Source organism: Perognathus longimembris, unplaced genomic scaffold, assembly GCF_023159225.1.
Source record: "Perognathus longimembris pacificus isolate PPM17 unplaced genomic scaffold, ASM2315922v1 HiC_scaffold_5931, whole genome shotgun sequence".
Lineage (NCBI taxonomy): Eukaryota > Metazoa > Chordata > Mammalia > Rodentia > Heteromyidae > Perognathus > Perognathus longimembris.
Window position 1 is genome coordinate 637026 of NW_025961413.1, and position 144179 is coordinate 781204.

General features: G+C 42.0%; 3 pseudogenes; 1 reads left to right on the plus strand and 2 right to left on the minus strand.

Annotated features, from left to right (window-relative positions):
* Positions 1-40816: 40816 nt before the first annotated feature.
* On the minus strand, positions 40817-85967 carry LOC125345576 (annotated as a pseudogene).
* Positions 85968-86538: 571 nt separating this feature from the next.
* On the plus strand, positions 86539-87422 carry LOC125345577 (annotated as a pseudogene).
* An 8127-nt stretch (positions 87423-95549) lies between these two features.
* LOC125345591 lies at positions 95550-96447 on the minus strand (annotated as a pseudogene).
* Between the last annotated feature and the right edge of the window lie 47732 nt (positions 96448-144179).

Consider the following 144179-nt stretch of genomic DNA (forward strand, 5'->3'; position numbering starts at 1 on the left):
CTATGTTAAAGTGGACTTAGGAAAGTTGGAATGAATGTGGTTGCTAGAGATAGGAGTTATAGATAGAAATAATGACAGAGATCAAAGGCACTGTATGAGTAAATTTCACAACTATTAAAAACAATTAAAATGTTCAAATGAGAAAATGACTTTCCATCTTATTTTACTAGTTACTTAATATACTTCACGATAGTGATTGTGATAGATGGTAATATTCTCATTCATGGGCTGTCCAATTTTGATTTTTTCAGCTTATCTTTGGGCCTCTTAATCAAGGCCTGAGTGACAATTACAAGTTACCTCTGTATCAGATGGCCCAGAAGGACACATGAATAGCTACTGCCATGATCTCCTTACTGATTCACTGTAACTGGAAATGGGTGGGTGTGTTTACCATAGAAGATGAGATAGGTTTGTGGATTCTTTTTTTTTTTTTTTTTTTTTTTTTTTTTTGGCCAATTGTGTGGCATGGACTCAGGGCCTGAGCACAGTCCCTGGATTCTTTATTTTGCTCAAGGCTAGCACTCTGCTACTTGAGCCACAGTGCCACTTCTGGCCATTTTCTCTATATGTGGTGATGGGGAATTGAACCCAGGTCTTCATGTATACAAGGCAAGCACTCTTGCCACTTGGCCATATCCCCAGCCCATGTTTGTGGATTCTTCCTGCACTGAAAAAACGAATGGCCAAGAACAGAGTTTGTATAGCCTTTGAGCTAGCTACTCCAACTCATGCTGTATCATACACACTCAAAGTCACGTCCCTTTATAACAAGATTAATAAATCCTCAGCAAATTTCTCCATTATATACTATGATGATGAATCCCTACTTGATTTAATGAGGTGTGTTGAGCAACTATTAATAAAAGGCAAAGTTTGTATCCTGAACTCACAATGGGATTTTACCATCAGAAAGAGATATTTAATTCTAGGCTCATCCCATGTACTCTCATTTTCTCACAACATCACCCAGATGTTTCTGAATTCACAGATTTTGTCAAGGCAGTTAACCCTTCCACATACCCAGAAGACTTTTTCCTTGCTAGGTTCTGGTTTCTGTCTTTTAATTGCTCAAATTCTGAGTCTGACTGTGAAACATGGGAGAACTGTCCTCATGAGTCCTCCTTGGATTGGTTGCCTGGGCACATTTTTGACATGACTATGTCTGGAGACAGTCACAATGTGTAGAACGCTGTGTATCCTGTGGCCCATGCTCTCCATGAAATGCTTCGTTATCAATCAGAAGTACAAACAGGGCTGGGGATATGGCCTAGTGCCAAGAGTGCCTGCCTCATATACATGAGGCCCTGAGTTCGATTCCCCAGCACCACATATACAGAAAATGGCCAGAAGTGGCGCTGTGGCTCAAGTGGCAGAGTGCTAGCCTTGAGCAAAAAGAAGCCAGGGACAGTGCTCAGGCCCTGAGTCCAAGGCCCAGGACTGGCCAAAAAAAAAAAAAGTACAAACAATGTGAAACAGAAAATGGAGAGTGCACAATCCGGCACAGGTAAGGCCTTCTGTTTCTGATGGCACACACTGTCAGAACAGTCAATTTTTACAGCACATTTTTACCACATGAAATTAATTATTTTAGTTATGTTTCCCCAAATTAAAGTAATTATATTTCTGTAAATGTCTGTGAGTTTTTCTAGACATGTGTTCCTGTGCTCTTAAGGAAAACAGGCCAGTAACAAGCAATAAATTAATTCAATATTTCTATATATTCTTCTACTGACTAATAACCTGAACATACATGCAGATAATGTTTTGATAAGTTATTAGCACCTTTTCCATAGGAATTTCTAAGCATGACTTGCTGAGCAAAAGTATGTTTATTTTTAATAAGTGACCTAGTTTAATTCTCCATTAGATATTAAAATTGAACAAGCTCAAACTTTAACTCTAGACACTAATAGAATTCATTGTTGTGGAAAACTCTAACTAGACATCTGAGAATTCCTTCATTTATGATTATTTAAATGAAATAGGATTCTCTTGAAAAGAGGATTTGTAACACTTTGCTGAGTGACCATCATTCAGGAAAATTATTTTTATTCCTGCAAAGATTTTCTTCTATACTGGTTCATCACGTGTCTATGCTTTTTTGAATTCTGAATCAGAGATTAAAGACACTGAAGAGCTTTTCTTAATTCTTAATTCTAATCTTCTTAGTTTCTGTCTAACCACTGGGATGTACTTCACCATAAGCTGATGTATCTCTTGTAGCTGCATGCTTTTCTGAAGAACACCCAATTTCAGAATCCTGCTGGAGATCAGGTGATTTTAGATGACAAAAGCAAATTGGAGGCAGGGTATGATATTGTGAACATTTGGAATTTTTCAGAAGGTCTTGATCTTCAGGTGAAAATAGGAAAGTTTTCTCCATTTTCTCTACATGATCATCAACTGTCTTTATCTGAAGATATGGTAGAGTGGGCGATAGAAACTACAGAGGTGGGTTGGATTTAATTCTAATGATTTTAAGAACAAATACATAAGTAAAATTCACACTTAAAATGTGTACCTGATTGAATGTCAGCTACTGTCTTCTGTAACACTAGCTACTCAGTTCTGAATATCCTGATTTGAAGTCAGGCCAAGCAAGAACACCTCTGAGAATGTTATCTTCATTTAACCACTGCAAAAGAGATCCTGGGTGCTGGCTGATGCTTCTAGTCCTATCTACTTGGGAGATTGACATCCTCAGTTCTCAGATTAAAGCTCATTTTAGAGCTCCACCAGGCAAGAAATATGTGAGACTTTATGTCATTCAACTAACAAAAACTAAGCTGGAGCTGTGGATCAAGTGGCCCTTTATTCATCTTGAATAAAACAACTCAAGGACATTGCTTAGACACTGAGTTCAAGCTCCAGGATCAACATTATACAAGAAAAATTCAGTTTGTTTAAAGAAGTTAATTTTGAACATTGTCATAAAATACAAATTGCATGTTTCTTAGCAGGATTCTAACACCGATAAAGTACCTAAGGAATTGCTTCATGTGTTTGAAAGTTTTATTTGGTTCTGTTCTCTGGTTGCTTCATTGAATGATTTGTTGAGCTGTTACTTAGGTATCTTTCATGAGAGTAAGCATTGAAAGAAGTAGCATATAACCCTTTTGTGAATCTAAGTTGTTCAAATAATGGAAGTTTTGCAATGTTAGGAAAAATGTAAACAGTTTCTGACACATGTCTGATTGTCCTCAGCCTGTTCATTCTGTCTGCTGTGAGAGCAGTGGTCTTGATTTCAGGAAATCTCCTCAGGATGGAAAGGCTGCCTGCTGCTTTGATTGCACTCCTTGGGTAGAGAATGAGATGGCCAATGGGACAGGTAAGTTCACAGTGGAGGGAGAAATACTTGTTCTTGACTAGTGCCCCACAAACCATGCAAAGCACTACAAAAGTTGTGTCTTGGGGTTGCAGTCAAAGTCCTCCTTCATTCACTTAGTAGTAATTTAATTGCAACAATGGATGATGCTACTTCTTTAAAAAAATAATAAAACTAATCATGTGCTCTGAATTATGTATAGGATTAACTTTTTCTAGTATATTGTATGCATGTTTATTTAACTACTCAGTAATGTTAGCAAATTTTCTATCATATGAGGTGCAAAATCCTTTCAAGAATGTGGTCTACAATTTTCTCAAAATTGCTATTACATTATAAAGATAACACAAATCTTTATTTCCTAGTCCTCAAAACCATTCTTAAAACAGAACAATTGCTCTGGTTTGGTACAAGTGTTTTGCATGGCATGACTCTTTAACTTCAAAGAATGATTATATTCTCTGTTCCCTTGTGCTTTACAGGTGAGTAGGAGAAGCAAATATCACGATTACAAGGAAGGACCACAGTGCTTCTAGTTACATTACACAGAAACACAGAAAAATGCAAGATCCTCTAGTCATTTTAAATAAGACATTGAGTTGTACACAAGAATCTGAGAATTATAATGGAAGCATGAAGAGATGTGTAAAGTCATTGTTAGGACACTAGCAATGCCAAGAAATAAAATGAATGGTATTCATTGCATCTAACTAGCTTCAACTAGACTTCTGGAAACAATTGTAGGAACATGATGAAGTTACAAAAAAATAATGCTAAACATTTATGGTAAAACTTGTTCAAATGAAGATTATGCTAGTCATTATTGATGTATAAGAATTTTTTCTAGCTCGAACTTCCAGGAAGACAGCAGAGCAGCTGCAGTGCAATAGCTCAGCTCCCTCCAGCACCGCAGATTTCTCACCCCATAGAAACTTTTACCACTAGAAATACAACCAGCCTAAGTTGTAACAGTACAGGGATTCTGGCCAGGAAGGAAAAACAAACTTTGCACGACTGAAAACACAGATTCGAGCTCTGGGTGGTTTCCCACCGCCCCGCCAGTGTCGGCGGCACTGGCACAATGTCCATCACAGCAACCCGCACTCCACGGAGGTAAAGCACACAGCGGAGACCTGCCGGCGCCTGAGAAAGGACGACCTGAAATCGCCAAGAAACCGTGAGTACCCACGAAAGATATTCTGACTCGTGACCACAGAGCAACTCTGGCAAGGCAGCCCTGCCCCCACCGCCAGAGCAAAGCGCCATCTTTGCCAGTGGCATAGGGTCAGACCAGATTGGAACTAAAGCGGGCCTGGGAAAAGCGAGGTCAAATTAGCCATCTTTGAAAAGGGCAAGAGGGACCAATCAGCGAGAGCCGACTCCGCCTAGGAGAACGCCCCCTGCCCAGGTGGGAGGTGTGCCCTGGGCCTTGGCTTAGCCAGAGGTGCCCCGCCCTGCCCGCCGGAACTTCTAAATTTAAAGTGAAAACAGCCACCAGCTCCCAGCGGCAGGGAAACACCAGACTGAGGTTCCTGAGACAGTTAAACGGTCCCGTCACAGAGGAAGCCCAATTCCCAGCCCAAAAAGGAGCTGCTTTCCAAAGCCACCTCCGCGAAAGAGGCCACCCGGTGCAGGAGGCAGAAGCCTTGCACAGGCAAGCACCTCTCAGCTGGGTAAAAAAGGCCAGAGCCGCCCCTCCCTGCTGAGTTCACAGCCTACGCAAAGGCAGTCTGTAAAGGCCACGGCCCTGCACCAAACGGAGGAGCAAGCTGAATTCTGCCAAACCCAGAAAATCAGGAATAGAGACTGCAGACCATCATAAGGAAACCAGAGACTGGGGAAACACGACCCAAACAAAGAAGACTCCATTTTTTTTCTTTATCTTTTCAACATTTCTTAAACTTTAAAAAAAAATTTTTTTTTCAATTCAGAAACGTCGTCTTTTTTTTTCCCCCATGTTTTCTATTTTTACCATTTTGTTTTATCAAGGTTTTTTTTTCCTTTTCTGTTTGTTTGGGTTGTTCCTTTGCTGATTTCTTAAATTTTTTTTTCTTTTTATTTTATCTTCTTTTTTAAATCCTTATTCTGTTGTGTGCATCTGTCTCCCACTACTTTTACTTTATTTCTCTCTCTGCGTTCTCTTTCTTTAAAACTTACGTCTCTATGAAGATCACCTCTACTCTTTTCTGCTAACTCTCCATTATCTATCATTGCAACCTTATTCTCTCTACTGATTCTACTCTTCTCGACACTTCCACATCACTGAAACTAAAGCAAAATCACCACATCCCCTCCCCAATACATTTTACTCTATACTCTTTACTACCTCCAACTTACCCTCCTGACTTACTGCCTGGACCTCCAGTCTCCAATGACTCCTGGTTATTGGATAGAGGGTATCCCAGCTTAATAAGAGTGAATCAAAGGGGTTCATAGAGAAAGCCAGTCCTAAAAGATCTCAATATAAAAACAAGAATTGCGTATAGGGCTGTAACAGTAAATAAGTAACTACTGAATACAGGGCGCAGGATCAGTTGTTATATTGAGATTGTATTCTTTAGGAACACCAAATCTAATTTTATAGACAGGTATACAGGGTATCTGTACATAATTGTGAACTTGTAAGGTTTACACAACAGTGCTTAGTAAGGGCTGCGTTGGGTCTTAAATGGTGCTCACAGGTGCTGGTAGACTGGCATCCCCAATTCAAATGGGCAGAAGAAACACAAGAAGGATGGCAAACAATGAAGTCTTATCTCCCACTCAAAACAAGCAGGAAGCAGAGCAGCCAATCAAAGATATAGAAGAGAACCCTCAAAATGCTCTACAAAGTCTACTGATAAACATGATAAATGAAAAGTTCGAATCTCTTCAGTCAATTATTCTAGAGAGTGAGGAGGCAAAGCAAAAATTAATGGAAAATTTCATGGCATCCACAATAGAAAGATAAATGAACTTCAGGAGTCAAATGAAAAGATAGCTAACCAGCTTAAAGATTTGAGAGACAACTCTCAAAACCAAAGTAATGAAGTTAATGAAGTAAAGAAGTCCATACAAGACCTAAGAAATGACATGGAACTTATCAGGAAAGACCAGTCAGAAGCAAAAGAGATTCGAAATCAAGTAACTAGCCTACAGTCCCGACTAACTGAAGCAGAGGATCGAATTTCGGGAGCTAAAGATTCCTTAGATTCTATGGAGAGAGATCAAAAATCAATACAAATCCAGACCAATCAACAAAACAGATCGCTACAGGAGATTCAAGACACGATCAGGAAGCCCAATTTAAGGATAATAGGTATTGAGGAAAACTTGGAGAAAGAGGTTAATGGGATAGGCAAGCTATTTAACAGAATATTAGCTGAGAACTTCCCAAATATCCAGAAGGAAAGGCCTATACAGATACAAGAAGCATGTAGAACCCCAAATCGACCAGACCAGAATAGGACATCCCACGGACACATTGTGATCAAAACAGCTTCAGCAGATTGCAAGGAAAAAAATACTCAAAGCTGTTAGGGCAAAGAAAACAATCACATATAAAAGAAAAGCAATCAGAATTTCCCCAGACTTCTCAGCAGAGACCATGAAAGCAAGGAGAGCCTGGGATGAAGTATACCAAACTCTAAATAAAAATAACTACCAACCAAGAATTCTGTACCCAGCCAAACTCTCCTTCATAGCTGAAGGTCAAATACAAGTCTTCCACAGTAAGGAAAAACTGAAACAATATATCTCCACCAAACCAGCTTTACACAAAAATCCATAAAGATGTGCTATACAGGGAAAATAATCAAGATCCCAATACAGACAGAGAAATGAACCCTAATTAGTAAACATCAGATCAAGAAATGGGAAGACACAGCTTTAAACAAGATAGTGATAATGAAAGGAACAAACGATCATCTCTCAATTCTAACTGTCAACATTAATGGACTTAATTCTCCAATCAAATGACATAGGCTCATAAGTTGGATCAAAAATCAAGATCCATCTTTCTGCTGCCTCCAAGAGACACATCTATCCAGCAAAAGTAAACATCTTCTAAAAGTGAAAAGCTGGAAACGAATCGATCAAGCAAATGGCCCCCATAAGCAGGCTGGAGTTGCAATCCTAGGATCAGACAAAATTGACTTCAAATTAAAAAAGGAAAGAAGAGACAAAGAAGGTTACTACATAATAGTAAAAGGATCTCTCCTACAGGAAGAAATAACCATTCTAAATATCTACACACCAAATGCAGGAGCCACCCACCTTCATCAAACAAACACTACTGGCTCTAAAATCACTCATAGACCCAAACACATTGATAGTTGGGGACTTTAACACTCCACTATCACCTCTGGACAGATCAACACACCAAAAACTGAACAAAGAAACCACAGAACTAAACAATTGCATAGACCAACTAGACTTAATTGACATCTACAGAATATTCCACCCAGCAAGGACAGACTACACATTCTTTTCGGCAGCACATGGAATATTCTCCAAAATAGATCACATCTTAGGGCACAAAGAAAATCTGTACAAATTCAGAAGTATCAAATCCATTCCCTGCATTCTCTCAGACCACAACGGGATAAAATTAGAGCTCACCTCAACCAACCACCACAGAAATTGCTACAATTCATGGAGACTAAACAACACACTGCTGAACCATCAGAGGGTCATTGAAGAAATTAAAATGGAAATTCAAATGTTTATGGAATTCAACCAAGTTGAGGACACAAAGTACCAGCTCCTTTGGGACACAGCAAAAGCAGTACTCAGAGGAAAATTTATATCTCTGAGTGCATACATCAACAAACTGGAGAAACAGCAACTCAATAATTTAAGGAAGCACCTTAATTTCCTTGAGAGAGAACAACAAGCCAAGCCCCAAGTCAATAGACGGAAGCAAAAAATTAAAATCAAATCAGTAATAAATCAATTAGAGACAAAAAAAAAAAACATCGAAAGAATCAACAAAACAAAGAGTTGGTTCTTTGAAAAAATCAACAAGGTAGACAGACCCCTGGCAAACCTGACCAAAAAGCAAAGGCAGCACACTCACATAAACAAGGTAAGAGATAAAACAGGTAACATCACCTCAGAAATAACCGAAATTCAGAAAATAATAAGGGACTATTTTGCAAACCTTTATGCCAACAAATTCGAGAACTTGGAAGAAATGGACGATTTCCTAGAAAAAATTCATATCCCCAAACTGAACCATGAAGATTTAAACCTCCTAAACAGACCCATATCCAGTATTGAAATAGAAACAGCAATAAATGATCTCCCATCCAAGAAAAGCCCAGGTCCAGGCAGATTCACTGCAGAATTCTACAAGGCCTTCAAAACGGAATTCACACCAATATTTCTCAAACTCTTCAATGAAATTGAAAGAGAACGTTCACTTCCAGACTCATTCTATGAAGCCAGTATAACCCTCATCCCAAAACCAGGCAGGGACTCATCACGGAAAGAGGACTATAGACCGATCTCCCTGATGAACATAGATGCAAAAATTCTCAACAAAATTCTGGCCAAACGACTTCAACAGGTCATCAAAAAAATCATACACCACGATCAAACTGGATTCATCCCAGGGATGCAAAGTTGGTTTAATATACGCAAGTCAATTAATGTAATCCACCACATCAACCGGAGCAAGATAAAGAACCACATGGTTTTATCTCTGGATGCGGAAAAAGCGTTTGATAAAATCCAGCACCCATTTATGCTAAAAGCCCTGGAAAAACTGGGATTCCAGGGAACATTCCTGAATATAATCAAGACAGTTTATGACAAACCAACAGCAAGCATAACTCTAAATGGTGAAAAATTAAAGCCATTACCTTTAAAATCAGGAACAAGGCAGGGATGTCCACTCTCTCCCCTGCTCTTCAACATAGTACTAGAATTCCTAGCCAGAGCAATCATGCAAGAAGAAAATATAAAGGGGATCCAAGTAGGTAAAGATGAAGTTAAACTCTCTCTCTTCGCAGATGACATGATTCTATACCTAAAGAATCCCATAGACTCTACCCCCAAGCTACTCCAGCTGATCCAAAACTTTGGCAAAGTTGCAGGATATAAAATAAACCTTCAAAAATCAATGGCCTTTCTGTATGCTAACGACCCGAAGACCGAGGCTGATATCAGGAAAGCAACCCCCTTTGCAATAGCCCCCCCAAACATAAAATACCTAGGAATAACCTTAACCAAAGAAGTGAAAGACCTCTTTGAGGAGAACTTTAAAACCTTGAAAAACGAAATTAAGTCAGAACTAAGAAAATGGAAAAACCTCTCATGCTCCTGGATTGGGAGGATTAATATAATCAAAATGGCAATATTGCCAAAGGCTATCTACAAATTCAATGCAATACCCATTAATATCCCAACACCATTTTTTGATGAAATAGAGGAAGCAATCCAGAAAATCATATGGAACAATAAACGACCTAGAATAGCAAAAACAATCCTAAGCAGAAAGAACAGTGCTGGAGGAATTACAATACCCAACTTGAAGCTGTATTATAAAGCTATAGTAATAAAAACAGCTTGGTATTGGCACCAGAACAGGTCTGAAGACCAATGGAACAGAATTGAAGACCCGGGAATGAACCCACAGAAATACACCTACTTAATCTTTGATAAAGGGGCTAAGAAAATAGTTTGGAAGAAAGATAGCCTCTTTAACAAATTGTGCTGGAAAAACTGGCTCAACGCATGCAACAAACTAAAACTAGATCCTTATATATCACCCTGCACCAAAATCAATTCCAAATGGATTAAAGACCTCGAAATCAAAACAGACACCCTGAAAACACTAAAGGAAGAAGTAGGAGAAACACTTGGGCTCCTTGGCGCAGGACAGAACTTCCTGAACAAAGACCCAGAAAGGCTACAAATCAAAGAAAGGTTGGACAAATGGGACTGCATCAAACTGCAGAGCTTCTGCATGGCAAAGGACATAGCTTGCAAAATAAACAGAAAGCCCACAGACTGGGAGAAGATCTTTACCGGCCATTCAACGACAAAGGCCTCATCTCTAAAATATATGCAGAACTAAAAAAATTACTTTCCTCCAAAACAAAACCGCAAAGAACTAATAGCCCACTCATCAAGTGGGCTAAAGACCTACAAAGAGACTTCTCTGATGAGGAAATGAGAATGGCCAAGAGACATACGAAAACGTGCTCTACATCACTGGCCATAAAGGAAATGCAAATCAAAACAACATTGAGATTCCATCTCACCTCAGTAAGAATGTCATATATCAAGAAAACTAACAATAACAGTTGTTGGAGGGGATGTGGCCAAAAGGGAACCATACTTCATTGTTGGTGGGAAAGTAAACTGGTTCAGCCACTCTGGCAAGCAGTATGGAGATTCCTCAGAAGGCTCAATATAGAACTCCTCTATGACCCAGCAACCCCACTTTTGGGTATTTATCCAAAAAACTACAAACAAAATCAAAGTAAAGCCACCAGCACAACAATGTTCATTGCAGCGCAATTTGTCATAGCGAGAATCTGGAACCAACCCAGATGCCCCTCGGTAGATGAATGGATCAGGAAAATGTGGTACATATAGACAATGGAATTTTATGCCTCTATCAGAAAGAATGACATTGCCCCATTTGTAAGGAAATGGAAGGACTTGGAAAAAATTATACTAAGTGAAGTGAGCCAGACCCAAAGAAACATGGACTCTATGGTCTCCCTTATAGGGAATAATTAGCACAGGTTTAGGCAAGTCACAACAGAGGATCACAAGAGCCCAATAGCTATACCCTTATGATCCCATAAGATGATGCTAAGTGAAATGAACTCCATTTTATGAAAATGATTGTTATATCAGAGTAGTAACAACTTTCAACAGCCCATATGTATCTGTAGTTTCTACTATTGATGATGTTCGTGTATCACCTTCTTGTGATTGTATCTACACTATCTCTGTAATCTTATCTGAGTGTATGGGAAACAGTGTGTACTGGTATTAGAATTAGGAAATTCAAAGGGAATACCAAAATTGAGAGACAAAGGGTAAAATACGAGAAACAACAACAAAAGCAATACTTGCAAAACTGTTTGGTGTAAGTGAACTGAACACCTTAGGGGGGGACAAGGGGAGGGGGAGGGGGGTATGAGGGACAAGGTAACAAACAGTACAAGAAATGTATCCAATGCCTAACGTGTGAAACTATAACCTCTCTGTACATCAGTTTTATAATAAAAACTTAAAAAAATAAAAAAAAAATAAAATGCTAACCTCATAGTTTTGGAACAAGCAAAAAAAAAAAAAGAATTTTTTCTAGGGAGGGATTTCCCAATTTCCTTTTAAGTAGTGAAAAGGGAATAATGGTAACTTGTCTTCCTCACCAGATATGGAACAGTGTGTAAACTTTCCAGATCACCAGTATGCCAACACTGAGAGAAACAAGTGCCTCCTAAGACTTGTAAGTGGCCTGGTTTATGGAGAGCCCTTTGGGATGGCCTAGGACTGTATGGCTCTTGGTTTATTGACACTCACAGCAATTGTTCTTGGGGTCTTTGTGAAACATCACAACACTCCCATTGTCAAGTCTAATAATCGGACTCTCAGCTACATCTTGCTCATCTCCTTCATCTTCTGTTTTCTCTGTTCCTTGTTCTTTATTGGCTGTCCCAACACAGTCACCTGCATTCTAAATCAAACCACATTTGGAATTGCATTTACTGTAGCTGTTTCTGCTGTCTTGGCCAAAACTGTAACTGTGGTTCTAGCCTTCAAGGTCACTTCTCCATGGAGAAGTATAAGGTGGGTGCTGGTATCAGGGGCTCCTAATTTCATCATTCCCACCTGCACTCTAATCCAGGTGACTTTCTGTGGACTCTGGCTGGGAACCTCTCCTTCCTTCATTGACACAGACACATACTATGAACATGGCCACCTCATCATCCTGTGTAACAAGGGCTCCCCCACTGCTTTCTACTCTGTCTTGGGATATCTGGGCTCCCTGGCCCTGGCCAGCTTCACTATGGCTTTCATGGCTAGGAAGCTGCCTGACACCTTCAATTGAAGCCAAGTTCATGACCTTCAGCATGCTGGTGTTCTGCAGTGTGTGGCTCACCTTCTTACCTGTCTACCACAGTGCCAAGGGCAAGGTCATGGTGGCTGTGGAGGTCTTCTCTATCTTGGCCTCCAGTATAGGGCTCCTGGGCTGCATTTTTGCCCCTAAGTGCTACATAATCTTGTTAAGGACAGACAGAAATTATCTGCATGGCTTTAGGGATGAAAGACATTGAAGTCAAAATAAGCATTAAGACTAAACTCATGGGGCTGGGGATATGGCCTAGTGGCAAGAGAGCTTGCCTCATATACATGAGGCCCTGGGTTTGATTCCCCAGCACCACATATACAGCAAACAGCCAGAAGTGGCGCTGTGGCTCAAGTGGCAGAGTGCTAGCCTTGAGCAAAAAGAAGCCAGAGACAGTGCTCAGGCCCTGAGGTTCAAGGCCCAGGACTGGCCAAAAAACAAAAAACAACAACAACAAAAAAAGACTAAACTCATATATTTCATTACTGTATACAATTTTTGAACTAAATCTATAGTAATTTTCCAGTCTTATGTTTGTCTATATTATGGAAATGTTAGTTCAATGAATAAGGGTGTATTGCTTGAATTTTTTCTTATGTATTTTTCATTCCTTCTATTTAATATGTACTTAATCTTTATTCCAATTTTTGATGTCTTCTCAGCGAAGTCCTAGGTGAACTGGTAAATTCTCTTCTTCTGCTACATCTATCCCAGAAGGATGTTCAGGCACCCAGAAGGGGAGCAGCAGGATATTAACAAGATAGCCTCAAGAAATCACAGAGTGGGCTGAGGAAGCCCTTCAACTCAGAGGATAAAATCCTGGGTGATGATTCTTGAGAGTAGTTACACTGAGGTGCCAGACTTTGAAGTCAGGCCCCACCACGTGAACCCCATTTTAGAATCGAACCCTGAGCCAATCAGATTTGTACCTGTGTTCTAATCTTGCTTGCACAGGTAATTGTTGTGACCTTGTTCTTTGCCTTTATAAGCCCTGTGTAATCACAGCTCGAGGCTTCCTCCTAACCTCCACTGTGTCGGTGGGTAGGACGAGGCCCGAGTTGGCAGCTCGTTAAATAAAGCCTTGCCTTGCTTTTACATTTCGGAGTGTCTGAATCTCGGTGGTCTTCTTGGGGGTGGTCTTGCGACTTGGCACAACATTTGGGGGCTCGTCCGGGATAGCCCTAGAGACCCCAAGATCCCAGACTCCGAAGGTAAGAAAACAGCGCTGTTCATTTGTCTTGTCCTGTAATTTGTCTGTCTGTTTTGCTTTTGCTTATACTTGTAGGGCGCGAGTCAGTTTGGTTTTTGGCCGGAACTGACCAGGAGGGCCTCCTAAACGAGACTCAACCCACCCACCTTGTACTCGGGTCCACTCCTTCTGCACCCTTGCAGGAGGTTGTGGGCCAACTCGGGTCCACTCCTTCTGCACCCTTGTAGGAGGTTGTGGGCCAGCTTGGGAGATCTCCAACTCATAGCTTTTCTTAGGCCTGTGTGTTTTCCTCCTTTTGTATTATCTTCAGGACCTCCATCTAGCCCCCTAAACTTGATCCTAGCTCACTGGAGGGAGGTTAAGGAGATAGCTCAGTACCAAGGTGTGGCCCTTAAGAAGGAAAAGTGGATCACCCTGTGCAAGTCAGAATGGTCCACCTTTGAGGAAATTGAGGGAACTTTGACATAGGGAGGAAGCACGGAGGAGGAAATGTTTCCCGCTCCATACTCCCCACCCCAGTTAACTCTACAAGAGGAGGACTCTGAGGAAAATGTTTCAGCTGTGCCCTCTGCTCCGGAGGGTCCTGCCAAGTCAACTCAACGGCACCGACAGCCCAGGACACGGACGCATCAGCCCCGAGTCCAAGTCCTGACCCGCAGCCGCCGACAGGGTGGACGTAGGGCCAGCCCAAGCCACCCACAGGTGGCAGGGAGTGACCTCACCATGCTGCATTGTCATCTCTGTGTTGTTTGTAAGTCTAACAGTCTCTTTTGTGTCAAACCTGCATAGCTCATTGGAAAGATGTACAGGCGATGGTTCACAATCAGAGTGTGAGTGTCCACAGAAAGAACTCTAGGGGGACCCCCACCCAGCCTTCTTAAGCAGAATATATATTAAACTAATGGCATAGAAGTAAACTCATTAACTCTATGTATGTAGGAAGAAATGGCAAAATGGGCCAATGTTTCTCACTAATATATTGGAAAGCTGAATGGATAAGTATTTCTAATTGTAATTCTTGCATTAAGGAAAAATTGTCGTGTGAGTTCAAAGGTCTTCATGCCATGCAGTAACTGGGACTGAAAAAAAAAAGAGGCTCTTTTGAAACAAGCAGTCTGTAGGCAAAGGGCAGCACCTGGTTTCAGAATGTCTGTGAGCTTCAGTTTTTCCAATGCAGATAAAAGCTAAAGTGTTGGGTTAGTAAAAAGGCTTTGGAAATCAAGAATACATTTCTAGATAAGAAATTTGGAAGTAAAATTGTCCTAAATAATTATTGCAAAGTGAGAAAAGGAGAATTATGGCTACCAAAATGTTTAATTGCCATTCCAGCTTCTTTGTAGGTTTTTTGTAACAGTTTCCAGCAGGCCCACAGAGAAGCACAGGTGATTTCTACAAGTTTGTCAAGATCTAATACTGACCCTTAATAAGTTCCAGGTAAGAAAGCATGCTTAAAAACTACTTCTGTGTGGACCACCTTGTTGCTTCTAATTGGAGTAAAGTGGCCTCTTATAAGACTCACTGATCTGAAATCTGCGGTTCGAAGCCAGCCCGGGCAAAGAAAGGTCCTTGTGAGAGACTTGTCTCTAATCAGCCAGCAGAGTGCTGGGAACAGAGTGGTGTGGAGCTCAAAAGTGGTACGGTGCTAGTCTTGAGCTGGAGAGCTGAGGGACAGCACTCAGGCCCTGAGTCCAAGTCGAAAGTCACTCCTCCTGGGACAAAAGTGATGGAGCATCCAGAGGCAGTAAGCCACTGCTTGGATGGCAGAGATGGTGTCAGATCCTAGAGTCACTACTGTTGGCCTTTCTAAAGTTAAAGCCGGGAAGTCCTAGAAGAATAGTTCATAAGCATGCCTTTCCAATGCCCATGTCTGTCTACTGGGCAGGAATTTACCAGTCATCTGTGATAGTGGTTAGTAAGGGTAAGTTTGTCAAATGAGAGGATAGATTAAAATCTCACCCCCCGCATTTACTCAAAGCCCTGACTGGCAGTGAGAATTTTAAGCTCATACATCTGTTTAGGAAAGAAAGCTTGTAGACCTGAGATTGTGTCCTTATTGAGATCTGTTAAAGGCCTGTCAGCTTGCCAATGCCCCCAATTAACAGATTACTAAAGGAGCTCGCCTCTGTGGGAATAGGCCAGGTGTGTATTGGGAAGTAGATTCACAGAAATTACAAATATTTGCTAGTTTTTGTAGACACCTTTTCAGGATGGGTTGAAGTCTATCCAACAAAGCATGAGACTGCGAATGTAGTGGCTAAGAAGATCCTGAAAGAAATCCTACCCAGGAGACTGAACTCCTTAGAACCACGGTGGAAGGGACTCTAGACGGCATCGCCACTTGGGTTCATTCCTTCTACGCCAGGCCAGTTGACCCCTTTGCCCTGGATGACAACTACCGTGGTGGAACATGGAAGGTCTCCAAGCACCCAACTCAGCCGCTTCGCCTTCGCCTCAAGAAAGTTAGACTGAATATTGTTATAATTTTCTTTTTGCCTTCTTTCCTTACTACCCTGGCTAGTGTTGATATTTTGGCAGCTCACTCCAAAGTGAGGTGAATCCTGCAGTCCCTTGGTAAAGTAGACTAAGGTTATAGGTTCCTGGCTAGGTAAGGTCAACGCCCCTGAGTCAGCCTGAAGAAATTACAGAAGATAGATGATCTTCACCCATCAGCCCCCCTTTAAAACTGAGGGACCAGAGTTATTTTCGGATACTACTTTTGGCCCTACTGGCCCATGCCTTACCTCTATATCATCCCCTAGACATGCAAGCCATTGAAATGGACAGAATGGAGCCATGATTGGCTCCCATGGTACCAAAAAGAAAAAGGGGGAAATGAGGTGCCAGACTTTGAAGTCAGGCCCCACCACGTGAACCCCATTTTAGAATCGAACCCTGAGCCAATCAGATTTGTACCTGTGTTCTAATCTTGCTTGCACAGCTGATTGTTGTAACCTTGTTCTTTGCCTTTATAAGCCCTGTGTAATCACAGCTCGAGGCTTCCTCCTAACCTCCACTGTGTCGGTGGGTAGGACGAGGCCCGAGTTGGCAGCTCGTTAAATAAAGCCTTGCCTTGCTTTTGCATTTTGGAGTGTCTGAATCTCGGTGGTCTTCTTGGGGGTGGTCTTGCGACTTGGCACAACACACTGTGACTAAAATGAGGGGAAAAGGCAAAAAGAACAGCAGAGAGAAAAGGAGATGGGGGAGGGGAATGAAAAAGTGGAGAGAGTGGAGTAGGAGAGAGGGACAGACAGAGATGTCAGAGACAGAGGGAAGTGGGATTCAATGTATTGTTACTCTGGGTATGCATAGAAGGCAGAGTGCTGACAATAAATGTTTAGGAATTTTGTTTTTACTACCCAGATGTTATTTCTTTCATTTTCTTTTTTTGCATTGTTTTATTATTATTGTAAAGGTGAGGTACAGAGGAATTACAATTACAAACGTCATAGAAGTATTACATTTCTTCTTCGACAATGTCACCCCATACATCTCTCTGTCCCAGTTTTTCCTTCCCATCCCCACCCACAATTTTTATCCTTCCTTTTCAACACAGTGTCCAGCGAGAACCAACGCTTCATTTGTTTACCCTCCATTTGGTCCCTCCATTTCTGTGCCCCCACTCACACACCTAAAGACAATAGATAAACGAACAAGACCGAAGGGAATGAAAACAAAACTAACAACCATGAAAAACAAAACACTGTTTCCCTTTACTTGAATTTGTTACAGTAAATAGGTATTGTGCCTTTGTCTTCCTCTCCTATGAATATCTTCTATTGGTGTCACTCTGTTGGAATGCCTAGAGACAAAGTGTATAGGGTTCATCCTTTAATGTCTTAATGTCAATCTTGCAGCTTGAACTCAGCGCCTGTTTACTGTCCCTGAGCTTTTTTTAAAATTTGCTCATGGCTAATACTCTACTACTTGAGCCACAAATCCACTTCAGGCTTCTTGGTGATTGACTGGAGATAAGAGTGCCACAGACTATTATGACCATTGTGGCTTTGAACCAAAATCCTCGGATCAAAGTCTCCTGAGAGAAGATAGGATTAGAGGCATGAGTCACTGGGTGCCTGGCTATTTCTTCCTGTTTTTATCCAAGTTCCAGAAGATTTTGTGCTTCCTCAAAGTGCTGCTAAATATGATAGATCAGCCATACCTTTTAATTTAGTTCCAGTAGAATATCACACTCTTTTTGCTAGGTGACACAGAGCTGTCCAATGTCTGCATTTTCAACAGTACAGCTTTTATTTTGTTAAATTTTAAATCTCAGTGAGCTGCTAGTTTTGTATGAGTATGAGCAAAGCTTTTCAAACTTTGTATAAATACAATATTTCTTTAATAAATGAATAGAATATTCTTGTTTTCTTTTTATTTCCTAAGCAATTAATGACTCAGAGATGGGGGAGTTTTATATAGATTTTATTCAACTTTTGGGGGGAATTTTGTTTTTAATTATTTCAACTTAAATTTCATTTATGTTGGTGAATTGGAATAAATTAAGGAAATGCAGGGATTTTGATGAGATTGTTTTGTGAATATTGCTCTAGTGGAGACTTTACACAGTATCCCAAATCTCATGTACACATATTACCATGTCCCTGTGTAAAATGAAAAAATGTTATTTATTCAATGTAAAAGCACTAAATATAATTCCATGCTGTACTTGACAGTCTTGATATCTCATGATTATTTTGCTACTAGGTCACCTCAAACTTCTCATTTTATGGGTCTCTTGAATCACAACATCTGATTTACACTTGCTTCTTATAAAGGACCTCTTTTGATTAACAATATATAACCCCACATCACGTGGTAACATCTACTCAGATGCTTTAAAGAAGTATGTTGAGGATAAATCACAAAGCATATGATGAACTATATATAGGGGGAAAAGCCAGACTATCCCTTTCAGCCCTGAATTTGGAAATAGCTGATTCTCCCATTAGAAAAGAGGAGACAATGTGGAGCCTCGCACCCAGGGAAGAACACAATCTGGAAGAGATCGAAAAGGAAAATGACAAGTTCAAACATTTGAAAGACGACCCAGTGAGGATGGAAAGCAGTGACTCTTCTTTAGCTTAGAAAAGGAAGTAACTGTACCTGGCTCCTCAGAACATTGCACAATTTCAAAGGAAGATAATTTGCTGTTTTCCTCCTCATTCTCCCTGTCGCTAGAAAAAAAAATCAAGGCAATAATTGTAATAAAATCACTCCAAATAACTGTTAAAATCACTAGGCCAAAAGCTGAACTGAGGGCTGGGGATATAGCCTAGTGGCAAGAGTGCCTGCCTCGGATACACGAGACCCTAGGTTCGATTCCCCAGCACCACATATACAGAAAACGGCCAGAAGCGCTGTGGCTCAAGTGGCAGAGTGCTAGCCTTGAGCGGGAAGAAGCCAGGGACAGTGCTCAGGCCCTGAGTCCAAGGCCCAGGACTGGCCAAAAAAAAAAAAAAAAAAAAAAAAAAAACTGAACTGAGTTAGAAGTGTAGGAACGTCCAAGGCACACTGGCCTCATAGAAAATTATCAGAGGACAGGATTATTTCTATTTGGTTCTGTGTGTGAGTGTGTGTGTGTCCTTCTCTATCAGTCTATCTACCTATATAGCTATAGTATATATAGTATATAGATGTATATATGTATTTAGTATATACATATATGTATATATACATGTTTATATGTATGCATATATATGCACACACACATACACACACACACACACACACACATACACACATATATATGGACACATTTTAGGCCCATCCAGGAATATTGGCCCTTTTGTTTGTTTTCTCTCCATCTATAACCAGACATAGACCCCATCCGCTTTATTTCCTCTGCATTCAAGACTGCACCTGATCGTCCATCAGTACCTGTAGCCAAGGTAACAGATCACCACCCACCTGCATGACAGTGGAGTTCCTCTAGGCTCTGAGATCACTTCCTCCTCCTCTGAGGTCGCTCCCTCATTCACTTCAGTCATGCCTCCTTCTTTCCTTCCCTTATGGAATCTCTCTCCATGAGTAGTCAGACAGCTATGTGCTAGGCCCTACTCTAGAGTAGAGCTCAAATGTTTGGCCCACCCAAATAAACTATTTTCTGCCTGAACCACATGGCTGTCTACTTTCACCAACCATAGATAAATATACATACACCTATGCATGTGTGTATATATATACATACATACATTCTCTCTTTCTCTCTCTTTCGATATAAGTGTGTGTTTGTCTTGTCACCACTGATCTCTCTCTATATAAATACATATGGAGAGAGAGCCCTAGCCTAGTTTGTGTGTGTGTGTATGTGTGTGTGTGCATGTGTCTATGCTCAGTGCCTGGAACAATACCATTACATGCTTATTTGATGTAATGTGTAAGGACAACCAGGTCCTTCCCAGATAATCCTGTGTGGCTAGTCTCTCCTTTGAGAATCATTGCTCTGTCTATATCTAGGTTAAGGCTGTTCCTTCCAGAAGGAATCTGGTACTCTCTTCAGGAATAAGTCTTCTTTATCTTATGCACATAGCAATTGATCTTTGTGGTCCTCTTATTTAGAATCCTGTATTATTTATCATGTTGAAGTGCATTTTTTTTTACTTTTACCATCCAGTGTGTTTAATTGTAAATTTACAGGCATATTGTAGTTCCAACAAATGAGGAAAGCCATGCAACCTGGGATTTACTTGGGTCTGGCTTACTTTGCTTAATATATATTTTTTCAAAGTCCTCCCATTTCCTCCGAAATGGTACAATATCTTTCTTTGTGATGGAAGTGTAGAATTCCATTGTGTACATAGGCCACATTTTCTTTGTCTATTCATCCACTGAAGGGCTTTTCTCAGAGTCCCAGAAGCAAAGGCTGGCTACAGAGGCTCTTCTGGTTTATCAGTGAGCTATGTTCCCTCTGGTTGCAAAGGTCACATGAGGACACAGGAGGTCAAGGAATGTGCTCATTGAATGGCTCCACTCACAGAGTTTCTTTCTCTGTGATCATACTGGCACCCATTTTCTCCTAAATAATATGTCCAGGAAGGCTTAAGCTGCAAGTGACCTTGGGTTTTTTCTTTTACCTTGTTTTACGAGCCCCAAAATATTAAAGAGCTAAAGCTTAAGATGAAGCACTACAGCACAAAGAACAACAACAACAAAAAATTTTATACAGGCAGCAAATAAAAGCAAGAATTGGCAAAGGGGATTATATAAAACTAAAACCTTTGGCACATGAAGCAAAGAGCCAACAGACAATATATGGCCTACAGATTTTGCATATTAAACACATGGTAAGGGATTAATAACCAGAATATGCTGGAAGCACAGAAACCTAAACTCCTAAGGAATAAATTGGACAACTAAATAATTGGAAAATAAACTTAAAGACATTTCTCAAAACCAGAAGTAAACATGGCTCACAAAAGTGTACAAAAATATACTAAACCTCTTTGGGATAAGGAAAATGTAAAGCCAAATGACACTGAATTTTATCTCACTCTAATGACAATGACTAGCTTACTATCTCGTAACAAATGGTGCCAAGAATGAAGAGAAAGAGCATACTTACACACGAATTATGGGAATTTAATTTAATCAATTATAGAAATCTGTATGTATTTTGCATAAGAAACTATAAAAATATTTATGGTATTAATTACTGCCATTACCTTGTGAGGCTGAGGCCCATTGCATGCATACATGTATATATCTCAATAAGACCTCTGTACATATGCTACTAAGAATTTTTAAATTCAGTGATATAATCATGTATAATGCAATGAATATACAGGTATAATAGACCAGTATCAATCTCATTAGAAAGGTTTGGTTTTTACATCCTTCATTTTAAAATTTCTTGTACTGTTAAGTCCTTCGTGTTTTTGTGATAAATACAGCATGGTTATGGGCGAGTGTAAGATATTGTATATCCAACACTGTAGTTATGCACAGAGTGTGTTCACTGCCCTGATATAGCTTCTCCAGGGTGATTAAAGTCTCTCCATGGAATTTGGATTTAATATGTTTTGACAAGAGGAAAACATAGAATTAAGAAGAAATTCATCAGTTACTCTATATTCTCAGAGAAGTGTAACCTTTTCTATGCTAGAAAGTTTAGTAAAAATGACCTGTTGGAAGGTAAAAGTTCAGGATGGAAATAGACAACTCAATTTTGGCATTGGCCTTGACTTTTTGAAGAGAAATGGCAGTATTGCTGCTTCCTTGGGCAATAGTAACAGGGTGCATTTGTGGAGGGCTGTGCACATAGAATTCTTATTGATACCTGCTTGAATCAACTAGTAATATCTGATGGCTGTAATGGACATTGGGTGTGTGAACTGACCGTGTGGATACAATGTACTAATAACTTTGGTTGATATCTCATTGGCGCAGATTGTATTCTGGCCATTTCCATGCACCATTTGATGCAATCCAGTTGCCTCATCCCAAATAGCTTTCAGGAAAAAACTTTCTGGGCACCGATGTAGAATCAAATATCTCAAAAATAACTTAATCCCAAGCCTCTTCTATCTGTGACCTTAGAGGAAATCATTGCTCCTGCGATGAAGGACGAGAATGGCAAGCATGTTTTCCAAAAAAATTTTTTTTCCTTGGCTGCAAGGCCTCAGATGCAGAGCCCCAGGAAAGTACTTTACACATTGTTTCTGGGGATTCACAAGACGCTACAATGAAAGATGGACAACAGTGTATATCTCTGTCAATAAAAAGTACATGTACACCTATATAAATATACGAATATACATACCAGACACTGTGGGCCTCACTTCCAGAGAGAATTTCAGGTTGGCAGATGCTTCAGGGATGTGCCCTTTCATTTTCCCTTTCCTTCTTCTCAACCTCCCCCTCCTTGTCAGGTCCTTGGCCGGCACTAGCTGCTTTTCCAAGATGAAGCAGCGAATACTCATGGATGGTGATATGATGATTGCTGGGTTTTTCCCTCTATACTCCTTAGGAACAGAGCACAGTAACAGCGATCCTTCCAAATATGAAGAGAACACACTCTAAGTAACACAGTGTTGTATTTCCATTTCCTGTTTCATTCTCAGGATGGGCAACAGCTGAGGAAATTCTAGATGCATACAGAAATGCTGTCTGTCTTCTTTAACCTAACCTCCCATCCCTAGTAGGAAAGAGCTCAGTTTAATTATGTTATCCTGTAACTGTTGTTGAGTAATTTCCTGCGTGCGAGTCAGATAGGAATCTTGTTTCCTTTCACATAGCTTTTCCTTTCCATGTCTGTTAAGCTCTGTATTTTATGTCCATGTCCCTGAATCTTCACCATCACAGCTGTCACCATGGATGAAGAAGTGATGTTATGACAAAAAACCTGAGTCAGTAGCAAGAGTTCAGAACTAAAAGGCTTCAAACACAATTTCTACCCCACAGCCCATTGGTCTGAGAAGATTTCTTTGGTTACTCTTATAATTTGAGGACAATGATAAAATTCTTCTCCCACTCTAGTGGTTTATGGCTGTAAATCTAACTACTCAGGAAGCTGATAGCTGAAGATTGAGATGTGAAGCCAGCCCAGGCATGAAAATACATGAGAATTTTATCACCAATTAATCACTCAAAATTTGGAACAGTAGCTGTGTCTCATGTGACAGAGTGCTAACCTTTAGCAAAAAACTTTGAGGACAATGAATTCAGACTCTTGGTTTCAAACCATAACACACAGGTGCACATGCTCACACACATTCCATCTCTCTTTCTCTGTCAGGCTCTCTGTCTCTCCTCTCTCTATTTGTGTAGGCATGTAGTTACAGTTTCAAACTAGGCACTGTATCATTATTTCATGCCAGATATACACCCCAAAATCCAAGTGTTGGCACGCAGTATCAATGATCCCTAGAAAACAATTTCGTCTGCACAAAACAGGATCTACTATTCTTATGCACATACGTGTCCTTGGCTTTTGATCTGCACTAGAGAGCATCACTAATTAATGACTGTACAACATAAGAGAGGAAAAAAAGCAGAGAAAATTAAAATGGCTATGAGGAATTTCAAGAAATTCTAGCAGTCTATTTGCTTCCTGTTGCGCGAGAAAATGTCATTGCCTGTATCATTTGTACTATTTTTCAATTGCTGGTGTGATAATTGTAGCCCGAGGTTGCTGGCCACCATCAAGAGCAAAGATGGATCAGATAACAATTAATCTTTTCCCTGTTATAAGAAATATATATGTTTGCTTATCTTTCTTTCTATCGTGCTTGTCTTGGGAACCCGGGGCTTGGGAAATGTCCCTGAGCTTTTGTTTTTGTAGACTCTCCTCTTTATTTTATTGATTATTGCTGCTGGATTTTTATTTATTGCCAGTTCTGGGTCTTGAACTCAGAGCCTGGACACTGTCCCTGAGCATCTTTTGCTCAAGACTTACACTCTACCACTTGAGCCACAGAGCCACTTCTGGCTTTTTCAGTGTATTTGTTACTGAGGAATCAAACCCAGGGCTTTATGCATGCTAGGTAAGCACTCTACTGCTAAGCCACATTCCCAGCCCATGCTGCTGTGTTTTTTTATTCTGTTTCTTTTTCTTCAACCTGTTTATTTCATTCTTGCTACTAATTTGGGGTTTGGTTTGCTGGTTCTTTTAGATATAGTGTAGGTTTTGTAGTTCAGTATCTTTCCTATTGAGTTAAGAAAAGGTTGTTACAGTATCCTTTTAAACCTTCCTTTACTATATCCATGGATTATGATAATATTTTCATTTTCATTTGTTGCTAGGTTCAGTTCATATCTTGAAATCTGGCATGAAAACAATTCACTTTATTGTGCTTCTTTTGCTCAAGACTGGCACTCTACCACATGTGCCACTTCTTTCTTTTTCTGTGTATGTGGTATTGAGGAATCAAACCCAGGGCTTCATGCATGCTAGGAAAGCCATCTACCACTAAGCCAGATTCCCAGGAAGAAGACAATTTGTTGGAAATTAACTGCACAACTTGGGGAGGAAGGCTAAGGAGGAGGGAAAGTGGGAGAAAAATGAAAGGAGGGGTAGCAAACTTGACAAGAAATTTACTCATGACCTTACATATTTAACTATAACTCATTTGTATATCACCTTTAAAATAAAATTAAATTTAAAAAGAGAAAATAAAATTCCCTCATCTGATATTTGAGCTCTTATTCTGGTTGGTGTTGCAGGAAGAGCTGTTCAATATGTTGGGTCTGTGAGCAGAGCTTCCTATAGAATCTTGCTTTCATTACACTATGCTTCTGAAATATGCTCTTCAATTGAAGATTTTTTAGTTAGTCTGGCCTGCCATATAACCACATGACATAAACTCTGACATAAAACACAAAGTTTTTCACACAGGTGGAGCTCGTAACTCTAAGATAAAGACAACAGAATGTTTGGTTTCTCTGGTAATTATATAGGACTCTAGACAGTTACACACTGAGGCCAAAGGTGCATTTGCATAAGAATGGTTAACAATGGAATTATAGCTGTGTGTAGATGATCATATAAAATAATACTTTATGGATTGAACTCCAAGAAAAGGAGACAAGAGACATTCTTAGTTGTCATTGTTGCTGTTTTCATTTTCTTTTCCTTTATTCTTGTTTGGTTGTACGGTGGTGTCATTGGGTTTACAAAAAAAGTCAAAGAAGGTTGATAAAGTACAACAATGCTACTCACTAGACACTATGTGGAAAATGAACTGTTATATCTTGTGGGTGGGGACAGGAGGGAAAAATAATGAAAGAATGACAGAAGAAAAGGCATGGTTAAAAAAAATTGTACTCATTATTCATTACCTGAAGCAGGTGACTGTAAACCCTCTCTGTATCCACCCCACAATAAAATTAAAAAATCATAAAATAAATGAAAAACCAATTAGCTGCTGTGCAAAAATATATATTTGTTGTCTCATGAAAGCCTATTCCATCTGTAATGGACAAGAGGATTTTGCTGTGGTGCCTGAGGTAGCAGGGAATAAACAAACTCTGGTTATTGGCAGAAGTTTCTGAATCTCATTCATAACAAATTACCTTCATATTCTTATATAATCTTACATGCAAGCTCAATACACTACATACACCTTCCATCCCAATTGGGGGTAATTTTTTTAACATATTCCTTGTCAGAGAAGCAAGGATTCAGTCCAGCAAATTAATAAGTTTTGAAATACTTTGAAATTTCTGGGCTCATTACACAGGTTTACCTTCAAGATCTACCAGTTTGTTTTGGCCTTGACTTTTGCTATTGAAAAGATCAACAAAACTCCTGATCTTTTACATAACTTGACTCTGGGATTTAATACCTCTAATGCTGAATTTAGGGTCTTAACATTTAGAAACCCCTTCATTACAATTTTTGGGAACTACAGTTCCTAACTACTCTTGTAGGAGCAGCAGCAAGTCTATAGCAGCACTTACAGGATCATCGGGATTAACAACTGCCCAGATGGCGCATTGCTGGACCCCTACAGATTTCCACAGGTGAGTGTGGGAGGAGTATGGGGGGGATATTTTAAAATGTCTAATTTAGTGCTATTTCAAGTGTTGAAAGAGAATGAGAATAAGAGACTGCATTTGTGGTCTTATCAAGTTTTGTGATACCAAAGAGTGGGTATACAAGAAAATGGGCTTCCCATCATTTGGAAAAGGGTCAGAAATTTAGGACAGAAAAGGAGATTATTTGGAGTTTTCAAAATTATCAATAATTTTTTTGTAAAAAAATCAGGAGATGGAAAATGACTTTAAAGTGTAAAGGTATGCTGAGCTGGGTGTTGGTGTCTCACACCTGTAATCCTGTGGTTCAACGTTTGAGGAAAAAAGCCAAGGAAGTGCATGGGGCTCTGAGAGTTAATATGCCTATAATGTCACACACACACACACACACACACACACACATAGGCACACTCATGCAGACACACAGACATACCTGCTGCCAAGTGCAAGATATGTTGAATGAAGTCAGTCTCTGAAAAAGGAGGCCTTCGTTCTCTCCTCTATAAATATTACATATAAATAGGATATAAATCTAGAGCACACACACATATTTGCATATATGTCTGTGATAAATCTATGAAGTATAGTACACATGGGGGTGGAATTCCATGCTATCACCTATGTAATAAACTAACAATCAGTTCATAAAAATGAACACCAGACAAATATAGAATATATTGTCTGAGTGGGGGGTAGGTGTTAAGGGAATGTGCAAAGGAGCAGATGAATAGGAAATATATGGGTGGGGAAATACAACATAATATTCAAGGTACATATGTGAAAATGGAGCAAAGACTATATGGGTGGGATTGTTATAGGAGGAAGGATTTGATGGAAATAGTGACAAAGATCAAGAGACAATTTAATGACAATTGATATGTCATATGCATATTAATTTTTTATGTTTTTCAAAAACTGAAAGATAATCCTGTCACTCCATTCAATGAGTTATTTAATATACTTTATGGCTGAGATTGTGATGAATAGAAATCTTCTCATTCATGGAGCATACAATTTTCATTCCCTTAAGCTTACCTTCGGGGCTTTTGATCGTGTCCTGAGTAACCAAAAGTTTCTTGCTCTTTATCAGATGGCCTCAAAGGACACATCACTAGCCACTACTATGGTCTCCTTACTGCTTCACTTCAGCTGGGTGCAATGGTTAACACGACAAGACTTGAATGGCTTGTGGATTCTTCATGAATTGAAAAAAGAGATGACTGAGAAAAGAGTTTGTGTAGCCCTTGAGTTAGAAATCCAAAACTATGGCCTAACATTTCAAGTCATGGCACTGTATAACCAGATTAACAAATCTTCAGCCAATGTCCTCATAATATATGATGATAATGAATCCCTGGTAAATTTAATGTTGTGCAATAAACAGTTTTTAATAAAAGGCAAAGTTTGGATCATGAACTCCCAGTGGGATTTGTCCACCAGGAGGACATTTTTCATGGGAGGTTCAAGCCACGTACTTTCATTTTTTCACACCACCCAGATGCTTCTGGATTCACAGATTTTGTCAAGGCAGTGAACCCTTCCACATACCCAGAAGACTTTTTCCTTGCGTGGCGGTGGTTTCTCTCTCTTAATTGCTCAGATTCTGAGTCTGACTGCATAATGTGGGAGAACTGTCCTGATGAGGCCTCCTTGATGTTACTATATCTGAAAACAGTTAAAATATGTACCATGCTGGGTATTTTGTGACCCAGGCTCTCCATGAGATGCTTCTTCATCAAACAGAAGTATAAGCAATGGGAAACACAAAAGGGACAGTGCCTTCCCCTGCACAGGTAAGGCCTTCTGTTTTATTTATTTATTTATTTATTAAATTTTGTTCACAAGTTATTGTGCAAAAGTGGGTACAGTTACATAATAAGGCAGTGTGAACATTTCTTGTGATATCTTACAGGCTCATTTTTCTTTCCCTTCCCTAGATCAGGTAGGCATATATACAATACCCAGTGTACCAAAATGATATACAGTAACCTCGTGGCATATGCCAAAGGAAATTCACATAGAACTTTAAATATAACGTCAACAATAGAGTTTGCTTATTCTTGTCTTATATGATCATACATATATAGCTTTTGAGCTATTGCGATCCACTGAGAGGTCTATTTTAGACCTTTTAATGTTTAGTAGTTGTTTGGTTTTAGATACGTAATGTAAGGTCGCTGACCCACACCTGTGGTAAATACCATTTGACAAGAAGGTTTTTGTTTCACAGACCTGGTCTCTAGTGTCCCCCCACCCCCACCTTAACAGTCATATATCAAGGAGACCAAGCCCCTTTGTTCTTTGTGTTGTAGGCTTGTCTCACTCAACATTACTTGTTCAAGTTCTGACCATTTCCCTGTCAATACCAATATGTTATCATTGCTAAGAGCTATGAAGTATTCCATTGTGTATAGGTACCACATTTTTGGATCCATTCATCTGTAGAGGGGCATCTGGGTTGTTTCCATGTTTTGGCTATTGTGAATTGTGCAGCGAGAAACAAGGATGTGCAGATGTCCTTTTCATATCCTGAGACTTGTTGTTTAGGATAGGTGCCTAGTAGTGGTATGGCTGGGCCATAAGGTAGGTCTATGTTGAGCTTTTTGAGGAACCTCCATACTGTTCTCCAAAGTGGTTGTACTAATTTGCACTCCCACCAACAGTGGAGAAGGCTTTCTCTTTCCCTGCATCCCCTCCAGCATTTGTTGTTGCCTGAGTTCAGAGTATAGGGCATTCTAACTGGAGTGAAGTGGTATCTCAGGGTTGTTTTTATTTGCACTTCCTTACTGCCAGGGATGTTGAACATTTCCTCATATGTTTCTTTGCCGTTTTTATCTCTTCTTCTGTGAAGTCTCTCTTTAGCTCCTTTGCCCATTTAATAATTTATTTACTGGGTTTGGAGGGGGTTATTTTTATGAGTTCTCTGTAGATGACGGATATCAGGTCTTTGTCTGTTGCTCTGCTGGTGAAGAGTCTTTCCCATATGGCTGGCTGTCTTTCTAGTTTGGTGGCTATGTCTTTAGCTGTGCATACCTTTTTATTTTGTAGTAGTCCCATTTGTTGACTCTCTCCCCTATCTGTTGTGCCCCTGAGACTCTATTCAGGAAGTTCCTTCCTGTGCCTGCAAGTTCTAGCGACTTTCCTACTCTCCTTCACTGGTTTCAAATATTCAGGTCTGGTGTTGTGGTCCTGGATCCATTTTGAGTTAATCTTGGTGCATGGTGATAGGCTAGGGTCTACTTTGAGTTTTCTGCATGTGGCTGCCAAGTTTTCCCTGCACCAGTAGTTGAAGAGGTTATGTTTTTCCATTGTCTTTAGCTCCTTTGTCAAATATCAGCTGACTTTAAGAGTGTAGCTTGATTTCTGGGTCTTCTCTTCTATTCCATTGGTCTTCAGTCTGTTTTTATACCAATATCAGGCTGTTTTTGTTATGATGGCTCTATAATACAGCTTGAAATCTGGTATTGTGATACTTCCTGCACTGCTTCTTTTGCCTAGAATTGCTTTGGCTATTTTCGGTCTTTTGCTGTTCCATATGAATTTATGGGTTGCTTTCTCTATTTCAGTGAAGAATGTAGCTGGGACCTTGATGGGGATTGCATTGAATTTTCATAACATTTTGGGCAATATGGCTGTTTTCACTACATTGATTCTGCCAACCCATGAGCATGGGAGGTCTTTCCATCTCATGTGTCCTCGTTGATTTCCCTTTTTAGATTTTTATAGTTCTCATTAAATAGGTCATTTACGTCTTTAGTTAAGTTACCTTAGGGACTTTGTTCTTTTTTAGCTATTGTAAATGGTATTATTTTCATAATTTCCTATTCTGCTTGTACATTGCTGGTGTACAGAATAGCTGCTGATCTTTGTGGGTTGATTTTGTGTCCTGCTACTTTGTCCAGATGGCTTATTAGGTCTAGGAGTTTGGGAACTGATTTTTTTTTATTTTGTCCTTCAGATTTAAGATCATGTCATCTGTGAATAGGGAAAGTTTGATTTCTTCTTTGCCAATGTGGATCCCTTTGATGTCCTCCTCTTGCCTTCTTGCTATGGCTAGGGATTTCAGCACTATGTTGAATAGATGCGGGGAGAGTCACATCCTTGTCTTGTTCCTGAGCTCAGGGGAAATGGTTTTAGTTTCTCCTCATTAAATATGGTATTAGAGTTGTTCTGTTGTATATGGCTTTTATTGTTTTAATGAATGTTCCCTCTATTCCTGTTCTCTCCAGGGCTTTTAATATGTATGGGTGTTGTATTTTGTCAAGGGCTTTTTGGGCATTGGCTGAGATGAAAATGTGGTTCTTGGTCTTAGCTCTGTTGCTGTGGTGAATTACGTTTATTGATTTGCAGATGCTGAACCACCCTGTGTCTGTGGGATGAAGCCTACTTGATCGTGATGTATGATTTTCTTGATAGGTTCTGGAACCTGTTAGCTAATTTTTTGTTGAGGTTGTTTTCAGTTTTTATTGGCTCTTTCTCTCCCATTATTTAGGAAAATGGAATTGCACATTTGAAGGGGAGCAAGAGGAATGAAAGTCAGGGAATTTGAATCCTCCTTCAAGGCATGCTGCAAAGGAGGAGGCAGAAGACTGGAGGAGCTAAGACTGTGTAGCTCCTACATATTCACAAGTGCCAAGTGCAGGGTTGGAGCTTATCAGGATGCTTGTAATTTTGTTTTCCCCTGGTGGTTAAAAAGTAATCAGAGCTTTTGAAAGTTCTTCTAATAAATTATATTGTGGCCTTTTTATATCTGGCAGCGAGGCTTTTTTAGAATGTCTGCTCAGGAGCAGAGAGCCCTGATTTGGAATGCCTAATCTCTAGCCTTTTTCAATGTTTTAAATAAAGGATGAGACTAAACAGACGACTTATCAGTCCTTATGTTTAGCTTTTGAAGAGTGTCTTTCGGAGAAATTCCAAAATAAAAAATTAGGATGAAATCACTTGGTTCTTTTTTTTCGTGTTTGCATTTCCTGTTAGTTATTATTGGTTGACTCTGCTTTTTCATTCCAAACTCTGGAGTAAGTTGGAATACCAGGGTCTAAGAAGCCTGAATTCTGCCTCTGACACGGAGAAAGAAGCACAGCTCCACAAGGCCACTGCAGAGTCTGACTTACAGTCTGTGCTTCCTGCTCCTTCAGCTTTGAGGTTGCTGTAGGGCAAGCATCTGAAGATTGCATCATTTGTTTATTTTATTTATTTATAGGGATTGATTCTTGTGGACACATGGATTTTATATTTTTTTCCTAACCATCTTTTTTCCAATATTTCCTGAGGGACAGAACTCAGATTAAAATGAAAATGAATGTTAATTTCCATCCATCATTCTGCGTGGTGATTATAATCTCAATCATCTTGGTTGTCATCAATAATTGTAACATAAATTCCAATCAAGAGGGAGGTAGAAAATCCTCTTGTCCGTGGGTATTGATATCTGAATCCAACCAATAGATCAATGCAAATGGTGGGAAATGGACAGCCCTAGGGTTTGAAGACTGACTCAATGAGGGAAAAAAGTAGAAAAGAGGAAACAAAAAGAAAGGAGACATATTATGCAATAATAATAATAACAATGTAATAATTCTAAATTACATTAAAATTATAAATAGAATTATAAATTATATGTAAATTACAAATAGTTGTAATGATAATGAATTATATATCTATCATTTATAGTTCATACATATACAATGTGTGATATATACGTAATAGGTATAAAATAACAGGAATTAATTACATATGATTATATATGTAATAGATATGAAATAATGAACAAATAAGAGGTATTACATATAAATATATATGAAAGTAAGATGTATATAAATACATAATAAACCATGTGCAAAGTAAGACAGAATAAATCTATATAATGAATAATAGATGATGTACATCATATGATATGCATTATTAAAAATAAAAATAAATAATACTGAACAATGATACGTCATCAACCACTGGGCATAATAATTATACTAATATATTTAGGAAAATTATAATAACATATATACATTATACATAATTATAACAATTGTAAATTATATATAAATTATAAATAGATCTATTTATAATAATTATGTTACATACAAATTGTAAATAATTATAATAGTTATAAATTATTAGTATTGATAATAATAGATAATTATAAAATATGAATAATTATAATAATTTTAAAGAATTATATATCTAAATTACATGAAATTATAAATTGTAATCATAAATTATATAAATTATATTTATAATTTTTAATATAAATAATTATAATTACAAATCACAGTAAAGTATACATAATTCTGATTATGCATTACTAATAAATTATATTTAGAATAACAATAAATAATTACAAATTATATATAAGTTACAAATAATTATGTATAATTATACATTCTTAATAATTATAACTATAAATCATTACAAGGATATATTATACACTATAAATCATTATAATAAAAATTATACATTAATTATAAATAATTATGATTATAAATTATGTATAATTTGTACTTTATTAATAATTATAAATAATGATTCTAAATGACATTAAAATTATACATAAATGTAATTGTACAATGTGTACACATCATAATGATAATCATAAATTATATACACACCATAAATAATGATCAACATAAATTTTGTATCAATGATGAATAATTATGATTATACCCATTAAAAATTATATGCAAATTATAACTTATCATAATGAATAATCATTATGACAAATAATTACAATTATGTTATAGATAAATTATAAATAATTATAATCCTACATTATATATTGATTATAAATAATTACAACCATAAATTATAAATAAATTATAAATAATTACAGTAATAATAAATTATATAAATTATAACTAATTATACATTAATTATAATGACTGAATAATTATGATATATTATATAATTATAAACACACATTACATATAAATTATATAATTATAAATAAATTATTAATGATTATAAATCATAATTACCCTTATGAATTATGTAGAAAAGATGAATCACAGGATGGAGGATGATGACGTCACCACCCGGAATTGTCGGTAATCCATTCCCCCCATTTCGCATGCCATATTGCGCATGCACACTGGTGCCTCAGCTCTGTGGTCCTGCCACGTGGGCACAAGCACGTTTGCTTCCTTGGCCCTGCCCAGCGGTCCAGCCTGCTGCACATGTGCAGCACCGGATCGCTCCCTGCACCGCCATTCTGTGCAACGGTAGTGGTGCCTGGTTGTCCCTCCTCTAGAGGTTCAGCCTATTGCACAAGCCCACTGGCGCCTAGAGGCTCCCCACTATGCAGGCCAGCCTGCTGTGTATGCGTTGAAGCATCTGGTCTCTGTCCAGCAGTTCAACCTGCTGCGCACTTGCAATGGTGCCCCATCCTTCTCTGCCAGGCAGGCCAGCTTGCTGTGCATGCGCTGAAGCATCCGGTTGCACTCCATCTGGCGGTTCAACCTGCTGCGCATTTGCAATGGCGCCCCATCCCTCTCTGCTTGGCAGGTCAGCCTGCTGTGCATGCGTAGTTTGCCTGGTGGCTCCCTGCTGGGCGGTCCAGCTTGCTGCCCTGCACAGTGGCGTCCGGATGCTCCCCGCTTGGCAGTGCAGCCTACCATGGCACTCTAACACCTGGTTGCTCCCAGCTACACGGTGTAGGCTGATGCACATGCGCACTGGCGCCCAGAAGCTCCCCACGCAGTGGTCCAGCCTGCTGTGCATGTGCTGTGACACTCGGTCCACTCCTGCTGGGCATGCGCAGTGAGGCCTCCTTGGCTGTGTGGCGTGCCCTGCCCTGCTAGCTCTTGCACAGCCGGCTGGCAGGGAGCGGGGTGGTCAACGCCTGAGGACGCCAAAAGCAGGGCAACGTTCGCTGTGGTGACACAGCCCGGAAGTGGAGCAGCTGGAGCTGTGGCTGCAGTGGCGTCTGGCGGCATAGGGTTCCACAGAGGAAGTGGACGTGCCACCGCCATGACGACGCCCCCTTTCTATCCCTGGATTCCCGGAGGTGGGTGCCCGGGCTGGTGTGAGGGGCCTTTAAACGGTGGGGCCAAGAAGTCAGGAAGCCCAGCAGCGTTTGAGTGCATGGGGGACCTGGGGGTGGGAGGATGTGAAAACTCTGGTGGGCGGGGCCTACGGGCAGCGAGGCGCTTTGGGGTGTGGTATAAGGGCGGGGCATCAGTATGGTGTTCAGGCCAGGTAGACATGTTGTGATGTTGTGGGCAGGGTCCGGTGGGCATTTACGATTCAGGGGCGGGGCCTAGGGAAAGTGAGGCTCTGGGCCAAGCCTCAAGGGACAGCCTGACATGGCAGGCAGGGCCCGGTGGGCCTTAGCTAAATGGAGGCAGGGCCTAGGGGTAATGATGCTAGTGGCAGGGCTGGGGGACATCATTGTGATGTGGTGGGGAGGGCTTAATGGGAATGGAGGTGCTGGGGGACTGGTCTGCCTGGCGTGGTGTCACGGTGGGCGTGGCCATGGAGCTGGACTGTCGTTGGGGCATGGGTGGCCTGGCCTGCCTGAGGCCTAGGGGTCATGGCCTGGTAGGAAGTGGGGTATATGGAGTTTGGCCTGGTAGGAGGTGAGGCCTTGGGGGCGTGGCCTACCAAGGGGTGGCTCTTGGGGCTGGCTGGAGTGAGGAGGCTGTGTTGCTGGGGGCGTGGCCTGGCTGGTGTGAGGGCTTGGGGGCGTGGCCTAGTTGGAGGTGAAGCCTAGGGGGAGTGTCCTGGAGGGAGTGAGGTCTTGGGGGTGTGGCCTGGCAAGGGTGAGGCGTTGGGGGTGTGGCCTGGATGGTGGAAGTGGTGTCACTGGGGACATGGCCTGGCAGATGTGATGAGTGTGTCGGTGGGGGAGTGGCCTGGTGTCCCTGTGCTTGTGGGGAGCATGGCCTCGCTCCATGGGCATGGTCTGACTTCCAAGGGCGTGTCCTGGTATCCTTTGCTTTTGGTGGGCATAGCTTGGCCTCCCTGTGCTGGTTGAGGGTGTGGCCTTTCTTTCAGGGGTGTGGCCTGGTGTTCCCTTGCTTCTCATCAGCATGGAGTTCCTTGGCTCCTCAGGGGCGTGGCTTTGCATCCCTATGCAATGTGGGGGTGTGGCCTGGCAACAGGGGGCGTGGCCCGGCGTGGCCTGGCGTCCATACACTCCGTGGGGGACTGGCCTGTTGTATTGTTTATTGGCATCTATCCCATTTACATTCGTATTTATTCATTTATAACTTATTGATTATAACATTTATCAGTTATTTATGACTTATATTATTTATCATTTACAGTGCTTACCGTTTATAATACTTATCATTTATAATATTTGTTATTTATCATGTCATTTATTTATTATTTACTTGTAATTTTTAGTAGTTATCATTTAAAGTTTTTATCATTTATATTTATCATTTATTGCTTATCAGAGTTTACTGATTTATATTTCATTTATATTTGTATTTATTTGTTTATAACTTACAATATTTATCATTTACTTATGATTTATATTATTTATCATTTACAGTGTTAACTGTTAATAATATTTATTTTTTTACATATTTGTATTTATTTTTAAGTTATTTACAACACTTATTTATGATTCACTTATGAATTATAGTATTCATCATCTACAGTGTTTATCATTTATAATATTTTTATTTATTGATAATTGATTTTAATATTGTGACATTTTTTATTTATTTTTTAGGAGTTGTAAATTGCTGGATGGAAGTCTTTGGAAAACATGAAGAATAAACAACCAGAACTCAGCTGAATGTGGTCCGCATCTCCTTTTTTCCCTCTCTATTTCTATTTATTTCTCCACACTCTGAGGTCATCGTCACGAAATGTCTGGCAACCACATTTAGTTTATTTTTATCTCTCTAGCTTCCTTCTCTTTAAACCTTAGTTGCCTTTATTCGGAATATATTTTAATTTTAATTTTACATGTTTCAATCTTGCTTTATTCCCCCCAACCTCTTAATTTTTAATTTTTTAATTTTGATTTTATTTTCCTCTTATTGTTCGATCACTTTCTTATTTTAATTTTCTGTTTTTTGTTTTGTTTTGTTTTTTGCCAGTCCTGGGGCTAGAACTCAGGGCCTGAGCATGGTCCCTGGCTTCTTTTTGCTCAAGGCTAGCACTCTGCCACTTGAACCACAGTGCCACTTCTGGCCTTTTCTATATATGTGGTGCTGAGGAATTGAACCCAGGGCTTCATGTGTACAAGGCAAGCACTCTTGCCACTAGGCCATATCCCCAGCCCCTTATTTTACTTTTCTCTATTTCATTTTTCTTAATCTTTTTCACTGTCATCTCTTGCCCTACTTGGCTTTCCACTTTATTTTTTTAATTGTATTTTACTTTATTTTTTGTCTTATTTTCATTTATTTTGGTATATGTAATTTTAATTTATTTAACTTTCTTATTCTCATGTTTAATTTTATTTTATGACTTTATTTTGTTTCATTTTTTTATTTTGCTTTGATTTTTGTCCCATTTTTCTTTACTTTTCCTCATTTTGGTTTTTTAATCTTTCTTTGCTCATTTTATTTTTTTAACTTATTCTATTTTACTTCATTTCCCTTCATTTTCTTTTATTTCATCTTGATATGTTTAATTTTATTTTAACTCTTTACTTTTTTAAGTTTATCCCAATATGCTTTGTTTTATTTTACTTCATTTTAATTTATTCTATTTTACTTCATTTCCCCTTATTTCATTTTCCTTTATTTCATCCTGATTTATTATTTTATTTTATTTTATTTTGTTTTATCTGCTCTCCTTCTCAGCCCCAGAAGTTTCCAGAACAGATGCCAAGTCTTAAGCACCAAACAGCAGGTGTCCTGGACTCTTCCGGAACTGTGCCTGGCCCAGAGCATTTCTCCTTTGGAACATTCTCCATCATTCTCAGCATCACCATCATCATCATCATCATCATCATCATCATCATCAGTAATGCAGAGTCACCTCATTATATGGGATCCCAGGGCTGATGTGACAGATGGATTAAGAGACAATAAGGCCAACACAGAGAGAGACTGACACAGAGACAGACAGACAAACAAGGAGAAAGACAGACACACATACAGACAAGGAGACAGACAGACTCAAGGGTAGACAGACAGACATACACACAGACAGAGAGACAGACAAGGAGAGAGACAGACTCACAGGTAACCAGACAGACACAGAGACAGACATATACACAGACAGACACAGAGACAGACAGACAAGGAGACAAAAAGACAAACTCACAGCTAGAGAAAGACGGAGACAGACTCACAGACAGACAGAAAAGACAGACATGCATACATTAGAAGACAGACAGAGACAGACATGGAGACAGATAGGCGGACAGACTCACAGACAAACAGATACAGACACATAGACACACACACACATAGGCATAGACAGACTGACTCACAGGTAGACAGACACATAGACAGACAAGGAGACAGACAGACAGACTCGCAGCTAGACAGACAGACAGGGAGACAGACACACCCACAGAGAACAGACAGACAGACACACACAGTGGAAGACAGACAGATGGACAGGCGGACAGACAAACACACCGGCAGAGAGACTCCCAGACAGGCAGGCGCAGAGAGGAGGCCCAGAGGCACACAGACAGACACAGGGACAGATAGATAGACAAGGAGACAGACTCACAGGTAGACAGACACACAGAAAGACAGACACACACATTGGAAGACAGACACAGACAGAGACAGACAGAGACAGACAGACAGGAACATACACACACATACACTGGGAGACAGACAGACACATAGAGACAGACAGACATACTAAAAGAAACAGACTAGAAAGACAGACAGGCAGACACACACATTGGAAGACAGACAAGGAGACACAAAGACAGACACATAGACACACACAGAGGGAGACAGGGAGACAGGCTCACAAGCAGACAGAAAAGATAGACACATACATTGAAAGACAGACACAGAGACAGACAGACACAGTCATAGATCCGAAGACAGACAGACAAGGAGACAGAAAGACAGACTCCCAGGTAGACACAGACAGAGACAGTCATAGGTGAACAGACAGACATAGAGACTGAGACTCACAGACAGGCAGGCCAACACAGAGACAGACACACAGACACATAGATAGGCGAGGAGACATACAGACAGGCAGACACGTACATTGGACCATAGACACAGACACAGACAAACACAGACACAGAGAGACAGGCACAGGCATAGACAGGAAGACAGACAAGGAGACAGACTCACAGGTAGACAAAGACAGAGCTTCCTTTGCTCAAGGCCAGCACTCTACCACTTTGCAACACAGCACCACTTCTGCCTTTTTCTGAGTAGTTTATTGGAGACAGCAGTCTCATGGACTTTCTTGCCCTGCTAGCTTTGAATAGCTTTCCTCAGATCGCAAGTTCCTGAGTAGCTAGGATGACAGTCATGAGCCACCAGTGCCTTGCTAATGGCTTTAATTTTTCAGATGTCCTCTCTCTTCTTCCTCCCCAAGATGAATTCTGGATAGGTGGAAGTGGGGAGAGAGGGTTAAGAGTCATTGACTCAGGCGGTGGTGATTACCAGGACCCAGGTATCAGGACTCTCTGATGCAAAGACCACCACAACCTACTCAAGAGGCTGAGAAAAAGGAATGCAGTTCAAAGCCATCCCAAGTAGGACAGTCCAAATCACCAACAAAAAAAGTCAAAATGGATCTGTGGCTCAAATGGTACAGTGTTGGCTTTCAGCAAAAATGCTACGGACAGCTCCCCAGACCTGAGTTGTAGTCCTAGAACTGTCACATACCCACAAAAATAGACAAAACAACAACAACAAGATATCAATTTCATAAACCCCAAAGAGTTATCAAAGCCAGCTTCAGAATTTCTACTCAAGGGACATTTGAGATAACAATCTAGATGACTTTTGAGAAAAAGAAAATTATTGGTAAATTGTAAGATATTGATGAAGGGCAAAACTCGGTGCAGTTGAAATTATGGAAAGGTAATGTTCTCAGGCCTTAGCTATGCCATCAGAGTAGGCCTCTAGACTTATCTACCTAGTTACACTAGAGTAGGCCTCAAGCCTTAGCTATGCTATTAGAGTAGACCTCAAGCCTTAGCTACTTAGATAGCTATTAGAGTAGCCCTCCAGCCTTACCTATTCCATTAGAGTAGCCCTCAAGCCTCAACTAATTAGCTAGTTATTAGAGTAAGCCCCAAGCCTTATCTACCCCATAAGAGTAGGCACCAAGCCTTATCTACACAATTAGACTAGGCCACAAGCCTTATTATCTACAGCATTAGAGTAGGCCTCAAGCCTTCACTATGCTATTAGAGCAGGCCTCATGCCTTATCTATGCCATTAGAACAGTCCTTCTGACTAGGAAGACAGGATGTGAAAAAGAAGAGTACTTCACACAGGAAAAGCATATTGTATTTGTTATGCCTAGATTTCCGGTCCCCAAAGACAACCAAGTAGCCGATACCGATGCAAACTCACTCAAGCCTGGGTTCCAGCCATTATGGGTTCTCCAGCCTCTCATCGGATAAAGAAGCCCAGTAACCAGTGTAGGTGAGGAATGCGCATGTGCACGCATGTGGGTGAGGAGATGAGCATATGTAAGCACAAACCCCTACAGCCGCAGATGAGCTTGACATGTGCCACCACAGCTTCAGGTCAAGATTACAGGTGGTGCACCTTCCCAGGCTTGCTCCCCGCAGAGCGCCCTTTGGGATGACGGCAGGCCTTCTGTCTGCGTGCCTGGGCCTGGTGAGGGGCAGGTTCTCCGGACTGCCCCCCCAACCGGGGAGCGATCGCACTGGGAGGAGAGGAGGCCGCCCACCTGTGCCGGCCTGTCCCAAGGCCCTGGGGAGCTGCCCAACCCCATGTGGAAGTTGTTCAACGTTTTGTTTTGTTTTGTTTTGTTCCATTGTAGCTCTTCCCCCCACCCTTTCTGATGATTGATTTACAAAAGAAAGCAAGCTGCTCAGAAGGCCCAGGAAGTGGGGGGAGGGGTGCCAAAAGTCTGGGTAGTCTGGATCATCTGGGACTCTTGAATAGGAACCCCCAAAGTAAGCGTGTGGAAGGGTCCCCGAGTTCTCCCTCAGACCCCGCTCCTCTCCTCTGGCCATGGTGATGGCAGAGAAGATAAGAACTTCCAGCCCGTTTCTCCCTGGAGAGGAAAACTCATCTGGCTTTGCAGAGAAAGGCTCCCCTTACGCTCATAGTGCATTATCTACCATGTGCTCTAGGATATCACATTTAAAAGGACAAATAAAATGTAAAATACTTGAATGAGCTTGTATTATAACATTAATATTATTGAGAGTATCTGCTTTCCAGGCTGAAGTGATTCATTCATTATTCTAGTCCTGCTTTAGTCCTTTGTGATTTGTGGTAATTATGCTTTTCTTTTTAATACAAAAAAATGTATAAAAATAAAAACTTGGGCTGGGGATATAGCCTAGTGGCAAGAGTGCCTGCCTCGGATACACGAGGCCCTAGGTTCGATTCCCCAGCACCACATATACAGAAAACGGCCAGAAGTGGCGCTGTGGCTCAAGTGGCAGAGTGCTAGCCTTGAGCGGGAAGAAGCCAGGGACAGTGCTCAGGCCCTGAGTCCAAGGCCCACGACTGGCCAAAAATAAATTAATTAATTAAATTAAAAAATTAAAAAATTAAAAACTTGAAAAAGCAAAAAAAAAAAAGATTACAGGTGGTGGCACAGAGTCTGCCCTGAATCCTCTTCTGGCGGCTTCCTGAGGTTACTCGATTCCACAGGCAGCCATAGAAACCAAGCTGTGTTCACTGCCATCCTCCCACAATTGGTGCTGCAACTGCTGCTGAGACATGGATTCCCGGGTACTCTTCAGCCTCTGGGCCTGAACCTCCATGGTCGCAGTCTGTTTGGGTATGGGACCGCACATGAGTGCTATGCTCTCCAGCCCAGGATTTGAGGTAAGTGGAACCTGTTATTGCTACCCCAACGCATGGGGCTGGAAGCGTGGGGGAAGGGACACGAAGTGAGTGTGAAGGGACTGGAAGTAGAGGTGACAGGACAGGAAGCTCGGGTGAAGGAACCGGAAGCAGGGTGAGAGGACACTCATGTGCACTTGCAGAGCCACGTGGGTGTTCTAGAGGCCCATGGAGAAGGAATGCCAGGGGACTCAGAAGCTGCCCTGTCTCCCCTTCCCCGGTATGGCCCAGGGTTGCACCATGAAACCAAGTCCTCTGGTGGTCATGGGGCTCGAGCCATGTTTGCTGGTGCCTTCCCAGAACTGGCACTCACCTGCGACAGTGATGTGGTGCCAGGACTCTTGGGTTTCACCATGGTAGGGGCCTGCGTGGGACCAAAGCCAGTGAGGGCAGACCTCTCATTCCTGTTATTATCAAGAAAAGATGGGAACTTGGAGAAAGGAGGTCCCATTGGGAATGGAGAAGTCCTGTTACGTACATAAGGTTCACTTCTACCCACTGCTTCAAGAATTTAATCACAGGACCTGCTCGATTGGGTCCTTGGAACTCTAATAATCCAAAAGTGAACTGCAGGTAGATTTGGTCAGCTCTATCAACATAAGACATAGCTGCCTCGTAGCTAATCTCAAAGTAGATTTCTCATGAATGATCAGTACAAAAAGATGCTATTCAAGAGCACAAGGAGAAGTGTCGAATGCCAAAGTAAAACAGAGAAAATAGTGCTCTTTCCCCCTTCCCAATAGATGTCCACTTGGAGATTGACTGGGCACAATGGCCTTTTGAAAATTGAGAGAAGTCCAGGGATTGAAAAAGAATGTCACTCTTCCTTACATGGATCTTAGCATTTCCTGAGAAACTTTGACCAAACAATCTCATTTTCTCTTTGTACAAACCATTCCCAAGGAGCTCAGGACATCTGATTTTGAACAGAGAGGTGACTCTAGAATGACAAGGGACCATTACCACAGCATGGCCACCAGCACGTGGATTTTGTCCATAAGGAAGCTGTCCCCTTTCCTACTAGAGCGTCAGTTGCCTCCTCTGCAGGATAAAAGGTCAGAATCATTGGATGTTCATGTTGCTTTCTGTTGCCAAATTGGTTTATAGGAGCCTGTGTTTCTGTCCATCCTTGAGGGGTAGATGCTTTAGATGAAGTTGACAATTTAGTTTAAATGAAAGCTTTGTAATACAGCTTCAAACCACTTTTTATCTCTTAGACAATCATGACTTGCTCTTTCATAACCTGTGACCTTTATTAAAACTTTTTCTCACTTGCAAAGGAGGCAGTTAATAGTTGATTCAGAAATGTAGCTTTATAGCTTTAAAACTTGTTTTTCTGCTTGCAAGTAAGATAATAACAAGGTTAGAACTGTAACTTATGTTAATAGGCAATTCTCTGCTGTGGGATGGAAGGAATATTGATACTTGCAGGTGCCCTGCAAATCCATTTGCTTCAAGCCTCCAGAGTTACAGACAATTAATGGGTAACTGTCCATCTTCCTTCTAGCCTCAAATGGTTAAATAGAGGATGGGTGCACAACTTGGAATTATGGTCCTTTTGTCTTTTGTGTTATGAAAGGCAATATCCAGTTTGACTCCATGAGAGAAGGTCACTGAGGTTCTCTGAGTTCAAGTCATGTCCAGGAGACCATAACAGTGCTAACAGCCGGGAGCTGCAAAAAGAAAAAGAAGGTGGAAGGTTTTATCTCATGTTGTTTTTAGTACTAACAGCCTGAGTTTAAACTCATAAGATGTTCCTCAGTCCTCTGTGATATTTGACAGCTTGAATGTCAATTGGACTATCACTCTGACCTGAACTTTATTTCTCTGTGTTTTAATCAATTATTTTATCATGGCCATTTTCTTTTATTGTCATGGGGCTAGCTCTCTACCATTTTGAGCCATAGCTCAACTTTCAGTTTTCTCGTGGTTCATTGGAGGTAGGGTTACTCTGTGAACAACAATCTTCAGTTCTGAGTCTCCTGAGTAGCTGGGATTACAGGGGAGAGCCCTCACCTCCAGCCTTCCCTTGTCATTTTAAATTGGATTCACTGAATTACAGAAGGCATTGAATTGAAGTTGATTCAAAGTCCACTAGATGGCAGAATTGCCCAGCTTTATGCCAAGAGCTGCAGGGTTCAGATTCTCCTTTGAGAACTGCACAAGTCAGCATAAAGCATCTTAGCCCTGACTGTTGTGATTTCCTCAGCCTCTCTGAAAACTCTGAGACATCCAATAGATTTTTTAAAAATAAAGTGTTCCTCATATAATGTAATAGCTATAGTCATTGCACCCAAAGACTATTGAAGCCTATTTTCAGATGAATATTCTTGAATGTAAGCTGTGTCATCAAAACTGACAATTCGTAAAATACATATTGTATACACCTAAGTATAAACTGAGGTCCAAGTAAGTTCAGTAATAAGGGTACACATATTTGGGAACTGGACAGTGAATTTAATAATCTATAGACTACAAGTGTACTGTAGGCCATGACTCTTTGATGTAGAGAGAGTGACTTACATGAACTGTTATAAAACAGGTCACCATTTCATTGGCTTGCTTGTGTAGCAAATATTGTTGAACACCAAGCATCTTTTCTCACTCAGTTTCTAGGGGTCAGGAATCCAGGAGAAGCTTTGCAGGAGGGTTGTGAGTGAGGAGCTCAGGAGACAACTGTGAAAATTTCCATTGGGACCATGGTCATCTCCAGGCTTGACGCCTTAACTACCCATGTCCTCCAGCTATCATCTGGAAGCTGTAGCTGTTGGGGATTATTATGGCCTTGGGAAGGCTGCCCTTCTGCCAGCTTTGGGACAATGGAAGTCCCTCCTACCTTCTGGCCTCCACCCCTTGGGAGGTGAAAACGTGCGTGCCACCATGATGGGGTTGTCCCGCCCACAAAGGGAAGTTTCGTGATGTCACTTGATGAACGTGGTCCCTAGCCTATGACTGGCCCTTTGGCCAGCCCCCTTTCTTTCCCGCCATTACTTCTATATAAGTGCCTTTCCATATTAAAGTTTTTGAGATGCTTCCCACCACCGCAGCATGTCCCTGATGCCTTCCTTTTCACCTCCGCCCTTGGTAACATGTGAGGGGACTGGGGGGAGGGGAGGCTTCAGCAGCCTTTCCTCAACTTAGCACAAGCCAATGAGAGCATGCCTTTGGCCTTCCGCCGGCGGAGGGTTAGGGTGCTCTTTCATAGAGTTTGTGGTTACCATTCTCCCCGTGGGGGGAGAAAGGGGTTGTCCAGACGCCAACATGTAGCTCCTTGTCATGAGGCCTTCTCCATACACTACTCACATATGCAGTTGTTTCACCAGGAGCAAAGGGTGAAAGAGTGATGGAGATATAGAGAGATGTCACAGTGAGAGTAACAGTCATTTATAGCTAATCTCAAAGTAGATTTCTCATGGATGATTGGTACAAACAATGTTATTCAAGAACACAGGAGAAGGGTTGAATGGCAAAGTAAAAGAGAAAAAATAATGCTCTTTGGCCCTTCCCAATGGTTGTCCACTTGGTAGAATGACCGGGCACAGTGGCCTTTTGAAAATGAGAGAAGTTCAACGATAGAAAAAGAATGTCACGTTGCCTTGTGTGGATCTTAGCAATTCCTGCGAAACTTTGATCAAACAATCTCATTTTCTCTTTGCACAGACCAGTCCCCAGGAGCTTAAGACATCTGGTTTTGAGCAGAGAGGTGACCCTAGAATGACTAAGGACCATTACCACAGCATGGCCACCAGCATGTGGATTTTGTCCATAAGGAACCTGTCCCCTTTCCTACTAGAGCCTCAGTTGTCTTCTCTGCAGGTTACAAGGTCAGAATCATTGGATGTTCATGTTGCTTTCTGTTGTCAAATTGGTTTATGGGAGCCTGTGTTTCTGTCCATCATTGAGGGGTAGATGCTTTAGATGAAGTTGCCAACTTAGTTTAAAAGTTAGCTTTGTAATACAGCTTCAAACCACTTAAATCTCTTAGACTATCATGATTTGCTCTTTCACAACCTGTGAGCTTTTTAAAAACTTTTTTGACTTGCAAAGAAGGTAATTAATAACAGGGTTTGGACTATAACTTCTGTTACTAGGCAATTGCCTGCTGTGGGATGGAAGGAATATTGATACTTGCAGTTGCGCTGAAAATCCATTTGCTTCAAATCTCCAGGGTTACATTTCTTTTCAACATTTTTTAAAGGTTGACAAAACATCCTCTTAGTTTTCAAAACAACTCTGGCACCAATGAAAACACAAGCCATGTTTCTGCATGCTAAGTACTGCATTAGTTTTATTCACCAAACCAGAGTTCCAAAGTCCATGGAATGAAACACTTCATTTGTAGAGGTGACAGAAAGGGATCCCAGTGTAAGGATGACCCATCTTCTGTCTATGCCATCTACACAGTATATTTTATCTCTGGTCCTCCTCATAATGGATATTGTAAAAGTAATGGGAGATCCTGGTGCTGTGGCTCATCCCTGTAATCATAGCTAGTCATGAGGTTCAGATCCAATTGACAGTGTCTTAAAGCCAGCCTGGGAAGATTAGTCTAAGAAACTGCATCTCCAAACTAACCAGCAAAAAGCAAGACTAAAGACATGACTGAAGTGAGCAAACCATATAAGCATCTGTGAAGCCATAAGTTCAAACCCTAGTAAGGGGTGGGGGTGGGAAGCAATATGTGGATTTTTATGTGGCTAGGCAGGCTTGTTTCAGGTCAGCAAGGGAAGGTGGTGGGGGGTCATACAGAGGTGTTAGTGGGGTGTTGCCCCATAATCTACCGCATCTTATACCCTTATACCTCTGCTTCTCTTTTTAAACCTAAAAAGGCATAAAACGTGATCTTCACACTGCTACAGAACACACAGAACTGTGACTTCCTTTTCACAGTGTTCTTTTGTGTTCTTTTTGAAAATTTGGCACATTTCATGTTTTCACATTTCCCCTTCCCTTAGCATGAGCTTCGGTTTTATGTTAAATCATTGGGAGGAACACATGAGGACGCCTGCAAACCCAATGCTGACAGTACAGTTCATTTGTACAGGACAGTCACATTATAAAGAAAGAAAAAGAAAACTTTCTTCCCAGAAGAAAGAAGAGCAAAGTAGGAAGGGGAAAAGGAAGAGACTTTAGCTACACAAGCCTCTGTTATATCTCTGTCTTAGTTTCCCTAAGAGATAAAAGCTGCACTTTCACATCTGTGCTCTGAACATGAAGTTGAATTAGAATTATATAAGGCCAATATCTCTGAATATGTGAACGCAAGGTTACAAATGGTAGAACTTTCCATGTGTGTACAAGTCCTTGGATTTGATCTTGGGGCCTATGGCATTTTTGGAGATAAGAATTTCATGGATTGCCTGAGCCAGCTTCAAACATCAATCCTCAGATCTCAGCCTTTTCTGAGGAGCTAGGATTAGAGGTGTGAGCCACCAGTGTTTGGAAACAGTTGGTAAAACTTGCCATCATTTCTCTCTCCATTTACTTATACTTACAGAAAACATAGAACTAAATGTCAAATGCTAATAGTAGGATCAGAGCAGCATAGAAGTCAGTGGAATTACAGTAGCACTCCACAATGCACTCTTCCAAGACAACATGTGTTGTTGAACACCAAGCATCTATTCTCACTCAGTTTCTAGGGGTCAGGAATCCAGGAGAAGCTTTGCAGGAGGGTTGTAAGTGAGGAGCTCAGGAGACAACTGTGAAAATTTCCCTTGGGGCCATGGTCATCTCCAGGCATGACTCTTTCCCATCTCATGTCCTCCAGCTGGATGCTTCAGCTCGTTGTCATGGAGCCTTCTCTCTAGACTACTCACACATCAGTTGTTTCACCAGGATCAAAGAGTTAAAGAGAGATAGAGATACATCGAGATGTCACAGTGAGAGTAACAGCCATTTATAACTCAATATCAGAAGTGATACTTTATCATTTCTGTCTCTTTCTATTCATTAGACACAATGACTAAATCTGCCCACATCTCAAAAATGAGGCAGGTGATTGTCAGAATTGGTGTCGTTTTGAACTGGGACTTCCTTTTAGAGTGCTTTCTGTTAAAGGGACCTCCTTACCTAATGACTTGCAGTCCTGAATTGAAGGGGCAATCTACACCTCATCTATGCTCTGTTATATCCAGGGCTTAAAATGATCTGTGCCCAAGATACCTGGTCTTGGACAGTTTGGGGTATGCTGGCACTGGCTAGCAATACCCCAAAGCTATGGGCTCCTGAATGGGACCGAAAAGAAAGGAAATTCAGAAAAGAGTCTAAGAGACATCTAGGACATGAAACAGTGTAATGTGTGTGAAGAGTCTAGGGAATAGAGAGAGCACTCTATGATAAAAGATAATGGCCACGCCAGTCATGGCCATGTACTTCTGTAGTCCTGCCATTCAGAACACTGAGGCACGAAGATTATGAATCCAGTTTAGCTTCGGCGACATCATCCTCTTATATCTCACAAAAGAAGGAAGAGAAGAGACAAAGGGAGGAAAAATATAATAAAGGAAAAGAAGAGAAAGGGAGGAGATGGTAAAGAAGAGGTAGGGGTAAATAGAGGAAAGAAGGGAGGGAAGGAATTAGAAGAACGAGTATTCAAAGGGAAAAGTATAAGTTGGGATGTGTAAATAACCCTTAGGGGTAAACCAACAATGATAAATGACAGAAACTAATTATGGAGACTTTTTAAAGGAGGAAGAATAAAGTAGTAGGTCACAATAATTGACAAAGTGAAATATGGTTATGGAAGTATGGCTCTCTGAGATTGTTTTGTGAGTGAACTTTCTGGTACTGTTTTTGGAATTAAGTCTTGCTATAGTAAATTGAACTGGAAATCATTATAAAGGCCAAGCTGGACTCAAGCCCCCCAACCTCCTGCTTCAGCCTTTTTCTGCCTTCTGTGTTTGTGACAATGGCGGCATTATGCCCAGCATGTTTAATACTGTGTTGTTGTCAGACTTGGGGCTGGAACACAGGGCCTGGGAACTGTCCCTCAGCATTTATGGTTAAGAGTATCTTCATCATACTTAAGGCCACAGGGCCACTTGCAGTTTTCTGGTAATTAATTGCTGAGAAACTTCTCATGGACTTTCCTGCCCAGGCTGGCTTTAAATGAGATTCTCAGATCTCAGCCTCTTGAGCAGCTAGAATTGAAGGTCAGAGCCACCACTGCCCCACCCATTATTTATTTTTCTTGAAATGAACTCTTAAAGTGGACACTGGTGTCTCACACCACCAAAAAACCAGAAGTGGAGCTGTGGCTCTAGTGGTAGAGAGCTAGCCTTGAGCTTAAGGTCAGCTCAGGGACAGCATCCAGACCCAGAGTTCAACAGCAACAACAAAAAAGGCCTCTCAAGTAGAATAAGCATCACATTCATGATGTCACCACATTTGATTCAGTTCCCTGGTTATTGTATATACGTTTATCTGAATTATAGAAGGGAAGGGGAAACATCAAAACGGTGAGACAAAATAAACTAGAATGGCAGATGTGGACAAAAGTATGACTTAATTTTGGATGTCTGCTCTCCCATCTCAAGTAGAAACAGAATATTTGAGTCAAATCTTGAAAAGTCTCCGTTTCTTGGGATCCTTTGTAATTAGATATAGATAACGCTATGGGACAAGACAGCGTTGTAATTTCTGTACAAAGATAAAGTACACTGGCTGATGTTCCCCAAGGAGCAAACCTGAGGTACCCTGCCCTCCTTAACCCCACCCCACAAATGTCAGGGGCCACTGCCCAGTGTCCTCCTCTTATGTTTCCCACATGGATGCCATGGGATCAGTAGCATCTTCCCATGTACCTGGCTTCCTTGGCCTCAGTCCTCCAGGCTCAAGAGCATACCCATCAGATGGTGCCTGCTGAGCCCCAGTTGGTCCATTCCCCACTGATATCACTGGTCCCACTTGTGATTGTTCCATTTGCTCCCTAATGTCCTCAGGCTTTGTGAGGCATTCCCAGTAGAGTATATAAGAAGCTACTCTCCACTTTTGTCAGTTACAGCACTGGGAGCTTTTCTTGGTGTCCTGCTGGACTAACTTTGAATTACTCTAAGGCTTTCTTTGTGTGTGGGGGGGAGGGGAGTGTCAGGAGCCGAGCTAGCAGCTAAGCCCATTCTGACCTCTGGCTGTGCCGAAGTCGCCAAGATGTCAGGAGCCAAAGTTGCAGCTAGGTTCATTGTCACCTCTGGCTGTGCTATTATCACCAGGACGTGCTAAATGAAAAGATATTTGTCCACAGCCACTATCCAGAATTGCTTTGTTACCTTGTGTTTACTGTAATCAAATGTTGCAAACTTCTAAGCCTCTTTGTGTTCTGGAATTTTAACAACCCTATGCTATTCCCTGGTTCCAAAACTACATATAAGCTGGGAGTTGAGAATAAACTGGGCTACAGTCTTGAGTTTCAATCTCGAGATGCAGACCTCCCATACCCCATCTTTGCCTCTTGTCTTTTTTCTCTTGTCTTGTATTTTTCCTTTTCCTTAATCCTTGCTGCCCTCAGTCAGGATTCCCGTTCACTGCCGGCTGGCTCGGCAGGTGTGGCACATGGAACAGGGACTTGAAAGCATGGGATGATGGCAGAGGACCCCCGCTCAGTTAAGGAGGTCCAATTACGTGGGAAGGAGAGAGGGAGAGAGAGAGAGTATTGTCGGGAGTAAGAAATTATGGGATAAAGTATAGGCTGCATCCTATACGTGCAGGCCCCCAAAGGCATGCTTAATGCCCGGACAGTGAAAGTTGGCCAAAGTCACTTAGAATGTTTCTTTTACTTTATTGAGGAAGCATGCCCCCAGTTCCTGGAGGAAAGGACCAATAACTTAGAAACTTAGAAAAAAAAAAAAAAGGTGATTCAGGAACATTATGATGCAAATGGCCCTGAGAAAACCCCAGTGGATGCTATTATTCTTTGGTATCTGGTCCGAGATTGCTTAGATCCTAGACATGAACAGATTAAATTTGAACAGTCGATTGGAGAAGCTGAACAGAGACCTGATGAGTGTTGCCCAGCCCCAGGAAGAGCTGAGAAAATTAACAAGACCTGAACCCACTGGGCTAGACATTAAGGAAGACTCAGATGGCTCAGACACTGAGGAGAAATTATGCAATGAGCCTACTAAAGATAGACTGACTCATGTTGATAATATGTTGAAATCAGTATAGCTCTATTGTCACAGCTTCATCCAAAACAACAAACTCCTTTATAGGGAGATACTGGTGAGCCCCATGGACAGTCCTGGCTGACTTACAGCTCTCCTAGGTGCAGGCTGCTAGCAGGGGGAAGGGACCTGAGGCTAGGGAAATGCTAACACCACTGAGGTAACTTCTCCTGACCGAGCGCTCTATTTCCATCCACCACGACAGATTTGAAACCCCAACCAGGGTGAGTGACCATTAGCCTGGAGCTTAGATTTTCCATAAAGCCACTGGGATATGTCAAGGAGATCAGCAATTGTGGGTGTTTGGAGACAACTGATCTCTCATTCAGCTCAGCTGGTTGCTCATCAAGTCTAAATTACTTCAGGAAAGCTGCTCAAGTTTGAACCCAATCTTATATATTTGGAATATTTTGCAGGACTTACCTAACTTCTATGAGAGCTCAGGCAGATGAAGTTCTCTCTATCTCTTTTTCTGCCTCCCTCTAAACTCTGCCTGCCTGCCTGTGACATAGGATGGGTATCAATATTTGTTTAATATCTGCTTTAAAAGACTCAAAGAAAGGTTTTCTATTCTTGTTATTGATGTTAAGTTTGGAGACTCAATTAAATTCTGCTTGTTTGGCTAAATAATAAGCTTTCTCTAGCATTGAGCACATGGTCGACAATAGGATTGGTTGGAGTGAAAGCCTGCCCATCCCCCAGGTGACAAGCATGCCATATTCCTGGAGGCTGGGCAGGGAATTGAAGTCCTGTGGCCTTGCATTTCAAAGGTGCCTTACAATTCAAATGCTGGAAGATGAAGGTGTCTTACTGTGAGCTCACTGTCTGTGTTCATGTCCTGCCTCCCATAAGCTCCCCTTGTGAGCTAAACTGGTTTCTCAAGATGTGGCTTCTCAGATGATCTGAAAATTTTGGTTTGCTGAAAAGGTTTTTTTTTGTTTACTATCTAACCACATGGTTCTAGAATATAGGCACTAGAATATTGCCACTGGAATTCCAGAAAAACGTACATGGCCAATTAAAAAACAATTCTAAGTGCGCCCCAAAACGTGTGCACATTGTCTGTATGTGTATGTATGTTTGTCTTTGTCTATGTGTTGGTAAAACTTAAAAACAAAACAAAAAACAGGTTTTAAGCCCAAACTGATATGTTTGGGTGCAAACAAATATGTCTAAGAAAAACTCCAAAAGGTTTTAATATACAGCACGTGATATAAGTACAATAATGTACAACCAGTATGTTATTCTTTATGTCTATCTATGCTAAGAGTCAAGTGTACATCTAATCCTGACAATTCTTTGGTATAGACTAAGATTTTGCTTCTCCATTTTTTTTCTTTTTTCGCTGTGCTCTCATAAACTCTTTAAGATCAAGGGACCAGAGTCATTTCGAAACAACTGCACAGATGTGACTATTAACCTAAAATTTCCTGAGCCAAAATTAACATTTTGCTTCGTAGGATACAGGATGACATGTGTGCTAGCTGAGTGGACCGTGGCAGTCTGTGGCTACAGAAAGCTGCCTCCACAGTCAGCTCCCAAACTGGGAGTTGTTTGTGACTCAGAAACTGCCCTGGCTGCTACAGAGAGCAGACTTTGTTGGCCTTCAATCTGTGTGGATTTTGTGACTAGAAAGATGGTTAAAGGCCCAAGCCTTCTAAAATCTGTTTAAAAATGCCCTCAACCAGTCTGTGTAGAAATTTACAGGCAACAAGCAGGAAATGTGACAGCCTATCCAGGGAACTCTACTACATCCTTATCCAGACGCAAGCCATCTTTCCTGCTGGCCTGCTAATTTGGGATGGAAGACACAGCCACTTCAGATCCACTGAAGCTGAGACTTTAACTGCTATTCATTTGTTTTCTCTTTCACATGCCAATAAGATAAGGATAAATAATATGATTTGATTTAATGGCACATGGATCCCATTCAGTCTGCTGTTCTTTAAGTGTTACAGCAAAAATCTGGCAACTACTTGTTGGTCAATTCTTAGCAACTTAGAGGTAAACTCTACTCCTTTTGTTCTCCTGTTCCTTTAATTGGAAATAAAAAGGCTTTTATGGCTAAAACTCCCTGGATTACAGTTCAAAACCAGCCCAGGAAAAGAAAAATAAAAATCCCACTTGGTCATATTTTGGGTCCTTATTATTTTACTAGTCAGAAATTACAGGTTAAGACTTCTCATTTGCTTACTGTGCATGATTTTCAAAAATTTCAGGGAGATATTAATTGGCTTCTCCCTTATCTTAAATTATCCCCAGCTAAATTAAAACCCTTATTTGATCTATTAAAGGGGGATCCTGACCCTACATCTCCCAGAGAGAAATGACAACTGACTCAACTAAATCCTTAAGCATAGTAAATTCTGCCATTTCTTCCCAACATGTAAATTATATTGATTACGCAGCCCCCGAGGACGCATATATTTTAACTACACCTCATGCTCCAACAGCGGTCCCTTCAGGTCATTGAAACTGTCCCTTTTCTTGGTACAGCTAATTCCACTATCCAAACTCTTTTCTACCAGATACAACTTCTTCGTCGCTCTTGCACCTGTCCATGGTTTTTTTGGATTTATACGTGCCCATACTAAGCTTCCTGGACCAATAAGTGAGGGCAATGCTATTATGGATGAGGCTAGACACATTTTTCTCACTCAAATTGACTTGGTAAAGCAATCACATGCTGCCCACCACCAAAACAGTCATGCCTTACATCAGCAATTTCATATTACTCGTGAGGCAGCTCATCAAATTGTAAAAACTTGTCCCAACTGTGCTACCTTCCTACCTGTGCCCTCCAATGGCATTAACCCCCAAGGCTTAGTGGCCAACCATGTTTGGCAAATGGATGTTACCCACATCCCCTCTTTGGATGGCTCTGCTTTGTCCATGTTAAAATAGACACTTACTCTAATTTTATTATGGCTACTCCTCTTAGCGGGGAAGCTGGCAAACATTGTATCTCCCATGCCTTACGCTGCTTTGCTACTATGGGACTTCCTAAACAAATTAAAACTGATAATGGTCCAGGATATGTTGGACGAGCTTTTCAAACATTTTGCAAATCTTACCAAATTGTTCACTCTACAGGAATTCCCTATAATCCTCATGGTCAAGGAATTTTCAAATGGGCAAATGGTTTGTTAAAACACCAAATTTCTAAATTAAAAGGGGGGAATTATACCCCTTCTCTCCTGTTAATATACTTTCTCATACTTTATTCGTACTAAATTTTTTAAATTTGGACTGCAATGGCCACTCTGCAGCACAGCGGTTCTGGGAAAAGAGAGAGCAAAGAGCTTTTGCCCAAGTTAAGTGGAAAGATCCTTTAACAAGTGCTTGGCACGGGACCGATCTGGTATTGACATGGGGTCGAGGACATGTCTGTGGTTTTCACAGGATGAAAAGGATGCTCGCTGGCTACCTGAGCGTTGTGTTCGGATTATGGAAACTCATCAGAATGCTACAAGCACTGACCCACTGGACTTATGTGCCAGATCCACCGATTATGCACCCTGCGACCTGGGAGGGAGCTGAGGTGTTCGTCCATGTCAACAGATCAGCATATGGTACAGCTCCAGACCCTTTTGTCCAACACGTTAAGATGGGAGATTTTGCAGCTTCTGGCATTGGAACCCCTTTATGCTTTACAACTGATTCCAACATTTATATTCCAGGCTGTACTGTAATGCAATCCATAAATCATAGAATTTGGATTCCTGATAATAGTCAAGTATATAATATACGAATGAATTCATTGCCTCCTGGGTTTCCTGTACATGCCAATTCTACCTCGTCCTTCATGATAACTCACTGCATCAACTCTTCTCAAAATGTATAATCTACAGGAAAACTGCACCCCATAAAGTGTTGACATGATCACCCTTTTATAACCAATATTTCAGGAACTAATTCTCAGCTGATGTACTGGTCCGGAGTGAATCTCACCAACAAGTACAACCCAGGTCTGTGGTGGATGAATGGACACGCTCAATGTCATGTCTGGATCTAAGTGGCTGCCGTGAATAATATTTCCTGGCCCACTTCTTCTTCTTTAAAAAATGTTATGAATGTGTAACACCCCCTTATGCTATTATGTATGGACCCTTTAATATTTCTATAGGAGCCATGTATTTCTATGTTACTTGCACTATCTGTTCTTTTACAAACTGCTTGTATAGTGATCTTACTGATTCTGTAATTATTATTAAGCAACCACCATTTGTTATGCTTCCTGTAAACTTATCTGAAGCTTGGTATGAAGAAACAGGTATTCAAGTGTTAAAACATTTAAAAGAGCTTATGTGCCCTAGATGATTTGTAGGGCTATTAATAGCAAGCATTGTAGCCTTTATTTCCTTAGCTGCCTCTACTGCAGCGGCTACTGTGCCTTTAACACAAAATGTGCAGACAGCTCACTATGTTAATCAGCTTGCTCATAATACCACACAAGCCCTGCACTTTCAAGGCAGGATTGATGATAAGGTAGAACAAAAATTAGAAGCACTGTATGAATCTGTGTTGTCACTGGAAGAACAAATTCGTGCCTTACAAACTTTGCAACGGGTGCGCTGTCATGCTGGGTTTGACTTTACTTGTGTGAGCCTCCATAAGTATAATGGATCAAGCTTTCCTTGGGAACAAGTTGTAGCACATCTAAATGGTATTTGGCACCATATTAATTTGTCCTTCGATCTCTTTCAGCTCCATAGCAAAAAGCTGCACTAGAACAAACTCTGCCTCTGGACTCTAAAGTGGCAGAAACAGTAAAGGAACTGTTTGAGCAACTTCAACAGTATTTCCCTTACTTAACTAACATAAAGGGGCTGCTGATGACATTTCTCAGCCCAGGGATACTTTTGCTGATGGCTTTCCTATGCCTTCCTTGCATTGTACGCATATTGGAAAACTCTTTCATGAGTTTAGCCAGCCAGCTGCATAAGATCAAGCTCCAAGTGAATGAACTTTCCCCCGAGAAGAACTGCAGCCAGATACGGGTATCAGGGAGGTTCCAGCCTTGACCAACCTAAGACATGGGGCCTTAGCACTGCTCTGAAGTTGACCCTAGGACGGGTAAGGCAGGCTGGGGTACCCACCCCACCTAAGACAGGTGGGTTCGCTTCTTTTAATAAAAAGACGGGGGAACTGTCGGGAGCCGAGCTAGCAGCTTAGCTCATCCTGACCGCTGGCTGTGCCGATGTTGCCAAGATGTCAGGAGCCAAACTTGCAGCTAGGTTCATTATCACCTCTGGCTGTGCTATTATCACCAGGACGTGCTAAATGAAAAGATATTTGTCCACAGCCACTATCCAGAATTGCTTTGTTACCTTTTTACTGTAATCAAATGTTGCAAACTTCTAAGCCTCTTTGTGTTCTGGAATTTTAACAACCCTATGCTATTCCCTGGTTCCAAAACTGCATAAAAGCTGGGAATTGAGAATAAACTGCGCTGCAGTCTTGAGTTTCAATCTCGAGATGCAGACCTCCTGTACCCCATCTTTGCCTCTTGTCTTTTTTCTCTTGTATTGTATTTTTCCTTTTCCTTAATCCTCACCGCCCTCAGTCAGAATTCCCGTTCACTGCCGGCTGGCTTGGCAGAAGGAAGGAGCTGTATTGGTGTGGTTGGTGTTTGGGTATTTCTTTTCATGATTCTGGTGTTTGCATTTACTTATTTGTTTTTTAGTTTAGCTCATTTGGGTTAAGATTTCTTATGTGTCATCTTCATTTAGAGCATTTGAGATAACTTTGAGACTGCATACTTGTTATCCCAGTGGAAAGATGACAAAATACAACAAAGTTTCCTTTAATTCTTCCTCGGAAGAGGAGGAGGAGATCACCATCATCGGACAGTATCAACTGAAGGAGACCATCAGCCATGGTAGCTTTGGATATGTGAAGGTTTCCCATCACCGCCTCACAGACACGAGGCTGGCTGTGAAACTTCTCCTGATGAAAGACCTGAAGAGCAATGCCATAGAAAACGAGGTGGACATTTTCAAGAGCATATGTCACCCACACATCATCCGATTTTTCAAGATGATGGAGGATAAAAACTGTCTATATCTTGTCATGAAGCTGGCCATGAGGGGATACCTCATGGGGTGGATCCACAAAGCCTGCTGCAGCTGCATAATCGAGCATGAAACCAGGAGGCTGCTCAAACAGATCATGAGTGCCATACACTGCCTTCATAAGAACAGAATTGCACACTGAGACCTCAAGCCCAACAACATCCTGTTGAATGCCAAACGCTATGCCAAGGTCAACCAAATGTATTATGCCTACAAGATGGATATTTGGAACCTACGCATCATTTTGTATGTGATGTCAACAGGAAAGTTCCTGTTTGAGGGGAGGAAGTTTGCTGACATATAGGTCCTAGTCATAGAGGCCAAGTACAGCTCTCCACTATACCTATATGCAAAAGGACCTGACCAACTTTCCCAACTACTAACTGTGGACTCCAGTCTGAGGCCCAATGTTGAACAAATAATGGAGTACCCATGGCTGAATCTCTATGGGGTATGTGGCCTGGGTCCTGATAAGCCACTACCCATTAAGCTGAACCACATTATTGGATTACAGGATGAAGTTGTGGCCAAATTCCGTGTGCATCTGTGTCAATGAAGGGAGGAGAGGCTCCCAGCCAGAGTCCACAAAGTGTCAGCTGGATCAGGATGCAGATGGGCATGATGAAGTTTGGAGCCCCTGATACCAGCAGCCACCTCATTCTTCTCCCTAGAGAAGTGACCTTGAAGGCCAAAACTTCAGTTACAGTTTTGGCAAAGACAGTGGAAACAGCTACAGTGGATGCAACTTCAAAAATGGTTTTCTGTAGCATGCTGGTGACTGTGTTGGGACATCCAATAAAGAGCAAGGAACTGAGAAAGTAGAAGATGAGAGAAAAGAGCAGGATGTAGCTGAGAGTCTGGTTATTAGCCTTGACCATGGTGGTGTTCTGATGTTTCACAATGACCCCAACGATAACTGCTGTGCATGTAGATAAACCAAGAGCCATGCAGGCCAAGGCCATCCCCAAGGGCTCTCCATAAGCTAGGAAGCTTGCAGCTCTTAGGAGGCACTGGTTTCTCTATGTGTTGGCATGCTGATTATCTGGACACTTCACACACTGCTCAATGTCTGGTGAGGAAGTCAAATAACAATTAGCCCCTTTCCATTCTTAAAGAGAAACTAATACATCAAGAGAAATTGAATAGTCAATATGTATTAGCATAAAACTAAATATTACCAGGTATGTTCAGTCCCTGTTCTTACATAAAACTCAACCTAGAGCCCTTGGTCTGTTGCAAAAATATTTCTCAGAACTAGGGAATAGTGTTGTCAAAGATCTCTGTGTCCTCTGTATGCTAAAGTTCATTTTGAAGAATATGGAGACCATATCTTTAAAAAGTTATTGTACCAAGTATGACAGATGTGAAACTGACATCAGTGATTACTTCACTAAACATGCATAAAACGAAGTGGAAATAATTGATCCTATACATAATTCAGAGCCCATGATCTATTTGGCAAGGAGCAGTGTCTTCCATGTTCACAATTAAATTACTAACTGGAGGAAGAAAAAATGTTATGCTGCAATATTAATACACAAATTTTTCACTTCATGGACTGGTGGGCATTAGGAAAGTGTATGAATTTCTCCCTGTCTTGGAATTTTCCTGTCCCATTAGCCATCTCATTCTCTGAGCGAGGGATGCAAACAAAACAACACGCAGCCTTTCACTCCTGAGGGGATTTCCTGAATCAGGACCAAAACTTTCACTACAGACAGAGTGAGGAGGCTGTGGAAAATCAGATATGTGTCAGTAACATTTCAGACTTTTACATGTTGAACTATTGAGGAGAGGAGACCTTTAAAGGTTTGTGATTCATGGTGAGAACCTAAGTCCTATTGGGCAATCCTACAGAGTTTCATTTAATTCATGACATTAATAATTATCTCCCACTCAGTTATTACTTAGGAGGAGTAAGTAAAAAGAATCCTGTTTGAAGCTTTAAAAGGATGTTGGAAGACAATACACAAGTCTCCAATTTTTAGGGTTATTTGAACCCTAAACCTGTCAAATCTTATTTTTCCAGTGGCTATACTATGAAAATAATATTCTGGTGCAGGCTCCTTCACTGATTCATCAAATCAAAGATGGCTAAGTAGAAGGTGACTAACCGTTGAATGCAACTTACACAGTGGTGCAAAATAAACCTTTAAAACATGTAAAGTGATTCCTCCAGTACATTGTTATGTCACAGAAACCAGCTAAAATGCATTTTATATCTTATGATGACATTCTCAGTAAACCATTAGAAATATATTAGTTAACTAGAGAGAGATTGGAGTAGAGACTGAACTCAGAGTCTGAGTTCTAATTTTTTTTTCAAGATTAGCATCTACCACTTGAGCCACATCTACACTTGAGCTTTTCGATAGTTAATTGAGATAAGTGTCTCATAGACTTTTCTACTCATTTGAGCTTTAAATTGGCCAATAATCTTAGAAGAGGGGCTGTCAGCTGCCTGAGTAGACAGGAATAAAGTGTGAGTCACCAGAGCCCAGCCCTGTTCAATTATTTTGTTCCTTTCCTATCCAACAGTAAATCAATGCAATTTCTTAAGTTGTAAATTCTTAAATGTACAGTTCTTGGTTGTTAGTAGAACATAGGGTATGAATGTGTGTGTGTACGTGTGTGTGTGTGCACACATGTGTGTATGTGTGTGTATGTTCCAGTCCTAAGTCTTGAACTGAGAACCTAGGTTGTGTATCTGAGCTTGGTTCTTAAGGGACACTCTAATGCTCCATTTCCATGTTTATTGATTGTTAATTAGAGATGACTTTTACATGCTTTCCTACTAGGACTAATCTGAAAACATGATATTCATATCTCAGACAGCTAAATAGCTAGTATTACAGGCGTGAGTTGGTGGCACCCAATAAGGTACAAGTTTTAAGGGTGAGTTTTGATTACTTATGTGTCCTTAGTCATTACAAAGAGAGGCAACACACCTCTGCCAATTCTATGGCCCACTCTACCATATCTTCAGATAAAGATAGTTGATGGCCAGAAGGAATATATGGAGACAATTTTCCTATTTTCACTTTAAGTTCAAGGCCTTCTGGGAAATTCCAAATCTTCACAGTGTCATACTCTGCTTCCAATTTCCATTTCTCTTGCAAAATCACTTGCTCTCCAGCATGTTTGTGAAACTGGATGTTCTTTAGAAAAGGATGCAGCTAAAAGAGATATACCATATTGTGGTGAAGTACATATAAGGGTTAAGATGGAAAACTTAAAGTGAAGGTCCTGATCAGCTTAAATTTCTTATCCAGAATTCAAGAATAGCAGGGACACTTAAGAAGTACTCCAAGAGGGAAGATATGGATTAATAAAGATGTTGCTGAATCCTGGTCACTTTGCAAAGAAATAGAAGACCTATTTGCAAGAGAGAAATTCCATGTAAATAATTATGAATAACACAATTTTCATCCCACCAGCTATGGTTTTCCACATTTACTAATTTTGTGATTTGTGGGAGTATAACTTCTCTGACCAGTGAAAAACTGAGCCTCAGCACAGAAGTGCTGATGCCTTACTGTCGGGTTATTTTTAGTAAACATCAGCTTATCATCATGTGCATATAGCTATTGAGCCTATGTTGTCCTCTTCTGTGAGAATATCCTCCTTTAGTCTCACCGTGTGAATGTTTAGAACCATGTATAATTTGCATGTAAGTTTTTGTCAACTATCTGGTGTGTTTACATGTGTGTGAGTGTGCAATGAATGAAACAGACAGCCAAATGAGTGGCTGAAACTATTGTTACCTATTCATCTCACAAAGGATTAATACCACAGTATAAAACAATTCCAAAGTTTAAATACCAGTAAGAAAAAGACCAGTTATGGAAAAGGCACATGACTAGAAACATTAAAAATTAAAAATTACAACTGGAAAACCAATATAGACAAAAATATTTAATCATTTACACAGTCAGAACAATAAATATCAAAGCTACAATGAGTTATCCATCAAACAGGCAAAAATTGCAGTTTCAGGGCTGCAAATATGGCCTAGTGGCAAGAGTGCTTGCCTCATATATATGAAGCCCTGGGTTTGAATCACCAGCACCACATATGTAGAAAACGGCCAGAAGTGGTGCTGTAGATCAAGTGGCAAAGTGCTAGCCTTGAGCAAAAAGAACCTAGGGACAGTGCTCAGGCCCTGAGTCCAAGTGCCAGGACTGGCAAAAAAAAAAAAAATGCAGTTTCACTGGAAATTAAAAATGGATGTAGGCAATGAGGAAATGGAAATCATCAGGCTGAAATTTTAGGGCCAGAAAAGTTGAAGTTGAATTGGAAGATGGCAGTTTGGACAGAAGAAATATGCATTTTTAAATGATTATATCAAGCCTATAAAAACTCAGGGGCGAGATCTGAGCTGGATATGCATGATAGAGAACATGGCATTTAAATGCTGCTCCCTTGTGGTAGAAGTAAAAAAGTAGTTACTTCATATATATTAATTTAATAATGCAATAAATACCTGCAGATTCCAGTATTTCAAAAAAAGTTAAGAAAAGCCCTGCCTATGTGTGCCTTAAAGGGTCTCATTGAGCTAGAATGAGTTTATACTTTCATTGTTTGTTTTTGTCTTGGTAAAGTTCTTCTCATAATGCTATGGGAACTAGAGACTTCACATTTCAGAATTATTTTTCCAATATATTCATGTGAGGATACTATAGACTCCTATTTGTCATTCATGAATATTTGTACCTGGATCTACTACTGTATAAATCAAACCATGCAGTTGTCCAGGCAGATGATCTCAAACCCAGAGGGCGCTTCTGAAATTTGCTGAATTTCTTTAGTAGAAAAACCAAAAATAGGAAATAAACTTATTTCAAATGTTCTGTGTTCTTGTATGAAAGTATCACAATGGATCCCCATCTTAATATTTTTTACACATTCAAAACAAAATATTTTTAAGTCCCCAACACTGCAGTGCTGGTGTTGATATATAGAAACTAAAGATTGGATACATGCCAGAAAATTAAAATAAATCAATGAGCAACCTGTGCAGCTTGCTCATGCCTGAATTACTAGTTGATCAGGAGGATGAGCCCTATGGATCCTGAGTAAAAGGAAACAAGGACAGAAAAGTCCATGGCACAATTAACCAACACAAAGCCAGAAGTGGTGTTGTGGCTCCAATCTTGAGCATTAGCCTTGTCAGACAAGACCATTCAAGACTGCAAAGCAAGCTAAACACAGATGGCTCATACCTGGAATCCTAACTACTTTAGAAAGCTGAACATGATCAGAAGAAATTAGAGAAATCATATCAATTTAATAACCAAAAAGTGCCCAATGTGAAGCTGTTGTTCAAGTGCAAGAGGACTAGCCTTCAGCAAACTGCTTAGGGACAGTGTCAAGGCTTGAATTCCCTGGACAAGTACAAAAGTAAAACCAAAACAAAACAGTAAGCAAACACACTACTACTGATCAGTGACTAGTTAGTGCTCCCATCTATGGGCAGCTATCTTGAGCTACACCACTCATATCAGCAGTTGAAAATGAGAGCACCTGATTGAGGCAATGGCATTTTCTCTTGAAATGAGTATTCAGTAGGTTGCTAGGGTTCCTTGAAGGTTTCCATAATCATTTTTTTCTTTGTTCTTATTTTTCTTGCACAGCCGTTTGTCAGTGAAACCCTCGGGTACAGACCGTAGCCAAGGATATGTATTTGAATGAGTAAAGCAGATCTCATCTTAGGTAGATAAAATTTTCCCATAAGGTTTCTGTAATAATTCTTGGTAAACCTGGATTGTGGAGCATATTTGTCAGGAAATAATGACACTTTACTTTGGTTTGTCTAAAGTAAAAGAGTGAGAAAGAAAGGAAAAGAAACAGAGTCAGAAAATGCATCTAAGGGCTTGAAATCAGATCCTAGACCCTGTCTTTGAGCTTTATTGCTAAACACTAGAGGTTTGTCATTTCAGCCAAAGTGACACTTCCAGCTTCAGCTGATTAAATGGAGATAAATGTCTCAGTGATTTTCATGCCTGGTCTGGCTTCAAACCTTGGTCCTCAGATACCAAAATCCTAAGTAATTAGTATTACCTCATAACCTAGCAGCCTACAATACAGATTTTTTTTCAGATTCCTCAAAATGTAAGTGTAACCAAAGACAAGGTCTGACACCACTGGCCTGTGGGGAACAAACTGCTTCTGCAGCATTATACCAACTCAGGTTGTTCTTAATAATATCACTTCATTGTGAAATGCTTACAGCTTAAAGTGAAGTACTTTACAGCCCTGGGAAGACAAGGTATATGGAAGGAAATCAAATTAACTTTCTAGCTAGCAGGTAGAAATTTACTCCAGAGTAGATTGAAGATAAAATAATGAAAATGAGCTGTTTGGTTGTAGTACAGACGGGTTGTCAGGGTAAAGAAGACAGAAAGCACTCATCTACACACAGTTCCCTCAGCCATTGCGTGTCCTGAGAACAAAAGAGTAAATGGAAATAAATTGATGAGTAACTTCCGGCTTGTTCTCCTCATGCCCACAAGCATCATTGTTACTGCAATCTGCACCCAAAGTGTAGAGAGGGAAAAGCCCTGCAATCATCGCACCTCCATCTATGTGTGCTCGCTGCTTCATGGTAGAAAAGGAGCTACTTCCAGCCAAGGACCTGCCTGGGAGGGGAAACTGGAGAAGAAGGAATGTGAAAATCAAAAGGCAAATCCCTGTAGCATCTGCCAAGTTGAAATCCTGGGTGGAAGGAAGGCCCACAGTGTCAGATATATATACATATTATCTTCATGTATGTGCATAAGTGCCTTTTTATTGACAGAGGTATGTACTGTAGAATACCTTTCTTGGAAAGCTCTTGTAAGTCCCCTGGAAGAATGTGCAAAACTCTTCCCAGGGGCTCTGCATCTGAGGTCTTGTGTACAGGAGGAAAACACAAATTGAAAACATGTTTGCAGGTTCTCCTTCTTCATTGCAGGTGCTATGCTTTATTTCAAGACGACCGATAGTGAGGCCCTTGGGATGAAGTTAACTTTGAAAGATTTTTGTCAGACATCTGAGTCTTGACAGTATTTGTATGAAAACCTTTTGGGTTGATGCAACTGGATTGCATCTGCAGAGCCATGTCATATGCATGGTGAAATGGCCAGAAAACAATATATGCCAGTGGGATATCAACCAAAGTTCACTTCACAAACTCACTATGCAGAACACTGACAGAACATTGCTGGTTGATCCAGCCCAGTTGCCCTAAATTTCCATGTGCACAGGCCTCCACAAACCACCCCTACCTCTTCAAGGACATAAGCAGAGAGAGATAGATAGAGGGAAAGAGGGAGGGCCTATTAATAGACAACATTTTCCATTTGCCTGAATGCTCCCAGAAATTATTTCAGTTCCATAAAATATTGGGGGTCCAGTGTCCCATGAAGGGGCCACGTGGAGTTACTGTCCAGTGAATATTGGGGCCAAATTTGGTTGTATAAGAGTATGAAATTATAAGGTTTCAGATTGGAATCAAACTCATGCCATTGTAGCTTGTGTACTGAGGAATTTTATACTGTGTCCCACCCATGATGAGTGACCAATAGAGCTGACACTGGAGCTACCACAGTCTGTTTAGCCAACACAGAGAGAACAGGCACAAGAGGGGTCATTGCATGGATCTGTCTAGTCCCTTGACCTATGGCCTGGTGACATATTCCTCTGGGTTAGGGCTCAGACCTTGGCACCAAGATTCTTCTCCTTGTTTTGGCATGGTGGCCTTATGTAAAATGGACTCTGAGCCCCCAGCTTGCTGTGAATGGTCACTCACCCAGGGAGCAGGGCAAATCGATCTCTGGAGTGGTGAATGGAAGTAGAGCCCTGGATTAGGATTGGCAGTTCTCTGGGTGGGCCTGAAACCAGCACAACTTCCCAGGGTCAGCTGGAACTCCCAGTAGTGTAAAACAAACTCACCAGGGAAGCCTTCATCCTAGTCATGGCACCAATGAAAGCACCCGTCCCAAAACACCACATGGACACAATCATTTCCAGGGAAACAGTTTATTTGTTGGCCAGGATGAGGAGGCCACCTCACCCATTGGAGAGGGAGAAATGTGGCTTCTCCCTGTTCAGGACCATCCTTAGAGTATTGGGGGTAGAGGTGTGTGTTAGTTTGCATGTGCAGGTCACTGAAAACAGCACACAGGCAGGGTGGAGTCGAGGTCTTGATGGACAGTGGGAATTGGGACTGATCCAGGAGAAAGCAGTAGAAGCCCAGGAAAGAGTTCTCTTTTGCCTGTGAAGGGCACAGTAGAGTTCATTTCTGAGTGGAGGGTGTTCTGCTGATGCATCTGGGGGCTACAGATACTAACATTCTTCTGGTTCTCTGTGGGTCAATTGCAGATAAGTGTCTCATGGACTGCCTACCAAGGCTAGCTTGGAACCATGACCCACAGATCTCAGCCTCCTGAGTAGCTAGGATGACAGGTGTGTACCTGGCTGGCTGGTTCTAGTTTTATCACCAGCCTGGATACTATGGGTTGGATTTGATATTCTTGGCATCTAAAAGAACTGTTGATTTTATTTCCTTTGCTAGTGTGTGTGTGTGTGTGTGTGCGCGCACACACACGCATGAGAATATGTCTTTCTATATCTTTCCTGTAGGAACTGTAAAGTAAAAGTATGAGACAGACATCGTTTTATCTTGATGGTAGCACAGTTTCACTCATTTGGTGCCTCACATGAAAAAAAGATGAGCCAAAGCCTGAGGACATCATCCTATAGATCTGTGACGGAACTCATATGGGTTCCAATCTCAAACCACTGCTCCTGTCAGTGAATACCCTTGTGCATACATAGATTATTATATGTATACATTTAATATGTACTTCCCTGTGATACTTTTGCCTTATTAACACCATTGTCAGCACAAGAATTTCTCCTTTACAATTGATTATAATATTTGTATAACATGGACCGGATGTCATAAGTATCATCACTATGTCTTTTTCCTTTCTCACATTTGGTAACTTGCTCCCCTTCCTGATGGTCAAAATGCACTCTGACTTCTGCTTAGTGGGTACTGGGAGCTCATATTTTGTAATAAGAGTTAAGTGCTTGCTCCTGAATGGGCAATCAGTGTTTTATTCAACAACACTAATCAAACTTATTGATGAAATTGTCAAAATCAAGAAGAAAGAGAAAATATGAATTTCAATATAAACTGAAGCACATTGACCATGTCCTGATAAAAATACTAATGATATAGAAATATTTGATAAGTTGTAATCCATGTAAAATGAACATGAACACAATGTGTTTATTTTTGCCAATACATAGTTGTATTTCCAACTCTAAACAAAAGCAATAGAAATCCACTGTCATTAGGGACTTATGTATTAGAAATAAAGATTCCAGAAAAAAGGCACAATAACAATACAAGAGGGCAAGAAGGGCTTCCATTATGTGACCATGTGTTTTCAATAGTCAAACCTAGTATAAAACTCAATAATTTGGTCTATTTAATTATGAGTAAAGCATCTCGTATAAAATTAAAATACTGTACATATAATATTTACTTGCTGTCAACTGATGTAACAACAACTGATAACATAAGAAGCATACATGTATATTGAATATGTATAACTTTGTATGTATAATATTCTTAAGTGATTAAGCTAGGATAAGTTTAATGTACATACAGCCATATATAATCAAACTATTATGAATCTATACTTTCTCCCACAAATACTTCATTAATCCAATACATCGTGTTATGAAATTGAAGTGTATTTTTGTTGCATATAAAAACCATTCTTGAAATTTCAAAACTATAGGTAGAGCAAATTGGGGGACAAGAAGGCAAAGGATGAAAGGAAAAGAGAGAGGGAAGGGATACAGAGAATGGGGAGAGAATGATCAAACAAAACAGATTGAGGAATGTTGCAAAAGGCAGATATGTGAATAGAAATAAAATGAAAATATTAATATAATATATGTGGGGATTAAGCAGTGTAGTGATATAGAAGGAAGAATTTAATGTATCTTAAAATTATGTTAGTATAACTTAGTTGAACTCAACTACCAAGGAAGGTGTGATACAGGGGTCAGATTTTGAAACCAACCTGGGCAGAAAAGTTCATTGAGACTCTTGTCTTCAGTTAACCACCACAGAGCCAAAAGGAGGTCTGTGACTCAAGTGGTAAAACCATAGTTTTAGAAAATAATAAAGTCACTGACAGTACATAGACTTTAAGTTCAAGTCCCAAGACAGATGCCCAAACAGAAACTTTAAGTAAATGACTAATAAAGAAAAAAAATTACAAAACAAATCAAGAGTGAAAAATATACTAATTAGGATGATGGAATGAATGCAGAGTAAATAGGAATATCAAAAAATTTTAAAAATGCAACTTTAGCTAGCACTTGTGATTGTGCCATCATTAGAGAAATTAGAAGCAGTCACTAATTCTTGAGATTATTTCAAATATATAAAATAATATCTGCTTGGAAAAAGAAATGTAGATTTAATCCAAAAATTCATACATGTGACCTTAAGATGGTTTATTCTTCCTAATGTGCATTTTATTCCAGAGGACATGCAGAACATTTCTATCTGTCCTTAACAAAATGATATAGCACTTGGGGGCAAAGATGCAGCCTAAGAGTCCTGCACTAGAGGTCAAGATGGAGAAGACCTCTATAGCCACCATGAGCTTCCCCTTGGCACTGTGGTAGACAGGCAGGAAGGTGAGCCACACACTGCAGAATATCAGCATGCTGAAGGTGAGGAACTTTGCTTCATTGCAGATGTCAGGCGGCATCCTGGCCAGGAAAGCCACAGTGAAGCTGGCCAGGGCCAAGGAGGCCAGGAATCCCAAGACACAGTAGAAAGCAGTGAGGGAGCCCTTACTGCACAGGATGATGATGAGGCCATGTTCAGAGCAGGCATCTGTGTCAATGAAAGGAGGAGAGGTTCCCAGCCAGATTGCACAGAGAATCACCTGAATACAATACAGATGGGAATGATGATGTTAGGGGCCCTTGATACCAGCAGCCGCCTCATCGTTCTCCCTGGAGAAGTGAACTTGAAGACCATAACCACAGTTACAGTTTTGGCCAAGACAGCAGAAACAGCTATAGTGAATGTAACACCAAATGTGGTTTGCTGTAGAATGCAGGTGACTGAGTTAGGGTGGCCAATAAAGAGCAAGGAACAGAGGAGGCAGAAGATGAGGGAGATGAGCAGGATGTAGCTGAGAGCCTGGATATTAGCCTTGACAATGGGGGTGTTGTGATGTTTCACAATGACCCCAAGAACAACTGCTGTGAGTGTAGATAAACCAAGAGCTATGCTTGCCAAGACCATCCCCAAGGGCTCTCCATAAGCCAGGAAACTTACAGCTCTTAGGAGGCACTGGTTTCTCTCTGTGTTGGAATACTGATGATCTGTACACTTCACACACTGCTCCATATCTGGTGAGAAGTGTGGTCTATCATTAGTTCTTGTTTAGTTCCACGCATTTTTTCAAACAAATTAGGAAATTGTTCAGGTAGATGTAATCCTAACACATTAACATTTCCTATCATAAATGTACTTTAATTTTCTACATCGGAACCTTTTCTACTTTCCATATTCTTCTTTATGTAAACTATTTTTTCAACTTTTTATTTCCTCTTCAGTTACCACATGTTTCAACAATGTGCCAATTCTGGAAGGCTAATATCCTAACACCCTTTGTTTTAATACTTTTGTCACTCTTTTTAGCAGTTAGCACTGTGCACAGTTCTGTAACCCTATAGAAAATTGTGAATGACACGGCATACATTTTCCTACATGTCTTTTTCTAACACTGTTAATCTCTGTGGCACATACTTGCAGTCCTACTCATCTGTGAAGTAATGGAACAGAGAAAACACTCTTTGATTCTCCAAAACCATGGTATGTACAACACTCAGTCTCACTTCTTAAACCGATTCCATCTTTCTGAACACTTTCTCTGTTGCAGGAACAGTTCTCTGTACTATGAAATAAAAGTGTGCAAAATCAGTGTTTTCTGTGCGATCAAAATTTATCTATTATGGTAAACACTCTCCTGAATATGATGTCCTTAATTTTGTGTTAGAGTTTTAAACTTAATGATTAATGACAAGAAGGATTTTCTGGAGATAAGTTTGCCTGCATAGACTAGAAAATATTAATAAAATATATTTTTTTCAAATCATGAACTGTGGTATTTCAACTAGTAATGCCATCAGTTCTCACAGTTAAATTAACAGGGCAAAGGAATATGGGCTCTGTAATCTTAATATACAACTTTTGCATTGACTTTGTTGGATTGGGGAAATCTTGGGAGAGATGAAGAATTTCTCCCGAAGTCATGGGCTTACCTGTACCATTAGCAATCTCATTCTCTGGTCAAGGGGTACAATCAAAGCAACAGATAACCTCCCCCTCCTGAGGAGATTTCCTATATCCAGGACCACAGCTCTCACTGCAGACAGAGTGAAGAGTCTGAGGGAAATCATATACTTGTCAGTAACTATTCAGATTTTACCTAACACTCTAAAAACTTCAGTATTTTAAGACTTAAGTTATTAATATTTCCATGCAAGTAAGTCTAGTAACTGAAGACTGTTACTGACTTTATATGCTATGAGTTTCAAAGGTTTATGTATGATCACCTTGATCTCCCTATTGAATTATTGAGTAATGTGGGAACTTTTAAAGGTAGAAATTAATGGTGAGAAGGGTAAGTCCTAGTTTCCTGCCCTATGGAATTGTATTGAATTCATGTCATTATATGTTGTCTCACCTGTGGCATGGTAAAGAGAAGAGAGGAGGAATCCCTTTCAAACCTCTAAATGCTGTAAAGTACAGCACAAATCTCCCTTTTGTAAGGTTATGTGAACTGCAGGCCCATCCTATTTCCCTCTTCATCTTCCAGTACCAATAAGAAGAGAATCTTCTTTTCACCCAGGCTCCTTCAATAGTACCTCTAACCACAGATGCTTAAATAGTAGGCCGACAAACCAATGAATGAAACTGACCCAGAAGGGAACAAAATCAACTTTCACCCACATAAAGTGATTCCTCAGGTACTTTGTCACAATATTAGAATCCCGCTAAAGTGTAATTTATATTTTAAGACAATATTGTAAATCAACATTTTTAAACACAATTTTTTTGTTCTGATCCTTGAGTTTTAAGTCAAGGACTGGGCACTCTTCTTAAGCACTTTTTACTCAAGGTTAGCACTGTAGTACTTGAGCCACCATTCAACTTTCAGATTTTGGTGGTGAATTGAGATAAGAGTCTCATAAACTTTTCTGCCTTTTTGAGACTTATCCTGACCTGTAATCTTAGATCAGAGAACATTAGAGTCCTGAGTAGCTAGGAGGACAGATATTATCACAAGCACCTAGCCTTATTAAATTATTATGTTCATTTTCTATTCGAGAGTCACTCAATAAAATTGTTATGTTGGAAATAATTAAATGTTTGATACATAGGATATAAATTTCTTGGTGTACATGTACCAGACCTAAGGCTTGAATTCAGGAAATGAGTATTGTATCTGAGCTTAATTGCTTAAAGCAAGCACTTCACAACTTGAACAAGAGCTGCACTTCCATAATTATTACTGGTTAATAGAAGATAAGTGTCCTAAAGATTCTCTTGCTTGGTCTGACTCCAAACCATGATATTCACATTTCAGCCATCTCAGTAAGTATGGTTACAGGAGAATGTTGCTGGCACCAAACCAGATAAACAATTTAATGTTGAATTTTGCTTACCTGTATGTTTTTCAAACATTATGTTTAGATCCAACTCACCTCTGTAGTTCCTATGGCCCACTGTAGCATATCTTTCGATAAAGACAGCTGATGGCCATGTAGAGCATATGGAGAAAATGTTACTACTTTCACCTCAAGTTGAAGACCTTCTGGAAAATTCCAAATGTTCACAATTTCATACTCTGCCTCAAGTTTCCTTCTCTCATCCAAAATTACTTGGTCTCCAGCAGGATTGTGAAATTGGATATTCTTCAGGAAAGCATGCAGCTAAAAGAGATGCATCATCTTATGGTTAAGTCTATTCTAGATCTAAGACAAAAAACTTGAACTAAGAAAAACTCCTCATTGCATTTAATATCACATTCAGAATTAAGGCTTACAACAGACATCTAATAAGGTATCCCAAAAGAAAAACTATCGAGGAATAAAAATATTATTTCTTAAACTTGGTCACTCAGAAAGGAGTTAGAAGGCTTCTTCTTAAGGGAAACGAATTCTACATATATTCATGAATGAAACAATTCTAAGTTGCCTACCTGCAGTTTGCTACAGCCATAAATTTTATGCTTGTGTATCAATTGAGCTTGCTAAAATTTCAAAACAAAAGGTAGAATTATTCTAGATCACTTATGAAAAATGTGGATAATTTTGCTCAGCAGAACATCCTTTGCTACTTCTTAAGAAGCTAAAAGGGGAAAGATGAATTAACAGTTTTCAGGACATTAGCTATGATCATGGTGAAGTTATCTCTAACTAAGAGTTTATAAAAACAGAATACATGTGTTTCTTTTTATTGATCTGCTTTTGCTTAAGATCATATGAACACATGTGTAGAGCACATAACAGATAATTAATCAGCTATAATGTCTTGGATTTTGGAAACATACTTGAAACTTTGCATTTCATACAGTGAGGAACCCCTCTAGGGAGTGACTGTGCTCCTGATGTATGCCATCCAAGAGTGAAGACCTTACCTGTGCAGCGGAAGGCACTGTCCCTTTTCAGTTTCCCATGGTTTGCATTTCTGTTTGATGAAGAAGCATCTCATGGAGAGCCTGGGCCACAGAATACACAGCATTGTGTATATTGTAACTGTTTCCAGACATAGTTAAGTCATAATTATGCCTAGGCAACCAATCCAAGGAAGCATCATGAAGACAGTTCTCCCATGTTACACAGTCAGATTCAGAATTGGAACAATTAAAAGAGAGAAACCACAGTCGAGCAAGGAAAAAGTCTTCTGGGTATTTGGAAGGGTTAACTGCCTTGACAAAATCTGTCAATCCAGAAACATCTGGATGATGATGTGAGAAAATCAGAGGTACATAGAAGGAGCCTAGCAGGAAATATCTCTTTCTGAGTGTTAACTCCCACTGTGAGTTCAATATACACACTTTGCCCTTTATTAACAGTTATTCAACACATTTCAATAAATCTAGTAGGGATTCATCATCACCGTATATGATGAGAATGTTTGCTGAAGATTCATTAATCTGGTTATAAAGGGACATGATTTTGAGTGCATATGATACGGCATTGGTTGGAATCACTAGCTCAAAGGCTATACAAACTCTGCTCTTGGCCATTTCTTTTTTCAATTCAGGAAGAATCCACAAACCCTTCTCATCTTCTACGGTGAACATTCCCACCCAATTCCAGTTGAAGTGAAGCAGTAAGGAGACCATGGCAGTGGCCATTGATGTGTCCTTTGAGGCCGTCTGATAGAGAGTGGGGAACTTGTTACGGTCATTCTGGGCATGATCAAATGGCCCAAAGGTAAGCTAAAGAAAATTAGACAGCCCAAGAATGAGAATATTACCATCTATCACAATCTCTGTATTGAAGTACATTAACTAAGTAACTAGTAAAATTAGATGGAAAGTTATTCTTTATTAAAAATTTCAATTGTTTAATTGTTTTTGTTTTAATTGTTTTTAATTGTTTTCAAATGTTTTAATAGTTGTGCAATGTATCAATGTACTCATACAATACCTTTGATCTTTGTCATTTCTGTCCATAACTACTATCTTTACCATCCATACCCATTCCAACAATCCTAAATCCATATAAGTTTATGTTGAATATTATGTTGTATTTCCCACCCAACTACTTCAACTCCCCTTTCCTCTGCTCTGTTAAATATAAATTAAATATATATCACCTTCCGACAAGATAGGCTTCAGCTTTCCATCATTCATTTATTTTTATACTGTCTGTTACTTGGTCAGCCATATTACACCTTGGGATTCCACCCTATATAAACAATCAACTAGCCAGATGGATCATGCATATCCACACATGGCTTTTTTATGTATTCCATACTTATTTCATATTTTAGTCATATTTTAGCCCTAACTTTCATATATGAGAGGACACATGTCCTCTCTCTTTCTGAACCTGACTTCATTCAACATAATGACTTGCATGTGTGTGTGTTTGTGTGTGTGTGTACAAGCCAGCTAGTAGAGTACAATGAACTCAGGGTCTCATGCACTAGGTTGATTTTTTCCCTCAAAGCTAGCACTCTGCCAATGGAGCCACACATTCATTTCCTGCTTTTGGCTGGCTAACTAGACATAAAAGTTTTTTGAGAAACTGGGATTACAGGTGTGAGCTAGCAGCACATTGGTCAACGTATCTCCACACTTTAAAATCATTTCCTATTTCTTGCTTCAAAAAATACCTTTAGTCTGTTCTTAATTTTTCTATCCTCTTTGCTACACATAGAACTATAAATATCCAATTATTTGGAACTCATTTCTTTGATATCACAGTTAAGTAGGCTCACACATCCAGTATCTCCCTATCATTCTTTTCTATCACTTTAAATGGCACAAAATTAGACATTTATTTAATAATCCCCACTTTCCCACCCTCACCTGTGGATACCTGTAGAGGCTCAGCAACATTCCAATCTGGGAAGATGTTAATCCTGATGATCCCGTAATCACTGCTATTGATTTTATGTCTCTCATATAGGAGTAATTTGGACTCTTGTACTTCCTAAAGAGGCAAGTGAAGTGATTTTTAAATGCTAGCCAATCTCCAAATTGAACATCATAGATATCAAATCCCAGAGTCAAGTTGTGTAAAAGATGAGAATTTTTGTTGATTCCTTCAACAGCAAAGCTGTTTAGCAAGGCTAAAACAAACTGGTAGTTTTTGAAGATAAACCTATATAATGAGCAGACAAATTTAGGAGGAGTAATTCAAAACATATGACATTAATGGATTGAATATTTCTTATTTATTTTTTTTTTGGCCAGGGAATAGTTTAAAACATTACACTATCTTAAATGAGTTAGTACTTGGATAGTGGCCCATATCTGACATGAAATAATGACACAGTGGTTAGTTTGATACAGTAACTTCTTATTTACAGTAAAAGACAGAGAGAAAGAGAGAGAGGAAAGAGAAAGAGAGAGAGATAGAGAGAGAAGACAGAGAGATACAATGCGTGTATGGGTAGGTGTCAGTGTCCTTGAGCTTGAAATCAAAGCATGGACACTTTCATTGAACTTTTTTTCTCAAGGGAAGCACTCTGTTACTTGAGCCAAAGCTCCACTTCCAGCTTTTGGATGGGTAATTGGAGATAAAATTCTCAAGGACATTCATGTCCTTGAGGCTGTCCAGGCTGGCTTCAACCCTCAATTCTCAGATATCAGCCTTTTGCATAGAGAGGATTACAGTCATGAGTCACCAGAGTACAATAAGAATTTTAATCAATTTCCTCAAAATATGTGTCACAAATTTTTTTTTCAGACCACTGGCCAGTGGAGAAGGAAAGGTTTCTGTAACCTTTTGGTACAGAATTTGTGCCACTGACTCAGGTTGTCTCTAATAACATCACTTCATTATCAACCATGATAGCTGGGATGCAGGATATACAGGGATGTTGGAATAAAGTGAACAACTTACAGCCCTGGAAAGGAGAAGCTACACTGAATGACACAAGAGTCTTCTACTGACAGGCAGAAAGTCACTCAGGAGTATGTGCAAGAAACAGCAATGAAATTAAGCTGCTTCAGGTACACTAGGGATGGCAGGTCAGAATAGAGAAGACAAAGGATATTGCTTTGCACACCCAAGTTCCCTCAGCCATTGCCAATCCTGAAAACAAAGCAGAAAATGAAAATAGAATGATAAGTTACTTAAGGATTACTCTTTCTTTCCTGGAAACATCACTGTTACTGCCATCTGTTCCTAAAGTGTAGAGAGGAAAAAATCCAGCAATCAGCACATCTCCATCCATGTGTGCTCGGTGCTTCATTGTAGAAAAGTAGCCACTGCCAGCCAAGGACTTGACAGGAAGGGGAAGCTGGAGAAGAATGAGTATGAAGATCAAAGGGCACATCCTTGAAGCATCTGCCAAGCTGAAATTCTGCCTGGAAACAAAGGTTGCAGTGTCAAGTATGTATACTCATATATGTTTGTATATATGCATATGTGTCTTTTTATTGGCAGAGGTTTACACTGTAGCCCATGTTCTTTCATGGATGCCTCATGTGCATCCCCAGGGAAGAATGTGTAAAACTCTTCCCTGAGGCTCTGCATCTGAGGCTTTGCATCCAGGAGAAACAAAAAATTGAAAACATGTTTGCCTATTTTTCTTTTTCACCACAGGTGCTATGATGTTTCCAAGACCACAGATACTGAAGCCCCAGAGATGAAAGTTATATTTGGTCTGCCATCTGTTTCAAGATAGTATTTGCATGAAAGCCGTTTGGGAAGATGGCACTAGATTGCCTGAGAGGATAATGTTTGCATGTGAACTGTGAAATTCCAAGAAAAATTTCTAGGCTATTGTGATGTCCACCAAACATATGAGAGCAGCATACCCATAGTGTCAATTCACATACCCAATATCCATTACAGCCACAGAGCATTGCTGGCTGATGCAAGCAGGTTTCAGCAAGTATTCCATATGCAGTGGCCTCTACAAATGTACTCATTTAGTATTACCTAAGGAAGCTATGATGCTGCTGAAGTGTGTAATCATTCAATGCCAAAACTGAGTTTCATGATTACATCCTGAACTTTCACCTTCAAATAGGTTTAATTTTTTTTCAAAACTTTCAAATATAAATCAGGTTATTTTCTTGATGCACCTGTCTGAGAACATGTGGTAATATATCTCATTCTTCTCTATCATAAGCCTTGATCAATACAGAAAACAACTCTATATTTACTCTTTTCACAATATATCAAAATTTCATGAAGAGACCTCATTGGCCCCAGAGAACAAGGCCATTGTATGTCATTTTCAACAAAGTAGCCATTTTTACAATATTGTTTAGGGCTATCCGTGAACATGAAAGGATGAAAGGTCTTTACATTTCCTGTATTTGTGATGATTTTGTTCAGACTTCTTTAGTTTTCACTATAAAGCTCTTATATCTCTTTGGTTGGGTTAGTTCATAGGTTTTTGGTGTTTGGGTTTTTTTTTTTTTTTTTTTTTTTTTTTTTTTTTTTTTTTGGGCCAGTCCTGGGTTTGGACTCAGGGCCTGAGCACTGTCCCTGGCTTCTTTTTGCTCAAGGCTAGCACTCTGCCCCTTGAGACACAGCACCACTTCTGGCCGTTTTCTATATATGTGGTGCTGGGGAATCGAACCCAGGGCTTCATGTATATTTCATGTATATGAGGCAAGCACTCTTGCCATTAGTCCATATTCCCAGCCCTTTTAGGGTTTTTTTGAAGCCATTCAAAATAGAGTTGTTTTCATGATTTTCCTTTCAGCTTGTACACTGCTAGTGTATGGAAAGGCTACTGATTTTGTGAGCTAATTTTGTATTCTGCTTCTTTGTCAAATTGGTCGATCAGTTCTAAGCTCTTGGCTCTTCAAGATGGACCTTTTTGGGTCTTTGAAGAATAAGATCATGTTGTTTGCAAATAGGGATAGTTAAATTTCTTCTTTCCCTATGTGAATCTTTTTAATATATATTTTCTTTCCTGATTGCTATGAGTAGGAATTCCAGAACTATATTGAAGAGGAGTGGAGAGAGAGTTCATATCCTTGCCTTTTCCTGATTTTAGGGGAAATTTTTTTAGTTTTACCTCATTCAGTATGATATTGGCTGTTGATGGGTCATTTATAACTTTACTATTTTTAGAAATGTTCCTTCTATCTATAGCGTCTACAAAGCGTTTAACATAAATTGATGTGTTTTTTCAGTTTTTTTCTACACTTATTCAAAGGATCATATGGTTTATGTGTGTGGCTCTGTGGGTATCATGAAATATATTTATTGATTTATGTATGTTAAACCAGCCTTGCATCCATGGGATGAACGCTACTTGGCCATAATAAATTATTTTCATTTGTTTCTGGTTCTATTGGGTATTATTTCATTGAAGAGCTTTGCATATATGTTCATCAGAGGAGTTATTCTGTAGTTATTTTTATATTTGGCCCTTACTTTATTTGGGGATGTGTGTAATGGCTTCATAGAATGGGATTGGAATTGCTCCATCTGTTTCCAATTCATGGAAAAGCTGGAGAAATATTAGTGTTACTTCATCTTTAAAAGTCTTATAGAATTGAGCTGTGACACCATTCGATCTTGAGCTTTTCCTTGATGGAAGACTTCTGGTTACTTCTTCAGTCTCTTATCTTTTGTCTTGTATATTTCTTCTTAGATGCTGTTCTTTATGGTTCTCCAGAGAGTGAGATTTTTTTCTCTCTTGAGATTGGCAAGTTTGTTGAGCTTATTTTATTTTATTAATGTTTAATTTTTTTTTCTTTGCCAGTCCTGGGCCTTGGACTCAGGGCCTGAGCACTGTCCCTGGCTTCTTCCCGCTCAAGGCTAGCACTCTGCCACGCGAGCCACAGCGCCACTTCTGGCCGTTTTCTGTATATGTGGTGCTGGGGAATCGAACCCAGGGCCTCGTGTATCCGAGGCAGGCACTCTTGCCACTAGGCCATATCCCCAGCCCTAATGTTTAATTTTATTATTTTTAAGTAGTTGTACAAAGGAATTGCCACTGAACAAATAGTTTATGAATACACTGTGTCTTGATCAATGCCATTTTTTTCAATATTGTCACCCATCCCTCCCTCCCCACCCCATCCTTCACTCATCTTAATGTTACAGGATATACACTGTATTATTGTCTAGATTTCTCACTCTTCTCCTCCTCGCTTGTCTACCCATTTCCCCTTGACCCGACCCCACCCCTGTCAAGTTCCCACTTCTTGGGTTTCTATTTTGCTGAATATTGATTTTGCCAAATTTTGATTTTGCCTTTCCAGGCAGCTTCACTATTTGAGATCTCCTTTGAATCTACCATATTTCAGTTAATACATTTCTATACCAGCTAACATAGTTACTTAGGAGTTTGTAGGCTAAATTTAGTTTCCACATGCAAGGGTAAAGATGGATTCTTTGTCTCTTTGGGCCTGACTTACATCACTTAACAAAATTTGCCAGCTGTACATAGGATAATGGCCTAATATCCAGAGTACACAGAGAACTCTAAAAACATAAACTTTCAAAAACCCATCAGCCCAATTAATGAATAGTCCAGTTTGCTAATGGGAGTTTTCTAAGAAGAAACAAAAATGATCAATAGACACATGAAAATGTGATCAGTAACTGTCCTTCCTATTTCTATTTTAAATATTTGAAAGGACAATAGATCCAGAAAATTTATTGTCTTCATTGTGATCTAGTGTATTCTCTCTACAGGCAAGCAGTGTTTCAAGGATCAGCAAGTTTTTTGTTTTATTTTTCTGCTTTTGTTTCCCATGTGCTATGGATTCACTTGCCATCCCCTTATGTATGATAGACAAACTCATCCCTAGATTCCTCATCAATGTTTTCTTTAAATAGTTTTCATTATCAATTCTAGGTTTTAGTTTAGGGCCTGACCTCAGGTGGACTAGACAAGTGCTCTACCTAGTTTTTCCCACAGTTCCAGGATTTTTTTTGAAACACAAAAGAATCTATTTTTTGGTAAACTGGATAATTTTGTCTTGAATTCATAATTAGGCAGAGAATTTGGCCCTGTAGGTCACTCTCCTGTCATCTTTTCCCTGCCACAACTTCCCCACAACTTTCCCTATTGTCTCGTTGTCAGTCCTTGGTAGGACAGTTTCTCTACTCCTGGGGAATCATCTAGAAGACACACCGTGGAATGGTGTGTGAATCAGGGCTGATTGTTAGGAATGGTGAAGAGGCTCTTTTGAGAGTTGTGACTTGGATCCAGGCCTTCGTTCATTGGTGATATTTACAATGAAGCAACAAAAGAAAAGGAAGTCTTGAAGCCTGTGGCTGGTATCTCATGGGGGTAACTTTAGCTATTCTAGTGGATGACATAAGATAGCCAAAATTTCTTGCCTCCAGTCCATCCACAGGAATCCAGAGGTAGAGCTGAGGTTCAAGTGGAAGAGTGCTAACTATCCTGAAGCACAGATCAGGCACTATGCGCAGACCTTGATTTCAGGCTCTAGGTCTGTGAAACACACACACACACACACACACACACACACACACACACACACACACACACACGTGGGGGAAGACACATTTTTGGAGATAGAATCAGTCTATTTAGCCAGACCTGTACAACAGAATAGAACATTCTGGTCTTGCTTCTCTATGGAAACTCCTTCCATGTGTGGTCAGCTCCATAGCAGAGAGAGTTAATGCCTGCAGATTCCCATATTTTCACACAAATGCAAGGTGCCCCAACATATTCTCTTATGGTGGTCTTGGAGTAGCCACATGGGTCCTCAGTGTGCCTAAGGTTTAACATTCATTCATGTCACTTCCAGCCTTGGACCAGCCTGCTACCAATGACATGCCTAAGCCACTCACATTGCAGGGTTTGAGAGAGGGAGGCCATCATTATGGAGACTGAGGCAGTATAGAGTGGGTGAAAACTCAATGTTTTTTGTATGGAATTTCTTACATGTTGCCCACACATCAGGGGCATGCATGGATGTGTATTTGTGTTCTTGGTTAAGGATGACCCTTCTATGAAGAGGTGAAGTCCTGAATTTAGTGAGCTGTAGGGTGACTATGCCCCAAAAATCTTCCATTCAGGGAGTTTCCAGTGTGGATTACAACCACTCGTCTTTCAAGTGATTCCCCTGATGGATCCACCCTGTGTTTCTATCCTGGTGTCTGTTTTGCATCCTGAATGTCTCCTGATCCTTGACGTTGGACAGGATGTGTGTAGGAAATAACCTCATTAACCCACTCTTGTAGGTGTCTCAAATTTTCCCCAACCTCCTGTTGGATATGCAGCACCGGAGTAGGACTGGATTCTTGAGGAGTAGTGGTGCCCACATGTCTGTGTGAATGGAGACTCCCAATGCCAAGGGATGGGTTGCTGTGCTCAGGTCTGCATACTAGACCACCTCTATACATACTTTATTGAGGGTCATTACCCCACAATGTCCTGAAATTGTCAACCAGCTGTCTGTCTACTCATGACTTAGCAAGTGGTTAAGTTTACGACATTTTCCCACAGCTGATCTGTCCATCCTAAGGCTTGAGTTTGGGAGTCGGAGGCCAGACCTCCCTAGGAAGTGTTGGCAATTCATTAAAGTATGTTTATTCTATGAAAATATTAAGAAGAACTCTTATTAAGGTTATAAAAAAATTGGTTATGTCCCCAAATTACAACATGTCAAATCATATTTCAGAAGGTCCTTGTGTCTAGGCTAGAGCTTATGTTCCAGGCTGGAGCTTATGATGAAGGTCATTGCTACGCCTTTAATAATATCAATGCACCTATGGAGAAACGTTGAATGAATGAATACAGAAAGATTCCAGCCTAGTCCTTACATTGCAGAATTCTCTAATACTTTCCTTTCTTTGTCTGTAAAATTGTCATATTCAATTACAGCAAAGTATATCAAATGGTCATCCCTTTAATTGAGATACATCATGGAGTATTTTCATCTTTCTTTACTTTTTTTTTTTTTTTGGCCAGTCCTGGGCCTTGGACTCAGGGCCTGAGCACTGTCCCTGGCTTCTTCCCGCTCAAGGCTAGCACTCTGCCACTTGAGCCACAGCGCTGCTTCTGGCCGTTTTCTGTATATGTGGTGCTGGGGAATCGAACCTAGGGCCTCATGTATCCGAGGCAGGCACTCTTGCCACTAGGCTATATCCCCAGCCCTTTCTTTACTTTTTGAAAAATGAAAATATCTACCCTTAAAGAAGTTAGCGGTAATTTAACTGAAAAGAGTTAAATCATACCATATTATCAAATAAAATACAGAATACACATAAAATACCGAACTGAACTAGGAGATATTATAAGTGAAATGGAGGATGTGATACTGAATTGCTAAAAATGCTCAGAAAAGTGCCATGTATTTCAAAATGTAAACATATGGCTGATGTTATAAGAGGAAAAGTATTTAGTGTCAAGGTAAGGTAAAATGGAAAGAGAATCTAAATCCATATATTGAAGTTGATGTCTGATACTCAAGCCTTTGTTACAAGGGAAGAGAAGGGACAGGAGAAGTGAAGAAAAGGAGAACCATTTGAAAGGAAAGCTATGAAATTTAACCCAAAGATATTTAATCTTAATATGGTTCTACAGAGTGGATTTGTCAATCTCAATACTGTCTAGGATGGTCTCAAACTCAGATTCAAGTGAAGATCTGCTAGGACTATAGTCACTTCACTTCCCAGAGCACTTACTAGTTAATGCATTTTTCAAGTTTTGTTTTGTTTTGTTGCCAGTCCTTGGGCTTGGACTCAGGGCCTGAGCACTGTCCCTGGCTTCTTTTTGCTCAAGGCTAGCACTCTGCCACTTGAGCCACAGTGCCACTTCTGGCCATTTTCTGTATATATGATGCTGGGGAATTGAACCCAGGGCCTCATGTATATGAGGCAAGCACTCTTGCCACTAGGCCATATCCCCAGCCCCATTTTTCAAGTTTTGATATGCAATTTATTTCAATTTTCAAGCCCAAATAATATATTATTAATAATTTTTAATGTGAAAGAAAGATTAGTCTAAAAGTTTTGCATATAGATACACATAGAAATTTTATTCACAAGTGTCAAAACTTCCTTCAATTTAAACAGAGGTAAGTGTTCTACTGAAAATACATTTCATATGATCCTTATCAGCAATAAATGTGTTATTAGTTTTAATATGTTTTTGTTGTTGGGCCTTGTTACCTCCTGTGTAGTCCCCTTTCACCCTCGAGCATAAGCCGCCCATCCCACAGACAGCAAAGCTGGAGTGAGGGCTACGTGCAAGCCTTGGTGTGTGTGGCTGGGAGACGCCCCCCCCCCCCCACCCCGCCGCCCCCAATCCCTAAGAATAAGGAGGCAGGACACATGAGCTGTCTCAGGGAAAACTTCTGGGAAATCCACCAGTTTACTCAGGGGAGGGGTTTATATGACAGTAATGCGGCAGAAAGAGGAGAGATCTGGAGTCACTAGGGATAGGCTGATCTGGGCTCTCCATCACAGTAATGTCACAGAACTTGCCCCTGAGGCGGAGATCACAGCCCACAGGACTGCCCCCTGGGCCTGGCCCCATGCCATTTTGACACACACATGGCTGAGGCAGAAGGCAGGGCTGGTCAGAGCCGCCTTTCCGGTTCCAGGCCCCGGGAAAAGGTAGGAGTGGATAACAGCCACGCAGCCCCAGGGCGGGAGAAAGGGGCGGTCTCTCAGGGCCTGCCCAGCCAATGCCCCAACATTTTGTAATGCGTTATATTAGTTATAATGGTAAATTATTCTTGACATTATCCAATAAGATATTTTTAAATTTCAAATATATCTACCATTCTAAATATACAGATGAAAAAAGCAGTAGTAGAGTCAAGAAATTAAGTAAAACAGCCTGTGTTTTAAGTACAGTTTGTGACTTTAGCATTATACAGATTGATATGGGAAAAGTACAAGGAGAGTTCATCATGACCAAGATACTTTTTTTCATGGTAAACTTTATTGGGTACATCTAAATTGGATAAGGTATTTCTAATGATTCAATATTTGGTGTTTCCATGCTGGGAATTAATATTTTAAGATTCTTAACAAAAACTATCCATTCCTTTTCGAATACTGGTTGCCACACTAGCAAGTAAGGAATTCAAGATTTACAATAGGAACTAATATGGGTCCTTCTTGAAATCTAAAAGGCACATGTACTCCTTCTGTACCTTCCAGTAAAGCTGCCTTTGACAATAAAAGGTGAAGAGTACATATATGCCCTTCAATAATAAATTGAATAATACTTTCAGAAGTAACTAGAATGTGGGGCACATTTCACCTTTCTCAAAACAAACAAAAATTTCATATAGCAAAGAAAAAAGTTAAGAAAAATAGAATTAAATGTAAGATAAATAAGATCTGATTCCATATTTGCCTTTACATGGTTGGTAATAAAGAAGTCATCAAATCCTTATGCTCTTGTAGGGATCTGTTATTCACTATGAAGTATATTAATTAGATATACCAAAATACAGAAAAATAATATTAGCTACACTGGAATAGAAAAGCCAACTAAACAACACATGCCGTCATTTGTAGAGTCACATGTTTCTCAATAAAAAAAAAAACTTTTCATAGATAAAGGTTACAATATGATTAAAATTTGTGACTGGTTGCCTCATTATTGCTTCTAAATATGTCTCCCCTTTGAATTTTACCAGAATGTTTTTCAATCCCACTTTGACATCCTTGTTCCTCAAACTATAAATGAAAGGATTGAGCATGGGCCCAACATTAGTATAGAAAACAGAAGAAAAGATTCCCTGCTCCATAGATCCAGAAGAGTATTTAAAATACATGAATGATGCACATTAAAAAAAAATAGCCATCATGTGGGAAGTACAGGTACTAAAGTCTTTTGCTCTTCCTTGAGTGGATTTAATTTGGAGAATGGTACTGATGTTAAAAACATAAGAAATAAGATGGTACAACAGGGGATTGTGATGTTAATGCCTACAACAATGATGACTACAATCTCATAGGTGCTGGTACAAGAAAGCACTAGTAGTGGTTGATGACCTTGACATTGCAAAAGGTCAGTCTAAGCATGCAGCCCGTGTGGACCATGGCTCCAGCAAAGCCCATTGTGTAGGCAGCAAAAGACAGCCCTGAACAGACCTGTTGTGACACAGTTATCTTATATAATAATGGATTACATATGGCCACATAGCGATCGTAGGACATCGAGGTCAACATGTAGCATTTAGATGTTACAAAAAAGAGAAAGAAAAAGAGCTGAAATTTGCACCCAATGTAGGAAATGACATTCTTCTTTAAGATGAAATTCATCAACATTTTGGGAGTGAAAACAGAAGAGTAACAGAGATCCGTAAAGGAGAGGTTGAAGATGAAATAGTACATGGGAGTGTGGAGGTGAGCATTTAGAACAGTAAGAGTGATCAAACCTAGATTACCCACTATGGTGACAATATATATTATTAGAAATATGTAAAAGAGGGGTAGTTGGAGTTCTGGCTGATCTATTAATCCAGCAAAAATAAAGTCAGTCAAGGAGTCATTTCCACCCAGTATTCTCAGCATTGTAAATCTGAAATGCCCGAGTAATGCATTAAGAGGTTCCCCAAATCCCCGCCTTCAATCTCTCAATTATGGACAAGTGGTACAATTCAAGTATTTCTCTTTTTGTTTATGATGTCTGAATGGCGAGTCTTATCCTACTTATCAACATTCCAATGACTCTATCGTTTTGTATTTTTACATGAGCTGACTGTGAAAAATCTTTATTCTTGTCCTCCCTAGAGATTTAGGAAGTGGTGTGGCTAAAGTAAAACTCTCCCTACTGATGTACTGATTCTGTGGAGATGTGTCTCTCAAAATATCTTCAATTCTGATCCTTATTCATGTTTTCACTACTCTATTCCCTTCTGATGATCAGAATAAAACAGGAAATTGCTGTGGAACAGCAAATCATACAGACTTTCTTCCTAGAAAGGATTTCCTCAAATCAGTGATGTCTGTCCAAATGATAACAGGTATGGGGGAGAAATGTGGTAGCTTAATATTTATAATTAATCATAAACATCAATGTTTTTACTCACTTTTCTATTTGTTTTTCTTGCTAGATGGAAAACGAAGCAAGGTTGGTGAATGTTCTTTCAAAGATCTTACATGGAGATGTGAAAGGAACACATGACGTCAGTACAGGTGATATTTGTACTGATGTTTCTGTATTTTTATGACATGCAAATTCTCTCTACATAGACCATATGAAGAAAAGAACAAATTTTCCCTCCACTGACACTCCCATTTCCTTCATGTCACTTGGAGCTATTCTTCTTGGTCTTGCTACCCAACAAATGATGAGGGCATGCACTGAGTTTAAGAGGAGACGCAGTGAGGCAGCAGAGTCCCATACTATTGATTATTTTTATTCCAGAGACTAATTCTCATTTTTCATTCATTTCATTATCCACAGTGACCAAAAGTAATGAAGATGATATTAACTCACCTGGCTAACTTAAGTAAATCAGTACTCATCTCTCTTATGAATCTCACCTGCCTTTGTTCTGCAGGATGAACTAGCTTTGGAATTGTTATCGCTGAACATATCCAGTTACAGAATCTTCCCCACTGATTGGCAAAAATGTCATCATATAACGTTCACAATTAAGGTGCCTGAGAATAACCAGGAAATAGAAATCAAACTTTGAATAATAGATTGGCCAACAGGAGAATAATAAAATTTCCAGCCTTGCTGCCAGAGTTACAAAATCATCCATTATTGGAATTTGTTTAAGACTTCTAATTCTTTTAGTCTTAAGTAGAAAGGCCCCCAGAGTGACTGTGAGGCCGAGTTCAATGAAAGAAAAATAAATGACAAAAAAAAGAAAGGCCCCACAAAGAGCTCCTCTTAGTGTCTGTGTTTACCTCCTATTCTATGATAATAGATGTGAACTTCCCAATAGGGATTGATAGTCTCCTGGGCACAAATGTTAGATGCCTGTGCTGTGAATTATAAAAATTAAAATATAATAAGTCATTACAATTTCTGCTAATCATACAGGTAACATTTTAGTAAAAGTTTGTCTGTAATTATGACAGAGCAACTTTAATCATCCTTGTTAGTGGGTCCTTGCATGGAAACAAACCTGAATCTATTTTTATGGAAAAAACTTCAGCGGCACAGTTTAGTGGACCACAATGGTGACTAGTCTCCTTACTGTTTTCATCAAGCCAAGCATTTCTTTTTCTTTCTACTCTAACTAGAAAAAAAGTCTGAAGCATTCAGATTAGTGTACTTATAATTTATGAAAGACTAAGTGAATACAGTGTATTTCCTATAGTGTATTCCCATACTTCTCTCCTGTGTCATCAGAAATAAATTACATTGTCATTTTGGTTGTAGTTAGTGGTCTCAGTGGAATATGTAAGAGGTAGCACACTGCTTCCCATACACATTACAATCTAATTTTCCAACCCCACATGGAAAGTGAAATCAGCGATCTACTATTTACTTAGGAGATCACAGCAGTTCTGACATGAACACTAAATTTCTTTCCTTTCTCAGAGATTGGGTCTTTGAAGACAAAACTTATCTTCATGAGCTTGCGTTGAAGGCCCAGCAGGGAACAGAATATCTTCTAGGCTAGAATACTATCTCCTACAGAGTGTACATTATTATATGTGATTATTATGTGCGGACAGCAATGGCCTCTGATTACTATATGGACATCTGTAATCTATTTCTGTATAACAGTGCCATGTCCCCCAAACTGTGTTGCTTTCTTAGACTTGGTTCCTTCTTCATGGAATTTTCTAGTGCTATGGCCCCTACTGAGTGTGACCTTCTGTGAGGCAACCACCATCAAACACTACTTGTGTGACACCCTCCCTTCATTGGAGCTCTCCTTTATGGTATATGTGTCAATGAACTGGAGGTTTTCATTATGATTGGCATCAGCATCCTTGTACCCAGCATCACAATCCTTATTTACTAAGGTTTCAACCTCTTCCACATCTTCCATATCAGAAAATGCAAGGAGTGCAGGGTTTTAAACAACAGACCTCTCTCTGCAGATACAAGTTGCATTCTTCTACAGTTTCATATTTTACTGTGACATGGGGGACCTAATTAGCCTTCTAAGAATCACATAGAAGCAACTTTTATACATACACCACCACTAGATTATGGCCAGCCTCAGTGTTTAGCAAATGGTTGCTGTGATTTCTGTCTCTACTTTGACTACTGAATAGAGGGTTGAAGCAATGAGGAAATGATAAGAGAAAATGTCAGCTCCCCCCAACTCCATGCTCTCATCTACCATATGAAAACACCAAGATTCGCTGTGTAGACTGTGGGTAATAGTATAAATTATATTATGTTTAAGAGTATAATAAGGAAAACACTATGTTGCTTGATGTTACTCTAGAAAACAGAATTAAAGACACAATTTATGCACTGGGTGAGTGAGTTCCAGATATTCGCAGAATGGACCTAGTATTTGTGGGTGCTATTTTCTAAGAACATCTAAATGTCTTCTGATTTCACTTGTTTATGTGTCCACAGATTCTCTTACAGAAGAATGATCTAGGATAATGGGTCTTGTAAATGAATCCGTTTTGATTGAATTTATTCTGGTGGGTTTAATAGACCAGTCTGATTTGCGGATATCCCTGTTCATTCTGTTCCTAGTAATATATTTAGTCACTGCCTTGGGAAATATGCTTTTGATCATTTTATTTACATTGAATTCACACCTTCACACACCAATGTACTTTTTACTCTTTAGTTTGTATCTTGTAGACCTTTGCTATTCTACTTCAAGTATCCCTAAAATGTTGATGAATTTGTTCTGAAAAAGAATGCCATCTCTTAGCAGGATGTATGGCCCAGCTCTACTTTTTTGCTTTCTTTGTCCTTACTGAATGCTACACGCTGACAGCAATGGCTTATGACTACTATGTGGCCATCTGCCATTCACATCTCTACAACACTGCCATGTCCCTTAAAGTGTGTTCCTATCTTGTATTTTCTTCATACTTCGTGGGGTTCACTGACTCCCTGCTTGAAACAGGATTTGTCTTAAGTCTGACTTCTGTGATGCTATGCCATCAATCACTTTTTCTGTGATGTTATGGCAATGCTCAAGCTCTCTGGCACCAGCACCTATGCCACCAAAATAGAGGTTCTCATTGGAGGGACCAAATACATCATTTTGTTCAGTACTGTCATCGTTATCTCTTACGTGTTCATTGTTTTCAGTATCCTCAAAGCCTTTACTACCTGCAGCTCCCACATAACTGCTGTATCTCTGTTTTTCAGATTCTGTGCATTTATGTATCTCAAACCTTCCACTCCTGGGTCTGTGGATGAGGGGAAGTTCTCTGTTATTTACACCATTGTGGTTCCTATGATGAACCCTTTAATCTACAGCTTGAGAAACACAGATGTTAAAGCTGCCCTTGGAATATCCCTCTGAAAGACAATCAGTTGACCAGAAATCCCATGGCTCTGTGCTTTGAAAAGAATAGCATTGAGTTATTCTTTGCTTCAGTTAGCATATTTTCAATGTAAACTTATCTCCTTCTAGTCGTTCTTTAGCTCAAGGCTAGCACTCTACCACTTGAGCCACAGCGCGGATTCTGGCTTTTTCTGTTTATGTGGTACTGAGGAATGGAGCCCAGGACTTCATAGATGCTAGGCAAGCACTCTACCACTAAGCCACATTCCCAGCCTCCATGAGTACATTTCTCATTGAACACTGTTTTCTCTTCCCTCATTTTTCTCCCACTTTCTCTCGTCTCTGACTCCCTGCTCCCCAAATTTTAAAGTTCATTTCAAACATAGGATTTTGTGCATATCTCTGTTGCATTAGTTCACCCTCTGTCCTTTTTTTCACCATTTTGTTATTTCCCTTCCCTAAATCAGATAAATGTAGCTCTATAAGACACAGGGCAACAGAATAAGTAATGAAGAAAATGGCTAAAGGTTTCCTTAAAGCATCATTAATAGTGTTGTAATTTCTCAGTCTAATCCCTTAAAATTCCTCAGCTTGTCTCCTCTGCCTAGTGGAATTCCGTGGCATGGCACAATCGGGTTGACTGGCACTCCCCGGCCAGGCTGATTGTATCCCAGGGAGGCACAGATGGCTCAGGGCACCCATTGCCAAGGGCTAACACAATTACACTGTAAGTTTGTGCACATTTCTCTATGTGTAAATGTCACACGCCAAGCCATCACAGAAAACATGGCTGCCTGGGGCCCCCGGGTAGATGGAGCCCCCGGGAATTTTCCATGGGTTGAGGGTACCTTGCTCCTGCCCTGTCTCCAATTCACTGGCAACAAGCCAGAACTGGAGCCCTGTTTCAGCCTTGAGTGACAAAGCTAAGGGACCGTGCCTAGGCTTTGACTTCAGCAAACGAAAAGAAAGACAAGTTTATTGCCATAAAGTCAGACCAGTGCTAACACCATCTTTGAAGAGCTATTTTAAAACATTTCAAAACATTACATAGTTGTTTTCTTCAGATTTCTTTAGGAGTCTTCCGGAAGCCAGTTTAACAGACCAGGGCGGGAAAGCAGTTCCTCCCAGCAGAGCTGAGAACTCTTGCCCTTGCAGGAGAAGCAGGTCTCTTGTGATGACAATTGTCTGAGGAACACAATGTGCTATGTTTGAAAAGTTGGACTCCAAGATAACCTTGGCAAGTCAGGGCAAAGAACAAGTTCCAATTTGGTATGGCCGCGATAAGGCAAGAATCATAGCAGTATGAGAGGGGTTTTGTAGTTGTCCATTACTTAACAAGTTGAAGCAATTTCCTCATGCAGATATTTGCCTTTGCTCCTAAGAGGGCCATCTGCAGGACTGCCCTCTGTTCTATCTGCTTCCAGAACACCATGCTTATACATGTTCTGGGTTGGGGATATGGCATAGTGGCCAGAGCGCTTGCCTCCTATACTTAAAGTCCTGGGTTCATTTCCCCAGCACCAAATATACAGAAAATGGCCAGAAGTGGCGCTGTGACTCAAGTGGCAGGGTGCTAGCCTTGAGCAAAGAGAAGCCAGGGACAGTGCTCAGGCCCTGAGGCCAAGGCCCAGGACTGGCAAAAAAAAAAAAAAAACACACCATGTTTATACATGTTTTGACATTGTAAGACTAAAACCTTGAAGACGGAATATGAGGATAACTAACACAGTAACTGCCTGACATTTTTCCTCAGATTACCTGTGGTGAGGAAGTTGAACTTTATGACTTTGGGGCACACTGCTGCTTGAGTACGCCATAAATTGATACATATTTACTGTAAGTGACCAGAGTGAACACATCATGTTACTCATTATGTAACCAACTTGAGTTTTGATAGGCGCTCTTTCTTGGGGAAATTCGATATTACAGATCGTAGTGGAGATGAAAGATATTCTAAGTATTTCCTAGCTGTGAGTGTGAGGGAGAAAGAGAGAGATTGATTGACACAGCAGGGTTAATTTTGGAGCAGTACAAGTTAGTGTGTAGCAGGGAATCCATTAGTTATGTAGGTCAACCTCTTCCTATCACAGACATCAGAATCTTGGCATTAAAGTTTGGTGTGAAGGCAAACCTCTGTTTGAAGCCAGAGCTATAGATGTAGAACTCAGTGCCCGAATACCCGTCTAACTTTTCTGTCCTGTTCCTTTTTCTCTATTTTTCTCACGTTATCACTCAATGGAGTAATGAACAGGCTATGGCTCTGAGAGATGGGATACAAAGACAAATCTGATCACTGTTTGCATCTGGGAGAAGCTGGTGGCTGAGGAAGGGTATTTCCAACTAACATTAAAATCTGGATCACCATAACATTAAGCAGCTCAAATTTCTGAGGTGCAAGAGAAGATCCAGAGAGCTTTGCTCCCGGGAGGTCACCAGCATTGTGACCATCTTCTGTTTGCCTCTTGCAGCAAGTGCCTAGGTCTTGAAGTACACTCTTTTCTTACAGCAGAAGGGCGTCAGCTCAGACCTGCAGCCCCCGATCATGACATCGAATGTAAGGCATTCCGCTTCACAGCGCCTGTCCATTTTCATACAGCGCAGTCTTCTATAAGCTCCTTCCCTGGCTGTGTGAAGGAAGCAGTTGGTTATGAGTTACTAGAAAGGGAAGCAAAGTTGTATCACCAGACAACCATGAGAATTACTCTCACATAGGTATCAAAAGATCAGGAATGTGGGCTGGGGATATGGCCTAGTGGCAAGAGTGCTTGCCTTGTATACATGAGGCCCTGGGTTCAATTCCCCAGCACCAAATAAACAGAAAATGGCCAGAAGTGGCACTGTGGCTCAAGTGGCAGAGTGCTAGCCTTGAGCAAAAAGAAGCCAGGGATAGTGCTCAGGTCCTGAGTTCAAGCCCCAGGACTGGCCAAAAAAAAAAAAAAAAAAAAATCAGGAATGTATGTATTACCTGAATACATTGGTCTGAGCTCTAACCTCCACTAAAATAAATGCAATATCATTACTAATTAGGAAAAATTAAAATCTTTTCATTCCCAAAAAAATGAATCATGCATTTTCTATGCAAACACGTATAATTAGGGTTATGATATACTAATAGAATAATTCTTGCGATTACACTGGCTGCATACTTTTTAACTTGAATAAACAATCTATTCCAAAAACTATTTCTAAGCCAGGTACTCGTGGTTCACCTGTAATCCTAGCTACTCAGGAGGCTGAGATCTAAGGATCACCATTCAAAGACAGCCAAGGCAGGAAAGTCTGTGAGACTCTTATCTCCAATAAACTGCTCAGAAAAAACATGAAGAGGGCTGGGGATATGGCCTAGTGGCAAGAGCACTTGCCTCATATACTTGAAGCCCTGGGTTCGATTCCCCAGCACCACATATACAGAAAGTGGCCAGAAGTGGCGCTGTGACTCAAGTGGCAGAGTGCTAGCCTTGAGCAAAAAGAAGCCAGTAACAGTGCTCAGACCCTGAGTCCAAGGCCCAGGACTGGCAAAAAAACAACAACAACAACAACAAAAAAAAACAACAGAAAAATCATGAAGAGGGTCTGTGGCTCAGTTGGGAGAGCACTAGCCTTGAGCTGAAGAGCTCAGGGGCAGCACCCAGGCCCAGAGTTCAAGCCCCACGATGGACAAAACGGATTCCAAATTTAGTGTCTGATATAGAGAAAAATGTAATTCTATGAAATTTCTATTACAGGCAGATAAGTGATAGATCATGCACATTGCACTATGTTTGTGGAGTTTTATATACAAAGCAATGATAAATGCATGCTAGTCTTCCCCATGTTATTCTGCAAAGTCATGGCCTACATCTTCTGAGCCAGCCTGTCAAGCACCCTACCAAAGGGCTATGTGCAGCCGCAGGGCTGACACCAGATGGAGCCCCAGCAGGGCTCGGTGAGGAGTTCCTCACACAACACATGCAATTCACTGTTTTTTTTGACTCTCACATTTCAGTCCCATTTCAGTCGCTCTTCAGTTTCCTTACCATGCCACGTTAGTTTCTTTCTTCTTTCTTCTAACAAACGGCTCTGTTAGTCTTCACCATGGTCATATTATCATTCCCATTTAGAGAGGAAATTGCAGCCCAAAGTTCAGCTTGTGAGGATCAGAACTTCTGCCGAGGCAGCCAGCAGCGAAAAGGGAATCCTGAATGAGGGGGGTGAGGATTAAAGAAAAGGAAAAATACAAGACAAGAGAAAAAAGACAAAAGAAAAAAGACAAGAGGCAAAGAAGGGTACGGGAGGTCTGCATCTTGAGATTGAAACTCAAGACTGCAGCCAAGTTTATTCTTAATTTCCAGCTTATATGCAGTTTTGGAACCAGGGAATAGCATAGGGTTGTTAAAATTCAAGAACACAAAGAGGCTTTGAAGTTTGCAATATTTGATTACAGTAAACACAGGATAAGGTTGATTAACATAGGAATCTACTCCAGTGGACATAGCAAGGTGCAGACACAGTAAAGCAATTAAAGATAGTGGCTGTGGGGCTGGGGATATGGCCTAGTGGCAAGAGAGCTTGCCTTGTATACATGAGGCCCTGGGTTCGATTCCCCAGCACCACATATACAGAAAACGGCCAGAAGTGGCGCTGTGGCTCAGGTGGCAGAGTGCTAGCCTTGAGCAAATGGAAGCCAGGGACAGTGCTCAGGCCCTGAGTCCAAGGCCCAGGACTGGCCAAAAAAAAAAAAAAAATAGATAGTGGCTGTGAACAAATGTCCTTGCATCTAGCATATTATGGAGGTAACAGCACAGCCAGAGGTGAGAATGAATTTAGCTGTAAGTTTGGCTCCTTAGCTGCTAGCTAGGTTCCCTACAAGAATTAAGATTCCAACCCACGTGGTTTGCCCTGCTATCAATCATCAGATGTAGTCCCTGTTTGAGCCTCTGGGATCATCAGGGCAGTGGCAACCATAACGAGTGGTCCACTGTTGGTTCTTACTGGGTTCCTATGAAACGCAGTTGCTCAGTTTTGAAGAAAGCATGTGATTCAACATCTACTTCTCCACATAATCTGTAGTCCTGTAAGGAACGGGTGGAGAAGACAGCCCCAAATGTCTTCCTCTTACCTTAATCCACTGTCTACCATCTATGGAAAGAGTCTATAGACAGATATTTAGTCCCTGATGTTATAAGTGAGGGCTTGAAGTATGCAGACACCCTTCTCTGGATGTTCTTTAGTGCTTTTTCCTTGCTTTCAAAAGGTCACTGTGAATACCACTACTCAGGACAACTTTCTGGAACTCTTAGGTAGAACCAAACTCTCATTTCTGTGGCTTTTATTTATGCTTTGTATCTTCTATGAAATTTATGCTGCATTAGAGAATTGGTGTATTGTTTTACATATTCATACCTTTAAAAGTTACTGAATGGGTTTTCTCATAGAATCTATTTTTCTCTCACCAGCAGAAATTATAGGATAATTAACTTGAAGCAATTAGAGGCAAAGAGTTGAAAAGTGTGTGGGCTAGCAGGGCAGAGGTTAAATAAGTAGCGTTTATGAGAGTGCAAGGCCAAGAAAAACGCTGCCTTCCAGCCTGGAATACGCTATTTTCTGTCTCTGCCTAGACTTCTCCTGTTTTGTTTTGTTTTGTTTTGTTTTGTTTTTTGCTGAATGTCCATTTCAAGAACCATTGCTCCCATATAGCCCTTTTCTTTCTACCTCCAGATTTTACACATAGTTTACACCCCTTAGAGTTTCATTCGGTATTTGTTAACTGGTGCCTAGCAAAATTACTTAAATATTGCAATATGTAAAGATGAATTTTCTCAAATAAATACTGAACTCCATAGAGACAAGCAATTTGCCTACTATAATTTTTCCCCCATTTATTTCTCATACCCGTGCTTTTCAACAGGAGTTGCTACTTGATTTACTGTTGAAAGCTGTCTCTAAAAACTCACAACCAGTTCTGTCACTGAAGGAAAATCATTATCAAAGTTGGTGCAAAGCTAAGATATTTTATGGATCACATTATAAGCCAATGTTTTCCTATATTTGAAGCATCTAACTGGAGGTTCCTTTACTTATGATCAGGGAGATTCCAGCAATAGCATTCTCCTGTGGATACTTTTGTGGGTGAGTTGCACATAAACACTGTATGTTGAATTTTCCAAGAAGCCTTCTGGAAAGCCATTTCCTAAAACTCGGCACAAGAGCATTTCCTGCACTTCCCTCTTGGAAAGAAAAAGCCAAATCACAATCACAGCACACATTTCAAAAGACATATTGTTCCCACTCATTTTCTTTTGTTGTCATTATTGTTGTTTTTTAATTAGAAGTTTATTATCTTCAAGTACTTGTACAAAGGGCTTACAAGCAATAGGTTAGTTCATGAGTACAGTGTATCTTGATTGATATCACCCGTCTCTTCATTGTCCTCTATCTGGCCCAACCACACCCCTCCATTCAGTTTTCCTAGTTTTGTAGAGTGTGCAATGAATATCATGGCTGAATTCTCCCTGCTTCTTCTCTTCATTTGTTTATCCCCCCTTCTTGGCCTCCCCATGCACGTACCTGAAGAACCAGCTTCCTGGTATTGATTTGGTTAGAATATAAGTTAGTTGTTCACAAGTGTTATGCCATTTGACTTCTCCCCTTTATACATCATACTTCAGTTCATAGGCTGGTGTCCATGTGCATACGACCTTGTATATGTTTACACAAATATTTATCGTTGGATCTAACTTTCACATAATAGTCTCACAGACTTTTTACTTGGGTTGGCTCTGAACCGTGATCCTCAGATCTTTGCCTCCTGAACGACTGTGATTACAGGTGTGATCTACCACACTGGAGACCATGCTTTCTTGATCCATTCAGTCCCTGAAAGGCATGTTGGCTGTTTTCATACCTTTCACCCTTTTGTGAATAGTGCAGCAATGAACATGGTTGTGCAAGTGGCTTTCCCCTATCCTGAATTTTATTCTTTTGGATAAATGGTGAATTTAGGGTAGATGTCTTAGGTTTTTTAAGGAATCTCGAAATGCCTTTACAAAATGTTGTAACTAAAGGAGATGAATTTTCAAGTAATGAGAAATTAGTATATTTTTTCATGTATGTGTGTGTGTGTGTACATAAATCTGAGTATCTCTGCGAGCTTCATAGGAAAGAAGAGGGAATTAGATGGGAAAGACTTAGAAGGAGAAGAGGGAGGAATGAAAGAGTCAGGGAGGGCCAGTGTGTGATGAGATAAGCATCCACAGAGGAACTGCTCCATCTGTAACCCTCTGACTCAAGATGTGGCAGGAGGTCAGACAGTACCACAACACAACCATGACCTTCACGTCTGAACGACTCTGAGATACATACAGGAGATGCCTATAAAAGAATCTTTAACATGTATAATTTAAAAAAAACCAACAAACAAGCAGTGTAATAGAATGAGCAGAAGATATCTCAGCTTCACGATGCTCCTCAGCCAGCAGCATTATACTTTATGTGGAGACCTGGGCAGGACAAACATCCACAAGCAGGTAATTTCACAGCTATGAACACCTAAGATCAGGTTCTCACTTCCCTGAGGTACATAAATGAAAGAAATAGTCTAGGTTGCATGAGAGCTACATTTTAGATATGTCTTGAAAAGCAGTTGACTGCCTATAAGATAATAGATTCAACTTAAAAGTTGAATCAGGGGCTGGGGATATAGCCTAGTGGCAAGAGTGCCTGCCTCGGACACAGGAGGCCCTAGGTTCGATTCCCCAGCACCACATATACAGAAAACGGCCAGAAGCGGCGCTGTGGCTCAAGTGGCAGAGTGCTAGCCTTGAGCGGGAAGAAGCCAGGGACAGTGCTCAGGCCCTGAGTCCAAGGCCCAGGACTGGCCAAAAAAATAAATAAATAAATAAAAGTTGAATCAGAGATCAAGAGTGAAGAGTTCCCACATTAGTTCCACAAGAATAATCTAAATGGCCGACGAAAAACTGAAGATGAAAATCGAGAGCCATGAGAAATTCCTGTCAACAGTCATGGCTGGAATCGCAAGAAGGGAGGAGATGTGCTTGTAAGTGGCAGTTCTGGCGGGAGTTGACTCCTGTGGGCGATGATGGGCCCCCGGGGGACATAACCTGAGTCCGTCCTTTCTCTCTTTTAACCACTTTACCATCAGACATTTTATTGACTGCTTGAGGAGAACTGCACATCACACTGCTCACACCAGTACAGGTGATCAATAAAGTGGATGTCTGCAATGTGCTGGCTGAGGTTCTCAAAAATCACCGTCTTATAGTCACAGTATTTACAAATATAGGGATCCTCGTTGTGTCGTTTGGCATGCTCAATCAGAAGCATGTTCATAGAGAAACTTTCCTTGCATATTCGACATACATTTGAATCAGTACATTTATGCTTCAGGATCAGATGCTGTTTTAAATCAGAAAAATATTTACTGTCGAAATCACAAGGTTCACATTTATAGAGACCACTGCTATTAGCTCTTATCAAAGGCCATTTCTGCTGGGCAGTCACATTCAAAGCCTGGCTTTTGTCAATAACTTTACAGAGTTTTGCCGGTGGTTCTTCATCAATTTGATCTGGGAGGCTTTCAGAGAAATTGTTTTCTGTCTCTATGTCATAATCCTCAGATACTGCATGCACTTCTACAGCAACAGGAAACTCTTCTGCAGAGTGAACTTCTACAGGACTCTCCTCTTGGGTTTGCTGGTGGAATGATTCAGGTGAGTCACATTCTTCATCACAAATTCCAGATTTTTCTGCAGGAAAGGTCTAGGATTCTAAGCATAGGACCAGGAACCAGGTAGTTCTGATGTCTGTTTCTGGCCTTGATTCCATCTGCAAATTTTGGCAAGTCATTTGATGTCTCAGTATGTGAATCGTCATCTTTGTTGTCAAAATGTTTTAAGTCTTGCTGTCTCATCGAGCAGACGCTATAACAATGATCAGAAAAAATTCCATTGAATCCATCTGCAACTCTGCTTACTCCAGAGGAATCTGAATAAGGAGAAGGGTGTATAAAGTTTTCCTTTTAATTTTTTTTAGGATACTCATTCATATCTTTTCAACCTGGTATAATTCTTAATACTTCAGTGAGGAAAAATGAATTACAAAAAGTTCCACAGATGGTAATAAAATGCCTCACCGCACCACGGGCTCCGCCCGCCCAGGCGCAGTTCCTCCGTGGTGGTGGCGGCTTCCGGTGCCCCAGCGCGCGGGCCCCAGGGGCCTCGCAGAGGTGGGCGACTTGGCTCCTGCCTTCCCGCTGCCTTGGGCCTCCCGCTGGCTGGTGCCTTGGCCTCCGGCACTCCTCACACCAGCCCCCCCCCCCCCCCCAAGCCGCTAGGCGCAGGCTGCATAAGCTGAGCTGGTTTCGCTGACGCTACGCCCTTATCCGTGCCTGCGCCATGCACCTCTGCTAACCGGGAGATCAGCCGGGACGCTGCGTGGAGGGGGGGGGAGCGGGGGGAGCAGACTTTGGAGGCCCGACCAGGCCAAGTGCCGGCCCCGGTGACACCGCCAGCCTGCAGCCCCGGAGTCAGAGTGTTTGTTTTTGTTTTTATTATTGCCTTGTCTTTGCAGTATGCATTTGGGTAGAATTATAAGCAAGAATAGTACCAACTTCTGCTCTCTATTTCATTCTTGCATAGGCCAAAAGACTATGTGTCAGGCAGACAAACTACAGGACTACAAAAATACCTACTAGACATGACAGTATGTTTGCTAGAACAAAATAAGAGGGATATCATGTAACATCGAGAAGAGGGTCTGGGAATATGGCCTAGTGGTAAAGAGCTCACCTCATATACATGAAGCCCTGGGTTCGATTCCTCAGCACCACATATATAGGGGAAAAAACCAGAAGTGGCGCTGTGGCTCAAGAAGCAGAGTGCTAGCCTTGAGCAAAAAGAAGCCAGGGACAGTGCTCAGGCCCTGAGTCCAAGCCCCACGCCTGGTAACAAAAACAAAACAAATAAAGTCAAATTGAGAAGATTCTTGGATATGTCATTAAGAATTTTAGACTCAATTCCTGTTTAGACCTAGTAATAAGCACATTCTCAGTAAATTGTTTGTCTCAACTTGCATATTTGTCCCAAGGACATTTTATAAATACTCTTCTACATTTTTAAATTTGTTTACTGATCAAAACAAGTGAATTATGACATTCAGGTAATAATAGCACCTACCTATAAGGATCTTTTGAAGGTTAAATGACAAGGTGCACATACAGATACAAGAGTACCTGAAACACTGATGGAAATTTATTAGGAGCATTTGTAATATTTCCAAGAAGATTTGCAGTTATCTGAGAATATTTCCTTCCATTCTGTCTACAACGTGCTCTCCTCCTGTAAAACAGATATCCACAAAGTAAAGGTTGTGGCTGACGCCTGTAATCCCAGCTACTTCGGGGGCTGAGATCTGAGGACCAACCAGGGGAAGGAAGTATGTGAGACTCTTATCTCCAATTAATCACAGAAAAAGCCAGAAGTGGAGCTGTGGCTCCAGTGGTAGAGTGCTATCTTTGAACAAATAAAGGAGACCAGGGACAGCACCCAGGCCCAGAGTTCAAAACCCAAGACTGGCACAAAAGCAGGGTGTGTGGGGAGGCTGTAGCTACTCATTATGAATCATTTTTCTGTAATAATGAGTTCTCCTTGAAGTATCTTCACGCCTTCAGAGGATTCTGTGTGAACCAGAGGCAAGCAGACCCCATGGGCCACATCAGATTGAGGTTGTGAGAATCAGATATGCTTGCGTGTCCTGTGACCACTCTGATTAGCTGGCACACAGGGAGCCTGAAGCTCTGGGCTATAATCGAATGGGAAAAGCCAATGGAGTCCAGTCCCAATGGCCAGGATTATGTTCCCATGATAAAGATATTTCTATGTAATTGGAAAAATCCAAATACGATTCTGTCAGCGAGGGGAAGACAGTACAGATGGGTGTTAGTGGGCTGTGTTTCAGTCCATTTTTTTCAACTACTGCTTTCCTTCTTTGCCTCATCAGACATACATAGTGTGGGCAGAGTTCCCAAGAAGAACATACATTTAACCAATGGAACTCACCTCCTGGAAATTCCTGGGAATACTCAAGTCAGGCCTCACATCCTAAAATTCAGAGCACAGCAAATTTTAGCAAAGATTACCAATGCAAGAAAATGGCATATGAACAATATGCTCACAAGGATCCAATGTGGTTGTAGGGGAGGAATAGAAAGAAACAACTGGGGGCTGGGGATATAGCCTAGTGGCAAGAGTGCCTGCCCCGGCCCGCGGGGTTTCATCAACAGGAGCCCGAGGGGGAATTGACCTGAATGAGAGACAAACCAGACACAAGGAGGGAGACCAAGACAGGATTCTGATCAAGGTCTCAAACTTTATTTTTGCACGGCAGCTTATATAGTAATCAGCAAAGGGTAACTCACATAGACAGGGTCATTAGGTTGCTAGGTTACAGAACCATGTGATGGTCTTTCTCAGAACAGGGACTGAGTAAAGTTTACAAGGTTGTTAATTAAAACTAGACAAGATGTTAGGCTTAACAGGCAAGGTTGTAAAAGCATCAAACATTCTTATCAGCTAAGACTTATAGTGTCTTCTTGTTAGAGCATGACAAACAGTGCCAGATTTTCTTATCAGTTAAGTTTTATAGTTTCTTTATGTTACATCCTGACAGCCATTTTGGCTCCCGGCAAGTGCCTGCCTCGGATACACGAGGCCCTAGCTTCGATTCCCCAGCACCACATATACAGAAAATGGCCAGAAGCGGCGCTGTGGCTCAAGTGGCAGAGTGCTAGCCTTGAGCGGGAAGAAGCCAGGGACAGTGCTCAGGCCCTGAGTCCAAGGCCCAGGACTGGCCAAAAAAAAAAAAAAAAAGAAAGAAAGAAACAACTGCACACGCCTCCGATCATACAAAATAATATATGGATCAAAATTAACTCCAGGCAATGAAAACAAGAGTTTTTTTTTTTCTTTTTTGCTGTTTTTGTTTTCTTTGCTTTTTGTTCTGTTGGTTCATTTACTTGTCTTTAGGAAGGGAAGGAGGAGCCACAGAAATGGAGGGATAAAGTGTGGAAAAATGCAGCAGTGGTCCTCACTGGACACTATGTTGATAATGAAGTGTACAGCTTGTGGGTGGGGATGGGAAGGAAACACAGGGAGAGAGCAAGGAAGGGGTGACATTGTCCCAAAAGAAATGCACTATCTACCTGACTTATGTAATGGTAACCTCTTTATAATAGCAATAAAACTTAAAAAAATGTTGGACTGGAATTCTGAGTCCATTGAGCTACAGGCACTCAACCTTCTCAGAAGGACTGCTGAGTTTGAAATTACACGAACCACAAACGGCCCCACCAGGAGCACAGTCCAGATGGCCCCAAACTGTCACAGCAAGATGTTTACTTATTGGTTTAGTGTTCCTCACAGAGTACATACACACCCAGACATGGGTCTCTACCCCATGCTGTACCCTGTGCCCCTCTTCCTTCTTGGCAGATTTCCAGAGTCAGAAAATTAAATTGCCGGTTGGCGCCCATTGAGGATTCTGGGCTTTGCGTGGCAGAGCTTGGAAACACACTCACCACATCTGACAAGCCTCACTGATCAAGATGCCATTCACGTTACAAACACAAGATCATTCGTCTGGAGGAAGTGTCGCTGGCCTCTCCCCAGGGCTATGGTGTGGACACCCAGTGCCCACATCTCTTGCCATGAAGACTTTCCTCCTTCTCTTAGCTGTGTTCCTGCTTCTGGCCCCAGGGAAACGCGGATCCTCACCGCGAAGGCGATCAGGGGGTGGCACTCGCTGTGCAGGTACTGGGCGCCTTTGGGGCTGAGACACAGAGGCCCCTTTGCTCTGGTTGTGGTGTGGGGAGCGCTTGCTGCAGAAGGCACTGAGTTCTTCAATCACAGGACTTTGTGAAAATATCATATCATTACTCATTGCAACAGTTCAGGTTATGTAGAGAACATTTCTTTGTGTTGAGAGTTCCTTGGGAGTGAGCCTTGTCCTTTATATATTACAGACAAACTATCATTTATAGACATCTGCTGTTGAGACAAAGTTGAGTGTTCCAACACCATCATAGGCTACCTCTTCTCTCCACAGAAGAACTGTGAGTAAGGTCAGGAAGCAAAGGCCCCTAAGGTCACCTTGTCATCCAGTGACAATGCCAGGGCTGTAGCTTGCGTGCTCAGCTTTATTCTAGTTCCTTCTCTTACAGTTTTCCCTGTTCTCCTCTGCATACACCCAGGCTTTCCTGTGATCTCATTAAGATCCTGTGATCCTCTGCACTGGCCTTTGTAGTGTCTTCCTGTTCCTGCTTCCCCACACTGGGCTTGCCAGTCATGTTCTGCCTCTGTTCTTTCCTCCATGTTTAGCAGGAGTGGCTGCTCAGTAAGTGCTGAGGAGGCAGGCAGGCCACCAGGGGTGCGCAGAGGCAACTGGGCTGCACTGTGAATAAGAAAGGATCTTACAGGAGGAGGTTACCCACATGAGGTGCTCCCCAGCAACCATTTCTGTGCTGATCATGACAAAGCTGGTTTGTTGTTTTATTGAAATACCTTTACATCATCTTGAGAAATGCATACCCTTCCCTTCAAAGAACAGAAAGCACAGTTGAGGTGATTCTTAGCATGTTCCCTGAGATTCTAAACGTGAGGCTTGACACGTGCTCTGGGAAAGTATTTCCAGACCAGCAAAACTCATGTGACATAACAGATAGAAATGTACTTCTCATATAAGCAAACACACACACAGTGGCACAAACACTCATTAACGTACAGATAAAATCCTTAAAAATTCTTAGTGTTCACAAATAATCAACACGATTGTTCTTATGAAGTCTATACCTACAAGACCTTTTCAACTTATGGTTTTAGTCTTTCAAATTTTGTGTTCCTTCTGGTTTTTCTGTTTTAATCATGGGATTGCTCTTCCCTCTGTCCCTCCTCCCTCCCTCTCTTCTTTGTCCCACTCCTCTCTCTTTCTTTTTGTTGGTTGTGGGGCTTGAACTTGTGGAGCTGGGGTGCTCAAGGCTAGAGCTCTAACACTTTGAGTCACAGAACCTCTTCTGGTTTTCTGGTGCTTGATTGGAGATAAGAGTCTCAGAACTTCCTGCTCAGACTGGCTTTCAACCAGGATCCTCAGATCTCAGGCTCCTGAGTAGCTAGATGTACAGGGGTGAGGCACCAGTGCTTGGTTGTCATGTGCTAGTCTCTCTGTTCTTTTTTGAGAGCTCTGTGTTGGAAGTGTACTGACTTGTACCTGGATTGCATAGCAAAGTGACTAGACACAAGAATCAAGGTCATCATATGGGTTTGTTCCTAATGCACTTGCTTTCTAACATATAGTGGATACTCAACAAATATCTGATAAACCAAACTGCCTTTCCATCTCTATTCTCTCTACACTTCGGTACAGCCTTATTATTATGTTGAAGCAGTTAAGGAGTTGTCACTTAATAAAGGAATTTATTAATATGATGTAGCTTGATCAATATCACCTCTTTCAACATTCTCACCGATCCCTCTCCTGCCCATGGTCATGTTCATTTTATTTTATTTTATTTTATTTTATTTTATTTTATTTTATTATTTGCCAGACCTGGGGCTTGAATCAGGGCCTGGCCACTGTCCCTGAGCTTCTTTTGCTCAAGGCTAGCACTCTACCACTTGAGCCATAGAGCCACTTCCAGTTTCTTCTGTGTATGTTTTACTGAGGAATCAAACCAAGAGCTTCATGCTTGCCAGACAAGCACTCTGCCACTAGGCTGGCCACATTCCCAGCTCAGTCTTGCTAATTTTGTAATATACATTAGATTCCCAACTGCATTCCCTTCCCCCCCCCCCAGTGCCTCTTTTTTTCTATTGCATTTGCAACATCAGACTTGTCCTTAAAGCTGCCCCTTGCTACCCGGCCTGAAGTATTATTTACTGGGCTACAGGAGATGGATCACAGCTGCACACATGGAGGGGGAACCTCTGAATTCACAAGGGATAGTCGTGCTTCACATTACATATTCTGTTGTAAACTTTCAGACCTGCCTGTTTTACCCCAAACTTGTACATTAGCAGTTGCTAAAAATATAAGAAGGATCTCCTATGCTCTTAAATACCCATGACATTTCTACTCTTTCCTTAACATGTGAGGTTCTGAATTCTTAGGAAAAGATGGGAAGATATTTCCACTGGTGTAAAGCAGTGTGTCTGTTCTCCTAGGCATCATTGCCAGGAGCTCCTTCCAGTTATTAGACAAATCGGGGGGCTGTTTCCAATGCTTGCAAATCTCTTTAGTCCAGCACCAAAGTCATACTGAGGCCCCACCAGTACAGACAGGCAGAGAGGCCTGGAAAAGGGAGTTTGCGGGCCAGACTTCTATCATCTGGAAGCTCCCAATCCACTGCCCCAACACTCTAGGTCCCTTGGGCTGCACTCTATGCTTAGAAGCTCCACCCAAATCCATGGGTTCCGTCTGCCTTTTAAACATCTAGTCAGCTAAAGCAGAACTTGGACGTAGGTATGATTTACAGCACTGTTGCCCTCATAGTCAGAGACCTTCCAAATTTCTGGGAAGACCTCCCCTTCCCCTTTCATGGCACAGGTGAGAGGGGCTGTTCACTCCTGACATCCTACCAGGCACCTGTTAGGTCCTCTCCCTGAGGGCTCCATGTATGTTAGGTTTTTAAAGTAGGTAGCCAGTAAAGGAGAACCACGTGGTATTCAGGCAGGAAAGAAAGTTTATTATTATTGGCCTGTGGCCAAGATGATCCATGGCCGGATTGAAGGGAGAGAGAGAAAGCGACCCCCACCCAGCCCTGCCTTATATCTAGGGCAGGGGCAAGGGGTATGGCCAGGTGGATTAGGATGTGACCTCAGGGAAAGGGGAGGTAACTGCCTCCAGGTCTTCAGGTTACCCAAGTAACTGGGTGGAGACTTAATGAGGTGGGCGCATCTGCATGGAACCCTCAGGTAGAGGACCTAACAACCCCAGGCCTGCACTGTTACCTGAGCTCCTCCACACACAATGTTGTTACCTGGTAGAACTTGGAAAAGAATGAAGACAAGGAGGACAGCAGGCTTCATGTTTGGAGAACGGAAAAGCTTATTTGAAGGGGACAGAGAAAGCTCCTGTGTGTGGCTGTCTAGAATGAGTGGAATGTCTTTCTCTGGGCAGAGAGAGTCCCTCTGCACCTCTTTAAGGGACACTGGGGACAGAGGTGCTCAGTGTGCTGAACAGCCTTGGGTGAGAACTGAGAGTGCTTGCTGGCCTGAACCCTCAGGGCCTTGGGAAGATGTGGTCACATAGTTCTGACCATAGAACTGTGTGCAGTAGAAACACAATCTACACACACTTCGGCAGCAGGTGAGATCATGTAGTAAATTACAAGCACTTGGGTTATAATGAGCAATGGTTTTAGATAGTGTTTCTGTCCCCAGGGTCGCAGTGGGAGCTCTGTTCTGTCTGAGCAGCATGCAATTTGATGGCACTTCTGTGAATGAGGATTTGAGTCTGAAGCATGAGGAGCAGGAGACAAAGGCAATGTTTATGTGTAAAGGGGCGTGCCCACAGGAGCAGAAAGTGAAATTGATCTTGGGGACAGAGACCCGGCCAGGAATATTAGAACAGTCCATGGAGCCTCAGTGTTCCCACTGCAGGGCTCATGTTATTCTGTAGAAGAACACAGTGTCTTTTTTAAACCTACCGTGAAAATGTTCATTCTCCTTGTAAATGAGTACCAGCCCCAAAGTTTACCAAATGGACTCTTATGCTTTAAATGGATGTTTCGAGCAGAATAATTAGGTAATGCTTAGAATACTTAGATATTTCTTAAGGATAAACATTTAAGTTTTTTTTTTCTCCTTGGAGATCATGGATCTGAAGCTCAGGGCCTGAGCACTGTCCCTGAGCTTTTGAGATCAAGGCTAGTGTTCTACCACTTTCAGCCACAGCTCCACTTCTATTTTCTGGAGGTTAATTGGAGATGAGTTCCCAAAAATAATTGGGGTCCTTATTGTCCCTCCTTGTTCCCCTAGATGTTTGTGTTGCTTGTGTGTAACCACTTTTGTTAGGAGGGGCCCTAATCAATTTCACGGTTTCCTGTTATTACTGAGTACTGGCTCTGCGTCTGTAAATCCGCTGGCTTCTATGTAAAAGACCGTGTGTGGTTTTCCCAGCCTAAACCCTGCTGAAAGAAGGCTGGCCTTGCACTATGCTGCTCGCCCTGTGCAGTGTGGCCCTGAGATAGTAAAGGCTCCTCGCCCTGCTTTTCTGAGTCGGTGGTGGTGTTTACTGGATTAGAGGACATATCAGCCTAGTCCTGAGTAGGAAGGAAAGGGGCCAGAGTGGGAGGAGAGGAGCTGATGAGGAAGGGCTTTGGAGAGGGCAAGAGCAAGTAACAGGCAGGGGGCTGAAATAGGCTGTATGAGAGAGAGGGCTGGAGGAGGAGGGGAAGGAGGAGGAGGGTGGCAGGGAGGAGAAGATTGGTGGGGGTGGGGGGTCCTGCATCCTCGGAGGCCAAGGGTGAAGGAGGGGGACTGAGGTCAGCTTCTCCCACCCCCGTAAGGGGTAAGGTGGGGGCTCCTCAGCCCGGTCCAGTGAAAGAGTCTAGCAGTTCAGCAGAAATTAAGCATGCAGGAGAGCATGGAGAGCAGAGCGGTTTAGAGCGAGAAAGGAGACAGGACCTAAGTTGGAGAGTCTACTTGCCGAGTGTAATAGGGAGGTCAGATCTGGCCTGTGCCATCACTAACTGTGGAGGGACTTCAAGCTGACTCCAGCTCAGATTAGAGCAGAATCCAACTCCATCTCCACTAAGCTCTCCCCCACCCTATCCAGGGAAGCTCTCCTTTATTATGTTAAGTTATGTAAATTGACCACCTGAGGCCAGGGAGCTTCTAGGGAACCTCTGACCTCCCATTGGTAGGCGTATGCACCTGATGTCAAATCATGTGCCCTCCAGAGTGGGCATATCTGCCTGATGTCAAATCTATGCACCAGTATGAAGTAGAGTGGGGATTCGCTACAATGAACCTGGGTCCCACCACAAGAGAGTGGATTCCTGGTTCCCCCAAGAGTCCACCAAACAGTCTCCAGCTACAAGATGACAAAAAGACGGACTTATTGGGGAAGTAAAAAGTGAACAAAAAGTGAACCGACCAGCCTTGGTCACAGCCCAGACTCGGGAACCAAAACTGCCGACCATGTGTGCAGGATCAGGGCCCAAATTCAGGACCTGGAGCCGCCTGCAAGTTTGGAGCCCTGACTGTGGAGCTGGAACCGCGCTCTTGTGGCCTTCCAGCCTGGTTAGAAGGCAAACATCACAGTCAAACTTGCCACACGCAGGTGGCCAATGAAGATTTAGCACTCACAGCACATGCTAGACCACATGCAGGTGGCCAATAGAGTCACAGTCAGTCATAGTATCTATTTGGACCACCCTATCATTCTAGTTAGAATTGGCACATAGATTTGACATCAGGTGGATATGCCCACTCTGGAGGGCACCTGGATTTGATGTCAGGTGGATATGCCTACCCATGGGAGGGCACAGGTTCCCTCGAACCTCCCAAGCCTCAGGCGGTCTATTTACATAACTTATCATAATAAGGGAGAGCTTCCAGGGATAGGGTGGGGGAGAGCTTAGTGGAGATGGAGTTGGATTCTGCTCTAATCTGAGCTGGAGTCAGCCTGAAGTCCCTCCACAGTTAACGATGTCACTGGCCAGATCTGACCTCCCTATTACACCAAGCACCTGCAGGAGATGTGCCAATCACCCAAGATGTCAGGATCTAGTGTCCCGTGATGGAGACACCTGGACTCATTGGTCAAGAAATACTGAGGCCAGATTTGATGACATGATCATATTGGAAGGTTCACCTGGGAGGAAACCTGCCACATGATTCAGGAGAAAGGAGTTTGAGGGGGTGGGGGGGAGGAAACTTCCAGCCCACACAAGATGGAGGCGTGGGGGGACAGAGGGGAAGGAAGCAGAGAAAACAAAGGGAAATAGAGCCAAAAGGAAACAGGGGAGTGGGGGAGGGAATGGAGGGAGTCTGGTGTTAGCCAGATTATATAGAGAAAGGCAGGAGATCTGGCCAGGTGGATTTTAAGTGACCTCAGAGAAGGTGGAGGTAGCCGCCTCCCAGTGTGTCAGTTACCTAGGTAACTCAGGTCCTGGGCACAGAATTAAACCGGTGGGGGCATCTGCATGGAGCCTCCCAGAGTGGACCTTACACATATGAGCTTATGAGGCTTTAGGTATCAGAGTTTAGTGACTCCAGGTTAGGTAAAAAAAACAGCCAGGAGGAGAATCCAGAGGAATTGGAGTGGGCCCCTCCTGTGGTGAGAGCCCAGAGCTGATGCTGAGGCCTCCCTTGGTGTCCTTTCAAATCTTTAGTCAACTTGTGGAAACCAAGTAAAAGGCATAGGGGAGCTTCCTTTTTTGGGTCCCTAGAAACAGCAGGATTAGACAAGGTAGTTGACCTAGGGAGGGGCAAACCTGAAGGGAATAACAAGAGCCAAAAGCAGGTGGACCTGGAGCTGCTGGAGCTTGCAAAAGAAAGGAAGGAGAGAGATCAAGCCTGATCCTTACTCCATTTGCATGTTTTGAAGAAGTTAGATGGGTCCTCAGTAAGTACCAGTCACACCCAGAACCAAGTATTAAGGAGTATTTTCATTGCTTTAATGATTGCCTTAATGGTTCAGTGCTTTATTCCCCAGAGTTTTACTGGAATTGCTATTTGTGATTACTAAATGCCAGTTCCACTTCTGTAAGTCTGTTGCTATCACCTGCATGAGGTACGTCTGGCGGTGAGCAGACCCTGAGCACATCTAAATGGAAGTCTCCTAGCCTGATAGACTGAGTGCTGCTGACTGTTGTTGTGGGTTTGAGGCCCATCTGGGTATCTGGTATACAGCAAATACAGCATTGAAATATTGAATGTGCTTTTGAAATGATGTAAGTGCAGATCAATGATTATCGACTGGCACTAGCTTAGAAAAACTATGATTGGCATTGTTTAATGTAACCTGCCCTGAGCTGCACTTATCATTCTTGTTTTGAACTTGTTTTGATTGGCTGGGTATTGTCCACACCTGTGAGTGCTTCTCCCCTCCTCCCCTCCTCCCCTACTCCCATCCTCCCCCCACCTGCAGAGTTGCATTGTTTTATCACCTGATGGTCAGGTGATTTTCAGTAAAGGTCAAGACACCCTGACCTGTGTGTGACTGATTCCTATAGTTAGAATAAAGGGGAAATTCCTGTGATTTGGGGGCTTATTAGCAGCCTTCTGAGATGGCTCTCAGCTACATCATGAGGTCCCAGCCTTTACCTGCCCCTACTTTCTCGCTCAAATTCTTTATATCCCTGATTGTCCCTGGGTTCAATTCCCTAGCACCACATATACAGAAAACGGCCAGAAGTGGTGCTGTGGCTCAAGTGGCAGAGTGCTAGCCTTGAGCAAAAAAAGAAGCCAGGGACAGTGCTCAGGCCCTGAGTCCAAGCCCCAGGACTGGCCAAAAAAAAAAAATTGTTGATTTCCCGATTGTCATCTGACTGAGTGGTCTCTTTAATCATCGATCAGTGAACCCCATAACACTATGTTAAATATAGTAATACATTTGATGGGAATCTACACTTTCAAAAACGTGTAGGCGTATCCTTGCTCCTCCCAAGTAAAAGGCACCTGCTTTCATAATGCAGGCCACAGCTGAATAAAACCAGGCTTGCTCAGTGAGTTTGCAGAGCAGGCTCCCAGACCCAGGCCTGGGTAAGTTACTTAAAGCAAAACTACAAACTTGCAAAGCATGTCCTGAAACTTTTAGTTTCGGGCCAACTCCAACCTTACTTAAGACCCTTGAGCCCTGCCCGGAATTGTTTGCAGGGTGTCCTGAATCTCCTCAGGTCACTGTGGCTATGATGGCCCTCTTCAACTGTCCATTAAAGTTTATCTGGTCTGTTGAGTTTGCTCTATTTATTCTAATACCCCATGACTCAGTTTCCCAGCACACGTTATAATACAGGCACAGGCAATTATCTTCTGAATAGAAGTCGACATCCCCTGGAAATGAGCCAGCCCTGGTGGTTGTAATTAAGACATCTCACCAGGCACTGTCTGCTCAGGACAACATTCCTAGCTACCCAGCTGCCAGAAATCAGAGGATCAACTTCCTAAGGCAGCTCAGGCAGGAACATCTTCCAGACTCTCATCTCCAATAAACTACTTAGAAAACAACAATGACAACAACAACAACAACAACAACAACAACAACAGAAATGGCTCCTTGGCTCCAGGGGTAGAGGACTAGCCTTGGGAAAAAGAATCTCAGGATCAGATCCTAGGTCCTATGTTCAGAACCCTGGCCGGGTTCACATACCAAATGTTCACATGTATCCTGGAAGAACACATACTTGGGAAAACAGTTCATCCTTTTTTTTGTTTTTGTTTTTGATTTTGGCCAGTCCTGGGCCTTGGACTCAGGGCCTGAGCACTGTCCCTGGCTTCCTCCCGCTCAAGGCTAACACTCTGCCCCCTGATCCACAGCGCCCCTTCTGGTCATTTTCCATATATGTGGTGCTGGGGAATTGAACCCAGAGCTTCATGTATAGGAGGCAAGCACTCTTGCCACTAGGCTATATTCCCAGCCCTAACAGCTCATCCTTGTGGAACGTGCATTCTCTCTCAATGAAAAAGACCTGTTTTTAAATATATGTCAGCATGCATTCTCTCCAAAAAGGGTTGTCCACATATAAGGGTCAACTATTTCAAGAGCAAGTCAGTCCTAGAGACCTGAGCCCAAGTAATACAAATGTAAAAGCAAAGGTGATGAAGATCAAACGGAAATGCAGATCTTCACTTAACTACAGCAGGGCTGTCCACCCAGCTTCCAAGGCCCAGAGGGGAGACAAGCTATCCTTTGAAATGCAGATGTAGAGGGTTGCATAGACCTAAAGGGGATAAGTAAACACACAGTGTGGTTTAGCTCCAATGGGCACCACCTGAATCCCCAGAGTATGGGGCTGGGACCTGAATTTCCTGGGACCAACCCCCCCCCACACCAGATTTTTAGGGGAAGAGCAGGGCGGACACCCTGATGCCAGGCCTCCCCTGAGGGCTCCATCTCCTAGCCCTGCTTCTGCTAGCAAGGCATCACGTGTCAGAGCACCCTTAGGTTTGGTCTGGGTTGTTGGTATTGTTTTCCGGCTCTTTCTGCTCTCCTGGCTCCTTTTTCTAACAGAGCTAAGTGTGTATTCCCGGAGCCGCCAGTCTTTGTGACAAGAGACTGCGTGCAGACTCAGGCCTTTTACTAAACACTCCCAATCCCACCTCAAAATGTGGCTTCTCTGTGTCTAGCCGACTGGATTCCCTGCACCAAAGTTCTGGCGTCTGGCTCTGGGAAATGAACAAAGCCAGTCTCTGCTTTTCAGAGGCCTGGCCTCTAACGGCTGATGGACAGCCCTGGGCATGACTGTTCACTCAGCGATCCGCAGAGATGTTGAGCAGAGTTGTTGATTGGGTTGAGGTGCGCAGGTGGGAGGAGCCAGGACTTCACTTTCCCTGGAGCTGAAAATCCTGGGCTGGAGGCAGCCACTGGTTCTTCCTCCCTCCACGCTTCTTTCAGCATAGCACTGGGAGTGCCTGGGAGCGAAACCCTAGAGGAACACTGTCTTGGGATGATGGAGTCCCCGGTGAGTAGCAAAAGCCTTCCTTAAAGAAATGAGACTTTGGGCTGGAAATATGGCCTAGTGGCAAGAGAGATTGCCTCGTATACATGAAGCCCTGGGTTCAATTCTCCAGTACCACATATATGGAAAACTGCCAGAAGTGGCCCTGTGGCTCAAGTGGCAGAGTGCTAGCCTTGAGCAGGAGGAAGCTAGGGACAGTGCTCAGGCCCTGAGTCCAAGGCCCAGGACTGACAAAAAAAAAAAAAAGAAATGAGACTTTGGCATCTGTTTTTTGCATCTTTCCTTTATTTTTCTGTCAGTGGGAGGTCTAGAACACGGCCTCGCCGCTGTTTTTGGCCTGTTTTGTTGCCGGCTAGAGCTCTACCACAGGGAGCCACAACCCCATTTCCTATTTCCTGTTGGTTCATTAGAGATGAGAATCTTGAGATATTTCTGCCTGTCCTGGCATTGAGGCCTGATCCTCAGATCTCAGCTTCCTGAGCAGCTTAGGTGGGCTCAGCTTACATCCTAGAGCCAGCAGAGCTCCGCTGCATATTAAGAACAAATAAGACTTGTTCATGAGTGGAATTCCAAGTAATGACTGAAGTAGTGGTCACTACTCGGAATATTCTCCCGCTACTAACCTATCTGTGTACTCTGGCCTGCATTTCACTGGTGTGTGGAAGGAGGACAGGGAATGTCTTCCTTCTCTTTGTTGGTGGGCTCATGGGAAGTGGCTTGTCACGGGGGCACCGGTGAGGGTTTGTGAAGTTTCCTTTAAATGTGGGGACTCTTCCTTATGGTTTTTGACTCTGGGGAATAAGAATTTCAGGGCAAGGCAGATCCCTTGTCTCCTGTGAATTAAAAATATCTCTCACCTCACTGGAGAGCTCGGCAGTTCCGCAATCTCCTGTGGATCAATTGTCAGGTCCCTGGGTCTGATGTCAGGTGGATACGCCTACCAATGGGAGGGCACAGGTTCCTTGGAAGCTTCCAGCTCAATTCACATAACTTATCATAACAAATGGGAGCTTCCCCAGATAGGGTGGGGGAGAGCTTAGTGGAGATGGAGATGGCTTCTGCTCTAATATGAGCTGGAGTCATCCTGAAGTCCCTCCACAGCTAATGATGGCATTGGCCAGATCTGACCTCCCTATTACACCAAGCACCTGCAGGAAATGTGTCAGTCCCCCAAGATGTCGGGATCCAGTGTCCCATGATGGAGACACCTGGAATCATTGTTCAGGAAATACTGAGGCCAGATTTGATGACATGAGCATGTTGGAAGGTTCGCCTGGAAGGAAACCTGCCACACGATCCAGGAGAAAGGAGTTTGGTGGGGGTAGGGGAGAAGCAAACTGCCAGCCCACACAAGATTGAGGCATGGGGAGACAGAGAGAAAGGAACAAGAGAAAAGAAAGGGAAATAGAGCGAAAAGGAAACGGGGGCTGGGGGTGGGAGGCTGCTGTTAGCCAAATTATATAAAGGCAGGATTTCTGGCAGGATGGATTGGATGTGAGCTGAGAGAAGGCAGAGGTAGCTGCCTCCAGGTGTGTCAGTTACCTAGGTAACTCAGGTCCTGGGCACAGAATTAAACTGGTGGGGACGTCTGCATGGAGCCTCCCAGGGTGGACCTTACACATATGAGCTTAGGAGGCTTTAGGTATCAGAGTTTAGTGACTCCAGGTTAGGCAAAAACATTCCTGGAGGAGAATCCAGAGGAATTGGAGTGGGCCCCTCCTGCGGTGAGAGCCCAGAGCCGATGCTGAGGCCTCCCTGGGTGTCCTTTCAGATCTTTGGTCAATTTGTGGAAACCAAGTAAAAGGCATAGGGGAGCCTCCTTTTTGGGGTCCCTAGAAACAGCAGGCTTAGACAAGGTAGTTGACCTAGTGAGGGGCAAACCTGAGTCGAATAACAACAGCTGAAAGGGGCTGGACCTGGAGCTGCTAGCTTGCAAAAGAAAGGAAGGAGAGAGAACAATCCTGATTGTTACTCCATTTGCATGTTTTGAAGAAGTTAGCTGGGTCCTCAGTAAGTACCAGTTACACCCAGAAGCAAGAATTAAAGAGTATTTTGATTGCTTTAATGATTGCCTTAATGGTTCAGGACTTTATTCCCCAGAGTTTTACTGGAATTGTTATTTGTGATCACTAACTGCCAGTTCCACTTCTGTAAGTCTGTTGCTATTACCTGCATGTGGTACCAGTGGCAATGAGTGGACACTGAGCACATCTAAATGAAAGACTCCTAGTCTGATAGACTGAGTGCTGCTGACTGTTGTGGGTTTGAAGCCCACCTGGGTATCTGTTATACAGCAAATACAGCATTGAAATTTTGAAAGTGCTTTTGAAATGATGTAAATGCAGATCAATGATTATCGACTGGCACTAGCTTTGAACAACTATGATTGGTATTGTTTAATGTAGCCTGGCCTAAGCTGTACTTATCAAACTTGTTTTGAACTTGTTTTGCTTTGCTGGGTTTTGTCCACACCTGTGAGCCCTCTTCCCCTCCTTCCCTCCTCCCCTCCTTCCCCCACTGCAGAGTTGCATTGTGTTTTATCACCTGCTGGTCAGGTGATTTCCTGTAAAGGTCAAGACAGCCTGACCTGTGTGTGACTGATTCCTATAGTTAAAATATCCTCAGTTATAATCTGACTGAGTGGTCTCTTTAATCATTGATCTGCAAACCCCATAATACTACGTTAAATATAGTAATACAATTTGATGGGAATCTACACCTTAAAAAACCTGGAGGCATATCCCTACTCCTCCCAGGTAAAAGGCACCTGCATTCACAATGCCTGCCACAACTGGTGAAAACCGGGCTTGCTCAGGGAGTTTGCAGAGCAGGCTCCCAGACCCAGGCCTGGGTAAGTTACTGAAAGCAAAACCACAAACTTGCAATGCATGTCCTGAATCTTTTGGTTCCAGGGGCACCTCCAACCCCACTTAAGACCCTTGAGCTCTGCCCGGAATTGTTTGTAGGGTCTCCTTACTCTCTCCTCAGGTCACTGTGGCTCCGATGGCCCTCTTCAACTGACCATTAAAGTTTATGTGGTCTGTTGAGTTTGCTCTATTTATTCTAATACCCTTGTGACTCAGTTTCCCAGCACAAGTTATAATACAGGCACAGGCAATTATCTTCTGAATAGAAGTCCAAGTTCTTACCAAGGCTACTTGTCCAGAATTTCTGATTCTGTGATTGAAGTCAAGGACCCTAAGAGTCCCCACTTTTAAGGGAAAACTTCACCCACCCTCCCCAGTGTCCAGCGAGACTCATTAATCATGCTGATGTGTGCAGTTGACTCAGTGTGGTGCTAACTGTGGCGCCTAAAACTGAGTTTGCACCTGTTCCCACAGGCTAAGAGGTGGGGCTTTCACCGGTTCCATGGTGAGAAACTAAAAATTGTCATCACCATTTTGTAGTTACCAACTTCTAACTTTGCTTCTGTAAACAGCACTGTGGCTAAGGACCTAGGAAAAACCATGAAACGCCCTGGGGCAGATAGTTTTCAGATGAACCATAAACACCCATGAGAGTGACCAGCAGAGAAGAAAAACAAGTTTTAGAGTTACCAGAACTCCCCCACCCAGGTGTCTAAAATCCTGCAGCTGTGCACTATCCCCCCCTTGCTACACACTTATGGCTTAACCAATCAATTTTTAATGCGTTGGTCCCTTGATCTGGCCAATGACCCTTTCCAGATTCCTTCCTGGCACCAAATGCACCAAACATGCTTTAGAATTATTTTATAATTTTCCCGCGGTGTGTGTTGATTGTTAAATGATGCTATGATGAATGCTAAGTCCCTGCCTTCCCCCTACCAAAATGTGTAAATCAGCTGAAAGCCCTGAAAGGGTGCAGAAACGCATCCACGGAATGGAGGACACCAAGAGACGTTCTCATGCAAAAACAAAGGGTTTATTGTAGGACCAGCATGCTGGGGCTCACAGAACTCGCAGGAACTGAGAGCCCCGAGTAAAGAAAACTCAGGGTTTATATACAGTGGAACAAGTTTAAACCTGGGTCAGGGCCGTTACACAAGGCAGGAAGCAGATGTCCGGTCAAGGTATATTCTGCCGTTTTTAGGAACTGAGGTGGTAATTACATTTCTCGATACATTCCGGGTGGGGTACAGTGGTTACAGCCCTTGCTCAATTTTCAGCCTGCAGCTGTTCCTAGCGTTTAGTACATTCTCTGGGTGGGGATCAGGGAGGGTTTCAGCTGGAGCTAATCTTTACTGCACAAAGTTTCTCGGTGAAGTCACCAACTCTACACTTGTTTAGGGAAAGAATTTTCTTTTCCCTTACATTCCCCTCTTCTCTTCTTTGACCATTTCTAATTCTAGAAATCAGAATCCTGAACCTAGTTAAGGGTGGCATACTGTTGTCTGATTATCATAAGTTTTACTTGGCCTATTTGCCCCTGCAGGAAGGTCACTATTCGGTTAAGCACGCAAGGCCCGATAGTGATGGCCAACAGTAAAAGGATTATAGGTCCAGCCAACGTTGACACCAGGGTGGTTAGCCAGGGAGACCTGGTGAACCAACTCTAAAACCAACCCTGTTGTTCATAAGGCTACACATGAGCAAATCCAGGATTTACCTACGAAACCATCTCAGCGAGGGAATCAAGCAGTTAAAGATATATGAGATCTTTCTGGTTAACATTTAGATGACATCACACAAGTCCCTTAACCCTGCAGATGCAGGTACAGAAGTTTCACATCGGACCCCCAATTCTGACCCTATTTACCTATTTATATTATAGCCAATTTGATTATATACCAACTTTACTCATAAACTCTAATTTTAAGACATATTGATATCATTTGCTACATACTCAAACTTTCTAGGGATTGTCATTCTTACTTTTTTTTTTTCTTGGCCAGTCCTGGGCCTTGAACTCAGGGCCTGAGCACTGTCCCTGGCTTCTTCCCGCTCAAGGCTAGCACTCTGCCACTTGAGCCACAGCGCCGTTTCTGGCCGTTTTCTGTATATGTGGTGTTGGGGAATCGAACCTAGGGCCTCGTGTATCCAAGGCAGGCACTCTTGCCATTAGGCTATATCCCCAGCCCCATTCTTACTTTTAACATACCAAAACTGTTTCATCTAAAGGAAACGTTTTTGCTTCCCTAATTCTCTTTCTAAAGTCTTTCTTTATACCGTTTAAAATGTAACATATCCCCACTCACACCATCTTTTACTTCCTCACGCCAGCAGCGACTTACTGAACATTCTGTGACATTTGACTTTTTAAATCCCTTTCTTATTCTCCAAGGCCTACTATACTAACTTTTCTCTTTACAGTTTCTGGGGCTTCTTTGCTCCTAGAGTTTTAAACTGTCTACATTTTCTTTTCCTCTGGTTTGTAGAATCTGGTTTATCTCAACTACATCAAGGCAATTTACTGTGACTCTACCCACAGGCTGTTGGGGAAAACAAAGGTGGGGCAAGGGTCAGCCAATGTATTATATAGTTAGAGTTGGCGGGTGGATTGGGGTTTGGTGGGGAAGACAATGACTATTGTTTATAGTGAACAGGGAAAACTTCCAGGGCTTCTGAGAAGTCAGGGCAGGGCCCTCAACTCTGATCCGCAGGGCTGAGGGAGATAATGGAGATGGAGTCAGCTTCTGCCCTCTTTCACCGGCCAGATCTGACCTCCAGATCTGGCCTCCATCACCATCTTGATGTTTGATGACTGGTTGTTACCTTTAGGAAACTTCATGAACAGAATTCAGTCTGAAAGTATACATGTAGGAGAAAAGTGGGAATAAATGTAGAATATAGGAAAAAATGAAAGCATTGGGTAAAATTTTGAAAATTAGACCCCAATAAAGAAGCTTCTTTTGTAATAGGTTGGTCGTATCTGGCTAGCGCCATCACTGGCCACACTGTGAATTATACTCCCTGCCATCTTGTCTTCATGGTGTGTCTGCTGGCCTATAGGTTACTGAACCTGTCAGTCAAGTGCCTGGTTCTGGAAGCTTCCTGTGACCCAACCCCCAGACCTTATCCTATTTAGGGTCAGGCCAGCTCATGTGCCATTGTTTGCATCTCCATGTTTGCTTCCTGTTGAAGAGCATAGAGAATAGAATTATGACCATTATCCGTAACAGCTATTTTGCTTCTGTACCTTTGCTTGCTAACCCATGGGAAAGTGGAAAAATACCAGGAGTCTTCCCATAGCTACTCTGTAACCACACGCCCCCCACCACACCCCTCTGTGAACTCTGTACTACCCGAATCCGGGTAGGACACATCTGGCCCAGGACGCATTTAATTGTCCATGCCCGGAGCCCACTCAAGGTTGGTCATAACTAAGTGCCCAGTCTCAGACCCTGGCCCGGATGTGGGCATAAGAGACAAGAACCATTTGTCTCCATTCCTGGAGCCCCACTCAAATCTGTACCCCAAGGTTAAGGCCGTCTGGCCCATACATTCGGCGGGAAAACACAGGCCAATCCTGAGGCGACCAGTAAACTAGGGCAAATGTCAACCAATCATGTACATGCAACGAGGGGTCTTCCCCAACTTCCCTGTACTTGTCTATAAAAGCTGTGCTGGAATTGTGCTCGGGCCTCTCAGCGTCACTGGCAACAAGTGCGCCGGGGGTGGGGGGGTTCCGAATTTGAACAACCATTGCGGTTTGGCTTTGTCTCTGGACTCTGATGGTTGTCTTTGGGGACCCTAAAATCTGGGCATTACACTGTGTCCTGTCTCCTGGCTGGTCTCCAGTCACCATGGCGTCCCAAGTCAGCTCTCCATTGGAGCTGGATTGGTTTGCTGGTATGGTTTTTGTTCTTTCTTTCCTCTCTGGCCTGTTTCCTGTGTTACGGGTATGTGTGGGCTGCAGACCTTTGTAAAAACCGGCTGCCTGCAGACTGCTAATGCTCTAATATAAACTCCAGGACTCAGTCCTTAAATATGTAGCTTCTCGGATAATTTACTATAATATAAAACACTTTCTACTTAGCAGAATGGAAAGAACAAGAAGAGAGACAGTGATGTATAATCCATGAGTTTGCATAAACACTGAGGATGAGAGGTGCTATCAGTAATGAATGGTCATCACTGCACTCTCAGTGTCCCCATGACTGGCCTTGGAGAAACTACTGGTCTTAATGACCTTGAAGCTCATTCTGACCAACCCTGTCATGATCTGTGCCCAGAAATGACACCATGAAGAGCCCATGCTTTGTGGGAACTCCTTAATTCTGAAGAATGTAAGGATTTCCTCCAGCTGCTCTGGACTTTGAGTAATACAGTGCTGGCTTTATGTTCTCAAGGAAGGAATAACTACTGTGTTGCTTGCTGCAGTTGCACGAGATATTAGGGCCTGGGCTGCTCTGCTTGCAATCCTGGCTACTCAGGAGCCTGAGATCTGAGGGTGGACTTTTGAAGACAGCCTAGTGAGGCAACTCAGGAGACTCTTATTCAGTTGACCAGCAAAAAGCTGCAAGTTGGAGCTGTGACTCAATATGTTGGAACAGAAAAGCTCTGGTATAATGTCAGGTCCTGAGTTGAAGCCCCAGAACCAGAAAAAATAAAGAAGCTCATAATATCATTGAAAGATTTTATTGAGTGATACTACTCTTAGGTATACTTATGGCAACCATTCATTGCGTCAAAGGTGCAAAGTGGCTAAACATTTTTATGACTGGTTTTCTGAAGTTGTCGTCTTTACTTTTTCACAGTGCTGGGGCTTGAACTTTGGGCCAAGGCACTGTCACTGAGGTTATGTGGCTCAAGGCTAAGGCTCTACTGCTTGAGCCACAGTGCCACTCTGGCATCTTCTGTGCAGCTTACTGGAGATGTGAGTCTCTGAGAGTCTCTTTCCCTGGCCTGGTTTGGAACAATGATCCTCAGATCTCTGTCTCCTTGCATAGATGTAGGTGATGGTTTGTGACATTTTCCTTTTAACAAAGGGATTGCTTCTTAGGGTCCTTAACTTCAATTCCAGAAAATGAATTTCTGTACAATTCACAGTGATAAGGAAACTTGGCTGAGTTCTACTGAGGAATTAAGCAAGGCAGTAGAAAAAAAGCAGACAGAAATGCTGAAAGGAAGGGCACACTCTTAACAGAGTGGGGGTCCTGTCTTGGAGAGGCAGAGACCCCCAGTTCCTTGGCTGTTGAGACTATTAATATGGTAAAGGAAGGGGTATGACTTTAATTTTATGCCAAGATAGGTTTTTGGAGCTCTCTTGGCAGGTGGAACCCATCCTGCCATGGAGCAGTTCCTTTCAATTGAGATAAGGAAAGCCCCCTGTTGTCTACATTTTGGTTGGGGGTTGCTTAAGTTTTGGGGGAGAGTTTTACTCAGGAAAGCATACATCCTGCCAGACAAATGTTAATTCTTGGGCTGAGAGTGCATCTCTTGGGAAGGGATGAATCTTGTTGTGTCTCTGAAGCTGAGATAGTGCTTGTATGTTTCTAAACACCACATTTCTGAGTTGCTTTCACCTGGACTCATTCCTCTGAACTTATCCTGCCTCATTTTCCCATGAATAACTTTGGTCCCTTAATCTTACGAGAAGTTAATGGACCAGCTTTAAGCTTGAGTTTTTTTAATCCTGGCAGCCTTTTACCCTGCTTCCTTTTCTGTAGTCGATCGTGCCTCATCACTGAGTGCAGTGCCTGAGTGCTTCTAGTAACATTTAATTCTTAGCATGGAGCATAGGTGACTCACAGCAGTAATTCTATCTACTCAGGAGGCTGAGACCGGAATGAAGATCACAGTTCCAAGCCAGCTTGGGCAGGAAAACGCATGAGATTCTCTTCTCCACTAAATTACCAAGAAGAAGAAGGAGGGAGAGAGAGGGAAAAGGAAAAGGAGAGGGAGGAGAGGGAAGGGTGGAAGAAGGAGAAGAACAGGGGAAATGGGCGAATGGAAGTGTAGCTCTGGTGGGAGAATACTCAGGTTTAGCAAAGGAAACTCTGAGACAGCCTGTAGATCATGAGGTCAAAGCCCAAAGCCTGCACAAACTTTATTCTAAAGGAGTCATAATCACGTGGCTCTGAAGGCTGAGGACTGGCCACTGTGGCTCAAAGCCCTGTATAGAAGTCCCCCAGACTCTTTTTTTTTTTTTTTTTTTTTTTTTTGCCAGTCCTGGGGCTGGGACTCAGGGCCTGAGCACTGTCCCTGGCTTCTTTTTGCTCAAGGCTAGCACTCTGCCACTTGAGCCACAGCACCACTTCTGGCCACTTTCTGTATATGTGCTGCTGGGGAATTGAACCCAGGGCATTATATATATATGAGGCAAGCACTCTCGCCACTAGGCCATATCCCCAGCCCCTCCCCCAGACTCTTATCTCTCATCACCCACCAAGTAAAGCTGGAAGGAGAGCTGTGGCTCTAGTGGTAGAGCACAAACTTGTCTTGAGCAACCATGCTCAGGGTCAGCACCTAAGACCTGAGTTCCAGTTCCAGGAGAGGAAGGTATTCCATGTGGAATGTGGTTACTTCATATCGTCTCTTCCACATGCCATGCAGTATTCCGGGGTGCGCCTTGCTCATCTGCTCCTCCACAGCACCATGCAGTGTGGCCAGTACTGAGGCCACTCACGCCGAGGGGGCCCAGCTATTGCTCTAAAGAACTGTTGGTTTCTTTTTGGCAGGGAGGGGGGCAGTCCTGGGGCTTGAACTCAGGGACTGAGCACTGTCCCTGGCTTCTTTTTGCTCAAGGCTAGCACTCTGCCATTTGAGCCACAGCATCAGTTCTGGCCTTTTTTATATATGTGATGCTGAGGAATCAAACCCAGGGCTTCATGTATACGAGGTGAGGACTCTTTTTTTTTTTTTTTTTGCCAGTCCTGGGGCTTGGACTCAGGGCCTGAGCACTGTCCCTGGCTTCTTTTTGCTCAAGGCTAGCACTTTGCCACTTGAGTCACAGCGCCACTTCCGGCCATTTTCTGTATATGTGGTGCTGGGGAATCGAACCCAGGGCCTCATGTATATGAGGCAGGCACTCTTGCCACTAGGCCATATCCCTAGCCCGAGGACTCTTGATACCTGTCCATAGCCCATCCCAGAACCGTTGGTATCTGTGCATACCCGGCCTCCCCTCTACCTACCTCCGTTGCCATCATCTCAAGGCTTGTCTGTTGAACTTGTTCCTGTTGCACTTTAAAATGGGAACTGTCTTGGGTTTTGTAGGAACCTCTGAACATTGAAGATGTAACTGTGAACTTCACCCCCAAAGAGTGGGACCTGATGAACGCAGCACAGAGGAAGCTGTGGAGAGATGTGATGTCAGAAGTTGCCTGTCTGCTGGAGTCCATCGGTGAGTCCTAGGACCCATCCAGTGTGAATATATAATTATCAATGTGAGTGTATAAAATCAAGCATATATATATATATATATATATATGTACATATACATTCACTCTGCTTCTTTCCATTGGAATTCCTACTTGAATTCAGCCTGTGAGAATGTACTTTTGACGGTAGCTTGTATTTTGTTAAGGCAGAAGTAGAAACTGAGGGATTACTTCTGAATCCACCCTTAGGCTATACGTTGTATTTTCCCATTGCTTGTGAACATGGAGCTACAATAAAAGCATCTTAATCTAATTTGGAGCCACTATGGGATTCCTGAGATTCAATGTATTACCTAGATTACAATTATATTGTCTTCTCTTAGCTATTCTGTTTCCAATTACAATCCTTGCTACCCAGGAAAGCTGAAATCTGAGGATGGTAGTTTGATGCCATCCAAACAGGAGAACTCTGGGAGACTGTCTTACTAAGCATAAAAAAGCAGAAAATGGGGCTGTGGCTCAAGTGGTAAAGCACTAGCCTTGAGGCAGAAATCTCAGCAACAGCACACAAGTCCTTATTTGAAGCAGCAGTGATGATGTAAATTATCATTCATGATTGTGAATATGACATGATGTGCTTTTCCTAAGAATTGTTTTCTTTCCTTTGAATCATTGAATGACTACACAATTGCGAATTAAGGTGCTTTTAAAAATATCCTCCTGGTTTCATGCCAGGTATTCTTTTAAACATTTCTTACAGGCATTTCCATTCTACATGGCAAAGATGGCCGTCTTTACATCCAACAAGTCAGTGGTCAGGTCCACGTGACCCCACCAGTGGTAAGTTACAGGGATGTGACTCCTGTCCTGACCAGTAAAAACCTGGTAGTGGAAAGAGTAGCTGGTAAAGCAAGTGCCTGCCTCATCGTTGAGCTGAGGAAATTTCTAGGATGAAAGCTCCACATAGTTTCAATTTTGTAAGGAATATAACAGGATTTCAAAACCTTCATCTCAGGGTCTAAGAATGTGGCTTAGTGGTAGAGTGCTTGCCTAGCATACATGAAGCCCTGGCTTTGATTTCTCAGTACTATATAAACAGAAAAGGCCAGAAGTGGTGCTGTGGTTCAAGCTGTAGAGCACTAGCCTTCAGCAAAAGAGGCTCAAGGACATTGCCAAGGCCTAGAGTTCAAGCCCGAGGATTAGCAAAACCAAAAATAAAAACAAACTTAATCTCAGATATGCAATATAAAATAGTCCGAAGCCAATGATTTTTCCTATCCATGTGTCTGTCTATGTCTCTCTTTTCCTCTATGTGTATACTCTCTCTGTGTCTCTCACTTTCTGTCTTTTTCTTTTTCTTTGTTCATCTCTGTCTTACTGTCTCTGTCTCTCTATCTGTCTCTCTTTCTGTGTCTCTCTCTAGCTCTCACTGTGTATCTCTCTCTCTCTCTTTCACACACACACACACACACACACACACGACTATCTGGAAATTAATTAGATTCTTCTGTTGTTCACATCGTGCATGGAGCATGTGTTTGGCACTTTCAAGCTGGGGATATGGAAAAAAAATAAGTTGGTTGTTGTTTTTGCTTGTCCTGAGGCTTGAACTCAGGGCCTGGGTGCTGTCCATCAGCTTCTTTTGCTCAAGGCTAGCACTCTACCACTTAAAGTACAGCACTGCTTCCAGCTTTTTGTGAATAATTCATTGGAGGTAATAGTCTCATGGACTTTCCTGAACTAGCTGACTTTGAACCTTGAACCTCAGAGCTCATCCATGTGGGTAGGTAGGATTACAGGCGTGAGGTATCAGTTCCCAGGTATAATATATTTTTGGCTAGGCTAAGTAGTCTAGCATTCTCATGTAGAGATATGGCCAGGGAGATGAATGTGAACAATTGATGATCATGTTTCATCTTCCCATAGCAGAAATCTTTTTATCTTGAAGAATCACTTGACAGGAATGACTCAACAGAAACAAAGACTCACAGCCGTTCATTGGCACAGAGTGTGCTAAAGGATGCAGAAGACATCTCCTGTCTTAGCCTACACCGGGGAGAGAACCACCATGAATATTCATGTACTCCTGAGCACCTGGAACACAAAGAAATTGATCATCAAAATGGCAATGCCATTTTGAAGAATTCATTGGACATTAGACAATGCAGTAAGTCTCTCAGGGAAAACAGACAGTGTGACTGTGGTCTATGTGCTAATGTCTTTGTTGAGAGCAATGAACGCTGTAAACACAATGTAACTAATACTGGATGGAAATCAAGTGGTTGTAGTTTGTGTAGGACAGCCTTTGTTCCTTCAAAGTTATGTCACCTTACTACTGTACATGATGGAGACAAAGCATGTGAGGATAGTGACCTGGGGGATGTACTGGATCAATCCAGGGAGGTCATTTGGCAGGATGGAGGAGACACTAGACAGGAAGTTGATGACAGCCACCTGTGTACTGCCCCCTACATTCAGCCAAGTCTCATCTGGCAGCAGGAGGACATGCTCACTGGAGGAGGGGCAGATGAAGGTGTTCTCTGTGTGTGGAAAGCGGTCACTCAGCCTTCTCATCCTGGAAATCAGGAAGGAGCACATGCTGGAAAGAAAGCACAGGCATGTCCTCCCATTGGGGAAGCCTCCCAAAGGCCAAGTGACCATAAGACATCTAAAAGAACACACACTGAAGAGAAACTGCATGAATGTCTCATCTGTGGGAAAGTCTTCAAAAGTCGAAGTGTCCTTAATACACATAGCCTACTGCACACTGGAGAGAAACTCTATGAATGTCGCACCTGTGGGAAAGCGTTCACTAGCCCATCTTCCCGTGCCACACATGAGAGAATACACACTGGAGAGAAACACTATGAATGTTACTTCTGTAGGAAAGCCTTCACTTGGCCTTCTCAGCGTGCCTCACATGAGAGAATACACACTGGAGAGAAACCCTATGAATGTTACTTCTGTGAGAAAGCCTTCAGTCGGTCATTTCACCGGGCCACACATGAGAGAACACACACTGGAGAGAAACCCTATGACTGTCGCTCCTGTGGGAAAGCCTTCAATCAGCCATCTTCTCGTGCCACACATGAGAGAATACACACTGGAGAGAAACCCTACGAATGTCGCACCTGTGGGAAAGCCTTCCATCGGTCACTTCAACGTGCGTCACATGAGAGAATACACACTGGAGAGAAACCCTACGAATGTCGCACCTGTGGGAAAGCCTTCCGTCGGTCATGTCACCGTGCGTCACATGAGAGAACACACACTGGAGAGAAACCCTATGAATGTCGCACCTGTGGGAAAGCCTTCCGTCGGTCATGTCACCGTGCCACACATGAGAGAACACACACTGGAGAGAAACCCTATGAATGTCACACCTGTGGGAAAGCCTTCAGTCGGTCATTTCAACGTGCTACACATGAGAGAACACACACTGGAGAGAAACCCTATGAATGTCGCACCTGTGGGAAAGCCTTCCGTCGGTCATTTCAACGTGCCTCACATGAGAGAACACACACTGGAGAGAAACCCTATGAATGTCACACCTGTGGGAAAGCCTTCAGTCTTTCATCTGATCGTGCAAGACATGAGAGAATACACACTGGAGAGAAACCCTATGAATGTCGCACCTGTGGGAAAGCATTCCGTCTACCATCTGATCGTGCAAAACATGAGAGAATACACACTGGAGAGAAACCCTATGAATGTCGCACCTGTGGGAAAGCATTCACTAGTCTAAGTTACTGTGCCACACATGAAAGAACACACACTGGAGAGAAACCCTATGAATGTCGCACCTGTGGGAAAGCCTTCACTACATCATCTTACCGTGCAAGACATGAGAGGATACACACTGGAGAGAAGCCCTGAGAGTGTCACTTCTGTGGGGAAGTTTTCTATTTCCGCTCCAGCCTTTGGTACCATATTAAAGTACACACTAAAGAAAAAAATGGTGCATGTCATCAGTGAGTGAAATCATTCAGTATCTCATTTAAGCCTTGCCAAGATGAGAGAGCAATCACAAAAATGCAACCTGTGTGTGGAAGGTTTTGGTATACCCTGTAACCTTGGAAAGTAAGAACAATCCTCCCGGAGGGAGAACTCAGGAGTATCATCTGTCTACAGTCTACAGTCAGTCCACTCATCTAAGACAACACCAAAGGACATATACTAGGCAGAAACCACCCATAGAAACCATCTTTGTGAGAGGCTTGAGGCCTGACTATCCATGGGCGAGAAAAACTATGAACATCGCAGTTCTGGGAAAGCCTTCAGTCATCATGGAGGGTTGGCTCCCTCAAAGAACAAACAGTGTGGACTGGGGATATGGCCTAGTGGCAAGAGTGCTTGCCTCATATACATGAGGCCCTGGGTTCGATTCCCCAGCACCACATATACAGAAAGTGGCCAGAAGTGGCGCTGTGGCTCAAGTGGCAGAGTGCTAGCCATGAGCAAGAAGAAGACAGGGACAGTGCTCAGGCCCTAAGTCTGGCCCTGACTGGCCAAAAAATAAAAGAACAAACAGTGGAAAGAAACCATGAGTGTCACTCGTGGGAAATCTGTGAACTGATCTTTTCCTGTTATATAGAATCAAACATTGCACACTGATGAGAATCCACAAGAACATTTTTCATGTGAGAAATCCTTCTGTATATAGTCAGCCCTTCAATGTCATGTGGGAATACAAAAAGGAAAGAATATAGCTGTGTGGGGTATTATATCTTGCTTGTATATTATGTACATAAGAACTATGACTATGACTCAACCTTTAGTGAAAATTTATATATGATGGCCTAGAACAAGAAAAGCCACCTAGAGACCCAAACTCAGTTTGGATAGTCAGTCCCTATGCACAAACACATTGAAAGATGTATGTATGTAATCTGCTTGGACTCTAGTGAATGTAGGAGTCTGTAGTTACAATGTTAGTTTCAAATACCCTAAGGGCCTTAGAAGGAAGGAAACTCCTAATCCATTCTTAATGGAGAAATCTTTCCATCTATGATGTTTTGGTGTGTGTGTTTTGGTTCCTTGTTGGTCTTCTGGCTTGAACTTGGTATGAGGGCTGTCAACTATCCTTTAGCTCTTTTTTCTCTAGGCTAGCACTCTACCACTTTGAGCCACAGCCCCAGTTTGCCTTTCTAGGCTAACTGGAGACCTTACCTGGCCTGGCTGGCTTTCAATTTGGATCTTTAGATAATCAGCCTCTTGAGTTATTAGGTTTACAGGCATGAGCCACCAGCATTGGGATACAATGTTATTTGTAAGTAATAGGAGAGCACATCACTTGACATACCTCATTTGTCTTTAATTTGTGAAAAATCCTCCTCTAAGCACTAGGTATGGCATGCAAAGAACCCTGAAGTAACAAGTTCTAAAAACACTTAAGTATTCCATCTAAATGAATGATGAACTTTTATAATTGATAGCTTTTTTTATTAAATAGCCAAGTTTGTGGTATATGTAATGTTCCATATTGTATATGATGTTTAGTGTCGTGAGTGATGAATATCTCAGAGTGGATTACGATGTAGTTTTCAACAGTAAGATTCATTGAGGAAGCTTGATCTAAAAAAGAAAGTGGAGTAATTTCTGATTTATTGGATGTTAAAGTGTCTTTAAACAATATATAGATATGTATGAGTATATATGTACAAGAGCGAGAGTGCATAAAATTAATAAGGAATCCCATGTAGATTTGGATGACATGCAATCCAAACTAAAGGTCAACCAGACAGAGCCTAATTTTCAGATAGAATTAGGAATACAGATTTCAAGTAACTGAGAGAATAGTTTGTGAAAATCTGACATTTATTTTATTCTACTTTTTATCATGAAGTTTAACACAGATCATTGAATCTGAACTCCTTGATAGGTGGGAAGATATTCAGCCCATACTTGGCCCATCCCTTCCTTCAATATCCTTTCCACTGAGATAATTTCCAACTTCTTCACGTTAGCAGAAATCCCCAAATGTGCTGAGAAACAGCACAGGGTTTTCTCTCCTTCCCAAGTGTGTAGGAATACCACGACATTTTCTAAGGTGGGTGCCTGGGTATGCGGTCTAAGGCATTTGGGGCTCCTATGGCCTCCTCAGTACATGGATGTTCCGTTGGTCAGGTCCTCAGAATACTCCTGATGTTGGCCCTTAAACATCTCCTTTGGGCAGAGTAATGGTGGGAGCTCCTCTAAGTCAAATCATTATGATAGCCCTGAGGTAACTTACATAAACTATATGGAAACATATATCATTCACATCAAAAGTGCCTGGCCCAAGTGTCTCAGATATGTAATCCCAGCATGTCAGGAGGCTGAGAACAGAAAATTATTTGAAGCCAACCCAGGAAGTCTATGAGACTCTTACTGACTGCCCCAAAGTCAGCTATGCAAATGATGGCTCAAGGGGTACAGTGCTAGCCTTGAGCAAAAAATCTCAGGCCCAAGACAGACCCTGAGCGCAACCCAAGGAATCAACAGAAGACAAACAAAATGAGAAGCTCCTTAATGAAAGAGTTTACGGATTTTATGTAAGTAATAACTGGTGTCATATTTAGAATATTGCGGAAAAAGTGTGCTTTTAAATATAACTTTTGAAATTACCTATATTCAGGTTACTGATGAGTGTATCTTAACAAGTAACAGAAGGAGCTTAGAAAGTATGTTAAATAGCGTTGGACTCAGGGCCTGAGGACTGTCCCTGGCTTCCTTTTGCTCAAGGCTAGCACTCTGACACTTGAGCCACAGCACCACTTCTGGCTGTTTTCTGTATATGTGGTGCTGGGGAATCGAACCCAGGGCCTCATGTATACGAGGCAAGCTCTCTTGCCACTAGGCCATATCCCCAGCCCACATGTATATTTTTAAAATTAGAAATAAATGACCAAATATCAAGATACCGAGCATTTTCAAAAACTTTTCACAAGTGCCTGCATATCTAGTGTGTTTTTAATTTGCTCAATAGAATATGTTCCTCTTTTTGTGTTTTGATAATGTAATATTCCCAGTAGACTCCTGGTTTTAAAACTTTGTCCCCAGTGGTCTGGGCTGTTGTGGAACACTTGTAGACTTCTGGGTGGAGGAAACAGGTCATTTTGGGTATGTCCTTGAAGGCTCTACCAGGAATCTCTACTGCTCTCCCTCCTCCACCCTGTCCTCCTCCTCCCTCTCCCTCCACTCTCCTCCCTCCCTTCTCTCTGTCATTTTCAGTGTCTCCCTCAGCCTCCTGCCTGGCTGAAAGGGGGTGTGGTAATTCTCTGCTCCATTTTGCCACTGTGGTCATGTGCATGGGTCTCAGGAATGGAGAACAGAATCCTTTGAAGTAATGAATCAAAATAAATCCTTTGTACCTTAAATTATCTGTGTCCTGAAATTTTATTACAGTGATGGAGATCAACACCAAGGTGAAAAAGTTTTACAAAAGCAGGAATCCAATTAGCAGTGGGTTCCTTTCTGATGAGCACTGAGTGTGTGGTGGCACAGAAGGGAAGAGATCAAGGAGGTGAGGTGGGAGCAGAGGGGGTATGTCTCGGGAGGAGTGGCCACAAATCTCTTAATGTGGCATTGGAGGAGTTAGCAAGTTTGGAATGGCGGCTGGGCTCTCTGATCTTAGCTAAAGGTCATAGTCTCCAAAACTCTTTTGCTCAGGAAGTGACGGGGAGTCATGCTCAAGTCCTGGTCAGACTCAGCAAGATGCCACTTCGTTGGGTGGTGCACAAGACTACGACATAACACTCTACCCTCCCTGCGGGCAGACCAACAGAACCCTTAAATTTACAAAAGCTGAGTGGGTGTAAGTAAGTACCTTCCCCAGAGGCTGTCTTTGTCTGGGTCTCTTGGAAATGTTCTTTAGAATTACAGGTACTCTATGGGTAAGTCCCTGGTTTCAGCTGCAGTATAATAAATTCACTTGAGTTGGAGACAATAATCAAGGCAAAGGGATAAATTTTGAGCTGGGTGCAGGTAACTCACACTTGTAATCCTAGCTGCTATTTTTTGTTGTTGCTTTTGCCAGTCCTGGGGCTTGAGCCTGAGCACTGTCCCTAAGCTTCTTTGTGCTCAAGGCTAGCACTCTACCTTTTGAGCCACAGAACCACTTCTGGCTTTTTCTCTGTATGTGGTGCTGAGGGATTGAACTCAGGGCTTTTTGCATTCTAGGCAAGCACTCTACCGCCAAGCCATATTCCTAGCCCATAATCCTAGCTTAAGAGGCTGAAATATGAGGATAGATGTTTAAAGACATCCCAGGCCCATCTTATCTCCATTAAATCACTCAAAACCCCCAAATTTGCGGCGCTTCAAAGTGGTAGAGCACTAGCCTTGGAGCAAAAGAACTCAAGGGACAGTGACAAAGCTGTTCCAACCCCATTATGTACCAAAACAAAACAATTTGGTAAGCATTAGAAAATCTGCGAACATTTGGGCTATCATGTAGGGATCTAAAAATCAGCTGTACACCAGAGGCTCTCACTTGCCATCCTAGCTATTCATGAGGCTGAGATCCTAGGATTTAGGTTCAAAGCCAGCCGAGGTAGTCACGTTCGTGAGACTCTTATCTCTAATAGCCCTCCACAAAACTGGAAGTGGCCCTGTGGCTCAAATGGTAGAGCACTAGCATTGAGTTAAAGAGCCAGGGACAGAAACCAGGCCCAGAGTTCAAGCACCCCTCCCCAAATGGAAATTTAAAATTCACTTAAGGGCCAAATCTTGAAGAAGGCCTGTCTTCTTATTAGTCCATGCATAATAGACCCATAGCACGTGGAAACTAGAATTTTAAGTTGTCCTCTTCCAGCCCCTGGCACAGAACTCTGGTTTTTCTATTTTCTGAACTAGTGGTGAGGATTTTGTCTTTTTACTCTTTGCGCACTCTTTGATTTTGGATCACTGGGCCTTTTTTGGTCACATACTTGGATACTGTAAATACGTCGACTAAGGTTTTCAGCAAAAGAAAATACATGGGCTGGGAATATGGCCTAGTGGTAGAGTGCTTGCCTCATATACATGAAGCCCTGAGTTCAGTTCTTCAGCACCTCATGTATAAGAAATGCCAGTAGTGGTGCTGTGGCTCAAAAGGTAGTGTGCTAGCCTTGAGCAAAAGAAGCCAGGGACAGTGCTCAGGCCCTGAGTGCAAGCTCCAGGACTGGCAAAAAAAGACATCTGAGTTTTGAATTGTGTATTCCATTGCAGGTCCAGGACTCATAGTTCTGTTTCAAAATGTATTTCACTTAGAGTAGTTGCATGGTTTCCAAAAAAAGAACAATCTAAAGTAGGTCTCAGAGCGTATGTAGACAATACTTTCTGGATATCTGGGCCTCTCCACACCCCTCTGGCTTTATTTACATGCATGCCTTCTCCAGGTATCTTTTGAACCTAGAATTACTTCTACTCTCTTGATGGTAGGTGGCACTCATTCTACATTTCTGCTGTCAATTTGGAGCCATAAAAGGTGTTGTAGAATAAGTAATGAAGAAAATGTGTACCAGTTTCCTTAAAGCATCATTAATAGTGTAATTTCTCAATCTAATGCATTTAAATTCCTTAGCTTCTCTCTGTCCAGTGGAATTCAGTGGCATGGCACAGTCGGGTTGACTGGCACTTACCCTCCAGGCTGATTGTATCCCAGGGATGCAATCCAGAGTCAGAGCTTTTACTAGACCAGCTATTTGCCTATGGAGTTGAAAGAGATCTAAGGACAAATTATTATGGTGCCAAATAACATTTAGATGTGCTACAACTTGTTCCCAAGGATAGTTTGACCCATTATACTTATGGAGGGTCACACAGATAAAGTCAAACCCAGCATGACAGCACACCCATTGCAAAATATGCAAGGCACGAATTTGTTCTCCCAGTGACAACACAGATTCATACAATGCTTCTAATTTTTGTTCTACCTTATCAATCCTGCCTTGAAACTGCATGGCTTGCGTGATATTATGAGCAAGATGATTAACGTAGTGAGCTGTCTGCACACTGTTAAAGCCACAGTAGCCGCTGCAGCAGAGGCAGCTAAGGAAATAAAGGCTACAATGCCTGCTATTAATAGCCCTACAAATTGGTCTAGAGCACATAAGCTCTTTTAAATGTTTTAACACTTGAATACCTGTTTTTTCATACCAAGCTTCAGATATGTTTGCAGTTTTATGCCCAAGTCGCGAGAAGACCACCAAGAAGACCACTGAGAGCCAGACGTTCCGAAATGCAAAAGCAAGGCAAGGCTTTCTTCAAGCGAGCCGCGGCTCAGAGCCTTGTCCTACACTCCATCGCAGCGGAGGTTAGGAGGAAGCCCCCGAGCTGTGATTTCACAGAGCTTATAAAGGCAAAAAACAAAGTTACAGCAATCAGGTATTCAAGCAAGATTAGGATGTCGGTACAAATCTGATTGGCTCAGGGCTCGAGGCATTCTGGGGAGGTTAGAGTTAAATGGGGAGTTTCCTGACTAGCTAGGCCCTAATAAGCTTGTCCTGCTAGCCAGGATAATTGGTGGCCTGGGTTTGCTCACAGGGCCAGCTGATCTCAGGTTCGCGTGGTAAAGTGGGGCCTGACTTCAAAATGGCTTTAGTCTGGCTCTTCATTTTCCCCCTTTTCTCTTTGGTACCTTGGGAGGCAATCATGGCTCCCTTCTGTCCATTTCAATGGCTTGCATGTCTAGGGGATGATATAGAGATAAGGCATGGGCCAATAGGGCCCAAAGTAGTAACCAAAGGGCCTGTCACCATTTCTCACAAGTACAGTCTCTGTACCTCTGTTTTGCCTGCCTCTAGCTTATCCTGCCTCATCTTCCCAAAAACAACTCTGGTCCCTTGGTTTTAAAGGGGGGCTGATGGGTGAAGATCATCCATCTTCTGTAACTTCTTCAGGCTGATTCAGGGGCATTGACCTTACCTTGCCAGGAACCTATAACCTTAGTCTACTTTACCAAGAGACTGCAGGATTACTTCAAACTGGACAGGACTCCTGCTCACACCACTCGGGAAGTCGCTTATTCAGGTTCGGGTTCAAGTGATCTGGCACATTCCAGTTGCCTGCGGCCAGATCACGTAAGTCTACTATTAAGTCTGGCAACCAGGTTCCTAAGGGGGCTTCCTTAGTTGCTAAAATAAGGGGGTCACCCCACTTTGGAGTGAGCTGCCAAAATAATTGGAAAGGCTGGTGAGGGTTAATGTCAACATTAGCCAGGGTAGCAAGAAAAGAAGGCAAAAAGAAAATTATAACAGTATTCAATCTAACTTTCTGTTCTTGAGGCGAAGGTGAAGCGGCTGAGTTGGGTGCTTGGAGACCTCCCATGTTTCACCACGGTAGTCGTCGTCCAGGGCAAAGGGGTCAGTTGGCCTGGCGTAGGAGCAATGGACCCAAGTGGCGATGCCATCTACCTTGAGGGCAGTGGGAGTAGTCAGTAGCACTACGTAGGGTCCCTTCCACCGTGGTTCTAAGGATTTGGGGTTATGCCTCTGGACAAACACCCAGTCCCCTGGTCTTAATAAATGGGGGGTTGGGACAGAAGCAGAATCTTATAATGCCTTAAGTTGGGGCCACATATTCTTATGCGTGAGCTGCAAATAATCAAATTTACACAAAAATTCAGCATCATCCAAATCAGCAAACAATTCAGTCTGAAGGCTAGGGATAATGGGCGGGGGGTGCCCATACATTATTTCAAAAGGAGTAAAGCCAAGCTGATAGGGAGAATTTCTTACTCTAAACAGAGCAAAAGGAGTGACACCTAGTCTGCGCCAGTCTCTAAGGCCAATTTAGTTAAGGTCTCTTTTAAAGTCCAATTCATTCTCTCTACCTGTCCTGAACTCTGGCGTCTATAAGCACAAGACAATTTCCAATCCGTCCCCAGTGCAGCGGCTATTCCCTGACTTACTTTTGAGACGAAGGCTGGTCCATTGTCCGGCCCAATGGTGGATGGGAAGCCATACCTGGGTAGGATATCTTCCAGGATCTTCTTAGCCACTACATTCGCGGTGTCATGCTTTGTTGGATAAGCTTCAACCCATCCTGAAAAGGTGTCTACAAAAACTAGCAAATATTTGTATCCAAATTTTCCAGGTTTAATTTCTGTGAAATCTACTTCTCAATACACGCCCGGCCTATCCCCACTGAGGCAAGCTCCTTTAGTAACTGGCTGATTGGGGGCGTTGGTGAGCTGACAGGCCTTGCAATTTTTAACAATATCTTCAATAAGTTGGTCTTCTTGTCTAATTTTCACTTTGGAGTGTTGGAGCAAGTCCTGCATTCTTCGGGTTCCCATGTGAGAAGCTCGGTGGATTCTCTTAGATCCGCTTACCCAGCCCTTGTGGCAAGATAAGTTTCCCTTCACAAGTTTTCCACCAGTCATTGTTTCCTTCTCTGTCCAGGGGTTTGTGGGCCATGGGAAACCTCCTCATCCACTCAAAGTCTTCTTTGGAATACTGGGGCACATGAGGCAAAGCTCCTGGCTCTGGGTCTACTAGAGTCAATATTTCTCTGGGCTGAAGAGCTGCTTCTTTAGCTGCCTGGTTGGCCAGATTATTCCCTCTAGTCACTGAATCAACTCCCTTTTGATGACCCAGGCAGTGCATAATGGCAATTTTTTGCTGGTTCCCATAGGGCCCGGATGAGGTTTAAAATCTCCTGCTTGTTTCTAATGGTCTTTCCTTCAGCTGCCAGTAGCCCCATCTCTTGGTAGATGGCTCCATGGACGTGCATGCTGGCAAAAGTGTACTGGCTGTCCATATAATATTTAATCTCTTTCCTTTTCCCATCTGTAAGGCTTTTGTTAGTGCCACTAGTTCTGCTCTTTGTGCAGAAGTTCCCTGAGGGAGTGCCTCTGCCCACACTATCTCAGTGTCCATAGTAACCGCGGCACCCACATACCGTTTTCCATCCGGAATGAAGCTGCTGCCATCGGTGAACCAGGTGTGTGCGGCATGTGATAATGGCAAATCCAGCAAGTGTGGCCTGAGGCTATGTGCTAGGGCCAGGATCTGCTCACAATCATGCAGAGGCGCTTCCAGATCCAGATCCGGCAGCAGAGTTGCTGGGTTTAATGCTGTAGGTACGCAGAAGCTGATACGTGCGGGGTTAAGTAACAAGGTCTGATAATGGACCATGCGGGCCTTGCGCATCCACCACTCACGTAGTTGTTTTAGCACCCCCTCTAGAGCGTGTGGAGTGGCCACAGTCAGGTTCTGTCCCAGAGTCAACTTATCTGCATCTTTTACCAAGAGGGCTACTGAAGCTATTAATTATTCTTAAGCACAGAGGCCACCCAGCGGCGTCAGGATCCAATTTCTTTGACAAGTAGGCGACTGGTCACTTCCAAGGCCCAGTTGGCTGGGTGAGCACCCCTTTTGCTATTACTTTATTTTCAGCCACGAATAATGTGAATGGTTTATTCAAGTCAGGTATGCCTAAGGCAGGGGCTTCCAGAAGGCTTTTCTTGATTGCCTCAAAGGCTTTTTGCATCTGCTCAGTCCAATGAAACACTGAGAGGTTTTTGGTGGCTTCATATAGAGGCTTGGCCATCTCAGCAAACCCAGGTATCCACAGCCGGCAAAAGCCCGCTGTTCCCAAGAACTCTGACTTGTCTGGCTGACTTGGGTGCAGGGATTTTTAGCACAGTCTCTTTACGTGCATCTGACAGCCAACAGTTGCCCTCTTTTAATATGAAGCACAGATAGGTGACTTCAGGTTTATAAATTTGTGCCTTTTTAGTGGAGACCCTATAGCCTAAGTTTCCAAGAGTCTTTAAGAGCCTAGCTGTTCCCTTTAGACAACTATTTTGGTCTTGAGTGGCTATTAACAAATCATCTACATATTGCAATGGACTTAGTCCAGTATTTTTGGAGCAGTACTCACTCAGGTCTTCATGTAACACCTTGTCAATGATGGTAGGCGAGTTCTTGAATCCTTGAAGCAGCCTGGTCCAGGTCAATTGACCGCTTATTCTGATCTCAGGATCGTGCCAAGTAAATGCAAATTAGCTTTGGCTCTTTGGGGCTAAGGGCAGGCTAAAGAAAGCATCCTTTAGGTCCAACACAGTATACCACACATGGCTCGGTGACAGGGAGCTCAGCAAGGTATATGGGTTTGGGACTGTTGGATGAATGTCCATTACTCTCTTGTTAACTTCTCTCAAGTCTTGCACTGGTCTGTAATCATTAGAATTAAGGTTTTTTTTTACAGGCAACATTCCAGGCTGACTGGATGGGCTTCAGGACTCCTAAATCTAACAATTTTCTGATGTGAGGAGTGATCCCCTTCTTTGCTTCTAGTAACATAGGGTACTGGTGAACTTTTACTGGGTTGGCCCCGGCTTTGAGTTCCACAAAGATTGGTGGACGATGTTTTGCCAGTCCCGTTACCCCCATTTTCTGCCCATGCTTGGGGAAACGCCCGTAGCCACTCATTTTCCGGAGACTCAGGCTTGGGATACTGGTATAGCCTATACTCCTCTTCTAACTTGCTAGTTATTAGTATACTAATAGACTAATAGGCTTTTCTCTTGAATTCGTCACAGAAGCCCCACTGCCTGTGAACTGTATCTGAGCTTTCATTTTTGTTAAGAGGTCTCGTCCAAGCAATGGATAGGGGCAGTCAGGGATGACTAAAAACGAGTGGGTTACCTGGCCCGCTCCCAAGTCCACTGTTCTTTGAGTAGTCCATTTATAGGGTTTAGTGCCTGTCGCACCTTGGACCCATGTTATTTTAGGGGACATTGACCCTCTTGGAGCTAGCTATACTGAATTTTCTGATCACATATCTACCATGAACATGACTGGATTCCACTCCACTTTCAATGTTATCCTGGGCTCAGGGAGGGGGTCTGAGCCCCGACTCCCTCAGTCACTGTCCTCAGCCAGCTCTAAGGCTGCCAACATTCTTAATTCTAATTTCTGTTTTTTCTCCGTTTTCTTGGCTAGCTTTGGGCAGTTTTTGACCCAATGCCCCTCTTCCTTGCAATAGGCACACTGATTCTTCCCCACTCTTGATTGGGGTTTGGACTGTCTAAAGTTTCCTGCCTACATGTAGGTCAGGATTTCCCTGAGGTCCTTGTATTGTGCCTGTTGTTGCTCCAAATTTCTAGCCAAACTCTTTTCCTTAGCTCTATTTCTCTTTTCTCGCTTGATTCCACGTTCTTTGTCCTTCCATTCCTGTCTTTGTTCTCCTGTCTCTCTCTTGTTATAAACCTTTCCAGCCACTGCTACTAGATCCCTAACAGATTTTTCACCAAGCCTGTCTAGAGCCTGCAACTTTCGCTTTATGTCATGTGCGGCTTGATTTACATAGTCAAACACAATAATCTGAGCAGATTCCTGAGTCTCAAGTTCATACAGGGTGTATTGTCTAACAGCTTCCACAAGCCACTCAGGGTATGCTGCCGGATTTTCACTTTTTCCTGCCATATTAGTAGGTCGGCAAGCCGCCGCCTTGAGACCTGCCAGCAGAGCCTGGCGATAGACAAGGAGTTGCTCCCTACCTTCAGCCATATTGTAGTCCCATGCTGGTCGGGTCTCGGGAAAATAGGTAGCAATCAAGGCAGGATCTGTGATGGGTGATCCAGTGGGGCCTGGGGATAAGTCTCTGGGCCGCTTCCTGGATACAATCTCTCTCCTCAGTGGTGAAAATGACCTATAAAAGCTGTCTACAATCATCCCAAGCGGGCTGGTGAGTGAAAAGTATAGTTTCAAGCAAGTGAATTAAATCCTGGGGTTTGTCAGAAAAGGGGGCATTTTGGGCACGCCAATTGTAAAGATCACTAGTAGAAAATGGCCAGTATTGGTCTCTCTTGTCACCCTGTTTTTGGAATGAATACTGGGGTAGGGGAAGGAGTGGAGGAGGGAGTTGGTAAGAAAGGCCAAACCCAAGCTAGAGTTTCCCTGTCAACTAGTTCACTCCAGGTGTCTATATAAGGAATCTGGTCTAGATAGCCTGAACGAGGGGCATCGATTAGGCTTTGTAAAGTCCTGATCTTAACTATGTCAAAGCTCCCCTCAGGTGGCCAATTAGCTCTCTCAAGGATGGGCCATTCTGACTTGCACGGGGTGATCCATTTTTCCTTCTTAAGGGCCACACCTCAGTTCTGAGCTATCTCCTTAACCTCCGTCCTGTGAGCTAGGGTCAAGTCTAGGGGGCTAGATGGAGGTCCCCAAGATAGAATGTTACCCATAGCTCTGATCAGATGTTTAGTCCAAAAGGCTACAAAACACAAAACAATTATACAAAAGGAGGAAAACACACAGGCCTGAGAAAAAGAAAAGCTACAAGTTGGAGATCTCCCAAGTTGGCCCACAACCTCCTGCATGGTTGCAGAAGGAGTGGGCCCAAGTTCAAGGTGGGGTTCCAGGGGTCCCCCTTCAAGGGTGGAGAGTCTGGGGCATCACCCAGTCCCCCCAGCATTGCCGTGCAAGTGCATCTGCTTCAACAACCCCTTCAAGAAATACGAGTCGGAACGGCCGTCCTCAAGAAGAAAACAAAACAGATAGACAAATGACAGGACAAGACAAATCAACAGCGCTGCCTTCTTACCTTCGGAGTCTGGGGTCTGTGGGGTCCCTGGGGCTATCCCGGACGAAACCCCAACTGTTATGCCCAAGTAGCGAGAAGACCACAAAGAAGACCACTGAGCGCCAGACATTCCGAAATGCAAAAGCAAGGCAAGTTCTCCACATAATCTGTAGTCCTGTAAGGAACAGTTGGAGAAGACACATGGCTTACACTCCTTAGAGTTTCATTTGGTATTTGTTAACTAGTGCCTAGCAAAATTACTTAAATATTGCAATACGTAAAGATTAATTTTCTCAAATACTGAACTCCATAGAGACAAGCAATTTGCCTACCACAAATTTTTACCCATTTATTTCTCTCACCCTTGCTTTGCAACAGGAGATGCTACTTGATTTACTGTTGAAAGTTGTCTCTAGAAACTCACGACCAGTTCTGTCACTGAAGGAAAATCATTATCAACGTTGGTGCAAAGCTATTTTATGTATCACATTATAAGCCAACGTTTTCCTATATTTGAAGCATCTAATTGGAGGTTTCTTTACTTATGATCAAGGAGATTCCAGCAATAGCATTCTCCTGTGGATACTTTTGTGGGTGAGTTGGACATAAGCACTGTATGTTGAATTTTCCAAGAAGCCTTCTGGAAAGCTCGGCACAAGAGTGTTTCCTTCATTTTCCTCTTGGAAAGACAAAGCCAAATCAAAATCACAGCACAAATTGCCAAAGACATTTTGTTCCCATTCTTTTTATTTTGTTGTCATTGTTGTTGTTTTTATTTATAAGTTTATTTTCTTCAAGTACTTGTACAAAGGGCTTACAAGTCAATATGTCAGTTCATGAGTACATTATATCTTGATTGATATCACCCATCTCTTCATTGTCCCCTATCTGGCCCAACCTCACCCCTCCATTCAATTTTCCAACTTTCTTAGGGACTGCATTGAATATCATGGCTAAATTATCCCTGCTTCTTCTCTTCATTTGTTTACCCCCTTCCTTGGCCTCCCCATGCACGTACCTGAAGAACCGGCTTCCTGGTATTGATTTTATTAGAATATAAGTTAGTTGTTCAGAAGGGTTATGCCATTTGACTTCTCCCCTGGATACACGATACTTCAGTTCATAGGCTGGTGTCCTTGTGCATATGACCTTGTATATGTTTACACAAATATTTATCATTTGGATCTAACTTCCATATAAAATCTTGCTGACTATTCTACTTGGGCTGGCTCTGAACCGTGATCCTCAGATCTTTGCCTCCTGAATGACTCTGATTACAGGTGTGATCTACCACACTGGAGGCCATGCTTTCTTGATCCATTCATCCCCTGAAGGGTATGTTGCTGTTTACATACATTTGACCATATTGTGAATACTGAAACAATGAACTTGGTTGGGCAAGTAGAATTTTATTTTTTTTTTATTTTTATTTTTTGCCAGTCCTGGTCCTTGGACTCAGGGGCTGAGCACTGTCCCTGGTTTCTTTTTGCTCAAGGCTAGCACTCAACCACTTGAGCCACAGCGCCACTTCTGGCCATTATCTATATATATGCTGCAGGGGAATTGGACCCTGGGCTTCATGAATATGAGGCAATCATTCTTGCCACTAGGCCATATTCCCAGCCTCCGTGCCCTGAATTTTAATCTTTGGGATAAATAGTGAATTTAGGGTAGATCTCTTAGGTATTTTAAGGAATCTCTAAATGACTTTACACACTGTTGAAACCAAAAGAGATGAATTTTCAAGTAATGGGAAATTAGTATATATTCTCTGGTATGTGTGTGTGTGTACATAAAACTGAGTATCTCTGGGAGCTTTATAGGAAAGAAGAGGGCATTAGATGGGAAAGACTTAGAGGGAGGAAAAAGAGAGTCAGGGGCAGTGTATGATGAGCTGAGCATCCACAGGAGGAACTGTTCATCTGTGACCCTCTGACTCTAGATGTGGCAAGAGGTAAGACAGTACCACAACACAACTGTGACCTTCACGTCTGAATGACTGTGAGACACACACAGGAGATGCCTATAAGAGAATCTTGAACAAGAACAATTTAAAAAAGAAACAAGAGGTGCAATAGAATAAGAAGATATCTCAGCTTCACGATGCTCCTCAGCCAGCAGCATTATCCTTTCTGTGGAGACCTGGGCATGACAAACATCCAGAAGCGGGTAATTTCACAGCTATGAACACCTAAGATCAGGTTCTCCCTTCGCTGAGGTACATAAATGAAAGGAATAGTCTAGGTTGCATGACAGTTACATTTTAGATATGTCTTGAGAAGCAGTTGATCCCCTATAAATGGGTCTGATAATAGACTCAACTTAAAAGTTGAATCAGAGACCAGGAGTGAAGGGTTCCCACGTTAGTTCCACAAGAATAATCTAAACAGCCTATGAAGAACTGAAGATGAAAATTGAGGCCATGAGGAATCCCTGTCGACAGTCATGGCTGGAATGGTAAGATGGGAGACGTGCTTGTAAGTGGCAGTTCTGGTAGGATTTGACTCCTGCGGGCAAGGATGGGTCCCCGGGGGACATACCCTTAATCCCTCCTTTCTCCCGTTTAACCACTTTACCATCAGACATTTTATTTGACTGCCATCCTGAACTCGAGAAGCATTGAAAATTACTTGGAGAAAGTGGAATAACAAGGCTACCATGTCAGGACACAAGAAACAGGACCGTGGTGAAATCTCCACTGGACACCAGATCTGCAGGTGCCTTGATTGTGGACTTCCCTGCATACAAAACTAGGATAAACAAAATGGTAGTTTATGCTTTTTGTTTTACTTCCCTAAACAGACTAAGATACAATCCTACCTGAGAAACAATTGTTTTCCAAAGTGAAATAGCAAGAGATGAATTGGGCTGGACACTGGTGGCTGACATCTATCATCCTAGCAAAGATCTGAGGATCACAGTTCAAAGCCAGCCCAGAAGGAATGTCTATGATTCTCTTTTCTCCAATTACCCACCAGAAAAAACAACCCCAGAAGTGGCACTGTGGTTCAAGTGGTAGAGGACTAGCCTTGAGCTAAAGAGCTCAGGGACAGTGCCCAGGCCTAGAATTCAAGCCCCGTGACCCCATCCCCCAAAAAACAAAACAAATTGGGACTCAGAAAAGATAAATGATGTTAAAACTGTGAGATCAAGTTTGAGTTCTCTGATTGATCATGTTGACCTTTATTTTGAGAAGTAACAAATTATTCCTTCAAGTAGCAAAGGTACCACATCATTTGTTTACATTCAGTGGCAAGTATTTTAAATTGCTACCTAGCCATTTTCTTTAAAAGGAAGAGGAGAAATGTAAAATCAGTGTCACAGACATTAACAGAGTGCTTGGGGTTATTTGTTAGATGTACTATGAATACTGGAATCAATAAATGGCCATATATTAGTCTCTAAGAGAAATCAAGTGGATTAAAGGAATTTTCTGTGTCCTGGAACATATTATGTATTTATTTTTTTGCCAGTCCTGGGGCTTGGACTCAGGGCGTGAGCACTGTCCCTGGCTTCCTTTTGCTCATGACTAGCACTCTACCACTTGAGCCACAGCGCCACTTATGGCTGTTTTCTGTATATGTGGTGCTGGGGAATTGAACCCAGGGCTTCATGTATATGAGACAAGCACTCTCTGCTACTAGGTCATATCCCCAGCCCCCTGTAATATTTTTAACTCCAGTAACATAGAGGTGATGCCAGTGCTGTCTCTATCTTCTTTCTATAAGAATTGTTACATGCAGATAGATACAGAGAAATGACAGTAGTATGCACATCATTCTTTGGCTAACTACTGTAGTTCTAAGTAAATAGCAACCTCCTCGGTCTCAATGTCTTTCAATAGAAATGGAGATAATAATACCTCCTCTAATAGACAACCTTGAGGCATACAAGAAAAGTATTAGAAAAGAATAAATTACAAAATGCTCTACAAATATACAGCAGACTCTGACTGAACTATCATTAGGTATTAACTCATGTCTTGGTTTTTGAAGAGATATCATAGAACCAAAAGTAGACAAAGAAACAAACACAACCAGAGAATGAAAGGAGGTTGATCCAGAAACTCCACATGTGATCTGGGAAGCAGATCTCTTGTCTTCTCTTATGCTTCCTTGGAGATCTGCCCACCCCCAGCTCTTGGGCCAGAAGAGGGACAACCTCATAAGTCAGACACTGTCGGCAACAGAGAATGTTCGACTTGTAATTTGCAGCCACTGTCTCGTCCTCCATGCACGACTTACTGCATTTACCCCGACCGAGTTTGCAAATCTCGCACACAGCGAACTTACCTGGGCCAAGAAGAAGTGGCTAAGATACCTTTGCGGGCAGTCTGTTGGGGAGGGGGAACATGTGGAAATCTAAAGAACGGAGAGGACTTGGATGTGCAAGTAGGTTCAAGAACCAATCCAGATTTTTCTTCTCTGTTGTGGATTAGCATATATTGATTATACAAAGTACTTCATACACATGTATAAAACTAGAATAACGAAACCCATTAAATTATTACATTGTCTTAAGAGGGTAATGAGATAAGGAAATAATGAGAGGATTGAACTTGATCAAACAATATTATATACATGCATGGAAATATCAGTAGTTCAGAGTTGGTTTTTTTTTAATACTTCCTTTTCTTTGCAGTATGCATTTGGGTAGAATTCTAAGCAAGAGTAGTCCCTATTTCTGCTCTCTATTTCGTTCTTGCATAGGCCAAAAATCTATGTGTCAGGTAGACAAACTACAGGACTACAAAAATACCTGCTAGACATGATGGGATGCTTGCTATAACAAACTAAGAGGGATATCATATAACATCGAGAAGTGGGGCTGGGAATATGGCCTAGTGGTAAAGAGCTCGCCTCATATACATGAAGCCCTGGGTTCGATTCCTCAGCACCACATATATAGAAAAAAAAAAGCCAAAAGTGGCACTGTGGCTCAAGAGGTAGAGTGCTAGCCTTGAGCAAAAAGAAGCCAGGGACAGTGCTCAGGCCTGAGTCCAAGCCCCAGGACTGACAAACAAAACTAAACAAATAAAGTAATATTGAGAAGATTTTTGGAAAGACCATTAAGAATTTTAGAGTCTTTTTTTTTGTTTGGACCAAGTAATAAGCACATTCTCAATAAATTGTTTGTCTCAACTTGCTTATTTGTCCCAAGGACATTCTATAAATACTCTTCTACATTTTAAAATTTGTTTACTGGTCCAAATAAGTGGCATATGACATTCAGGTTATAATAGCACCTACCTATAATGGTGTTTTGAAGGTTAAATGACAAGGTGCATATTACAAATACATGAGTACCTGGAACACTGATGGAAATTTATTAGGAGTACTTGAAATATTTCCAAGAAGATTTGCAGTTACCAGAGAATATTTGCTTTCATTCTGTCTACTAATTGCTCTCCTCCTGTAAAAGAGATCTCCACAAAGTAAAGGTTGTGGCTTACGCCTGTAATCCCAGCTACTCTAGAGGCTGAGATCTGAGGACCAATCAGGGGAGGAAGTATGTCAGACTCTTATCTCCAATTAAACACAGAAAGAGCCAGAAGTGGAGCTGTGGCTCCAGTGGTAGAGTGCTATCCTTGAACAAATAAAAGAGCCCAGGGACCGTACCCAGGCCCAGAGATCAAACCCCAAAGCGGGGTTATAGGGTCGTCTGTAGCTACTCATTATGAATCGTTTTTCTGTAATAATGAGTTCTCCTTGACGTATCTTCACACCTTCAGAGGATTCTGTGTGAACCAGAGGCAAGCATCCCTGATGGGCCTCATTAGATTGAGGTTGTGAGAATCAGATATGCTCCCGTGTCCTGTGGCCACTCTGATTAGCTGGCACACAGGGAACCTGAACCTGTGGGCTATAATCAAATGGGGAAAGCCAATGGAGTCCAGTCCCAATGGCCAGGATTATGTTCCCACGAAAAAGATATTTCTATATAATTGGAAAAATCCAAATATGATTCTGTCAGCGAGAGGAAGAGAGGACGGACGGGTGTTAGTCGGCTGTGTTTCAGTCCATTTTGTTTCCATTACTGCTTTCCTTCTTTGCCTCATCAGACAAACATAGTGTGGGCAGAGTTCCCAAGAAGAACATACATTTAACCAATGGAACTCACCTGGAAATTCCTGGGAATACTCAAGTCAGGCCTCACATCCTAAAATTCAGAGCACAGCAAATTTTAGCAAAGATTACCAATGCAAGAAAATGGCATATGAACAATATGCTCACAAGGATCCAATGTGGTTGTAGGAGAGGAATAGAAAGGAATAACACCTCACGCCTCCGATCATACAAAACAATATTTGGATCAAAATGAACTTCAGGCAATGAAAATAGGAGTTGGTTTTTTTTTTCTTTTTTGCTGTTTTAGTTTTCTTTGCTTTTTCTTCTGTTGGTTCACTTAATTGTCTTTAGTAGGGGAAGGAGGGGCATAGAAATGGAGGGATAAATTCTGAACAAATGAAGCAGTGGTCCTCACTGGACGCTGTGTTGAAAATGAAGTGTACAGCTTGTGGGTGGGGATGGAAAGGAAACACAGGGAGAGAGCAAGGAAGGGGTGACATTGTCCCAAAAGAAATGCACTGTCTACCTGACTTATGTAACGGTAACCTCTTTGCACATCACTTTTGTAATAATAAAACTTAAAAAAATGTTGGACTGGAATTCTGAGTCCATCGGGCTACGAGACACTCAAGAAGGGCTGCAGTGTTTGTAATTACATGAACCAGACACGCGGCACCACCAGGAGCACAGTCGAGAACTAGGCCCCAAACTATCACAGCTAGATGTTTACTTACTGATTTAGTTTTCCTTGCAGAGTACATACACACCCAGACATGGTTCTCTACCCCATGCTGTACCCTGTGTCCCTCTTCCTCCTTGGCAGATTTCCAGAGTCAGAAAATTAAATTATCGGCTGGCTCCCATTGAGGATTCTGGGCTTTGCGTGGCAGAGCTTGGAAACACGCTCCCATCTGACAAGCCTCACTAATCAAGATGCCATTCACATTACAAACACAAGATCACTCATCTGGAGAAAGGCATAAATGTGGGTGTTGCTGGCTTCTCCCCAGGGGTATGGTGCCAACATCCCGCATGCTCCTCTTGTTGTGCCAAGTCGCAAGACCACCCCCAAGAAGACCACCGAGATTCAGACACTCCGAAATGTAAAAGCAAGGCAAGGTTTTATTAACGAGCTGCCAACTTGGGCCTCGTCCTACCCACAGACACAGCGGAGGTTAGGAGGAAGCCCCGAGCTGTGATTACACAGGGCTTATAAAGGCAAAGAACAAGGTTACAACAATCAGCTGTGCAAGCAAGATTAGAACACAGGTACAAATCTGATTGGCTCAGGGTTC